The sequence below is a fragment of the Barbatula barbatula genome (assembly GCF_947034865.1).
Source record: "Barbatula barbatula genome assembly, chromosome: 8".
In the NCBI taxonomy this organism is placed as follows: Eukaryota; Metazoa; Chordata; class Actinopteri; order Cypriniformes; family Nemacheilidae; genus Barbatula; species Barbatula barbatula.
The window spans coordinates 16307279-16448721 of NC_136771.1; the positions used below are offsets into that span (position 1 = coordinate 16307279).

The window sequence follows — 141443 nt, forward strand, 5'->3', positions numbered from 1 at the left end:
TAAGGCTGTCAATTTCCCATCCAATTCAAAACAGCTTAACAGAAGACAAAAAAACTGAGTTTATTTTGAAATAACATTAGTTTGTATCAGGAATTCCTTACAAAAACAAAACGTTTGCAGCAAGCTTTTAATTGTATGTAAAAAACGGACGAACAATATAAATGGAATAATATAACCATTGTTGCTGCTGTTAATAATATTGGTTTCACTAACAATATTTTATGAATTATAAACTAATAAAAATATTAGTTGCTCAGGACCAGAGAAATGGAAAAAGAATGAAAACAAGTGCCCAATCTGTCAGCTTTTTAATGATTGTGAACAAAGCAAAGTAAATCCAAAAAGCAAGCACCCATAAAACAGTTCTAGCATGGTGAAAGCAATCGCTGACATTAATGCAACCAATACAAACATTTTTAGTTGCTCTAATCAACTAACTAAAATAATTTATCATTTTTAGTAAGAAACTTTTTATATATCCCCTATAAGACAGGACTGAGATTTCAGAGTATTTGAGTGGTAATTGTAAAACTAAAAAAATCTGATTTGAAAGAATTGTATGACTTCAACCTAATGAAACCCAATCGTATTATTGACAAATTCAAACAAGCTTTACAGATCAGGTGGATCTTGAAGAGAAAAAAGTCAAAAGAGTTGTGTTGATTTTAAATGGTAGCTGCAAAGAAGAAAGAGAGGTATTGAGTACCAGTGAAGCAGAAGAGCACATCACACTGAACATTGTGCTAGAATAAGAGAATTGAAACAACTTTTTATCAGGTTTCCACAAGCACTGGCATGATCAGAATCACTGTGGTTAACTACTGGACTTCATCTGCTCTTCAACCAGCCATTATATGATATATCACAGTCAGTTAATAGTGTTAAACACTATCCAGAATTCATGTATTATGTTGAAAACACTTGGCAACGTTTTTTAAATGTTTAGTTTAATATATATCTACAGATCTTTAATTGATGACACAAACAAATATTTCAATAATTTTTTAAACACTGTCAGTCTACCGGTTGTTACAAAATGAGCTCATTGGCTCACATATCCCAAAATATGCTACCTAAAGTTAACAACAGCCACAGACACTTCAGTTTAAATAAGAAACTATGAGAAGAAAATTACAAAAAGAACATTAATTTAACCGTTATATGCTTAAAAAATAACAGAGATCGAAATGTGTAACAACTTATCCAAGGAATTCTACAAGCTTTTGGAGTTCAGGACAGCTCTTGACAAGATCGGGAACAGAAGACAATGTCTGTGGATGAGAAATCGGACATTTGTAAACATTTCCAATGCACAGATTTTATAAATAGGCAGATTTGTAAATTTATAGGGGCCTCTTACCCGCCTCACTGTCTCAATCATATCATCAAGCAGATGTAGTTCTCGTTCCATTTTGGTCTGGTTCATGGCATGGACCCTTTGCTACAGTTAATAAAACACAGAATTGACATTAGAAGCGCACATAACACACAAAAATCAACAACATTATTAAGTCCAGCGGTCTCTACTGGTGGTGGACGTAAAGCCCCTTCTGCGACATTTATGTTTTCAATCAGTTTTTTAAAATTACAATTACACATGTTATAAATGTTTAATAAACTCAGAATTTCTGATATATGGGCAAATATAATTATAGTTCATGTATAATTGTTTATTAATCAAAAAGGTGTTTTTGATTTGAAAATGTTGAGAACTACTCTAATTCATCTAGAACTTAAAGCAATTTGTTTAAACAGCACGCATTATACTTTTGGTCATAGATAAAAATAGAAACGTAATCATAAAATATATACATTCAAGAATTCAACTAAAGCTTGATTTTCAATTCCCGAGTAATAACACATGCGTATCTGGGTCACTCAGTGATGGAAATGTAAGCACTTACATGTCTCTTTGCTCGCTCTAGGACCTTGGCACGATTTTCCTCATTTTCCATTAAATTTGCCTTGAGTTTCTCAACCTAAGAACAGAGGGTGTTTGCATAACGCAAGAAAGAAAAGCTTACTAAAACGGCCCCTTACAATGAGGAGTTTATTGAGGTTTACGGTGATGTAATAAAATGCTATTTTTGGTTTGTGAGCAAAATAATTCAGGCTTAGGTTAGTGGTGTATTGGGGTTTATTGGAATAATACAGTGTAATTGTATTATATTATGTTTATTGCTAGTGAGAGAAAATCTGGAAGCTATCATACCTCTCTGAGCAGTTTAATTCTTTCATCTAAAGCTGTAGTACTGGCAGCTGATTGGAAACCGGATCGCTTAAGCTCCTCCCTCAGGACCTGAGCCTCCACCTGTGCCTGTTGCTCCGATCGACGCAAATCAGCAACCTCTCGACGCAACTCCTGTTTACCACAACCAGCTAAGATTAGTTATTATAAAACACAAAACCTGTGTGGTTATCATGGTCTAAAAAAGGTATGAGGAAATATTACCAGTATTATATACTGTCAATGTGTACTTACACTATTTTCTGCTCTGTATTTGTGAGCTGCTTCCATTTTTTCCTCCAGCTCACTACAAAGTTTCCTTAGGCTTCTTTCGTCCTTTAAAAAACATTGAAAATTCATTGCAAAATTACAACCCATAATGCTAAGGCAAAAACATCCAGAAAAGCAATAATAAATATGAAAAATGTCAGCATGAGTTACATGAGTTTTCTGCTGCAGGGCCACAGCATCCTTTTCCACCCGAGACTGTAGTCTAACAACATTCTGCCTCAACTCGGAGATCTCCAGAGTGTGTCTCTGAGACGCTTCCTGCAGCGCCTCCTGCAGGCCGCATCTAAGAAAGCAAGTCATAAACATAAATGTTACCAAAAATGATGGGGTGAGGCAATGTCTCAAACTACAAATTAGTGCAGCTGTTCGGATTATGGATTTTATCAAAATTAAGATGTAACCTTACCTACATTTGTATCAAATCCATTTTTATTACCAACAAGCAGAGGTGGACAGTAATAAAGTCAATTTACGGCTGGCTTTGAAGGGCCATTTGGCAGATTTTGTTACGCAAATAAAGCAACCCTGAGATTTTCCCCGCTAAACTAATGTAAACGTCGGCGCTAGTACACAGCTGAAAGTGCTCTAAAAAGGCAAAAAGAACAAGAAAAGACGAAAAAGGCACATGCTAAAGTGTAGTTTAATGATCTGTGTGTTCAACTATGTGTGATGCATTGCTGAGAACGAGCGCTATGATCAGTCAAAGATCATAGAAGACATTGGCATAATAACTAATTGGTAAATAAACATCAAATACACCTTGAGCTACAAGACAGAGAAAATGGAAAGTTTTCATTAACAATTTCATGAGATCGCATAGCCAGTGTTAAGGAAGTGTACATGGGTGTGAACTTCTTATCTGCTGCGATATCATTTAAAGCCGTTTGGAAAATGAATTCCTGCTGAATAAAAACAATAGAACCCTGCCCAAAATACAACAGAAAATGTCATGAATTTAATGGCTATAATGGAAATTGTATTGTATGGATACTTGTTGTCTACCTTTGATGGATTCTATTGGTGGGTAAATCCTATTGGAATAAAACCCAAAACACACTAAAAAGAAAGAAATTATAGAATTTTTTTTTAATTCTAATTCACAAATTCATTGTTTTTGTTTCAGCAGGAATGGTATTTGCAGTTAAACAACAGTATCCACAAATTTAAAATGTTCTCTATACTCCGTTTAAGCTATTTTTAGTAAAACCACATTAACTAAAAAAATACCATAGTAGCTATAGTTTGTGTTTGTAGTTTAACCATACTCCGATTAAGCTATTTTTAGTAAAACCACATTAACTAAAAAAATACCATAGTAGCTATAGTTTGTGTTTGTAGTTTAACCATACTCCGATTAAGCTATTTTTAGTAAAACCACATTAACTAAAAAAATACCATAGTAGCTATAGTTTGTGTTTGTAGTTTAACCATACTCCGATTAAGCTATTTTTAGTAAAACCACATTAACTAAAAAAATACCATAGTAGCTATAGTTTGTGTTTGTAGTTTAACCATACTCCGATTAAGCTATTTTTAGTAAAACCACATTAACTAAAAAAATACCATAGTAGCTATAGTTTGTGTTTGTAGTTTAACTATGGCAATACAAATGGTAATAAATCCAACAAACACACTACAGTTTACTATATACAAGAACCTTACTACTTATTGGTAAAAGGGATATATAAAAAATAAAAACACTGCTCATAAATACATAAAGTATATGCCTAGAGGGATAATAAGGCTAAATCATCATATATCTAAACTAAACAAAGATCTTAAAGGAGCCATTACAAAATAAACCCCCACTGACATTCCAAGGTAGGAATAACAATGACTATGGAAAGTGAATAGGCAAATTTTGAAGTAAACTACAAACTTTAATACCACTGATACTGTGAGCTACGTAAAAGCTTACTTCTGTACTTTTACTTAAGTAAGAATCTGTCTTTACAACTTTTACTTGTAGTAATATTTGACCAGTAGTATCTGTACTTTCACTCAAGTAAGGAAGTTATGTACCCCGTCCACCTCTGCAACCAAGAGACAATTGTAAACAACTTTATTTACAGCACAAAGAACTTGATTGAGTCGACTTTGTTCTATTACCAGTGAGAATGTGTGATTTAAGATGTTATTCATGTAAAAAAGGAAAAATTCACAATTTATTTTTTCTGCCCAAATCATGCTCATAATTACAAACTAGCTCTGTTGTGACCAGCATTTGAGTAACTCACATGGTCTGCTGCAGAGTCTGCTGTTCTGTGTCTTTCTGGACTTTCAGCTGGTCAATGGTCATCTGAAGATTGGAAATGGTCTCATCAAGATCTGACAATAGCTCCAACACACAGCTTCGTCTCTCATCTGAGACAACACAAGTATATTAACATCAACCATTAATAAGACACATTTTTACAATAGGTAAAATAACAGAATTATACATTTTAAATGAAATGTGATCAAATATATTTCATGTTCACTTACACAATGTTTATAAGAGTGTACGATTACAATGCATGAGTAAAGGGTTAATGAATGTGAATGTGTTTATTAAACACCCATGTCATTTTCACCAGTAGAGGTTGTATATTCAAAACAATCACAAAGCCACAGCTTGATGTTAATGTTACACTCTCAGAAAGCCGATAGCTTGACACAACTACTACTACAGCATTATGTTCACGAGACTCAATGTTTGCCAGGGTTCAAATGTTGAGTATGAAGTTATACTGGATAAAATCGTAAATTTGTCTGGAATTAAACAATGTCGGAAATATTTGGGTTGAATTAAGCACAAAAAGTACAAATACAATGTTTTTTCTATGAAAAGAAATCACACATAGTGTTTTTAATCAGTAGAGAGAGACTGTACCTTTCTCTTCTTTTTGTGTGTTTGGGGGTATTCGGGTAAAAGCACTGATTTCACTGCCAATGCCATCTTGTTGCTCCTCTGAAAAACATACAGGTCTGCTGTAGATGATTACACCATCGTCACACTTTAATCTTTCATTAGCATCAAAAAAATAACTAATTAAAATTATTGAAATTTCTAAATATTCTCAGCTTTGTCATTGAACTAAAATGCTGCAAACTGACACTTTAAATTAGTTACAGCTGCTGTAATGGTCAATATCACTATAAAGTGGCTTTGGTGTTCTCATCAGAATCACAGAGCCATCATGAACAAAGCAGAATGACATTTTGAGGTTTATTATAAATGGCCAAATATTTACACACATACAACTACAACCCCAAAACAGAAAAAGTTGGGACAAAGTCTTAAATTAAAATTAAAACTGAAAACAGTGATCTGAAAACCCTTTTTGGTGTGTATTGCACTTAGAAACTTTAGACTAACCTTTGTCTGATGTTTTACAAGATTAATTTTATTGTCTCTTCAAAATAAACACATATGCATTTTGAGTCTTGCAACATATTCCAAAAAAAGTTGGGACAGTAAAACATTTACCACTTTGTAACATTGCCATTTCCTTTCACAACACTCAAAAGACGTCTAGGGACAGAAGACACCAAGTGATTTAATGTTTCAGGTGGAATTTTGTCCCATTCTTCCTGTAAACATGTCTTGAGGTGTGCAACAGTATGAGGTCTTCGTTGTCGCATTTTACGCTTCAAAATGCGCCACACATTTTCTATTGGAGACAGATCAGGACTGCAGGCAGGCCAGTCCAGCACCCGCACCCTGTTCTTTCGCAGCCATGCCTTTGTAAGGCGTGCAGAATGTGGCTTTGCATTATCCTGTTGAAATATGCATGGCCGTCCCTGGAAGAGGCGTCGTCTTGAAGGCAGCATATGTTGCTCTAAAATCTTTATGTACTTCTCAGCATTAATGGTGCCATCACAGAAGTGCAAGTTACCCTTGCCAGTGGCACTGACGCAACCCCAGACCATGACAGACCCTGGTTTCTGTACTTGTTGCTGATAACAGTCTGGTTGGTCCTTTTCAACTTTGGTCCGCATCACCCGACGTCCATTTTTTCCAAAAAAAACCTCAAAAACTGATTCATCTGACCATAATACACGTTTCCACTGTGTCATGGTCCATTCTAGATGTCTCCGAGCCCAGACACGTTGACGGCGCTTATGGACACTGTTAAGATAAGGCTTCCTTTTGGCACAGTAAAGTTTGAAGTGGCATTTGTGGATGTAGTTTCGTATTGTGCTGCTTGACAAAGGTTTGTCAAAGTAATTCTGAGCCCATGTGGTTATATCAGCTATGGAAGAATGACGATTCTTGATACAGTGCCGTTTTAGGGCACGGAGGTCACGGGAGTTCAGCTTAGGCTTGCGCCCTTGGCCTTTACGCACTGAAATTGCACCAGATTCCTTGAATCTTTTAATGATGTTGAATACCGTAGAGGACGAAATATTCAAATCTCTTCCTATCTGTCTTTGAGAAATACTTTTTTTAAACTTTTCAATAATTTTGTCACGTGTTTCTTGGCAAACTGGTGATCCCCGGCCCATGTTTGCTGCTAAAGGACTAGGCCTTTCCTGGGTGCTGGTTTTATACCAAATCATGACTACAATCACCTGTTGACATCACCTATTTCAAATCACATCGTTAAAAAATGTTTTACCTCATTATAGTCCAATATCTACCCTCCGTCCCAACTTTTTTTGAAAGGTGTTGCAGGCATCACATTACAAATGTGCCTACATTTTCCATGAAATAGTTTTTTTTTCTTTTTCAACATTTGATATGTTGTCTGTACCCGTTTTGCAACTAAATATGAGTTTATGAGATTTGCAGATTATTACATTTTGTTTTTATTTGCATTTTACACAATGTCCCAACTTTTTGGGTTTTTTTCTCATAATATTCTTCATTGGGTGTAATAGGTGAATCATTTTGGAAAGATATTTGGAATATTCTTATTGTCCTTAGAATAGAATAGAACTTTTTATTTAATTCTATTGTCATGATAAGAATTGTGCACATGTCCCTGAAATGGAATGCCCCTTTAAGTAATCAACTGTTTCAGTGAAATACCGTACCCTATTTTGCCTATCCTCAGTGGATTTTTATTTTACTTTGAATTTGTCCATGACAGGGTGGACATCTTATGTGGTTTAAGCATACATTGTCTGCTTGCAGTAAATAATTAAAATGTGGGAGCTTGACCAACATAAATTTCTAACAGCCGAAGGTCTCCTTAATACAACTAATTTGAAAGGGATCATTTACTAACCCTCTCGTCATTTTAACCTGTTTGACTTCCTTCCTGCCTTCCGCAGAACACAAAAGAAGATATTTGGAAGAATGTGGATAACCGAGCAGTGGTGGCAGCCATTAAATTCAATTGTATGGACACAAAACCAATGCAAGTGAATGGTTGCCATAGCTGTTCGGTCAACAAACTTTTCTTTTAATATCTTTCGTGTTCTTTGGAAGAATGAAAGTACAAGAGGCAATAACAAGAGGGTGAGTAAATGATAGAATTTTCATTTTCGGGTGAACTATCACTTAAAGTTAAATGGAAAATTTACCTTGAAATGCAAACTGTTTACAACATATTATGATTTTTATTATTTTCTTAACTTGACTCGATACAAAACATAGTGTCTTATTTTAAAGAAATGTCAAACACACCTGAAACCACAGGAGGCTGCGTGTCAGATTCCTTCATCATGGCCACCATAATGGAATCCACAAAAGAGTTAGAAGGATGTCGATGAGACTGCAACATCTTATCTGAACTTTCGGATTCCTGTGCAGTAAAATAAACAAATCATTACCAGGACAAGCGTACCAAACTGTTGTTTAACCGGGAATAAGTTTGAGGAGGAGTTACTTATCTATTCATTTCCAAATGAGTAAATTAAGAGCATAAATGATAGGAACTTTAAGGCATAGTTCACTCAAAAATACTGTGACCGTTACTATTCGTGTTGTTCAAGACCTGTAGGACTTTCTTTTGTGGAACCCAAAATGTTGTTTTGCTACCAATATATCTTCTTTTGTGTTCTGAAGACAAAAATAAAGTCATACAGTTTGGGAGTGACATAAGGGTGTGTAAATAAAGAAAGTAATTTAATTTCTGAGTGAACTATCCCTTTAAGAACAATTCAGACATCCAAAACAATAATATATAACATTAAGTCAAAGCATGAACATTGACACGTTTAAAACGGAGACCTTGTTGCTTAGAGATTCTTTTAAGATGTTAGTGAGAGAGCAGACTCTATGGTTTAGAAGGAGGACATCTTTAGATGCCTGAGCCATCTTCTCTCCTTGTTCCAGCAGCAACTGTCGAGCTTTATCTCGTGTGCTGTCCAGCTCTTCCTGAAGAGAGTCCTTCTCAAGCCTTGACGCATAAGAGACAGCATCAAAAAATTTTTTTATTTCTGATCAGAATTACATTTTAGAAAAACATTACACTTAAGAGGGTATGGACAGGAATAGGTTTATACCGTAGTTGTCCCAGTGCTAGTTTCAGGTCTTCACACTCTAGGTTTCTCTCTCTGAGGCCCTGTAAGTGACAGCGCAGCAATCTCTCACTTTCCTCCATTTGTTCCCTTGCCATTTCATTCTCTGCCTGCAGAAACTGAATGAACAAAGAAAAACACAATGTAGGGGACCTGATATGAGATCTAATGTAAATAATATCTGCTAAATTTGTTGTATGGAAATGACTAACCTCTGTCATTTCTTTGGCACTTGACAGTTCAGTCTTGATCTGAGCGAGTTGATTGAGCTGACGGTGATGAATCTCAGCTTCAGCATGGAGTTCTTGAATCAGACTTTCTCTCTGTGATAGCACTCCTTCATAATCCTGTATTTGTTTCCTGGTCGTCTCCAACTCTACCTCAAGACTACCAAAGCATTTGTATAAGCATACATAAGCATACAGCCATAAACAAAAGAAGACAGATGGGATTCACAGATTTACCCGTAAGCTTTCTCAGTAGCTTGATGACTGTCATGCACTGCCTGCTGCATCCTAAAGTAGGCAAACAAATTGTAAATATAATATATAGAATGCTTTTAACCAAACAGTTCATGGACCCCATTGGTTATCATAGAAGGGAAAAATTAGGAATGGACCGACGGGTGGTAACAATAACCGATAATTTTTTAACATTGGAAGCTGATAACTTATATATTTGCCAATATACAGTCTCTTAATATTTACATAAAAATCCTCAAGATTGAAACAATATGCAAAAAGTGGACAACTGCTTTGATTTTAAAACATTCACTGCAGAAAACAAGGTAACCCTTTGCTCTCTTTTTACCCCTGAAAAACCTACTTTAAACTAGTTAACCATTCTTTAACCTTCAAACTTTCGTGGGGTATTTTTCATTGAATAACCAATGATAAATGTTCTTCCAGAGCAACCCAGAAAAAGGTTCTTAGTAGCCACATGTCTAACAGGTCTCAAGAAAGAAAGCATTCAGTCAGCAATCTGATTCAAACAATATGCTTTTGTTCCTATAATGTACACATTCATAAATACTGTATCGACATCAACCATGTTTTGCTAATAGCAGTAAGTGAATGATCACATACTTTAGTGAATTTTGACTGTGACACAGGCAGCTGAAGAAGTTTAACCAGAGGAAATTATTATTTATCAGCTATAATGTACCAGACACATTTTATTTCTCAATATGGCTGATAATTTATCGTGCATCCCTCAAAAAAATACAATGGTTGTCAATGGGGTACAAGAACTGTTTGGTTATAAGCATTCTTCCAAAATTCTCTCTCTAAACGTCTCCTCTGAAAATACGGTGTGAATGCAGTATTTCCAAACCAATGTTTGTGTCTGTTAAGTAATACAAAGACAACTGAATTCAAAAGGCAAGTTTCAAGAGTGGTTGATTACACACTTGGTGGTCTCAGAAGCAAGGGTCTTTTCTAGGAAGGCATATGAGGCCAAGGTGGACGTGACAGTGGCCGAGAGCTCTGTGTTCGTCCTCTGCAGCTGAAATCGCTCCCCTTCTTCCCGATTCAGCTGCTCCCTAAGCACTGACATCTCTGAATAAACACACGCAGCGTCAAGCAAAAGCTTGCCCTTATGACTAAAACACACAATAACCCAATTGAAAGACATAATAAACCACTGTTCTACCTGATGTCATGATGGTCTGCTGCATGTTCAAGTCTGCAATCTGTTCACTAGCATTTTGCAAGCTTGACCTCATCTGCTCCACTTCATCCTCCAGCTGGGGATTTATGAAAAAGTAATAAAAGATAAAGAATGTGTTTTAATGTTATCGAAAGATAGATTAAAGGGTAACTTCATAAAACAAATAGTATTGTATTTTGTATTAAAGATCGGATAAAATGCCGGAAGCAGGGTAAACGCTTGTCCGGTAAATGCTCTAGCTCGGTTCACTACATAGAACAGTTGCAGAGACTTTATGCTGATTTGTCTAACATATATCAGATCTTGATGATAATAAAAAAAAATCGCTTAAAAAACAATGTTTTTGTAATGTTTGTTTTCCCTATTTTTACATCTCCCAGTAAACCATGAACAAATCGGACGCTACTTTTGCTTTTGGTAAATAAAATGAAAGCCTGTGAGAAAACAAGCTGAATGTGTGCCAGATATGAACTGCATGCGGCAAGTGAATCGAAGTCATACTGTAATGTCTGTGTTTTGTTGGCAATCGGCGTGAATGTGCATAATATAAAAAACACAAAAGGGTTAATGCGATGATGTATTGTGTGCTCGTGCTGTAGTTTCGTCCCCCCTGCCTGCTTCCAGGAGCTCGTCTTCTAAAAATAACCGTACGGCTGTATCTCTCTTTTAAAGATTTGATCAAACTAAATACTCTTCGAAGATACGACGTATTAAATACTACTGTATAGGTACTCAAGATTAATATGAGATTGGCCGAAAATGCGTGTGTTACCCGATCTTTAAATTGTTTAAGAACATATGGGTTGAAAAAAAAATAAAACAAAGGTATGAAACGGACCAGGTCTCTCTCCTCCACAGCTCTGTCTCTCATGGCCAGGTGCTGCTTGCTCTGCTCCAGGGCAGTCACAGTCCTCTGATGGAGCTGGTAAAGCACTGGATTTGTCTTCTGAATCAACTCTTGAGCCTTTCTCAGCTGCCAAAAGAAAAAAGGTGGCAAAACAGTTACTTTCTTGCCATTTAATTTTAATCTATAGTGGTGGTTGCATGTGAAGTCTCACCTCCTCCAACAAACTCATGTGATCCTCGTGTTTCCTTTTCAAATGGACATTGGCAGCATTGATAGACTCTGTATAAGACTTGCTCAGTTCAACCTAGGAAAATTTCCACAATCAATATACTTGTTTAACAATTGAAAATTTGGGAATATTTAGTATTTTTTGCGCTGCATACAAAGAAAATCAATGCATATTAAACTAAAAATACATAAAAAAATACATAGAAATTTTCATCTTAGGCCATGTGTCCACCAAAGTGTTATTCCCCAGTGTGTTCTTTTCAACTGTTTGCAATAGAAGTGTCTTGCTTTTAATAAACACCAGCAGCTGGCAATATGTTCCACAGCGCTTAGCGTTTTTGCATACTCAATGTTGGCTCTTGTCATTTTTCCCCCAGTTGACAATAGTTGAAAAATATTTATATTTAGGAAAACGCAGCACTCGTCAATGTCATCATAGTGGCAGGGAAAATACCACACACATTCTACTTGTACATCATATTTCTGTGTCCAGTTGCACTGAAAAACAATGCAGAAGTTAATAATTCTGCTATACTGTAAAGAATCTGACATTTTTCTGGCAGCTGGGACGCCAGAAATGAGCTGTCAAATAACAGTTGTAAAATTACATGTTTTCCCTGTTTTTGTTGAAATAACATCTTATAGCAACCAGTGTCTTGGCTCAAGAATGCTGTCAAGCACCACAGCCTGTGTTCTTAGAAGAGAGCCTGCCGTTTTTAGGCGTGTTACAACACTTTGATGGACACATGGCCTTACTTTTGGTTATTAAAATTTGGTAATTATATACATAAAAGATTACAGGTCATTTCTTCAATCAGGAGATATTTTAATTATTTTAATTCTCATTTAATATTTTAATACGGTGAAGCAGTTGAAATGTCAGACCAGGGATGGGTAGGCCAGCGTGAGTGCGGACATCAGTTCCTGGTGAGATCCAACACTCTTTTCTAGCTCTGCCACCTGACTAGCATGATACTCTCTCAACTGTTGTGTTACACTGAAGGCCTGCACAAAGACAAATGGCAATTTATATAGCAAACAATTACAATAATTGTTGATAGTCAAATATACTTTAAACACCTCATATGTGTTCAATAAATAGCTACAAAAAGAAATGTCTACCAAATAGCTACCAAAACCAGGTACACTGTATTCAGGTAAAATATGGTGAAACGTGTACTTACCACTTCCTTCTCCTGTAGAGCCTTTTCCATGTTCTGTCTCATGACGTTCATCTTCTGATCCATCTTCTGCAGTGTTTCCCTGTATCTTCCATACATAGACTTCATCTGACTGACCTACAGTTCAGTACACGCAACCTAATATGAGCTGTGATTTCAAGGCAAGGATCTTGCATAAAGCAGCGACTACTGATAATTAACTGATGGGAATGAAATACATACCTGTTTAGATAACGTTTCCTGATCAACATTAACCATGTCTCCAATCTGTTTTATTGCGAAGATAGCATCCTCTGTGCTTGACTTAACTGAAAACTGCAGAAGAATTACATTGGTTTTTAATAAAAAAAGCTTTTAAATGTTAAAGGATTGAAAATGTTTGTTTATGAATTTGTAGAGCAACTCTCACCATTTCAACCCTCATCTCTTGAATCCAGTTATATAAACTCTGAAGAGTCTCTTGATCATGCTCGAGACTCTGAATTCTCTCCTGGGCAGTCACATACAAATCTTTGTACATCCCATTCTAACAAACAGAATTTTTTTATTTAATACTACACATAACTGTATATTTAACTCATGTCAAGTTCTGGCTGTGATTTTGTTGTTTTGCGCAACACTTAGCTTTGTGTATAATGTAAAAAACATTTGGGATGCATGACATGTCTCACACCTGGATACAACAAGGTGTTAAAGGGATACAAAAATAAATTCTGTCATCATTTCCTCGCCCTCTTGTCATTTCAACCCTGTATGTCATACTTCTGCAGAACACAAAAAAAACTACATTAAAGAATGTTGGTAACCAAAAAGTGGCGGTGCCCATTGACTTGCATTGGTTTTGTGTCTATACAATGCAGGTGCTGCAATTCTCGGTTACCAACATTCTTCAAAAAGTCTTCTTTGTGTTCGGCAGAAGAAAGTCAAACTACAAGAGGGTGAATAAATGATAGAATTTTAATTTTGGGGTGAACTATGACTAAGCTACATGCCGTCACCTGTCTGAGCTCAGTGTGGTCTGTCTGGATAAGTTTATCTCTGAGATCAGATGGAGAAGTTTCTTTGCTTGGATTATAACTCCGTGCAGAGGTGAGTTGCTGGGAGAGAACCTCCACCATGATGAGCGTGGAAGTCAGTCTCTGCTCCAATTCTGATCTGGACAGATGCTCCAGATTTCCAGAAGTCAGGCTTTGGAGACAGTCACAAAGAGACATGTAGATCGCATTCATGCAACAATTGATGTTATTACATTTAATTAATTAAAAAGTTAAATGAAAGCAAATTTAACTATTTTTCTTGAAGATAGCTGCTAAACTTGACTTACTTCCATAGAAGAGAGTCCGTTCTAGTGCTGGCATCAGAAACATCCTTTACAATCTCTACCACTGCTGAAGTATTCATGCTCCTTTCCACCCCCTGAACAGGGGTTCCCCACACAGAAACACTGCGCTTCTGTACTGGAGATGTGCCCACTGAAGCATTGCAGTGATTCACTGGTGCAGGAGTAGGAGCAACCACGTTTCCGGATGCAAGCATCAAGAGTTCCGCCATCTGTCTGAGCTGTTCCTGAAGAGGCCCGTTGCTGAAAACCGGAGGGTCATTCAATACCTTTTGATTATCCCAATTAGCCTCCAGATCTTTTTCCTGGTGTGGTTTTGCAGAAATGGGTGTGAAGCTTAAAGTATTGGCCAGGGTTGTGGAGTTGAACTGTGGGGGAGGTATGGGACTCTCAGGCAGCTCGGGCCACAGACGGCTCACTGTGTGTTCATATGAAACAGTTCTGCTTACGACAGACATCTTCGGAGTACATGGACTTGTCAGAGGAATAGCACTGGTATGATCTGGTGGAACAGAGACAGCATCGCCAGTCTGATCACGCAGACGCATGACTTCAATCTCGGGAAGAATTCCCTCTTCTTTTAAGCCCAGCGCATTATTATTGACGTTGTTGGATTCAGAATCAGCTATTTTAGAGACGGCATCTCGAGGTGAAGATAAACCCGAGGATAAATTTACCTCTAGACGATGGTCGAGGTGTTCCTCGACAACCTTTTCGGCGATGATGAAGTTGTCCTCATTGGGCAGCTTGTGTTTATCATCGCTGATGGATTGTACAACGTCTGAACATCCCATCTTATTTTCATAATGGCTCAGTGACAAGTGTTGGCTGGCAAAAATGTTTGACGCCTCAATTTCCAGGCCAAAAAAAGATTCAGACATTTTGTCTGTACTGCTTTCATGAGGCAATGTTATATGACCATCTGCATTTTCTGACTTTTCCTTTTGACTTTCTGGGAAAACCTGTGGCTTGGTACAGATCTCAATTTCAGAGCTTGCTTTCTCCATCAATAAATCATCTTCTGTAATATGACAGTAAAAATGGTCAACGTGTTTGCTTCGAGGTGTTAAAACTGCAACGCTTTGACAGTCATTGTGACTGATGTCATTTAAAGAGTGCTGACCCTGTTCCTTGTCAGGATTCACCATACACAAAGACATTTCAGACATCTCGGATAGATTGGCAATTTCTAATTCAACCTCAAAGCAGCTCAAGGATTTAAATGTGATCTCTCCTTGTTGACTAAATGGTTCGTGACGTCTTTCAGAGAGATCAGTATGCTCACCATCGCTGCGGTTGTCTGCGTTTTTCTCACAGTGAGTAATGACATATTCCTCACTTGACTGAGAGGTATGAAACATGGCATCAGCTGTACTTTCCTCAGATGAAGCCACATGGGCCTTCAAATCACAGTACGAGTGATCCATAGGTTGATTATTTACTGATAAAGCCTCTATGTACTCTTCAGAAATGTGAGTTTTGGTACCAAGACTTGGCAAATTATTTCCCAATGCTAGATCCTTTACAAGAATGGATTCATCTGTAATAACTGAGCTTGGGTCTGATATCTGGACCTCCCCATCTAGACACACGAGTGACTTGAATGTGACACTCCCCAGCTCACATCCAGAAGCCTCTTCCCTTTGATTTGACATGGAGGAGAAATCGGAATCATCAAATCTGCACACATGAGGGTATGGATGATCAACATGCTCTTCATCGGTCTGATGATCATATGTACACTCCACTTGGTTGGTTTCATTCAGGTCAGTTTCAGTTGACTGATTATTCTCCATAGCCAGACGTCTGATGAGAATCGACTCATCTGACATTGCAGGTTCATCATCAACTACAACTTCTCCTTCAAGACACACAAAGGATTTTAATTTGACATCTTGATGTTCATCGGTGGCTTCCACAGTTTGTTCATCGCTGTAGGCTTCTGGTGTGTTTGTGATAGTTTGCACATTACATTTGTTGGAAAAGGTTTCCTCTATGGCATTTTCAGGCTATGTGAAAACATAATGTCAAAATATACAATTAATATTAGTACCTAGGCAACACTATTAGGAATAAATAAAATGCAAGTGGAGTTGAAGCACCAAAAACACGACTTCTTACCTTGATATCAGGGATCTTCTCATGTCTGGGGGCATGTTTAGGGATTAATTGAGTCTCCTGCAGATTCAGCAGTTCATTCTGTACATCTCTGAATGGGACTCTGTCTGATCTTTGCTGTAATGTAAACATAAAACTATATTATTAGGGTGCAAACGCTCAATATCATTTTCACAGCTATAACATAGATGAGATGCATTTTAATATTTACATTTAGCAGACGCTTTAATCCAAAACGATTTACAAAGAATTCAGGGAAATATATAATATAGTTAGAAAATAACACTTACATGTGACATTTCCCCAATCGATGACGTTTTCAAATTAATATCTGTAAATACAAGAATACAAAGGTGCACATAATAGACACGTGTAATAAACATTAAATAATATTACAGCACAATCGCCAAGTAAACACAAACTGTCATCCGCTTGGATTGTGCATGAAACAAAACGTTACCGTTAATCATGGTTCACAGTTCTTTAAGACATATAACTTAAATGCATAGCCCTTAATAATATTGCTAGCAAAACTTCTTGTTATGAATGCAATCACAAGATACCACCAAATGTGTACTGACATCATTACAGTAACGTATAATACGTAACGTTAAGCTTATAAACTTCTTTAAACCACGTATGCTAATAAACGTTGCGGTATTGTTAGATTATGGGTGTTCTGATAGTGAGTAAAGTACTTTTGGTTTATATGTCCACAATTGTAACGTCACGGTTAAGATGCAGCATAAACGTTTGTGATCAAAGAACCCCTTAGAGCATTATAAATCGGAATTCAAACAAAATGTGACTCTTACCTCAACACATTTAATTCTCGTGCTTAATGATTCGTGAGCGTTAAACGTAAATGGATCCTTTAATCGTGGATTTAGTCAAATAAACAAAAGCGTTACAGATGTAACCGCCACTCTCACGTTCAAAATGTGACGCACGACCATGTCATTGGACGAAACCAGCGAGTGACATACGGAACCCCGATTAGGTCATACCTGGTTCACAAAACGCGGCTGGAACATTACATTGCCCTCTAGCGTTTGGTTTTAGGACACGAGACCTCGCTTTTCAGAGCAGGGGTCAAAGTGACAGAATTCTTTGTGGTTATTTGACAAGCCCTTTTAAACCGTCCCTTAGTTGTTGTAGATTATCATTTGCAAAATGTCTCAGTCCGTCTCTTCGATGTAGTATACTTCTCAACAACTCTATATTTTTTGTTATTTAATTTAACAAACAGTTTAACAAAATTGCATTAAGACTTAAATCAGTCTCAAAGTAAAACTCGTCCCCATGTGCCCCACACATGGGCAACTTGTGAATCTCTTATTTGAAAGAACCTTTTGTGTGAATCGTGCTTGAAACTCTGCGTGAGTAACCGGTCGTCCAACATTTCTGTGCCGACCGCAAAACACGTGTTCGTGAAGCAGAGTGCGAGGGGGGGTGGAACTGAAAGCAACAAAACCAGTTTACTATTGCAGAATAAAATAGTCATAGTTATACTTATTAGTTTTATTGTTACATTCTGTCATCGTTAAAATGTCAACGCCAGTGTGCACTTGTGCCGAACAAGTCAGAGAACTGACACAACAAGTATCAGTCATGAGAAGAGAGATTAAAAACATGAGGTAGGTTTTGTTGTCTGTATGAGTTGCGTTGATTCTGAAAAGCTCCATTAATTGAATGTTTCATGTTAACCAAACACAGACAGCAGATAGACGGATCTATGCGAGCACATAGGAAAAAGATGTCATCTCTTCATTCGATGCTGAAAGGTTGTAATAACCACGAGTCACAGTTTCAGAGCAAAAGCCCATCAAAGTGCCTCAGTGAGGTGAATCAATTAGAACAAGGTAAGATTAGTGTTATGTGTAAAACAAGCCACACATTCATTGTACAAGACAGTTCACGCTGTCAAGTCATTTGACGCTGTCAAGTCATTTGTTACATTTGTGTTCGCTGGAACTCGTAACGTTATGTCTTTTACTGTCTCAGGGCGCATTTATACGGCTCCGATTGGATACGTCAATTCGTGTTTTGCGGTCAAAAATGGCACACCACGACAACCCACCATATGCAGTTCCTCTCGAGCCATCTTGAAGGTTGAATCTTCAGTCTTCAATAACCCTGATCATTCTTTAATTGGGCTGGAACAGTACTCTCATATCTGGTGTGTAGTAAAAGCACGCCTGGCTGTATCCTCAATTGTACACTACAACAGAAGATTTACATTTGATGCTTGATACTTTACAGGATCATTTTTCTTTTCCATAAGAATGGGCAGTTGAGCTACAAAGCCAAAGTCAAGCCACCCCGTCTGAATGGTCAGAGGGTGGGGGTGTACTCCACCCGTAGCCCCCACAGGCCCAACGCTTTGGGGCTGACTTTGGCTAAACTGGAAAAAATCACAGGTAGGCCTACTATTTGCATTGTTATTATATTAAACTTTAATGGACTGTCATTACAGAATAGACCTTGTTATGTACTTCTAACTTGAAATAGCACAACCCGCTAGTTCACATTTAAAATGTGCCAAAGCTTCCCGTGAAATTCCACTGAAAGTCGGTGATCTTAGAAAGCAAAGCCTGGTGAACAATATCATTTAACAGTTTTCTTTCACCGCTGCAACTGTAATGTTTCATGCGTGATGAAGGAACTTGACGAACAGATATTTATTCATTGTTTAAATCACTATTCTGTGTCATTGATGCATTGAGAAAAATATATTACAATATGTCCAAAGTTAATGCTTTTTATTTGCAAATAGATACTATATATGTAAAAGTCAGCGTTAAAGAGGCACAGTTAATTGATATCAAATCCAGATTAAACATTGAAGTAAAGAAAAATCACTCAATGTTGTTTGATTTTTAAGGAGATACACTTCACTTGTCAGGAGTTGACATCATCACTGGAACACCTGTCCTTGACATCAAACCATATATACCAGACTATGACTCCCCTACAACGAGATCATACGAAACCTTTAAAACGTCATCATTCATAGACCTTCCGATGGCCGAAGACAAGGAGCTAGATGAAGAAACAGACATCTTCGAGACATCTTTAAAACATTTTACAGAGCTTAGCCCAGAAACAAGCATCTCATGTCCAGCCAGTGCTTCAGATTTCTCTCAGTCAAGGTTTGGATGCAGCGGTGTGAATGATGTGCTAGCAGAAGTCAAAGACTACCTCAAACACGGGCATGTGGTCTGTGAAAAGACAGTTGAGGACAAAAACACGGATTCTCCCAAGTGCGATTTAGCAGGACCAACCCCTATCAGTTTATCCAGACTGAGCTTTGGTCGTGAGTTAAACAGCACTATTGCTGCCTGGGTAAGGGCGCCCCCTATCAGTAACCTTGATGTGCGATTTACTGTAAATGCTGAGAAGGAGCTTAAAGAGTTTGTTCCCTGCGACAGTACAGGTACTTATGTTACAAACATTTATGAACATTTGAGATTTTATTTGACTGTATCTTTTGTTATTTTGATCAATTATTTTAAGCTGTAAATTAAACTCATTTATGTTGTCAAATTTAAAATCATAGATGTTAATTGACACATTTTGTAATTAAACCAGTGGTCACATTTGTCATTTTGATTTAACAGACAGCAAAAGGCCAAAGTTCCAGTTCTTGAAAGGACCTGATGAGGCAATGGCAGCCATCCACGGCATTCTCTCAGCTGACCCCAGATCAGTATATCGGCGTGCAAATTGTCCAGACCGTCTGTTTTTCTTCACTCTGGACACAGCTGACATCACTTGCTGGTTTGGAGATGGCTTTGCTGAGGTTGTGAGAGTCAAGCCTCTGTAAGGTTCAGGACCTACTGAACTTGTCTCTCTCTGAACTTACCAAAACAACCTTTTGTGTTTTTTTTATTCTTCCTAAACATAGCTTTTTAAATTGAGAAGATTTTATTATAATAAGAAACAAAGACAACATATAAAAGTTGTTTTATTTCAAATAGTCGGTTACAAATGAACAGATTCTTTTTCACAGAGCCTTAAAAATTTTATCCCCAGAGAGGGGCAACAGTGATGTACTATGAAGTCAATTCTCTTCATTTGTGTTTTATGTATAAACTTTTGTTTGATGAGTAGCATACACAAAAACATGAACAAATTGAATAAATATACTGTATGTTGTTGTTCTAGATTTCCAATTAAAATATTTTGGCCAACTTGTTTGTTGTTTTTGCATTATTATACAAAACAGGTACTCAAATAAGGGGCTCAAGTAGGCTTTCTGGATAGGACGGAGCAGTAGCTGGCACTGAGACTTGAATCTGTTCAGGCACCTCAGTACGCTGTTCACCTTCATCTAAAAAAAAGTACAGAATCAGATTCTTGTAATGCAATAAGTTGTTATGATAGTCCAATAGTATCTAATGGTAAGGGATTATTTCTAATACCTGAATCAATGACAAGGCTTTTTTGAGATGAAGGCACGTCTTCCTCCTCATCAGGTCCTAAATCCTCAATGAAAATCATATTGAGCGTTCTTTCCTTTATTGTTTCCAAAGACACTGGTGCTGGTTGTGGAGTCGCTGTTTCAGCTTCTGTGGGTAATACAGGTGGTGTAATGCAGGGAGGATCTGTTTCCTCAACCACAGTCAAATCTTCTGACACAACTCTCAGGGGCTGTTTGCTTGGACGGCCTTTTCTTCCAGGGGTACCACTGGACCACTTTTTTGCTCTTTTAAGGCTTTGTTCCCTGCAGTCAATATTAGGACAATATTACAAAGTAAATATGTTCAGAATGCTTTTTAGTGTTCTTAATGTTCAAACATGTATTAATTTGTGCATGTAGAATTACCACAATGTGATATAAAAAAAATCAATGATAGTAGTTTTAGTAAGTTTAGTTTTTGTTCAAATCTCATCCCCACCATATCAATGTTATCTTTACCCAGACACCCACTGGTTTGTTGCCTTTTCCTCTGCCTCAGCCTTTCGTTTCTTCAGCAGGTCTCTGTCTCTCAGCCGTAGCCGAATACCACCTACCAAACAAACAAATCAATCCTGGTGTTTTATTTGGAAAATTACAGTTCGCAAACAACAAAAGTCATAGGCATTCTTTTTTTTACGATTGTAAGTGTATCAAACACATGCTCAATGCACCCCAGCCTAACTACAGAACTGTCCGGAGCCCTTAAAAATATATATTATCATGCGCAAAAGAAAAAGAATTAAGCAAGTGTTTAAGTAAACATAGTCCTATACCATGTGTGGAAGACTGTAATTACAGTATAACAAAACATTATTTTAACAAAAGTACAACAAATTATGCACATGATTTAAAGAACGGCTTTATTTTAGTAATTTATTTAAAAAGATCTGCGCGTTATTTCATCTTCAGAAAACTTTAAGCAGTCCTTTGTGATGATTTTATATTGGATTGAATTGAATGAAAAGTCATACCTTCATTAGAAACGTTTATTTCAGATGGCGGATTTTCTTTCTCCAATGTCTCGTCCATTTTGTTGGCCTATCACGAGAATATAAAGTATTGAAATGATAGAGCCAAAAAATTGTGCTCATTTACTTTTCTTGCCTCAGAGAGAATAATTATCTGGTTAAACATTACCGTAGTGCTGGGTGAGTTTGTGCAGTTGTGCTCTTATCTTATTTGCAGAGGTGGAGAACTTGGCACAATATTCACAGAAGAAAGTCAAAAAAGGAGGTCATACAACTGGCTGCCAGCCCTGATTGTATTGCTGTTTAGATATATTTGTATGGGTCTATTTGACAGTTTTTCTGCTTTTAAAATATATTTTATTAACTGGTCCACAAGGCCAAGAGTTGTCTTATGTTATGTGTTAAAAGTGTAGTTAACATTAAAAAACATGAAATAATTCTGTTTGATTGAATGTATATGTAATATAGTTAAGACAACAATAATAACTTCTGAAGATATATTATATCACAGTGCCATCCAAAAAAGCATTTGCTTGATCTTTAGTGGGTGAAATGTTTATGTACACATCCAAATTCATTTCGCTTCTGAATTTTGACAGGCCATCAGGCGTTATAGTACATCATCAATGGGGATGTGTGAGGTTGTCACAAAACACTCACAGTCATTAAATATGCAACAAAGTACTAAACATGACTCCTATAATCTATGTACGGTGTCATTGTCCCAAGCATTATGGTGCCCAAACATAACTAAAACACACACAAACCCAGCAAGGAACAACAAATAAACAATAAAACGTCATATTAAAATAAACACACAAACTTTGACTTTAAGGGCTCTTAATGCAAGTAAAATGACAGCCTTTACTGGCTGGATCTTTTTATCTCTGCTCTTCATTTTCTGGGTGTGTTCACAATCTTTTTAAAACACATTGATGTCTGCTGTCCCACCACATAGATACTGTCACCTCCCTTGGAACAACTGTATAATAAATATTACTGTATATAAGACACTAAGAAAATAAAAACAACCCCACTGCTATAACGTGTTTACAACTGGCATAATAATAGCAGCACAGGACAACATTGTAATACCAAAGGTTGCAATTGGTCACCTTTTGCCTTCATAAAAGCTAAAGTAATTTTTGAAATACTGTTTCCATAATACTGTCTGAGCTGTAAATGTATATAATTTGAAAAGGTTTATTTATTTATTTATTTATATAGAACTAGATTTTGTAAAAAAGAAACATTTGGTTGTATAAAACACCTTCACATTTTAGCTGCTATGCAATCACGCAAAGCATGTACTGAACTTAATTATGCCAACAAAATGGTAACCCAATTACAAATATCTCACTATAGTTATTGCTGTTAAAACTGGGTCAGAGATCTCACATGTTGATATAGTTTTGTTCTATCATCTGAGGCTTTGTATCAGCATGTTAAGTGTCTGTCTGGTGTAGGTGAGCTTTGACCACTGATCTTTGTCAATACAGTCTGTCGATGTAAACAAATGGTGTTATTATTTCTAAATAAACCATAAAAAAGCCTTTACGATGGTCACAATTATATGCTATACAACTTTATAATTGTGACCAATGGATTTGCTATTTAGAAAATAATAATGTGGCTTCTTTGGCAAAAGCTGCCTGTACCTTTGGTAGCTGATATTTGCTTATTTGTAGTATATTTGTAATGTGACTCCACTTCTTTGCAGACGCTTTTGAAATACATTTCCCATTAACCTTAGATGTATTCCTTAGTTTCACTTCATTTCAACCACCTCTACTTGCTATTTAAGGTTCGAAGCCCCATGTAAAAATATGCCCTCTCCTGGTAAATACTTGCTTGAACAACAAACAATACAATATGTGAAAACGTCTGTATACACAATACACAAAAATCATACTCTATTGTAATACTCTTTAAATAATTTAAATTGTATAGATTCGGGTATCTAAAAATAATAAATAAATAATAAAGGATTTTAAGGCCCGGTTTCACAGACAATGTCTTAGTTTAAGCCAGGACTATGCCTTAGTTAAATTAATTACAAAAATACCTTAGAAGAATACATTACTGGTGTGCATCTCAAGAAAAAACAACGGCACTGTATATTTCTATTTCTGGGTAAGTTACATTCGGTTAAGTCTGCGACTAGTCTTAAACCTTGTCTGTGAAACCTCGCCAAAGTGTTTTGAGGAAGATTTTTCTAGTTTATAGGCAGTAACCGTAATTTGAAATTAAGAATGTAAAATTATAAGGCTTTGTTTAAACCACGACTATGACTTATCCTTTTAGCATGTTTAAGATACTTGAATGAAAACAACATCACTGGTGTGATCATATGTTGTATGTATAGCTGCCACCTTGGCCAGGCACTCTTGTAAAAGAGATTTGAATCTCAATTAGTTTTTACCTGGTTAAATAAAGAATGAATCCTTGAAACAAAACAATTGCGCTGATACATTTTAAGATGTCAGGGCAAGTTATTTTCAGTAAAGACAGTTCTAGCATAAATTTCAGTCTGCGACTGAATTTTGAGTAGGCCTACTTTAGTATCGTTGAGTGTATACATTTTTTTAAATACTTAACATTTATTGGCAAAACCTAGCCACCTAATGTTTTGTGTTAGGAAGTGTACGAAGTGACGGATATACACAAAACGCTGTCATTTGTGAAACAAATACATTCATGTTTTAGTATGTTCTAATATAAACACGACTTCTTATTCAAATTAAAATACAATGTAAAGTAAAAATCTATTCCCTTTGTGTAACAAGTAAATTCAAATAAGTTTACTGCAGATATGGCACAAAACGTAATGACCTAATTTTAAGCCAGAGAGAAATGTACGAGTAACATTTCCAATTCCCAGACAAACCCAAGCCGTAAACCTCTCTCTACCACAAACTGTGATGCAGCAGTGTTGCTGCGTTCATCGTGTTTGTGAGACTGCAGTGGGAGTCGTTGAGCAGAGATGGCGCTGTTGAGTATATATTTGTTTCAGTGCCGTTTCCCCCCATGGTTTCTGCTCTCCCAGAGTAACTTGGCGCTGGGCTCAGATCATTATACAGTCCCATATTCTCCCTCCATTAAGGCATCTTTCTACCTTTTGGGCTGAACAGAAATTCCCCCAAACCCAAGAGGAAAGAGTCCAACTTTTGAGGGCGATATGGACATGAAAAAGAGGATTCATTTGGAGCTGAGGAACAGGACACCATCTGATGTAAGTAATTTTGAGCCACACGCTTAGTTTTATGCTCAGCCATGCTAGCTGTGCTACTTTCCACTTCCAAGTGACCCGTGGGTAGTTTGATGGTAAGCACATGGGTGATATACCGCTGGCACAGAGTTAGAGGAGAAAGTGCAGTAACGTTGTGTATGTTCACATCATTAATGTCCATTCGTGTTGTTTTGATACGTAAGGACCCAGACTGTTTAAGCTAGACGGAGTAACGTTAGTTAGTTTGGGCGGCTGAAGGCGTTATTGCAGCATTTAAGTCCCCCATGCTGGATGTGTGCATTCATGGTGTGATACGATCAAATAGTGAATATTTGCTCCTTTTAACGTCGTTGTTGTTAGATATGGACGGGATGGTTTATTTAACCGCGGTGGCCATTTTTGTTGCTAACATGAGGCGCCCTTTATTACAAAGCACTTTAAAGCTAAAGTAATCAACCTGAAATATTCCAAGACAGACACAAATTAACACGTTTTCTGAAATATTGGTCACGTTTTCAAACCGTCGCCCTTCGGTGTAGCTTTCGTTCTATGTCTCGAAAGAGACGTATATAAAAAAAGCTGTAGTTTTTAAAAGTCAAGGTAGAATTTGATGCACAGTTAGTCGCATTATAAATGTATTCTTAGTAGTGACCGACGTTTCCGTTTATACATGAATAGAATGATAAACGAAAATTAAAGTCTTCAGTCAAACTGCAAGGAGATGTGCAAAAGCTGATCGTAAGACATTTTATATTTAACGCGTTGTGTGTTATTAATACACGAACTGTGTTTTACTCGCTAATGTTATATTGTCACTTTTTCGTGCGAGACTGTGGTTCCCGCCATTACTCACCATTACACCCCACGCGCCACTACTGACCAACTATCGCTCGTGGTCGATATATGAACGTTTTCGGAATATTTGTAATGTACATTAAAAGTGTAACGTGTGCCTGCTGCATCGCAATGTACACAAAGACCGTACGAATGTCTTGAGCAAAAAGAAGCTACATTCGCTAGTTTGCTTGGTTTGTCACTTCGACGAAACGTTTGAGAGCAGTTAACGTAACGTTACACATAAAGTGAACATCACGTAAAACATGAAGCTGTTAGCTAACGGACAGCGTCGTGTCAAACTTTCGATCGAAGTTTTTGGAGATCGGTTTAATGCGCAGAGAAGCGTGAGCTTGGTCTGTCTGAGGAGGCGCCATGTTGTCAGGAAAGAAACTCTCCATTTTTGTCTCTGTAATTTCCGCTCTATCTTCGTCTTTCGCAGCAAGGATTCGCCATCGACACACTGCGTCTGTCTTACATAAGCTTTTAAATGCACTCCATTTGCAGTTTGTCACACACAATTTCACGAAAGATGGTGGTGTCTTTGGGATACGTCCATGTTGTCTGGCAGTCGACGTAAAATGCTCATTTCTCATTGGTGACTTGCTGCCACAGTCTCAGCCATAGGGCTAAACAACAACGGCAGCAGACTCTTCGATCAGTAGTCGGTGGTTTTAATGTTTGTTCGTAAACTTGTATATTAACGAACAAAATGTGGCACAATAAACGGGACAAAATCCTCACCGTACTAAAGTGTATTATAAAGGTCAAAGGTTGAGCAACTCTTTGAACATGTCCATGTTGGCGTGTCCAACACCTCTGACTGTTAGCACGTGTTAAAATGAATGCTGAACTTCTCGGTATTCTTTATATTATGTATTAATTTTAATACAGAAAAAAGTGGTTGAACTTGAAAGCTACATAAAAACTGTCTACTTCTATTTTAACCAGTTTTAAATGATTAAAGGCTTGCACTTCACTGAAATTGTTGTTACATTGTATTCTTTTCTTTCTAGGTACGAGAACTCGTCCTTGACAACTGCAGATCAAATGAAGGGAAAATTGAAGGCCTTACAGTAGATTTTGTAAATCTTGAATTTTTAAGTTTGATAAATGTTGGTCTACTTTCAGTCTCCAACCTTCCAAAACTCGTAAAGCTTAAAAAGGTAATCCTTCAATATGTATATGTTCATTTAAATGCGTATCTTTAACTTTTGTTTGGGGTTTTGATATGGGATATGTTTGAACTCTTCCAGTTGGAACTCAGTGACAACAGAATCTCTGGTGGCCTTGATGTTTTAGCTGAAAAACTCTCCAATCTCACACATCTAAACCTAAGTGGAAACAAACTGAAAGACATCAGCACATTGGAACCCTTGGTTTGTACATACCTCTCGCTCGGACCACTTTTGATGTTGTTTTACACATCGCAGTTACACTTGTCAATAAAAATTATACAAATAGCTTCTGTTCTCTTTGACAGAAAAAGCTTGACCATTTGAAGAGTCTTGACCTTTTCAATTGTGAAGTCACAAACTTGAATGACTACCGGGAAAGTGTCTTCAAGCTCCTTCCACAGCTCACATATCTGGATGGCTATGACATGGATGACCGAGAGGCATCGGACTCTGATGGAGAAGCTGATGGAGTTGATGATGATGATGACGAGGGTGAGGGTTTTGCTTTTAACTTAAGTGTTTAAACGTGGTCTGTTTCTAGGGTTTGTATGTCCATTTATATAACTTTCAATGCAGAAGGAGAAGACGAGGATGAGGATGGAGAGGAGGAAGAGTTTGATGAAGAAGAAGACGATGATGATGATGAAGATGAGGTTGAAGGCGAGGAGGATGATGAGAGTGGAGATGATGAGGTAACTGTTGATCTCTTTATCTTTTTTGGTTCAGGAACACTACAACATAAACTCATGTGCTTGTTGGTTTTAGGAGGAAGACTTTGGTCAGGATGGAGAAGTAGAGGATGATGATGATGATGACGACGAAGACGACGAAGAAGGAGGTAATTTTGGAGTCGTCATTTTTTGTTAGTTTGCCGTTTTAAAATTATCGGTGAAAGTAACAATGTTTCTCTCTCAGAAGAAGAGCAAGGGGGAAAGGGTGAGAAGAGGAAACGAGAAGCAGATGATGAAGACGAGGAAGATGATGACGAGGACGATGATTAAGAGCCGACAAACAACTCTGTTACCAACCCTTCCCTCCCTCTCCTTTTCAACAACTTGGCTATCCCATCAACCTTGCTATCCCTCCACCCCCTCTTTCTACCCAAGCGCTAAGCTCCCTGTGGGGGCAAGACTGTACTGGACGGGTGGAGCTGTGCATATGGAGCCTATGAGCTGAATGAGAGCCTTCAGGATCGGTGGCTTACTCAGCATTCCACAAGTCTACTGTCAATCCCCTGCCCGTTTGTGTTTCAAAACCTGTGGGGACTTTGGGGACTGGTATTTAGTTTTGGGTCTGTGCTTTTAATATTTTGTTAAAATGAAAGTTTTTCTTCTTTTTTTGACATTTCCTCCCCATTTAGTTTTTGTTCCAAATTTCCCAATACGAATGCTATAGCAATGTGTAACAAGCCAGCCATAATTTTAGTGTGGCAGTCTGTGGCACAAATCAAGGTTGTAGCTACATTTTTACTTTCTGTAAGACAAAAACAAACTTTGTAAATAAAATAACATTTTGTGCTTTGCTCGCTCTCCTACGTTTCAGTCTTTTGTCTTAACATGTAGTTGAATGCAAAAAAAGAGATATTCTTGGGTTAAGATGAGACGGGGAAAAAGAAAAGATTATTTTTGGTCAGTCTATTTCATATCTGGACTTTTCTGTATTTTAAGCAGGAGAAAGCCACACGGTCCAGTTTGTTTAAGCTTGATCCAAGTCACCTTGGTGTGTTTTTTTTTCTTTTGTTGAGCGAATGGTTGCTGTGTTTGGAGTTGTGACAAAGAAACGTAACTTTAAAAGTCACTGCCTGTTACACAGCTTCATATTTCTCTCATCGACAGCAGCAACAAATTGCATATGCCACCCTACATTCAGTTTGCCATTGTCCGTTGCAAAATATCTATTGCAAATTGAATCCGTGTGGTTGTGCCCGCAAAAGCTACTGCAGCTAGAAATGTGAGGTGTGTTTAGATTTTCTCTGCAGTGTTAATAAAACTCAATGACCATGTTGAGCCCTGTTATAGGACAATCAGCCACCAATAACATAAAAACTACGGAAGGTAAAACAGTTGCTTGCTTGTTCTTTCTTTATTCGAGTCATTTTCTCACAAAGTACACTTGGTTTGTTTTAAAAGACCAACACAGAAATGTTTTCAGCAGCACAACAATGTGGTGTAGTTATTTCATCTACCAGCAGGGGACAGCAAGCTCATTGTCAACCAACCCCAATAACGTTCATGGCGAGTTGTCCTTCCCTCCCATGTGTGTAGAAAATGTCAACCCTTGATGTAATCCGGTCAAATTCATTTCTAAAGGCTACTAATTTTCACAATTTGGCATTGATGCAAAGCAGCTACACAGAAAACAAGTTGGGCAATTCCGTGAAAATGTCAAATGTTTTTACTATACTAGCTGCAGAGCCACAGATATTAACATTTAGTGTTATCGAAGTTTTTAAAGCATTTGTTTGATTTACTCAGATAGGATTGTCACATCCACAATGGCACGTACCTCATATATGGGCACATAACATTTTAAACAAATTACTGTATGCCCTACATAGAGCCATCTCTTCTCTATTTGTTGGGTTTAATTGCTTCGGGTTTGCGCATTTAAATTCACAGAAATCCTACTAAGTTTGTCCACATGTTTCATCCATAACGCAGGTTTATCTCCCTTTTTTTAAAACCAAAAACTCGTGCATAGACTGATATTTTTCTGTTGTTCAAACCATCAACAACGGTTTAGCAAAATATAAACAAATGGTTCAGTATATTGGCAACAAACACATTCTCTGAGCGTTTTTATGTCACGTGTCCGTAACTCTGGAATTGCTCCGTTGTAAAACAAACGATAGTTCATCCTAGAATTCAAGTTTCTTGTTTATTTACTCGCCCTCAGACCATCCGAGATGTAACGTTAAGGATCACGCTTGTGTTGGATGCGCTTTTAGAAACTCTTGACCCCTTATACATCCATTATACCTAAAAACCTTTATTGTTCTACTCAAGGAAAATGTCACCTGAGTCTCGGATGTCCTGAGGGCAAGTACATAAACAACAAATTCGAATTCTAGGATGTACTGTCGCTTTAACTAAGTATTAAGTATTCAAAAAGTGTGAAAAGCGATCATTGAACAGAAACACAGCAGTCATGCAATGAGTTTGATGTATGACATGGCTTGTAAGATAAATAGATTTAAGACATTATACATATTTTCTAATGTGAAAATCCTACGTAGCAAGAAAAGTGAATGTATTTTAACGGGTAGACCATTCAACAGGTCTAAATAAAATAGTGAAGTGTGAACTTTTTAAATACTTCATAAGGTTTTTTTTCAATAATGCACAAAGCTTAAACTAACAAAACGGACAGCATTAATTCATGTTTTATTCTTTCGTGTTGGTTCATTATGCATTCATTATGCATTCATTACTGCTAACAGACAGTTAACATTAACTGTTGCATCCGAAAATGTATTAGTTAATGTTGAAATTAACATAATTAAACAATAATTCTTGTAGGAATGAACTATACTAAATATAACTTTATTGTAAAGTGTTGTTAAATTATGCAAGAACAATGAACCTTATTCAACTAGTTCTGGACACATCTTGACCGTTTCATCGGACACGCGCGTCTGGACTGCAGTTAATTTCCGATTTTGTGTTTGTTTATCGGTCTGGCTAATGTCTAATAATATAGTTATTGATATTTATCTTATTTATTGTATAAAATAAACTATTTGTTGAATTTTGTTGTATATTACTTTTATTTAATAAACAATTTGTTTAATGGGTCCTGTAGTTTTGTCGCATTTAAAGAAACCCTATTGGACATTGACATCTAGCGGTTGAGCTTGGTATCGCACTCTAAATAAAAAATATTGGAGAGGCAAGGTTAGCCAAGTATGGGTTGTTCTCTGTTTCTTTTGCCTACAGGCAATCTATTGTTTGCAAATGTGCACCAGAAGTTAAGGGTAGTGAAAATAATAATGTAGGTTTATCGCATTGAAAAAGACAAGATCAGATCAGACTTTTGGCAAAGAAGCGTGGCAACGTGTCAGTAACCGTAGTGCTTCAAAAGGGAGGGGGGAAGTGAGCAGTTGGTTGCAATCTGCCACCTCACCACTAGATGCTGCTAAAATCTATGCATTGCTACTTTAAATATTTCTTTACAAATCTAAAGAGGCTGCAATCAATGCTGTTCAAACAAAATCTATATGATTAAGAGAAATATCTGCGCAATCTAAGGTTTGGACTTATTCTGATTGTGTACGTGACGTGTACATATTAGTATATAAACAAACCGTTATTCAAATCATTTGTAAAAATAATGGCAAAAACGTAGTGTTGCATCATTTATTTGTACACAAAAGCAGCAAACACAGTGGGTAAGAATAAAGCAGTGGGTGACATTTTTAATTCACCTTATAAATTGATTGTTTACAGTGCATCAACAAGTCACAAAAGCCAATCATTTGACAGAATATAATGTGATTAAATATACAATATGATTTTTTCAATGTGTGGCCAATATTAATACACCTAAACTTGACCTTTGTCAGAACCCCAGCTCGTTTAAACGGTGTCTCAATAGTGCATGCTGGGATTAGATATTTATCTCATTTAACAGCATTTGATCAAAAAAGAAAACTCATCATCTTAAACATCTTCAAGATAATTCTGTGCATATTTAAATACCACTAACCATATTTGAAGTTGTTCTAAAACTTTGGATTTGCATCATTATTGATTGTAGCATCAAACCTTCTTGTCACACAACTCAACCATAAAAAAACTGGAACATTTAAATAGCAAATAAATCAGCGAAGAAAGCATTATTATTTAAAATCATATTCAATCATAATTACAGTTTGTCCATGTATAACGTAAAGAACACATGCTTAATTAGACACATTTTCAACAATAATAATAAAAAACATTTCAAGTAAAATTACATCTAAACATTCTAAATTAAAAAATTGCATAGTGCTGAGGTGTAAAACACTTCCCGGAAGGTTGTATTAATGGACAAAATAAACAGACTTGAGTAAACGGACTTGAGATAAAGAGAATGAATGTGTTTCCATACAGTGTTTTTATATGAGGCCATAAAATGAGTTAATATGTAAATATAAGTGAGGCAGACAAACGTTTGTAGCCGAACGCTCAAGGAGTGGATTGCGAGTTTTTCACATTTTTGATCTCCAGTTCGAGTTGTTTTATCCTAACGTCCTTTTGGTTAAGCAGCTCCCTCAACCTTCGGATCTCGTCCTGCTGCTTATAAAAGCCTTGCCGGAGCTATATGCAAAAACACATACATCAACTTAGATAAACATGGACATTATATTACAGACAAGAGCATTCAAGGAAAGAAAGACCACACTTCTACATACTTCACTCCAGGTCATTTATCACAGGTACCTTTATTCAATGAAATGCTGATTATACGTAGCATACCTCATTCTCTGTTTTTGGTGGCGAGCACTGCGTACTATCCAGTTTTCCGTTGCTGAAGTCGGTTGTAGAGCTGCTGTTCTCATTTGTGGATGGAGGCAGTGTGGTGGAGTAGGATTCGTTTTGCTTGTTGTTTTCTTTAGTATTCAGCTGTTCCTGAATTAGCTGCGGCAAACCTGGTCGACTCTGAGAATGATGTGTCTCGATCGACCTTAACTCTGCATAGTCCAGTTTACTTCCAGGCTTCAGTGACATCATCACGGGACCTTCATAAGAAAAGTGAATAATTAAGAAATTCTATTTATAATATCGCACAAAATTAAATTAGTATAAAACAACTTTAAACATAATAAAAACAACAATAACACTTGTCCAATATCCATGGTGTATTTATTGAAGTTTTTTTCTTGTTATATACACAGGTCTCTGCGTAGAAGTTTCGCATTCAGAAAGTCTAGTGTGACCGTGACATGATTCTATTCTAAAATGTTTTTTAAATGTTGTGGTTCATGTGTGAAAGACCTTTCATCTAACCTTTATCTAGACCACGGAGCCACTCTTCTGCTGTCAGAGCAGGCCTGTTCCCGGCTGTCATGGGGTAAATGTCTTCTTGATAAGACTCTGACTGCAGAAAAGAAAACGTCACTTTTAAACACTTGCCAGATTATAAGGGACCCTATAATCGGAGTGAGCGCACAGTATGTAACCAATGTGAAAACCTTTGTCGCTATCAACCAATTAACAAACCTAAAGAATCATATGTATTCGAATGGCATTATACCCTTCTTGGCACAATCATGGCTAGAGGTTCTATGAGACTTTTGATCGTCACTAGCTTGTAGAATCTGAACACTTCACAGGAACACACATCCAGTCCTCGCTTTGGCATTACACCTACAAGAAAACCAAAGACTTTTGATTACAAAATCCACATCATGTGCAAAACCGTTTCACAAAAACTTGACATGCAAAGAAAGTATTTGGACACTTAAGCCAAATGGCCACTTAATTTAATGTCTTCATTAATACGATGACATTCAAGTTTGTAAATGCTTTTTGGGGGTCATTGTTAATGAGAATGTTCAGTTCACTCAAAATGCATGTGACACATATGTGACCCTGAACCCACAAAACCACTCAGAAGTAGCACAGGTATATTTGTAACAACAATACATTTTATGGGTCAAAATTATCGAGTTTTCTTTTATGCCCAAATCGTTAGGATATTAAGAAACTATCATATTGAATGAAGATATTTTGTAAATTTCGCTAACGAAAATGGCTAGAAACACACCTACAAACCTGGCTCACTGCTCTTTGGGAATAACCCACTCAAGTTTGGTGAATATTTGTTCCACATGTCATGACAGCGTTAAGCCAATAGAGAGCGTTATATCACGGGCCTGTTGAATGCTTCAATCTGATTGGTTGACAAACGTTCCATGGGTATGCATTCTCTTTCGGTAAATACACACCTAGGTAGGTGTTCCAGGTCTGCTGACCGCATTACAGTTCCATATCACTTTGCCAGGTTTAAATAACAGAAAGGTTATAGTGTAGCCTACAGGCCATCGCCGCATCCTGCTCTTGATCTGACGTTTATAATGTCAAACTTTACTGCCAATGGAAAGCACGGTTTCGTTTCAATAAACAAAGCATTTCAAAAACAATATAGAAATACATACACTGAAATCGAATAAATAAAATAACTAAAACAAAATGCATTTATAAACCCTGATAGCTTACTGATTCGTTTTCCTTCAAGCTGCTAACAACTGATAACAAATATAATTTGATGGACCTACTCTTTCAAAAGCTTGCATGATTTCTTTGACTGTTGATTTTAGAAACAATACGAGGAATAAATGATTTATTCACTGGCTTATAATCACTGGCTCTTCTATCACATTACTGCAAACACACAGCAGGTGTGCGTGCGCGGTCTCTGGCATCCAAGGTGTATTACCATTTACTTTTGAATAAAAGAACGGCGCGTCGTCAATTATTCCTTACTTAAACTTCTTCTAAGCAACATCCTGCTAAAGCATCTTTGATGGAAAACTTTAAAGGCGATTTTCTCAATATTTAGATTTTGTTTGCGTTCCTCAGATTCCAGATTTTCAAATAGTTGTATCTCTACCAAATATTGTCCTATCCTAACAAACAACACAACAAGGAAAGCTTATTTATTCAGCTTTCAGATGATGTATAAATCTCAATGGTTATCACTGGTTTTGTGGTCCACATATGAACGATCCCATATGCACCAAACATTCTATAACAAAATGAATATGTGTGTGTGTATTTATTTTATGAGTATACCTCTGCTGAATTAAATCAACATCATAATGACAACAGATAAAATACAGTAGTTTTTTTCCAACTGACACAGAAATGAGACCTTGCTTTTAAGTCATTTTTACTATTCAAATCATGTTGTCGCCGTGCTTGCATGTGTGTGGGGAGTTGGCATATGTGGTTTATGAGGACATTTGTAAGACAACATGGGTAGTATATGGGTTCAACAACACAATCATGGCCAAAAAATGGATTGGTAATACTCACCTATTCCCTTCTGTGGCAGAAGAGATCGGTATTCAGTCAGGTATTGCACATATGGCTTCTCTGGGCTGATTTCATAGTATCTGATATTACCATCACCCTAAAGTTTAAGGGAAGACTGTGTTATTCATTAAAGGAACAGTTCACCAAAAAATGTAATTCCGTCCTGATGAACACCGAGAAATATATTTGAAAGAATGCTTGTAATGGCCGGAATACGCTACACGTCTTTTCAAATCTGAACAGAATGTTTTTAACTAGACATCATACACTTGCAGACTTTTTGAAAGTTTCCGATGGAAACACACTAACTGATCAAATCTGCAGACTGGCACAGACTTCCTGCAACAAGTCCAGACTGAAGATCTGGGCAAAGATACTTGTAGTGTATTTTAGCAATACCAAACAGTTCTTGGCCACCATTGACTTCCATAGTAGAAAAAAATGCTTTATACAATATTCTGTTTTCTACACAAAAGAAGATATTTGGAAGAATGTAGTGAAGCAAACAGTTCTGGGGCACCTTTGACTACCATTTTAATAGTAGCTTTCTACATTATTTAAAATACTGTCTTTTCGCAATCCTATTAAAGTGGAACTTTTAAAACTAGTCGCAACTCCGGGCATATGTACTTACTTTTCCAGCTATGTACAGCATGTGTGTGTCCGGGTCATAGAACGGAAAGAGAACCCCAGAGGAGCCATCCAGGTCCTCTGAATAGGACGGCTGAGAGAGGTCCTCCTGCAACACACAGGTATGTATATGTATTTAGAAATCAAAATATACCATGTCTGTTTCACCAGAGGAAACTTTATGACTATGTGATTGATTTATTACTTATACAGCCTCTCAGATATTAGGTTGATAACAGTCCTCCAATGTAGTTTTTGTTAACCTTAGTTACCGTGCAATAAACCAATGTGAGAAAAAACAAAAAGCAATGATGTTGCTATTAACTAAACAGTAACCATGTTTTTAATAAAGGAAGCTATATTGCTCGTTTTTTGTTATCTAATGCATGAACTAATGTTAATGACTAATGTAAATGTTAGTAATAATTAAATGAAATTAATGAATTGGACCAAAAACATGATATGTATGTACTGACATAGCCAGTATTTTGAATGTAGTTGAGCAGGTCTTACTTGATCCCAAAGTGCAATCTGACGATGGTTCCAGCGGGAATTCCCTGTGGAAAGGAGCATTTTCATGTTTCCTAGAAATAGCACTTTACTGGCTTTGTGTGTCTTGCAATTTGTCTCCTGTAACCACACAGTACACGTGAGTTTAAAATAAATGCACATTTCCTCCTCCATCCGACATACTGTTTACTGAAAATATTTCCTTCGCTGTCTAGCTGAGTCACACAAAGAGAATGTATGAAGACAAGCTGATGCTTGACCTCTGGATAACACGTCACCTAAAGGTGCTGGTTTAAGATGTGTGATGCTTATAGAAATGTACAGCAGGAAGTACATTTCAGAACAGTCACACATACCGCAGACAAAAAGGAATGTGGATATGTGTCGAAAGGGTCATGACTTGTTTTACTCTTCACTATATGAGATATAGAAACAGTATGCCAAGCACAATAACAAAGAACTATTAATAAGACTAATGGCCACACACCTGTAAAAGGACTCCAGTGCGTGGATCAATTACTCTGATCTTTTTGTCTTTGCAAGAGGTGGCGAGTCTGCTGCCGTCTGTGTTAAAGGACATGGACAGAACCACATCCAGGTGCAAACTGATGGACTTCACAGGGTTCTTGATCACTTGCTCAGGAATGTCAAGATTCCACACCATAACCTGTACATAAACACAAAAAATTGCAACACAAATCTTTAACGTTTTAACTACGGTTGTAAAACGAAGAAATCTGATTAAGGCTTCAGATTATTTTCTTTAAGCAAGAACCCTACAGTTACTTCTAGGAAACATTGCAAAGAACGTGAGATGACGAACGTGTAAAACAAGAAAAAGGGACAGATGCTGTATACGTTTCATTAATCATTCAGGGGATTTCATTATAGTAACCTGGTAAACTTCACTTGCTTAGAGACGGATACACAATAACTGCATCCTCGCCACTGTTTGCAGACTGTTTTGCACTGTTTGCCTGGCCGGGGGGCTGCTAGAATTTTATAGTTTTATTTAATTAACACCGCATATAGGATTTTATAGTGTGTCTGATATTTGACCTGTGTTTTGACTCGCATAACCTTTTATGTTTTGCTTATAGTCAATGTTTTCTTGCACAGCTGCTTTGTAACAATGAAAATTGTAAAAAGTGCTATATAAGTAAAGTTGACTTGACAGTTCACACAAAGCTTCTACATTTACATTTACATTTATTCATTTGGCAGACGCTTTTATCCAAAGCGACTTACAAGTAGTTTTATACAGTGTCACATTACTGCAGAGCAATCAGGGGTAAGGTGTCTTGCTCAAGGGCCCTTCAGTCATGACCTGCTGGCACTGAGATTAGAACCGGCAACCTTCTGATCACAAGCCCAACGCTCTAACCATTAGGCCACAGCTGACTTCTGTGGGAAATGATGATTCGTAAGGAAGTCTATAGCTAACTTAAAGGTATCTGTCATCATTCACTCACCCTCAGGTTATTTCAAACCAGTTTACATTTCGTTTTTCCAATGTACACAGAGAAGAATACTTGGAAGAATGTTAGCAATTTTCAGTTCTTGGACATCATCCACTACCATAGTAAGAAAATATTGTATTTTTTTGTTCTGTTGAACACATTATTCTGAAGAATTCAGGAAAACAAAGGACCTGAACACGGAACATTCTTCCAAATATCGTTCTTTGAGTTCATCGGAATAAAGTAATTTATTCAAGTATGAAAGTACATAAGGGTGAGTAAACGATGACAGAATTTTCATTTTTGGTTGGACTATCCCTTTAATATTCAGTGCAGTTTAATACTCTTTATCTCAAAATAAATACTGGATGTTTGCTGCATTTGACGTGACTATTCTACTCGCACTTGCGCCCTTACCTGGCAAAAAGCTTTCAAATTTGATTGTGAATGAATGAATGAATCCAAACCATGGCCTTGGGATGCATGACTGTTTCATAATTATATATTTCATCATAATTCCATATAGTATTTATCATTCTAATATAAATATACATCATGTATAAAATCTCGATTCTATGAATGACTGACTAAATGTAAAGAGTTCATTACAGATTTATTACATCAAACGTAATTATTGAAGAATGTGACTTTACCACATAAGCGATTTATCTTTTCTACACGTTTCTGAGGTCGAGCATAACAATACGAATAAAAAAAAACTTTTGCACCCAGAAGGGACACATTAAATAATCCAATTTCATTTCTTTTATTTTGATGGTGTAGTATAGTATAACATAATAATAATGTGTTGTATGAGTTCACTATGACTCCAAAGATTTGAAATGCTTTCCTGGGGCTGATTTAACTGGTCAGTCTTCATTCCCTGACACAATGTGTCTAGTGCAAATACCTGGTAGTCATAGCCAGTGCTGAAAATAATGTTGTTGGCAGTGGGATGCCACTCAATGAGGCCAACACGCCGTGAATGACCCTGCAGCTCTTTCCTAGGCACTGTGATGTTCTTCATAACGCCATGTTCAGGGATGTCCCAGATCTTTACCTGGAAAACAATTACACACATGCATGATTATCTATATACTGGTTCAGGTCGACATTAATCAGATCAGTTTAACTGACACCAGTGTGAATTTGAAGTGTATTCCGTATGTTCACACTTACTGTGGCGTCCTCTGAACACGATGCTATACAGAAGTCATTAAAAGGATTCCATTTAATGTCGAGCACATTGCCTCTGTGACCAGAAATCTTTGGATGGTGAGGATCGACCTTGCCAGTCTGTGAGAACAGATACACACACATATTGATGTACACACACAGGTACATACATTAGAAAAGTAGTGGCCAATATAGATGTCTTGAGGACAAAATTATTGGGCAAAAAGTATAGCATATCAGGGAATTTGGGTTTCAGTTGAATATACAAGTTTGTATCTTTAACATAAGTGTGTTTTGTTCTTGTTGACTTGTTTTTAAAATGAAAATCTCACCCATCCAAGCTTGCAGCTACTGTAAACAAAGGAACAGGATAAAACACACCAGATCCATTCTATGAAAACTAGCCTCAATAACATATGCAAATTGGACTCTTTGGTAAATATAGCTTGCTTTGCATCTATTTATATATTTCTACTTCAAAACAAGGCAAAGATACTTATTAAGAATATGATTTTTTCCAGTGAAGAACAAAACAAAAGTGCTTACAAGTTAGTGCAAGAATCAAAGCATGCCACATTTGTCTGCGAAAGACAGCAGAAGCAAGTCTCAGCAAGGAGAGCATCCTTTAGTAGCCCAAGGACAATTACGCAATCTAAATGACTGCGTCAACAAGTGACGAAACTTAACTTCATCATTATTAAGATCTTAAAAGACAACTATACGCACTGTTTCTTGTTGCCCTGAGATATGCATTACATTAAATTGTGATGCAGTCAGGCCACTATATGTTTTGAGCCTTTTTACGTAAAGTTTGCACGTTCTCCCTGTGTCAGCGTGGGTTTCTTTCCACAGCCCAAAGACATGCAGGCTAGGTTGATTTAGGATGACAAAATCCCCCCAACTAGTGTTTGTATTGACTGGTTCTCACCACGAATATAGCCTGAGGTGCTGGAATGGCGTTAAGAATGAATAAAACAAACAAACTATGTGTTTCGCAACTAAACAGAATTTTACTGTACACACTTATTTTGTATTAAAATATTTTTTTGACAGACGCAACTGATTGTGGGTGAGAGTAATGATACAAAATGAGAACTGCAGCATGTAACCCGTGTCATTCCTGAGACATGAGGTAATATCTCTCTGAACATGAGACGCTCAAAAAAAACCAATGAGTGTGTGTGTGTGTATATGTGTTCACAATTCTTATCAGAAGTTAGCAAAATATCGCCAAATTTCAATCAGCATTTGTACGTTTTTTGCTATGAAACTGTGCCGTGTTTGGTTGCCCTAAAGAAAGAACACGTGAAGACACTAGACTGAAGAAAATCTGATAACAGTGAGTCTACTGTGAGGGAGATTTAAAATATACACAAATATATGTTACTTTCATATTCAAAAGCAACAATTGAAACACTTAATCGACCATAAACTATTCACCGACAGTGGTGTCTCAACTCACCAGGTTCTTCTTAAAAGAATGCAACATGACTCATATATTAGAGTTTGAAAGAGAGGTAGGGCGCTTACATGATGAATGGACAGCACCAGGAAAGCCCCGCCCCCTGCACATTCAGTGATGACAGCGATAAAGTGAGGGTTGATGGCGCAGAGGTGGTTGTCATGAACGCTCCGGGTAATGGGCACACCATCATAGCAATTCTCTTTTGTGGCTGGCTTCCCAAACACGTGGCGATACTTGGAGCTACGGTACTGAGGACGCCATGTCATCTAGAGTAAAACAAAAAACGATCAATAACAAGTCCTGGATAAATGTCAGTAACAATAATATCATATTTTAATTGAATTCCTAGATGAATATCCCCATGATCTCGGCATAGCAAGGGCCATGTAGCCTAATATCAGGAACATGAGAACATTGCACATAGAGGCACTTTACATAAAATGATAATTCATCAATTATTAAGCATTAAAAATAACGATAAGACATTGATGCAGAGATGTGGTCTCCATTTTGTGTTATGTTTATAGCAACAGCTCATTCTCCAAACATCGCAAACTACAAATATTGATAGTTCTGAATGTTAAACATGTCTCAACACATGCACCATGAGTGTATATTTTTTCATACGTTTCCTTGTCTTTCTTGAAAATGCTTATGTATGACATAAATCCTAGATCTTAGATCTCTCTTGGGAAGCCAAGAAATATTGAAGAAGATATTGAAAAGCACACACTAGATCACTACAGAACAGTGTAATATTGAAATGAAAACTTGTGATCAAAACCAGGCTTTTCAATAATACAGCTGAAAATGAAAGGCACTATCGATTTCTTTAGATTTCAAATTGTTCAAAAAGTTCTAACCATCCTCTAACCCTTATGAATTTCTTTCTACTTTCTTCTACCAACTGAAATATCCACGTGGGCCTTTTCTATCATCTTTACCTACAGGAAATATCAGAGAAAATCCCTAAATGCCAAGTGCGTTTGACTTTGACAGCCAGTCTTTAGTTCACAAAAAATGTCTGTTGAAACCTAGATGACCTAGGAGATAAATGCATTGTGAAACCAGTAAGTCGGTTTTTTATATGAGCTAAAGTTCTTGTGTACTGAGAAAAGCACCCTCAAATCTATTCATGAGGAAACCTGTTGTTCCAACAGTTGTTAGATGTGCACAAGTCGTGTGTGTAAATAAATTCTGTGGGTGAAGATCGGATTGGAGAGTAGGGTTGGCTAGTGTTAGCAAAAATCTTTAGCGCATATTATCACAGAAGTGAAAATGTGATTTTAAATCAAACGTGAATGATTCTTTAAATAAAGGTTTTTATATTTGAATCCACTTATCTCTGCGCACAGTAGGATCGATGTTCAGCTATGTACATGTGGGCATCGACTATACATGTGCCATGCATTGATCGTGCTATTTAAAGAACAAATGCCAAATGCTTTTTTTCACCCTTGAGGGGCGATGCATTAATGCGATGCTGTACAAAAACATTATGAGCAACTGAATCCCGTATGAGAGGGCCCTTCCAGACGACTGTTGGCAAAGGGAACATAAAAGGGTCTCTTTAAGGATATACATTTGTGATTTGTAATTCGTGATCCTGGGTGGCGATTCCTTTTCTAAACTGAGGTCATTTGTCTGAGATGTTCCTTTGAATGTAAAAGCATTTAAAACATTTGCACCACAGGACGTGACAGTACTTAAACTGGAATAATTGTATACATTGTATTGAGAAAATTTGATTTAGGGGACAATAAGTTCTAAACATGCATAGGATTTAAAAACTATCAAAGATAGATGTCTCTAAAGCCAAAGTTTCCAAAAGTGATGCTTGAAGCTAAAGATGCTGCTTCCGCTGACATACAGACATAATCAACCAAACCTTAAAAGTCTTATCCATTCATGAAAGAGCAAGGGAGCACAAACATGTATCACACCCCTCCTAAATCATGTGTGTATCACATAATTATGAACATGAATTAACAGTCGACAAGAAACATACTGTACTGCTCAGATTAGATGACGAAACATCGTTTATAATGGTGTTTGCATATTATCAAATTATTTTGTAATGTTTGAGTTGTCCGGCTTTGGAGGGCTAGTGTAATGATTTACAGAATGATGGATTAGCCAGCGTGGGTGTGGTGGTAGGTAACAATATATCAAATTGATCAGAGTAACTTTTGAATTGCAATATCTCAAATAACCAAGCCACAAAACACAAATTTCCTGACTTCAAGTTTAAGAAATACAGGATTTTCCTACAATCACATCCACTACTGGAAATGATAAATGAGAATATAAACCATATACTGCACACTGAGTATCGTGACAAAATATCACGTTTTCCTCCATCCCTGCAAACCCCTTACAGGCAAATTCTGAAACAAAAACTAAATCACCAATATTTGTTATGAAAACTACTCACCCTGTCTGTGCGGCGAGAAAAAAAGAAATGCGCAAAATAGCAGAGGAGGAGAGGTAGTCCTTGTTTGCCACTTCCACCGGCAGAGTTATAACTCCATTGTATCTGACGTGTAGATTATAGAAGCAAAGAAAAACAAAGGAAGATCATCAATATAAGAGCGAGAAAAGGAGACCTGAAACACAGATGTCAGGCGTCTGCCCCGCAGCCTAAAGGTGGACAGAATACAAGCAGCACGACCAGTGTTTGTGAGCAAAGCAGGTAAGAGATCATGTGTGCACACTCCCTAAATGGGCGGTGCCTTCCAGCAGAAAGCGGAGCAGAGCGGGTTAGTGTGAAGGAAAGACAGATCCGAAGTTCCCCACAGGCAAAATGACAAGCTGTTTTTTTGTGAAGTGAAACTCATAAAAAAAACGACTTTACGTCTCAATGTCTGCATTTCTGATGCATTTGTTCAGGCAACGTCACCAAATTCCAATATACCTATAAATGTTGTTACAGTAGTGATGTAGGAATCAGCACTCCAAGAGTCTTAAGCCTCATGTCTATTATGGCATCTTGCTACAGGCCTTGGCGAAAAATGTTTCATTCCAAACCTGTATGAATTTCTTTCTTACGCCGAACACAACAGAAGACATTTTGGACAATGTATTTAACCAAACAATATTATAGTGCCCATTGACTTCCATTGCATGGACGCAAAATCACTGCAACATTTCTTAAGATATATTTGGTGTTTCACAGAAGAACGAGTCATTGGTTTCAACAATTTCTTGACAACATTTTTCCATTTGCATTTAATATTAAATAATGCAAGACAAACATATTTAGCATTATTTAGCATATTAGCATTATTTAAGATAACATAAATGAACAGGAATTGATCTACAGTTGTTAAAGCGATGGGGCGGCATTGTGTTGCTGGATATGTGGAGTGTAAACACGCACATGGACGAAGTCCAGTCCACAGGTCAGACTCGGTCTGACGGAGCAGACGAAAGCTGGAACAGTTTCACTTTTATCAAATAATATCACAATATACCTGGGTAGCAAAGACGCTAAGATTTACAAGGCAAAACATGATGAATGCTATCTTATTTTTTTGCCGACTGCTGCAGTCGAACATAGATCACTAATAAAAAGAAGCTTTTACACCACCGTTGGCAATGGGTTCATGCTCTGCTATCAGAGCAATTTAAGAGCAGCTTGACAGGAAGCTTCTGGAGGCCTCAAAATCAGAGAAATGTCCAGAGATAACAGACATGATGGTAATGGCTAGCAAGGAGAGAAAAGCTCTATATGCCTAGACCTTTTAGTTTGGAATCAGTCAAAGGTATTTGATCTTAATAGGGGCGATCTGCATTTTGACAAAACAGCACCTGGTTTCAGTTTCTGGGCCATTAAGACCCCACCAAATTGTATGTACATCCCTGAGATTCTATGGATGGGGCACTGTCATTAGCATTGTCTTGGATTACCCTGGGCATGGTCTGTTGTTATGTTAATAGTCTCGAAAATGCACCTTTGCAATGTCTGGTTGAGTTTCCCAATAAAAGGGGTGTTTATCCTGTTTTACATTTAAATTCTCGCAAAGGAGGCCTTTCGGTGAGGTATGTTTTGGAAATAAATAGCAATGACAATATAGTGTATATAGGTAGTGGACAAATATACTGTGTGTCCTATGGTGCAACAGCAAACCGTTTGAAAACAAACGGTTAATATTTTATTTTATATTATTTATAGGAATATTTATAATACAAAATAGCGTTAGAGAGATTTATCTTAATTTCTTTGCTGTCATACTATACACATTTAGAGTTTTATTTGTAAACTACTCAATACCAATGCCATTAAAGTGAAATAAATTTTGATATAAACATTGAGATTTAAAAGTTACCGGAAATATATTATAATACACTATTTATTAGACTCCATACAAATCTCATGGCTATGAATGCAACAGGAGTTAAGGGGTGGTTCACAAAACTGCGAATATTTCAAGCAAATTCCAATAAATTTGTGTACGTTTTGCATTCGCCCACCCCATGCGTCTTCAAGCAGTTTGCTTTGCAAATAGGGTAATGGATCACTGAGGGAGATGAACCACATTTGTGCTCTGTGTAAAGCCTATTGGTCGAACAGATAAAATAATAAAGGGAGTTTCTGGAATCCTGTTTAGGTAGGCCTATAGAAAAATGTAATGTAGTACTAAATCTACAGGCTATGACTCGTTTGTAATCTTTTGCTTTTTCTAAGAGTGGGAATGTTCGATTTGACTTTCAAATATACATTTGCATAACAATATCCTACACAAAAAAATGGTAGAACAAATAAAGTTTTCCTGGTCGGTAAATTCAACAATAGAAACATTTATACAGATTAAAAAAATAACTTTATATTAAGATGTATTTTTGAGCAATACACATCAGGACCTATAAGCACATTTAAACCTTTAAACCAGGCTATAACCAAATTTAAAATATGGGTGGAGTCAGAAAAGTGCGTTTATGTGGGTATATTTGTATACACATTTGCACTGTGCGACAAATGTCACATACACTTTTTTTAGCCGACACATTATTGTTCCAAACAAACTAACAGCACCTTAACTCAAGAAACTAAACTTAATATTGCTTGCTTAAGAAAACAACGATTTTCAACTTCCAACTTAAGTCTTTAGCATTCCAGATTCTTAACTATTAGGCTATACCCCCTTGGCTGGATTCGCTGTCAAAAATGGGTAATACAGTTGTATGCGAGAAAGACTGTGTACACCTACACTACATTAATGGATTCATTTATTGTAATGGCACAATGAATATTAAAAAATATATTTACATTTAAGCTTTTAGCAAAGGCTTTTTATCCAAAGCAACTTAAAAATTAAAACTGAAAAAGTTTTGTTTATATAAACAATGTCCATTCATGATATTCACTCATATAATATTGCCATCTGCTCATCTATGCACTATGACATTCAGAAGAGAAACCCTATACTAAATCAATATGTTTATTGACTACTAGAGGGAAAGGATGTACTGCACAAACAAACTGTAGCGAACGACTCGAGCATTACAAAGGGCAGTTAGGTCAGTAAGATCTCATCCTATTCAAAAACCCACTTAAGCAGAGAGGATGCTGGGAAATGCTCCGATGTTTTCTTTAGAGTGGGTGCAGGAAACAAAGGGATGTTATAGTAGACGTTAATTTGATTTTGATGCACTGCCACTCTAAGAGACAGTGAACCATTAGAGAGATATGCATTTGCTATACGCTACAAAACTGCATTCGAGGTCCTGTAAATTTTTGGAGCAATCGTTTTTCATAATCTTAAAATCGGCCCTGCAATGGTGTTTCATGCATGACTTATGACGCGGTAAGTGAAACAGTCTGTGTTTTGTTGGCAATGTGTGTGCACGTGCTTTAGCTGCCCAAGTTTTCGTCACATTCATATTTTCATGTCTGTTTCAATGCTAAGCTACATGCTATTAACTAGCCACGTAATACACAATAATTAATTCAGAGGCCGGTTACAAATGAACAAAAATGCACAAAACAATTGCATTTTAGAGGACAGAAAACGGAAACTTTTCAAAAAGGGTCTCAATGTGCAACTTTTTGAAACGATGATGTCACATGAGTATAGCCAAAAACAATATGGCGGCTTCCCATACTGTGAGCTCTCGCTGCTCGACTATGTATTAATGTTTCCTCAGCAAAATGTGGATTTGCTGCACCAATAAGACCAGCGGAAACACACTATTTACATTCACCAGACTTTAAACACACATATACGTTGACCAATGGTATTAACTGGCCTGGCGTGCATACTACAGCGTTTTTAGGCGTTTTCCTGTATCCGTGTAAATTCAGACCGTTTTGATAACACTGTCATGTGTACGTGAAACTTTTTTTTTCATCATGTAAACATGGCCTCAGTTTAACCACTTCTGTGTCACTTATTTACTGTAGTTGCATTTGTGTTATGCAGCTGTTACAAAGCAGCTTTTAACTAGTCATTTTAATTTGAAAGGAAAATCTGTCAAAACTGATTCACGCTTGTGTCATTTCAACCTAATATTTTGAGAAATGCCTATACAATTAAGGTCATGGGGGACTGGGGTGTTGTTTGGTTATCAATGTTCTTCAAAATATCTTCTTTCGTGTTTTCAGAAGAAAGAAAGTCATAAAGGTTTAGATTGACGTGAGGGTGAGTAAATTATGAAACTAAAGATTTTGTATCCACTGCTCCTTTAACCACAGATATCTCTCCTTTCCCTTCCACGTTAGAACTGGGGCCTCTGAGATTTTAAGGGGAGGCAGATTTAGTTTCCTAACAGACACAGGTACCGAGACTGCAAATGAATACACACAACACTTATGATTCAAGGGCGTGGCATCTGCACCATTACATTTTAAGATTGATAAATATGTGTCCGTCAGAAACACAGACATAGAAAATAACCAGGTGGTGACATAACAGACCAACCAATCTAAAAAACACAAAACCGATCACCTTGCTTACAGTCATTAGTAACGCCAGAACTCTGACTACAGCAAAGTCTGGTGCTTTTTGCAGCTTAAACTCATCAATAAACTGCCCACCCGGACAGAAAGAGACATTTGACTGACACGTAAAGCAATCAATGACAATTAATTTACTTTTTTTTACACGCCACTGAGGGGTAGGATTAGAGATACATGATACCACAATAATGGACCTGCATGAATTAAAAGAGTTAAAAAATGTTGCTTACGGTCAATCAGAATAATGCTTATCTTGATGAGTATAGTCTTTTATTGCCTACAATGTATGTGGGCATGCAGGGTGAGGATAAGTCTCCAATACACTGCAAACTTCAAAAAATCCATATTTGTTATTTAGCAGACCATTCATCTGAATTGTTCTAATTTACAGAACAGAAAACCATGCTGCCGATCATAATATATTGTTCTTCAAAGTCAATTGCTATAAGTAAGCATCAGACAGATAAACAAACCTCTTCAGCCGTCGACAATAATCACCTGTTTGCAAAGGTATAGGGAAAAATACATCCATATAAAGGAGTGCCCCACATGGACAACAGAAACAGCCAGTGTGTCCAGGACAAGACCCAGAATGCAGCAGCACTCAAGGCTCAGGGACATGTTTGCACACGACCACACCTCCCTTTAACATGTCTTACCCTGAGGACTTTGACACCTGGCAACCTTCATAAGCTATCTTTACCAGTACCCATCGAGAGTCTGTCTCACTCGGGCCGTGCCATTTCCTCCATTTAGAATCATTTAATCCTGTACATATGTAGGAAAATGTGTTATGACATTACCATGTAATGACTTTGTTGTTTGCACAATGCGTTAATAATTGTGCAGGGCAAATTGCAACAATCCAGAGATTCTTATCTATTCCAAACAAAATGTACGAATTTGAAATATGTAATAGAAAGAGTTCACAAAAGGAACAGGTGCACATTTATTATAACTCACCGGTTCACACCTGAAGTAGCCCATCAGTCAATGATCTTTACATAAATAAGTTACTTTACTTATAAAAATAATTATTATTGAAACGTCACATGTAAACAGTTTAATAATAAAGTGTACACTGAAAAAAGCAGAAAATAAAGAGGGAAATGTGTTGCATAATAGAAAACACAGGAATTATTAAGCAGACAGTCATCTTGTAGTGACTGTGCCAATCACAGCATGACATGCAAAGCATAACTAGGACGATTCACTTCATCTCCTTCAAAATAAATAAATAATAAAATGAGTTTAAATATAACGCTGCCCTGAACACATTCGACAGAAAGAAAACTACACGTTAGTAGGAAGAGAATTCGTTTTCTTACCTTTGTGATGATGATCAAGTAGTATGAGGGGAAATGACGGTACAACCCACAGGTACTAATTCCGCGTCTTTTTAAACATCCGTAAATGAGTCACACACAGAAATGTGTCAGACAGACACAGAGAGAGACAGAGAGAGACAGAGAGACAGAGAGAGAGGGAGAGAGGGAGAGAGGGAGAGAGAGAGAGAGAGAGAGAGAGAGAGAGAGAGAGAGAGAGAGAGAGAGAGAGAGAGAGAGAGAGAGATAGGAGTTCACAGATGCCGCAGTGTTTGAGGTGAAGCGCAAGTACTGAATCGGGTGGCAACAGTCCTTGTAGGATAAAAACGTCTCTTCCTCAAGGTGGCGCTTGGAGGCTCAGAGGATCAAACCTTTAGTTTTTCAAGCCCTAGTTCTCTTTTGTTTTATCAGAGTTAATGGGAGACAAAATGCATAGTTTGCTTTTATTGATGCTATTCATTGTTACATAAAAAAGAAACGGAACTGTTTTCGAACATTAAGCCTTTTACAGTCACCACAAACTAGTATGACTGGTCAAACCTTTGAATCTCAGGGAAATGTGACAGGATCCACGTGACCTTTATTTAGATTTTCTAATGAAACTGTCTGAACAATATTTTTCTCCATCAGGATTGTTGACAAAACCTTTTTAGCAACACAACTAGAAGAACACAGTGCAGAGTTTAAATACGAGTATTGTTATTTGGACCCGTATGACAAACAACTTCCTAGTCAGTAAGCCACGCCCGTTTCAAGGCTCGTTTTCTGATAACCATTTGTTCCCGTTTCTTCGATTTCTTCGTAAGGGTGTGATGCGCCGCTGCGGTGGGCTGGAAGATGATGAGAGAGATGATGGAACCAGTAGCCCGTGTGCCATCACCTATCAATGCTGGATATTGCATCGCAACATTGTTGATTTGTCGATCGATTTTTTGTTAGTAAAGTTATCACACGAAGGATCAATTATTAGAATAAAAGTAAATATTTAGAATGTCTACCGCTTAAAATAACTTGTTGTTTACTAAATATTATAAATTATAAATATTATAAATTATATTTGGTTAATTCTAGCGTTAAGTTTGGTTCCAAAATGGGATAACTCAATTTTTTAATATTTTTCAAAAAACTTGTTTTTATAGTGTTAGTTTGCTGTATTTTTCGCGTTATTATGGCTCAAATCAAAACAAACTAACTACAGTTTGATTGATAATTGGAATGCACAATAAAAACAGTATATATATATATATATATATATATAATATTTACATATCACGAGTATTATCTATTATAATTTATTATGTTTCATATATATTTATTGTTATTCTTTAGGCTATTTGTATTCAAGTATAATAACGGTTACACTAAATGTGAGATGCCTCAAAAACTTAAGTTCAGTTTAGTACATAAAGAGGGAGGCATCACAGATTTTTTACTCATTTGCATGACTGGAATTTGTTGGATTCTTGTTATCATTCATGTAACAGTCATGCTTTATACCAAGTTAAACATTTAATGATCAGTAACTATTTGTGCTTATTTAATATTTACTGAATAGTGTGTAATAAGCAAGATAATGTAAAGCCAGCTGCTCATGATTTCTAATTTCTGTCGATCCCATCTGCCGTTATGCACAAATTTGTAATATATTTTATTTAAACCTTAATTCTATTCTTTAAACAACTGATTTTGATTCCCATCTACAGTATATCTCCTAGTACTGGCACACTAGTACAGCATCTAGGCTGGGTTTGAAGACAGAGCTTAGAATTAAGCAAGGAGTAAGATTTTGGTAAATTAGTACATATGAAGAAAAAACATTACTGATGAGCAAAATAATGGCAATGACAGCTGTCAAAAGCAGTAACTAAAAGAACCAAAACATCACAGAAAAGTATTAGAGTTTATTTTTGTGTGGCTTGTTTATCCATAAATTAAACCAAATTTAGCAAAAGCTCTCCAGTCTTAAAGGAACCTGAAGTATTAGAGGGTCTTCAACAGTGTTGTCAAATCAGAATGCATGGCAAACACGTAGCTAGTGTGAACACAACGCAACAAGTTGGCTGAGAGTGGTTGATTTTTTGTTAATAAGCTGAAAAAAATACTAAAATCAATTGACATCAAGGAACAAAAAAAGAAAACTTGTTCTTATGGTGTCCTCTACATGGAATGCTCTATTTAATGGCCAGCAATCCAATGTGAAACCAAACTTAAATAGGCCAAAACTTGACAGACAAGTTGATAACTATGCACATGAGTAGAGAAGGCAATTGTGCAGAGCACATACATCAATGAAGTCGCTCACCATCACTCAACTTTTCAAGCATTTCGGAAAGCAGACGGATCCTTTTTTGCACTATGTAATACAAAAGAGGAGCACCTGTTTTATTTTCTCTTCTTCATTATTAGTGCAAAGAGCAATCCAGCCATCCTCTACATCTGTGTACGGTGAGGATATACTCACTGGGTGTTTTGATTCTGGTAAAGAAAGCATTCCTCTGTGTTTATTATCCTAGATATTAGTTTAGATGTCATTTGTTGTTTCTTTAAAATGTAATGGGTCAAAAAAATGTAATGGGTCCAGTTCAATTAGGTGGCTAAATGTAATCCCTGGATTTCTTTCGCACTGGCAAGCAACTCTTAAAATTAAAAAGGTAGCCTTGAAAAAAAATAAAAAAATAAACAGAAGATCAGATGAAATGTCCATAGCCTTCAATCTCTTTTTCTAGGCATGTAAGAGAGAAGTTAATGTTAGCAGTCTTTCACTTTCACTAATAAGTCAATACTTTTTATTCATCATCATCTTCCTCCTCCTCCTCATCATCATCAAACTGGTCTTTTGTATCCAGGTCATCCTCATCTTCAATCTGCAGGGAAACATTAAAACCAAAAGAAAAGAATCAAATTTGAAAAATACACCACAAAAGAATATCTAACAACTTCAAGTGAACCCGTTATTAAACTAATCGTCAGTTTTCGGAGTGCAAGTTTACCGTCTCTCCCAGGTCCTTGAGTTTCTGTTTCAAGGACGTAATCTTCTGATCCTGGTCAGCAAGTAGCATGAGAAGATCATCCTGCTCCTTTTTGGAGTCCTGCACCTCCTGCTGCAATTTGCTCTTCTCCGCCTGCAAGATGGCAACTGTGCTTGTGGCTGAAGCAAGCTCTTTCTCCATTGATTCTTTGCTTTCCAGAAGCGCTTTAACTTCCTCCTATTGAACAGTGAGTATGGTGGAAGCGTAGGCAAAAACAAGAATTTCCAAGATCAGACAATCGGTTGGCTAATGAATACGAATGAAGATGAAATTGATAGTAAATGAAGCGCAGGAAGATAGAGGAGCACTCATTATTTTGAGTAAGACACCTTGAGCTTTTGTGTTTCAGTGTTCTGAGTGGAGAGTCTGCTCTCTAACTCCGCAATCTTTTCCATATCTTCTCCAGTGACTGGGACTGTAGCCTAAGAAAAAAGAAAATGCTGATCTAAAATCATATGCCAGGCAAAATGACCAAGCTAAGCTTGTTTTGTTTGCGTGGCTGTAGGGCAGCTGTAGAATATGGGAAATTCTAGCGTTAAGGATGTTACATTTGTAGAAAAAAACTTAAACAATAAACTACATTGGTATATAGTTTTTTTATTAATAAATTGAACCATCTGTTTACATGTTCCTAGTTCTCTAAACCTTTTTGCTTATTGTTTACAGCCAGCCAATTCAATTAAAAGCTCTTGTTGTGTTTGCGTCTGAAATGCAACAAATGGTACATGGATGGTTCATGTCTGCGGCTCAGAGTACACTCACCCTGTTCTCACATCTTCCAAGAAGCTCCTGCCTTTCAGTCTGCAGCTGTGTGATCTCTGCTGTCTGGCTCTGCAGCTGAGCTTTCAGCATCTCCACCTCCTGTAACCAACCACAGAACAATTCTTTTGAACTCCATTCAATGCATTCTGTGTAATTGTGAGAGCAGGTACAGAGAGGTGCATGATGTTACATAATGTACATTGAACAATGAAAGGAATGAATGGCACATTACCCTCAATATTTCTATGTTTTCTGAAGTTGATCCCTCTGCTGATGGTACCCCCTCAGCTTTCTGAGTGACAGATAAAAAAGATTCTTACATACCAAATACATAATGACACAACTAGAAAAGGCAGAAACGCTATTATAATAGCATATAAAGGCTGGGGTTTAGGATGAGAGACTCAACTCGTACCAGGCTTGTAATTACATTGTCCTTTTCAGTGAGTTGTGTCTGCAGCAATTGGTTTTGTCTACGTAGATCCTCCAGTTGTTCTCGGAGTTGGCTCAACTCTTCTAGCTGCAGGCCGTTCACATGGGCTCCATCTGCCTGGCTACCTGTCTGCTGATAATCTTTACCTACACAATGAACACCATTATTGGATTATTAGAAGAATTTGACATACATCTCTTTTTTCATTATATGCTTTGTGCATAAATCATGACCTTTTATAAAGTTATAAACGTTTATAAATATTATATCACATAATGAAATATAATTACAAACCATATTTTCATATTTAAATGTAATATATTAGTAGTTATATAAACAGTATATAAACAATGCTAATGACTTTCTGGAGAGTTATTATATTCTTACTCAAATTAATAGACATAAAAGACCACTGAAACATTAAAAATACAAAACATTTAGGACTAAAGGTCCACATACGGTCCCAAATGTTTCGTATGCATTTTTTCGTATTTGGCAATCTCTGAATGATCAAAACGCCTCTCAAAATGCTTGCTACGGATGCAAAAAACGCAGACGCTTTTTTTTATGAAGCACGAAAATATCGGAGGTGTAAATGTGACTTACACAGCGTGAGTTCGTAGTTATTTTTTAAAATGCCGAAATTTCGGACTCAATGTGCAATGGCCTTAAGTCTTTCGCACTTTAACATAGTGCACAACGGAGAAGCAAACATAGGTTCACAAAGTGCCAAAGGGTGCAACATAAATAGGGGGAAAATAAGAAGCGCCGCAGATAGTACTTGGCTTATTTTACAGTATTAGGAACACTAGTTTATTTGGATTCATTACAATTTTAGTAGAACAGAAGCAAACTTCTACCAATATTGCTCTTACCTAGTTTGAGTTTAAGGATGTTGTACTGGTCCTTGTGCTGCTGGATCTGAGAGAGCTGTTGTGTTATGGTGTCCTGCAGCTTATCATTCTGTGACGTAAGTGATGCCATTTGCTCCTTCAGCTCATTCACCTGAGAGTCCTTAAATCGAAGAGAAATTTTTAAGACACCAGTCAAATGATATTCATAAAGCAGAAGTCACTATATACTGTGTAATACATATTTTTTAATAATTTCAGGTCTTCATCATTTAAATTTTTACACGTTTAAAATCAATATAACTTTAGGTGAATTAACACAGTTCTTTGTTGATTGAAAAATATCACCTGGATTCTGATTACCAACACTACTGTTGACATAGTTTACCCGTCATGGAAGACTTGTGAGATAAATTTATAATGACAAGTCAAAGATCAAGGCAATCCATGAATCATGGTTCTCTTCTGTGCCAAGGTCAAATGTGGCAAGGTTCGATGTGATTCAGAACATTACATATATCATATATGCCATCAGAAGCCTATAAGGTTACTTGGATGCATGAGAATATAAAATTAAAAACTGAATATAGTGTTGTTACCTGTTCTCTGATCAGCTCTTTGTACTGCGTAACAATGCTGTCATGCTGTTCTAGTGTTTTCTTCACCTCTTCTTCTTTTTTCTCTTCCTCGCTTGACTTTAGCACAGCTTTTGTGATCACGCCTATTAACAAATCAGATTAAAGTGCGTGTTACGCTCCCTTTAATAGCACACTTACTGTATTCTAATATGTTACTTTTGATTTTAGACACACTTTAGTGTACAGACCATGTGAAGAAGGCACATTTACAGCTCAGTTTAAGCGATAGTTCACACAAAAATAAATTAAATTATTCACTCTCTAGTTGTTCAAATCCTGTATAAATGTCTTTGTTTGGTTGATCACAGAGAAATCTATTTGGAAGAATGCTTGTAACCAAACAGTACTTGAACTCCATTGACTACCATAGTAGGAAAAATAACAATGGTAGCGCCATAGGTTTTCTTTCCTAAATTCTTCAAAATATCTTCTTTGGTGGTCAACAGAACAAAATCAATTATAAAGTAATTTTCCTACTATGGTAGTCAATGGGGTCCAAGAACTGATTTGAAACAATTCGAAGGCGAGTAAATGATGACAGAGTTTTTATTTATTTATGGGGAACCATCCCTTTAATAAAGGACTCAGAATAGATTTGAATCCCATTTACTGTGATGCATCTTTGCCCAAGACAGATCTTTTTAGTAGATGTAAACAGGGGACTGTCCCCTTCTGATCACCCAAAATATATACCGGGGTAAGAATCTGTGCCCAAGACTCCAACACTAACCTTCTAACTCTTTGAAAAGTTTGGTGAACTCATGATCAAACAGCATGTGCTCTGGGACAGAAAATGCTGGTTGAGGTTTCTGAGCAGCACGGGAATACAGTTCATGTTTAGTTACAAAGCCCAGCTTCTCCACAAAGTTTTCTTTCCCTATGCGCTTCTCAATCAACTGTTTCAGCTTTTCTCTATGGAAAGGAAGAGAAACATGTAATATTGTACATACTGTTCAGTAAATAACAGATATGGAATACCCGCTATTACATTACAGTCTTAACATGTTAACATATTAAAAAAAAATCAGTATAGGCCTTTTATTCATATAAAAATATCACATTGTTTACAGCTACTGCTATAGGACAAAAAAGCTGAAAAAGAAAAAACTTAAGAAAAAGAATATACTAAAAACTTACTTTGTGTAATTCTCCAAGCTGTTGTCATTATAGTAGATACAAATTCCCAACAACAAGGCACACAGACCCTGAACCAGTCGCTCATCCTCACCCAGGTTTTCAGAGATCTGACCTGTTAGCTACAGACTTAATTTAAAGAAACGTACAAATCAGAATTTAGATCTAAATCATGTCATTTAACCCGACACTAAAAAAGAAGATCGAATCTTCATTATACTTCAATCAAAATCATGGGCATAACCACAATGACTCTATAATTCTCAGAGAAACGGATAACTTGCAAACTATTTTCAAATTCAAGTTAGTAATTTTACAAAATATAATGGGAACAGTGATACGGTGTTGGTCTGTTAAGTCAATCAGGTGTGTGTATTGACAGAAGGATACGAAGGGAACATTGTCTTGATTGTGCAGGAAATGCATGACAGCAATGGGACAGTTACAGATCCAGGTGCAGAGTACCATGAGAAGACCCACCTTTGTCTGCACCCTACTGCCCTGTGCACACAAACACACACAGAAACACAAACAACACAATCTTAAAGAACACTGCAATACATTTACATTTAGATAATATATATATTTTTTATCAACCCGTCATTTGTAAAAATGTAATCTGTAATTTGATGTTAGATTTTCAGGTTGCCCCACACCCCGTATGACCATATCTGCATATGGGTCCAGAGGGTTGAATTGTATTTACCATGTTTAAAGTAATAAAAAAAAGGCAGAGGGAAACTATTGAAGTGAAAGGATTGTAATTGTTAGCACTGTCGTTTCAGAGTAGAGTGGCCCAGAACCCAGACAGCTACAGAGACCACAAACAATCCATATTCTATCACCACTGTGCCTTATAGACAAGTATTTCACTTTTGGTCACTCCTGGCATACTTGGAATTAGTTACTGTAACTGGATGAAAATCTGTTAGAGACAAAGAACATTTAAAAGCTTTTTGTGAAAATAGTTAAGTGGTGAACTGCAAAACAAAATCTGAGGTGTCTCAAAAAAAGAAAAGGGGTGGGGCCAGAGGGGCACTGGTCCCAGTTGAAATCGTATTAGCCCCTGAAGTACCCCGTCCTCTACACCTGCGCTTTTTGGTTGAACGGATCACAAGTGGAAGGCGTTAAATACAGTTGTAAACGGGGTGTGAAAAGTTTAGAGCTTGTTGACTTTCTACCACTTCCAGAAGAAGTGGAATACGCATTCGGCCTGATTGTGTTTGTTATACGCTCATGCGGTTGAAGGCGTTGGAGCACTGGTCACGTTCATAGGTAAACTAAATGCTTATTTCGTCCATTAAGTTAGCTCAACAATTTCTGCATACGTCTGCTTTTAATAGTGCTTATGTTTTCACTACCGTCTTCCACTTAAAAGGTAATTCCGGCCTTTAATTACTAACGCTCAAGTAGTTTAACATCTGTATGACCTCAATTTTCCCCCAAAACACAAATGGAGGTAGTTTTGGTTCAGTATTAATTTATATAATGTGACGAGGATACTTTTTGTGCACAAACAAACCAACGACTATATTAAAAAACTTCCTGATTTGAGTGTTAGTTTCCAGCATCGCTCGACGCATGCATGTTATGATGGAGAGCCTGTATGGTCAGAACGCGTACGCGTCGAGCAATGCTGACACCGGATTCACTGACATGTGGCTTGTGTGTTTGATTACGTGCAGTCTGAGGAGTCCTATTTAACACTTTAAAGTAAAAAAAACAATGTCACTGAACTTCTCTTTGTCTTACGTTTTTGCTATTTAAAACCTCTCTCTGGATAATTCGTTCATCAGGCTAATCATCCATAAACACATTTCACAAGCCTTGAGGGATATGAAAGCGGATATGACCGTTAAGCCGCATCATTATCCTGCAGCTCGCGACTGGAGCAGGCATAAGAGAGAAGAGCGCAGTTGGGGATCACAAGCGTGTGGACCTCTGCAGTCGACGCAGCTGCGAACGGCCCCTAGTAGGTGATTGCGTTTTGCTGGATATATGCTGGATTCACATGGTACGCAGAACTCGCTTCTGTCCAATTTTTAAAGGGAAAAACGCAAACTGCTTCGTTGGTGGAGCGTGAATCCAGCATAATGCTGTGTTCAGACCAAATGAGAATTAAGTGCTTTGCAGAAGTAAATGACATACAAAGTCAATGCAATGATGCGAATAGACGCAAACTCACGGCCAGCGATGCGAATGATGCGAATCGGGCGGCGCAATTGTGGCAAACATGCGTCAATCACATGAAATTCACGGGAAGAGCTCATTGACACATACCGGATGACATGTCTGGACGCATGAAGACACACCCCGTCGTGTGATGTTTCTCGCATCACTCACACGAAAATAACGAACTTTTGCTGGAAATAATAAAGAGCGGGGAACGCGATTATTCGCGTTTAGTGTGAACACAGTGTAACGCGGCACGCAGTGAGCGGTGGAATTGCCGCGCCGCAGCTACTTTTAACGCGATGTGGTTCCCACTGCAGTTAACAAAAAGATATAATATTTGTATCTTCTGCTGCGCATTAAAAACAATTGGTAAATGTTTTATTGGAAAGTTAATGTAGCCAGGCGAGTTGATCTTGAGTTGCCACATAGTCTTAAATTCACAATATAGCCACAATATAAGCTTCTATTGCTGTAAAACGAGTTGTAAGTATATCCGTTTAATGAAACCATAGCACGACTGGCAAGCTTATGTTGATTTTGTGACAACTGGATGATTATTAATCCTAGGCCTAGCCAGCACAATATGTAGCACTTCGTTGAGAAACGTTGTTAATAATACAGATTTTTTTGACTTTTTTCAATTTTAAGTAATTAAAACTAATGTTTTAATTGTCTCTTCATTCTGACATTATTTTCATAATATTGATTGTTACATTTGACATCAGAATAATTGACTGTTAAAATACCACATGCTAGATTTTGTCATGTACTGTGTAGTCTATATGAAATGATTTCAAGCACAGAGCTCAGTGCAGGCAATAGTATGACAGTAACGTTACTAGGCTTCGGCCTAAGATCTTTATATTAAATTTAAAATTAGATAATGTTCATTATTTCATTCACTTCTATCTCTTTCTCTCTAAGCTTTTATGTCTCTTAGGAGTCAATGAAAACACCATCAATTAGGTTGATCATTAATGAAGTGGTGCATGAATGTGGTTGATGTAAAATAATTGTGTTCTTTTTTTATATATTTTTTTAAATTCACATAAAAGGTGAAACTCCCCCAAAATGTCCAAATGAACCTAAATTCACCCTATAAAGGGTTGTTATTGATCAATTCTAATTTTGAAGTTTTAATTGTATAATTCATCAACTCCTTATTTAGCACCACTGGTGGTCGTGTAGTGAACTGCAGCAAGCAAAGTTTCGTAACAAGCAATGGCAATAAAAAACAATTAATACTTGAAATTTCTTACATATGGCCCTTTAAAGGGGTGATTCGCCGGAAATACGTCTTTGTCTTTGATAAGTTGCCCATGCATGTACTAGACACTTAAAATTGCAAAAATTTAAGTGTCGGAACAAAAGATGTATTTTATCTAGAAGTGAATGCTCACCCAGACCTGCCTGAAATGGCTCGTGTAACCACACCCTGGCGAATCTATGTCAGTTAGTTACATGATTTGATTAAGACTGCCCCAAATCTTAACGCAATTAAGGTGGGTGGTCTTGTAAATCTCATTGTTCCGTCGCAGCAATGTCGCGGAGACGATGTGTGTTTCGTAGTGAAAATAAATCCTCTTTGTTTGCCCTGCCAAAAGACGATACAACAAAAAACTAATGGTTACATTTTATTTTCAACACTGTTCCAGAGATGTACAATCCAAATGTTCAGGTTTGTGCAGAGCATTTCACCAACGATTGCTTCACGTATCTGGGAGAGATCAAGACCGGCTATGCATGGAAGCTTTTGTTAAAAAGTGGGCCAATTCCAACAGTTAAAACTCTACAAGGACTGTCTGGCGCTTCAGATTCACAGCCCGTAAGTATATATTTTCATTGTAAAAGACTTTGTTACGGACTAACACGAGTTGAGTTTGATGATGTTGTTTCTTTGTGTGACCTGCAAATGCAGACACGCGCGCATCGTGAAAAAAGACAACATAAGTCCTAATTATCAGTAATTATGTTCCAACTAGAGGCAACAAATATCGTGTTTATAATGGAATTAATTGTCTTTGTTGAGTTGCGACGAGACATGGGGTAAAACTGGTTGATCAAGAAGAGCCGAAGCACTCGCGGTATTTATTATGTTACCATTCCCTGCTGTAATGCGAGCTTGTTTCTATCTCACACAAACTCTGTTTGATGAATATGGTTGTTTGTTGTTAGTTAATTACTCTTAACCAATCCTTTACATCCTGTTCCAGTCACGCTGGCAAAGTTGTATCGGCTTGATCTTCATTTTCGGGCTTGAAGGAAGGATCGATGCCATTTTATCACCTGTAAGTAGTTTTGGAACCTGATGTTCAAAGTATGGTAAGAGGTGTTACATTTCCGTGCAGTATTCGACCAATCACTACGCACTAGTGAACTGGCCAATCATAGCACACCTTGCTTTTCAGAGCGATGAGCTTATATAAAATATCATCACGTTTCAGAGAGGCGGAGCAAAGAGGAGATACAAACATGCACTGTATGTGGAAAATACAGCGTTTTTAAACCTTAAATCGTGTATACACATTGTATTACATCTAAAGCAAACAATAATATAAATATTTGCCGTGTCAAATGATCCCTTTAAGATGCCATTCCAAACTAATTTCTAAAGTAATCAAAAATGCTACTTTTAAAACTTAAACTTATATATTCAACTAAGCAGAAAGAGGTGAGATTTTAAAGGGGTCCTATTATGCCCTTATACAAAATGTTCAACCATTTTGGACATATCCTATGCCTTACCATAACCGCAAACTTCTTAGATCTAAGAACTGGTATCTGCCTTTAGTATGTTTGTATATACATTAGTATATGAATATAGCGACGTTAAGACTTGTTGTAGAAGAAGCACGTTGTAGTTATTTTTTTAGCTCCACGATTTTATTTTCTGTTGGAGAGAATACAGTATCTTCCTTTGGAGTGGACTTTGTAACGCTTCAGACCTTTTTATGCTCAAGTAGCAACACTACATAAAAGATGAAATTTTTAAAAAGCATAATAGAACCCCTTTAAAGAGACAAAAAAACTGATTGAAAATGTCTGTATTTTATAGAACAAGACTAAAAGACCACAGCATGCGGTCAGCCATTAAAAACCAAATGGTAAAAGCCAGGGTTGCCAGGGTAAGTTAGGGCACACAACAAACAGGACGGAAACAGCAAACAGAAAGACAGCAAAACAGTTCATGAACCCCCAATGTGGAAAATGTAGGGCCACCCTGCTGAGTCCAAGCCACACCATCACATAAAACAACCCACGCACAGTACTCACCCTCCGGTTGAGCTTATCACCCTGCAAAAATCACAGCACATTTCAAATTGAATGTGAGTGATAACCACAAGCTCCCATTCTGATGATATCCTAGTTTCCCAAAATACATTTACGTTTAATGGGATCTGATCAAATATCCCAAAACTAAATACTTATTGTTCTTGAAACCAGTCCAGTCCTTTTGAAAAGACCAACTCAGACCAGCATGAATTTCAATGCAGGTTGAAGTTGTTTTGGTGTTGGTTTAACTGGTGCATAGTCATGATCCTCACCAATAAAACACTGTTGACTGCTAACGCAGAGACAATCTAGCACACCAAACAGCCGAAACATATCACATGTTGGTCTTTTCAAGAGGGAGCATCCAAAATAGCAGAAACACTGATGACAGCTGGTAGAAATTATGAGGCAAAAAAGTTCTCTTTGAATAAACGTTAAGGTTAACAAATATCAAATTCAATTTGCTTTTGCACAGCCAGCCTTGAGGCCAAAAAGTCTTAAATTTCTAAAAAAGTAATTGATTCTCACACACGGCGAAACATTGAGGTTAAGAGATGTACCTGGGATAGAATATTGGTGCATTGTTGCAGAAGGGAAACAGGTGGCTTGCCCAGACTGGTGGCCAACTGTACCCGGAGCAGTTGTTCTTTCTGGGTGAGGTTATCTTGCAGCGCGTGGGCCAGAGCCACAGCGGCACACCAGTTTGACAGAGAGTCGGCCGAGAATAAGCCTCCACATAACAGCTGTCCCGCTGAGATAGAGTTAGCTTGGGGACAAAGAGACAAGATTCTTGAACAGGATCCAAATCAATCAAGTTATTTGAGAGTAAAAAGAAACATACAGGCAATGTAGCAGAGAAGAAGAAATTGTAAAGTGTAGATCGGTAGGCTAACTAAGCGCAAAACAGATCTTTTCAGGTATCTTTTTACCTGGTAGCTTTCAGTGACCAATCGTATTGCATACATCACTTACTACATCAAAGTGTTTTGGCATGTTTGATAAAGTGCAAGCAAGTTTTTCTCAGTTATAACTGAAAACGATACAGATACATTCGGATGGAGTACTTTTCTGTCTCGCTGTTGCCATGTATAAAAGCCAAACTGAACTTGTGAACGGGTAAAACCCCTACCATCTATAGTGGAGGGCAGTAGTGTGGCTACTATCTCCCCTTGGCCTTTATGGTTCTTGTAGAGGAAGCACTGGAAGCAGTAAAGCACAGCACAGCGTAGAACAAACGGCTGTCTCTCGTTCACCATAGACATGAGAAGAACCACGATTGCAGGCCTAAAGAAAACACTCAACATGTTCATATTTCCCTCTCTTTTTAGAAGAAAACACAGAAAATGTTTCAACAGAGGCATGTTAAAGAATGCAGACCTTGGTGGATTTGATGGAGCATTAACAGATGCAAAGTAATCCTGGTTCACTTCGGAGCCACGGATGACCTCTGACACAGTATTAATGGTCTACAAGACAAACGGTAAATAAATATGTTCAATGCTTAAAAGAACAAACACTGTTTTAACGCAGTAAAAGATCTGGGCAGTTAGTGTGAACAAAGCTAATGAGACGCATTATCTGAGAGCAATCTGACCTCTGTGAGGATGTCTGCAGGAACACCTGTGGCCATGAGGATAGTGCATAACTGTTGGAGGAGCCCACATTGGAACATGGCCTTCTGACAGCTGGACGTGGCCCCAGGAGAGTTTACTGGAGAAACCATCACGCGCACAAGCTACATACGGACCAAAGAAATCAAGATATATTTACATACTTCTCACACTTCAAGGCTACTTATTCCACTGGACAAGAGTAAGAACAACCTGCACGACACAGGCTGTCAAGCTCATATTATGTACCTGAAGCATTAGATGGAGGTTGGTGACTTTCTGTGCTGACCAGCCAGAGTTATCATCCCCCACTTCGAACCACGGTTTCATCCTTTGGATATAAGATCCTTCTTTGAAAAAATTCTGGTTGGAGCTATTGTTCTTTAGGAGATTGACCAACAATAAGAGACAGTCCTCCACCACAATGCCTGTGAGATGAGGATTGAAGTAAACAAATGACCTTTAAGAACGCACAAGTTTCTCTTCCTAAAAGCCAGTTTGAATATTTCACTTATTTCAACCATTTACCTCCATCACTTGAACCCTCCTCTGTGATGATATCAAGGAGTCTCTCAAAAGCGTTTTCAAAAGCCACGATTTTCTGAATTGCGGCATTGCCTTTGGTTAGTTGCTGAAGCAGCAGAAGACCCTTAAGGACAAAAAATTATGTATTAATAAGGGCTGTCAATAGATTAAAATGTTTGATCGTGATTAATCGCATCCTTTTCGTGCCATTGGTGAAATTAAACAAACGATTTATTTTATTTAACATGTTTATTTTAGCGCTGGCAATAAATAAATCGATCTAAAATGTACTATTGTTTTCCCCTACTTTGTAAGTAGCTTTGGATAAAAGCATCTGCTAAATGACTGAATGTAAACTAACTACTCAAACACCGCAAATATGTTTTTAAATATACTTTCACAGGATTTGCGCTAATGCGCTTCCATTCTTTAAAGACTTTTTTTAACTTGTTGAAGACTGTGCTTGCGAAAATGTGCTTTCTGGCATAATCTTGTGCGTTTTTGTTCATTGAAAGAGACCGGCAATACAACCATTTCAAACCGTGCCTAAACAGTTTAAAGGTGTTTATACGCAGAAGAGCATGATTCTAAATTTTAACGCTAGACAAAAAACGGATGTTGATTTAATGTCGTTAAATATTTTTTGCACGAAAAATTTTTGACACCCGTAGTTATACATGTTTCTTTGTATTACCTTAAAAAAACTATTTTGTAAAAGTGAGGATTATAACTTACATCATTTCGGATAACTTCCCTGGAGTCAGCAAGGAGATCCATTAACCTGGACACTCCTGCCGAGTGAAGCAACATATTAGTTAGTAGTTTACTCACTATGTTAAACCGCAGCAATGGCATTTTGTTTTATTTATTTGACAAAGAAGTGAAGTGGGGTTCGAAACAGAGGACACATTTGCACACTGGCAGCTGAGTTTGTAAAATGACATAACCATCACATTTCTAATCATCCTTAGTGTTTATTAATTATTACTTTACAAATGAAAATGTTTCTTTTTTGGAACATAATGGATGTAAAGCAACATACGTGATAGATAATAAGTACTAAGTAGATCATCATACATGTATGATGGATGTCATTAGGAAACCCCAAATAATCACGCTAAAAACAAACCTTTACTGGGTTTATTAAGATCAACACATTTTTGGACTCACCCATGGGGCTCACCAGGATGATGCCTTGGAGCTGGGCACACTGGTTTTTCAAAAGTGCAGTTAGAAGCTTAACACCTGGCCAGCGCACATGAAAGTCAAACTCCTACCACAAACAAAACAGTTGTTCTTAAAATAATAGGTCACCCAAACATTTAAACAAGCATTACAAAGTACTAAATTCCGATATGGTGACATTGTGATTAATTTAAATTATGTTTTGTGTATATATATATATATATATAATAGTCTTGTTTGAATTATTTGGGGTTGGGGTGATGTGGGGGAAAAACTTGTTTCCGTACTGTATCTATCTTTTTGTTGTTATAAAAGTTTAATAAACAAATTAGGCAGAGGAAACTTTGAAAGGAAGTCACACAAACCTGGGAAGGCATGAGTGCGAGTAAAGTATGAGTTCTTTAATAAACAATTCTAATAAATTCTTTAATAACAAAAGATTCCAGCTGATTCTAAACCTACCTCCAACATTGTAAGGAGAAGAGTGATATTATCTGGTTCCTGGATAAACTTGTCAGTAAACTGAACTCCCATATCATCCTCCTGCTTTTGCTGGTTCTCCTCTGAAAGAGAATACAGATCATTTTTTATGCTTTTAGTTTGTAAGTTCAACTCATAAGATGTAGGGATGAACAGATAAAAGGGGGAGGAAATGGAATATTATGCTAAGATGATGCAGGGAATAGCTGTCCAGCTGGATGGGGATACTTTTTGCTTAAGCCACCTGATCACAATGCAAGAGCTGGTAAATAAGCTATTTTCATCGGAAGGAAAAGCAGAGAAATGTGTCTGTTGACAAAGAGTGTATTAATACAATGAGGGAAAGACAAAACGGCACATCAACCCACAGGAAAAAGGAATAGCGGACCCTAAACGAAAACTATCTAACCACTCTCATGACCCTGCAACCTCAATGGACGAGTCAATGACGACTTGTCATACACGAAAACCACGTTTGACGTTACACCTGAAAAGATACATATTATGGCACTTTATTTGATTTGAGTGCTATTACGACAATTATTCATTGACAATACGTTTAGCTAATAATCAACCTTAGGTCTCTTCGTAAGACTGGGAATATAGTGCATTCATTTCACGAATAACGTTTTTGGTGCTTTATAAATATATTGGAGATTGCTAGTGCCTATTCCCTTTCTATTATATGGAAAAGAATAGGTAAGACATCCTTCAAAACTTAATGTCTTTTTGCTGCATGAGAGAAAGAAAGCCATATGGTCGCTATGAGGGGGAATAAATCTATTCTACAAATCTTCCTTTTATGGGTGAGCTATTCCTTCAGGAAACTGAGACAGTGGACAGGGGTAAATGCATACAAACAAAGCCAAACAAATAAAAAATTATAATAACAAGACACAAAACAACCTTCAAACCTTGACCTCTTCCAACAAATCACACTCACACAGATGAACTACATGGGAAATCAATTCCGGGATAACTTTTATTACTTTACTGACAATGCTTTCATTTTCAGACACAAGATCATTGTTTGAGCTTGCTTTTTAAGTGAACCACACACTGTTTATCCAGTTACTTCAATTATTTTAAACTCATCGAATCTGATTCAGTTTCAATAACTTAAGAAGACTATTTTATGTGAAGTTTTTAAAACAACATTTTTACACAAAGTTAAGTGAAACCGAAAGTTCTGAGATAATCTCTGAATTAAAAAAAACACGCTAGACGAATTGCAACTAACCGACATGGTGACACAAAATATATTATATGGAACAAAGAAAACATTTCGAGTTTCTGTTCACTGTAAACGTTTCCGATACGCTAGTGTTGTAGAATAAACAGCAGAGCATAAAACCTCTGTGAATAAAACTGGATAAGAATCAAACGTCGGAGGACAACTCAAGGCATGGATAGGCTAGTGGTTAGACAGCATCATGCACAAAAAAAGTGCTTTACCTTCAGAATCATCTGGATTAAACATAAAAAGAAAAAGAAGATCAGATATACACCAGCATCAGACTGAAATTATGTCAATTATTATGATGCTATACATAGAAATAAGGAAACGGGAAAGAAGTATTACTATCCCCACTTTAAACCCTCAAAGTCACATCTGGACAAGTTTAAACAGTAACCTACCTTGTTCCTCCTCTTCATCGTTGCAAACAATATTGTATAATGTGTCCAAAGCATAACCCAGGATTTCAGTATCCGAGCTGTTTCAGAAAATTTCCAGAAAAATCACAATGTGTGTTAAATTACTACGGTCATATTTTCATAGTCCATGCCCACTGTGTAATATTTTCCTAATGTTGTATTCTGTATTTATTGTATATCCTGCACTTGCTAATTGAACTTCTGGTTAGACCTAAACTACATTTCTTTACACTGTAATTGTATATGTCTAATGACAATAAAGTTGAATCTAATCTAAAAAAGAAATTAACCTAAACTCCACATCGCACCATAGCATTAAAAAAACAACAGAAGTTACAAATACATGTGATACTTCAAAATAGTATAAAACACACCTGTCAGTCCGCAGTATATGAAGCAAATGGTCCATTGCCTTTGTGCCCACCTCCAAACGGTATTTCTGTAATTAAAACCCTCCTTGACACGTGTTTCATCGAAACAATACATGTATATATTTGCTAATATTTCAATATTATATAGATTAAAGTACATGCTTTTTTCCTTCATGATAGAATAAAGACTTGCTTGTGAAAACAACTTCTGCAACTAAACAATGTGATGATGCTCAAAGTCTTTTGTTCAGCGCTGATATAAAGGAGCTAATAGAGCACTCCTGGTCTCATTACTATTAATACGAGTAAGCATATACAATCACAACATGATGACATCAACACTTGCTAGTCACCTTTGACAGAGACTTGAGGGCTCGGACAGCATCTCTTCGATCCTCCAACAGGGTGGATGAAGCCACACGATCACATAGCTTCTGAACCTGATAATGAACAGTCACACACACACACACACACCGTTAACGAAGCCTTTGTTGCCCATACATCAGAAAACACATGCGAGGTGATCCGCATCACATAAACACAATTCATGGACAGGGATCGAGTGCATACAAATAAACAACAGAATCACACACACTGCTTTTAAATCACAGGAATAAAGTTATTTTCACGAAATAATTCATCACGAACAGATATTAAACTCACTGTTTCTGCTCCAGTCGGTTGTGGGCCTGCTGACTGTCCTCCGATAACTCCAAATATGTAATTCATCGTTCTGTTCGCGTGAGTAATAATACCTTACAGTTGGATGTTAAGCATAAAACGCGAATCGACCCAAAGAGACCCCCCCCAGGACAGGTAGAGAGTAAACGCTATTAAAAACAGCTGCTGCCCGATGTTGATCTTACATCCCACCTCTACGCAGCCCGGAAGTGACTCTCACGCGCATGCGCAGAAAACGTGGCGATACGTGGCTGACCATAGGATCAACATGCTCTTAAAGGAACAGTTACACATCAAATCGAGATTTCCAATCGTGGTAAGAGCTCTCTACGACCGGGTTTTTGTCTCCGTCTGACAGGTTCAAGAGTTTGTGACTTGCGCTATCGAAAGCAAACCTGTTAACATCTGGTATTTATTATAACTTATTGTTTAGGCTCACTATATACATTACTGCAGATAACATGAAATAACAAGGGGCAATCCTTGTCAATCTTAATGTTAATTTCTCAATCATAAATCATAATTTTTCTAAACATTAGTTCATACACAATAAACTATCACAAGCAAAAAATGAGCAGTTGTGTTAAATATAAAAAAATGAATTCATGTTGAATAATAATGTTCATTGTTAATGTTAGCTAATGTTAATGGGATAGTTCTCTCAAAAATACAAATGTTCATCCTCATTCATGCTTGGTTTTCTTTCTTCGGGCTTGAAAAAACACATGATGAACAAATTGTCCTTTTTGGATTAATAAATGGGTCCTTGTTGTAAAGTGTTACCCAATATTGTCGAATGCTGAACAAGAGTTGCAACATTCACGTAGACGTCCGTTGGAAGAATGGAATGCGGAAGTAAGTATTGTCATGGAGGGCTCTGTAGTTCACACATTGCATTGAAGCCCAAACACATTCGTTGCAAAGCTGATAAAATACATCTCTGTAAAACTGGGGTTTATTATAAGGATGTTTTTGAAAGAAAATATTGGTTTCCTAAATAAAAAAATGTCTGTGTGTCTGTATTTGTGGTTGATATTGATATTTATTTATTGATAAATTCCTTACGAATACTACATAATTTACCATTGGTGTGTAGTGATGATCATAGAAGCTGAAACAGAATGCATGCATACTGTTAATGTATTGCACATCACGCATTCTTTCTAGTTAAACTAAACGCACAAAACGGATTCATATTGTCTCTCTAAAGGGCCGTTCACATTATACTGTAACAATAACTGTAACTATAACTACATAACTACCTAAATATTTAGATCCACACCAGCGGACGATAACAATAACGTTGTGTATATTGTAATCGTGCGCGTTGTAGTGTTCCCAGCAGATGACTTGCTTTCGTTTTCATTACCGAACGTCTTTTCTCCAAAATATGACAGTCTGGATGGATGGATGCTCTCAAGGCTGGAGGTGCGCTCGTTGTTCGGGGGGGTGGCACATGACATGTGCCAGCGTGCCTAGACTCAAGCGTTACATATAAAACGTTCCGACCACTACAGTCCTTTAATTTCGACATTAAAACCCACATTGCTATCATCAATGGTCAAACATTATCCGGCAGAAACTGTCAGTATGTTTTATCATTCATCAGCTGCAAGAGAATAGTTCTGAAAGTGATCCCAACGATATCATTCTCTGTATCTTTATCGTTATAGTTATGGTGTGAACCCCGCTCTTTTCCTGAATTAAGAATGATTTTTAAAACGTATTTTATAGTTCTCGTTATAATGTGAACAGCTTTCAGTCACTCATCAGATAAAATGTTATTATACATTTTATCTTTGATACGTTGTGATGGTATTAAGTGAAATTTGTTGCAAATACAGCTGCAGCAGGTGACTGCAAATAACAGTGTAGGCCATCTTCTGGCCATTATTGTGATAACACGATTTACAAATAATGAAATTTCTCCCCAGTTGGCAGTAATCTGTCCCATTCTCATTTTCAAAATTCTACAAAATTAAGATTATTTTAAATTTTCCCAAATATTGTGCTTGTTATTGCGCAAGAAGTGCTTGTTGATATGTTTTTTTACCTCATGTTGGTGTTATTCACATTTCTTTATTATTTCCATTACAAACTGAAAAGAAAACTGAAGACTGTTGTTATGTTAGCAGCATTGTTTTGGTACAGAACAAGAGAATAGATCAACATTTTAAAAAGACCTGAAATCTGTTAAACTCAGGATTTAAATGCACAATTTTCTGTTTATTGTGTCACGTCTAATACATTCAAAGCTGAAATGGAAATAAAAATACAACAACAGTACAAAAAGCTTATTTTCTTTGTCCACTTAAATAGAAAACTACATAACATCTTAAAACGTCCTAATAACTGGATGGAAACCAACTGAAATATTTTACAGTATCATTAAAAGATGACTTAATTGAAAGAGGATCTGCTTAAATGATATGAACAAATGATACGAGTACTGTATAATCTGCATATTTTCAGAATTGAAAGCACAGTTACATGACCTGCCTGTACAGTATGGTGTGATTTCTGCATTTTCTATTTGTCTTTCAAAGTATTTGGCTGTTTGAAGTGCTGTAAAGTCTAAATAGAAAGGCCATTGTGGCATTTATTTACACAGTTATTTTTACGATCCAGGTCCAAAACTCAAAACAAGCACTAAGGAGAAAAGATCGGGGAAAGAAGTCTCTAGGTAGGACATGCTGGCATACTCTTTTGAATTTTCAGAGTGCCCTGCAACCACAATGTCTTAGTAGAACGAGCAAGCCCTCAAAAAAGGAAAAGAAACTAAAACAAGTGCAATGTCCCTGATGAGGATTGTCCAAGAAATATTGCAAAACATCTAATATATGAAATCTACCTTACATGGAAGACATAAAACATAAAAAAATAGCGCTACATCAAATTGTAATTTAAAAAATCAGTGCAAGTATTAGACTGCAAAATGAAAGCAGTGCCCACTGCAAAAATAGTTTCTCCAATTCACATTTTCTTTACAATAAACAAGGAGAATAGTTTGTGCGAGTGGGGGTGTAAAATTTGACTAAAGTCAGCTCAAATAGTACTAAACAACAATTTAATCCCATGCATGCCTAGAAAAAGACTTACAAGAAAAATGTTCGCAATGTTTTTTTCTAACCAAACAAAGAGAAAGTGTTATAAAAACTATAACATTCTAAGAAAATGCAGAACTCAAAACTAGTTCATTGCTGAAGCTCATACATACACCAGCAAAGTTTCCCTGCAATCTGTATGGCACTGTCAATTTCTCATAAAAGTTCAAACTGAAACCCACATCATAAAACAAATATAAGATAATAGGGATGTGTCTTCATGTTGAAAAGGTGACTATTAAGAAAAAAAACATTCCAAACTTTACAATTATTAAACTACTGCTTCGTACACTTATTCAGAGGCAGAGTACCTCAGGCAGAACAGGAACAAAGAAATATGTATGTTAAAAAAATATAAAAGTGACTTTGACTTAAGGAAAAACATTCTGCAAAACAAACAAAAAAGAAAGCTTTACAATTATGAAACTAATGCTTCGTACACTTATTCAGTGGCAGAGTACCTCAGGCAGAATAGGAAGAAAGAAATATGTATGTTAAAAAGATATAAAATCAAAATGAGAGGTCAATGTCTTTCCACTTTTTACAAGTTTTCGGTCCTCTTAACAGTTTCTGTATGATTCCAAATTCTTAGAAGTCAAATGAAACATTGTTAGCTTATAACTGCTTTTGTAATCTCCTTAATATTTCTTAAATCTACAAAAACAAAATACAAATTTAAAAATATATTCTAAAGGCCATCTTTCCATCTGCACAATTTACAACAACAGCAACTGGAAAGTAAATCTAGTACAAAAATGTCTCAGAGCAGAGGTTAAACTTTAAACTGTGAAAACTAAATCTAACCGACATAACTCCTCAATTGTTGAAATTGTTACTATTTGATGATTACAAAGCAAGAGGATGTGTATTTTGAGCCATTAGGTTTCTCAAGATGTTAATCTGTTTCAGGTGAAACAGCAGACATTCCAAATACCAAAAAAATTTTTAAAACCCCCCAGACAAAAACAGAAGTACAATACACATTTTTACATTGACTTCTCTGTATAGTAATGAACAAACATTGTACTATTTCCAGACTACAGGAGGTGCTCCTCTCAACGCCGCGGAGCATTAAAACGGCCCTCAGTAAAACCAGTGCCCCGACCAGTGCCCACGCCTGGTTTAGGAACAGCGCCACCTCGTGAGGGTGGGCCACGGCCATCACGGTCTCGCATCATACCACTTCCAGCAATGCCACGTGCTCCTCCCGGGCCACGATCAATACGCCTCGTGTCCCTACGATCTTCACCACCTCCACGAGTTTCTCGTTCACGCATGGCCCTCGTCTTTTTCTCCTCCACATTGAGACGCACCTCACCACGGAACATGATCGGCTGAGCACAGATAAAGGGAAAGAGGACAGGAGGGTCAGTTAACAGCAAAACATGTTCTTAATGTCTTACATTTGAAGAAAAAAATGATTTCTTACTTTGGCCCCCAAAATTCTTTGCACCGGTTCTGAATCATCGAAGACAACAAAGCCAAAGTTGGGTATCTTTCCTCCAGTGCCTTTGGTGTTGATTCGTAACTCAACAACATTTCCAAATGCTTAATAGGGGAGACAATGAACAAGAACAATTTCACACCACACATTGAATTGAATTCGGATTCAGTAGATCGGATAAAACAGGCCAGCATCACCCTTAAAAATATACAAAACTTACTCATGAAGAAGTCTTTAAGTTCACTCTCATCAATGTCATGAGGAAGATTTCCAACAAATAGCTGATGACTGTCTGGATACCGGACAAGCCTTCTCCCGTCAATTTCACTCGACTCATCTGCCTTACCTAAGCAACATACATCCCAAATCATCAACCATGACTATCCAGGCACCAACAACACCAATCACTCTGTGTTAGTCAATAGCAGCATTGTCCAATTAGGTGGAATAGTATAAACAAACAGCCACAGCATACTTGCAGCTTACCTTTATTTACAAAGCTGAAATGTGGTTTTCCAGTTTGAGATTCGGAAGATGACATGCCATCTAATGTTGCATGTGATGAAAACAAACAAAGAGAGCATCTAAAACATTGTATAGGCCTTAAATAAGACCGGACTAAATGATGACAGCAATACATTTCTAACAACGTTTTAATAACTGAACTACTTGAAAATCAAGAAAGGTTTATTAATACCAGATCTAGGCCCTCTTAAGTTTACAAAGGGTCTGTCACGGATACGTTGGTCACGTGGGCGGATTGAAGCTGATGATGCATCTGTCTTGGCCTCAAGTCTGGGCTGAAGAGCAGTAACATGAAATATGGATAAGTTGGGTCAAAATAAAGAATATAAAAAACAAATCTATCAAACTAAATCTACAGGTACACCTTCAGTATTAAAGATGCTCACAAAGAGTGTAGAACAATAATAAGCATTAAAACATTAATTCATGCAGTTTTATCTACCTGTGAGTGTGGTGCTTTAACAACTAGGGGTGAACTTCCAGAAGATGGAGCAGACCCACTAAGGGGCAAATTTTTGCTGGTCACAGAAGCCCAAGAGAAAGTCTGAAATGACAAAATCACAATTATGTCCCGGGCAGCATAGGCAGGAATTACAAATATTAGACATTTTGGTGTCTGGTTTTTATATTGCTGCACTGCTGCTTCAGCTCTACGAGCATGCACTGCTCACACGTGAAGTGTGAAACCTTTAACCTGTTCAAAGCACTGAAGAAATATGTGCTGCTAACACGCAGCTCAAGTCGACACTGTGAAACCAGCCTTAGCAGCTAAATGAGTGGAATTGTGAAATGAGGCACGTTTTGTTCACAATGACATCACTTGTTTATTATTCAATTTCGCTTAATGTCTTTAGATTGTTATGTAGAAATGTCAAAATGTATGTACCTTAGGTGGCTCCTGTATGTTAGGTGGGGATTCTACCGCAACTGGTGATTGTTCCTTCTCCTCAAACTCCTCAAGATCTTGCTCCTCATCCTTGGTCTTCAGCTCCTCAAGCTTGGGTTCCTGTGAAACTTCAGAGTCCAGCTCCATGCCTGGCTCTTCATGTGCTTCTTCCACACCATTGCTACAGCTGAAGGCGAGTAAACTCATCATTACTTAGTGCAGTAATTCAAACAGAGCCAAGACCTTTTTAGGCTGTAGAGGGATACACCATACAGATTATATATCACAATAAAATATTCATATAGTTCTTTTACAACCAAGTTAAACCAAAGTAGTGCAGAAGTTTAAAGGGATATTTCACAGACGAAACTAAATTTTCCCATATTTTATGGGATCCTGACTGAATATGACTTTCTTCTTGAATAATAATTCAGTCGAAGTTTTAATACCACATATAATTGACTTACAAACAGTAGAATGGGAGTGAATGGGCATCGACTTGAAGCTCCAAGAAATGCATCCATCGATCAAAGAACTGCTCGACACGGCTCAGTGGTCTTAATAAAGGTCTTCCAAAGCGAATCGATGCATTTGTTTCAGAGAAATATCCATATTGACAGCGCTATTAACGTTGATGTCTAGCGTCCGTTATACCTCTACTGCGCGTAAACCAGAGGCTTGTTTTTCAGGCCGGAAAAACAAGCCTCTGGTTCTCATGCCTTGAGGGTGAGTAAAACATGGATAATTTATTTTGCCTGTGAAATTTCCCTCTAACCCAAGCTTTGGACTAGAAGGCAACATCACAAAGAAGTTATCTGCCCTACTGTGTCTGAAATCGCACACTTCACAACTGAGAGAACCACATTTAATATGGTTATATTAATATAATATTTATTAAAAACATAGTCTATCATACTCATTTATGTTTATATTTTAGAAGTAATAAACAGTCAATAAGAACAAACAAGTTTGTGCTTCCTGTAAATTTGCTCAAAGATGACTCCAGTCATGTGACCAGCTTTCATTGGCAATAGTGAGTTAGCAAGTGTAAATTGGATGTAGACTCAAAATAAAAGAGTGCATTGTGGGTAAAATCTGTCTTCCCCGGTTTTCTTCCCACCTCTGCCTCGCTTTTGATTTCAACATAGGGCAGCCAACCTCTACCCTACCTGTAGCCATTTTTAAGTAGGCGACTGGGTTCTAAATTTGTAAATAAAATATATATGCCATTCTGTAGTGAATGTTAGCTTAGTTAAAATGGGTGATACTGTATGTGGATTACCTCACAGGATGGGGTTCGTAGTAGTTTGTGTTACTTGGACTGTCCTGGAGGGGTTCAGGGGACGGTTGCCTGTCTTCCTGCTCATTAATTTCTTCTTCTGATTCTGTCCGGGTGGAATACAAAGAGAAGACCTTTAGCAGCTGTTCTTCACAACTAACAATGAAATAAAATGCTAATAACAAATATCATTGTACTATATGGCGGAAGCCATTATATGTTTGTGTTCTATGTACGAACTGTATACAGATAATTATCAACTGACCTTCTTCAAGTTCAGCCTCGGAGTCCCCAAAAACCTCATCCTCATAGCGGAAGATGTCATTGTGAACATAAAACTTATTTGCCACAGAACCCTAGACAAATACAAAGTCAACGATAAAGAAAATGATAGTGAGATAAATTCATTTATCTTGCAGACATTCCCTGCATAATCAAAGAATTGTAATTGACTGGTAATTGATATCGCTGGGTAACTTATTTTACACTGTAGTTCTACCATTCTGCTTTCACCACCAACGTTTTCACTGTGACATGAACTAACATTTTACTTAGTATTAGTGGTTTCATGTTAAAAAAACAAGCAAGTGATTTTATAGGCACATCTCGAAGATAAGTACATAGCACATACTGTACATGGATGCATATGTATATACAAATTGTACACACCTCCGGGGCCAACACAAATGTCTGAAGGAACTTCCGCATAGGTTGTCCATTATTGGAAAGTTCTCCCATCACCTGGACGACCACACCATCATTAAGAGTGGCATGGGCATCAACGTGGCGGATTTTTGTGTGACACTCACTGAACTGCAGAGACATCACCTTCTTATGTATCTCCTATAGAAATGGAAAAGAGATGCTGCTGGTTATCATTATAGGTTACAGGTTATACATAAACACATAAGAAACATTAAGACTTACAGCTTGCCCATAGACTGCCTCTGACAGCTGTCCATTCGAATCCAGTCCACCATGGACATAGGAAGAGTTCCGTCCATAAAATCTGAATCAAGAGCAGAAAAAAGTTTGATATTGGTTTTCAAGGTCGTCCAGTTGTCATTGAATATGAAGAACTGTTCCGAAGTGTACCTATGCAGAAAGTCTGGTGCTTTGTTGAGCAGTGTGTAATACTGTCTCACAAACTCCCGCCCTACAAGGAGGGGACTAGGCTTCTCCATCACCATTTCTTTCGTAGAGTCAGAAACCCTGAAGAAATTAAACGAAATATAATAAACATAGCCACAGTGAAACAACACATAAACAAATCCAATGCTTAGAAATGAAAAGTATTGTACTGTTTAACACTAAAGTGGTATATTTGTGGTACATTTCCTAAACCCTGCAAGGTGTTACATCCCTTTTGGTTTATTATGATGATGATCAAAAGAGTGCTGCGTGTGTACAGTGCATCAAAAAACATGACGAAGAAACTGCTTTTTTTTAAACGCCCTTTACCCTCTATTAACTAATTTTATAAAAACATCAAACGTACGATATACATTTAATGCTTTTATAAGCATGCATTTAAATTGGCTTTAGATAGTAACGCTACAAAACTGCCATAGATCAAGATCTATACATTTGAATCACTTACCTCTTTCTTCTGTGGTCTATGATTTATGTGATCAAACAAATAAGAATGATTTAAGTTGTCTCAAAAATAACAGTTTTATATGCGTCAGCGACCGCTGCTTGAAATCACAGTGAGATATATTCCATCTATGCTGTGTTATTATTGGGAATGCTGCTGTTTAGATTCTTATTGTCTAACCCCTGCGAACTGGGACAAGAACCCCCGTCACACTAAACCAGCCAATCGGTTTCTTACACTCTATAACATAATTGTGACGTCGCTTCAACGCATTTCTCCGATCGTTGTAAACAACGTAATCTTTGACACGATATACGGCTGAAGTGGAACAACTATGAGGGTCGTATGTGTTCTTTATAAGAACATGGATTTCATGGGGTCGTTATTAGACCTCACGCGCTGTTCAATTCAATCAGTACATAAAATTGTACAGAAGCATTTCCGTTCAATGAGGACATCAAATAGTACAGAGGCATTTCCTGGTGTTACATTTATTAACGTCCGACCAGGTCCAACTCATTTGTTTAAAAGTAATGATACGTACTTTATTCTTATAGGTACAAAATACACACTGATATTTCTAAACTATCGGGATTTTATATTTTATTTTAAAAAGCGTTGCTTCTATAAAGCGGGATATGACTGCCGAAACATGCTTCCGGTTTATCATGCTTCCGTCACCTATCATGTAGCGCTCTACACTTCAGTCCAGTAGGTGGCGGGAATGCGTGTTTTAAGCTTGGTTGTTACAAAGAATCTGAAGAAGAAGAAACATTTTGACGTCGGAATTATTTATTGGAAACACATCGGAAAGAAATATAAGAAAAGCCCTTTTAAATAAAGTGCTAATGCTAACGCCCTGTCTTCAGCGGAACGCCGGAAAGGAGACCTGATGTTTTTGAATGGATGTCAATGGGTTTTGTTAGCCGTTAAGGGTTCTCAAATTTGAAGTATTACAGACCTCTCTGTATTAAGAGTATCTCTGACATGAGACGCTAGCTATAATACATTCCTTTTTATGCAAAAGTGTTCACCTCCAGGGGGCGCTGGACGGCTCATAAAGTCAAATTCTCCAGTGAGACGTGGGAGTTTATTTCGCTCTTTGTAAACGTTTTCGCTCTTTTGTATATTACTGTGAAATAAATATGGGGTAGTATATTGTTAGACAGGCGCCGTACATATTAACAGAAATCCGCACGCAGTATTTGTAGTTAGCTAGTAACCCTTGTGATTAGCATAGCGTTGAGAAAGGTGTCGGTTGTCACGTGACAAAGCTGTGCACGTGCTATAGCAACGTTTAGTCATTTAACAGCCTTATTGCAATAATTGAAAATAGACAAATACAGTGGGTAACATTTTAATGACACATTACAAATGTTGGTAAACAGAAGATAGTGAACATGTATAGCATGTGACTGATTTTGGACAGCGTTCCTGCCTCTAAGCCCCGCCCCCTCTGTCATTTCAATTGTTCTTCCGTTTAGTTTATTTCTGTGCGCTAGTCAGTCCAGTTCAAGCAGCAGAATCGTAACTGATTCCTTTTTGATCAATGGTAATTGTTATATTGACGCAATATTTCACTGTATAAGTACGTTTTATATGTTTGACAAAGCTTTAAGCAGTGAGTCAGCCCAAGTGACTTAGCTAGCTTAGCAAAACTAGACTTTACGCGATAGAAATGCATTCGGTTATATAGTCAAGAGAGCTCATAGAGTTAATAAATATAGTAATATCTGCTGTTATTTAAAACCGTACAACGCTACTAGGCGCTGGCCAAAATGGCTGGAACATTAAGTCTAGAACTAGACCCCATCTTTCTAAAAGGACTGGGATACCTTCACTCCAAAAGCAAAGACTCAGCAGAGAAACTAAAGGCCCTCCTGGATGAGTCTTTAGCCAGGGGCAGCGATTCCGTCTTCAGAACATCACTAAAGGTGATCAGATTAAAAAAAAAAAGCATTTATTTGTGTAGATGAATGGTGCGTTTAATGTTTAATTAATTCTATTTATTAGGAAACGGAAGTGAACAAGGTGTTATTACCAAAAATGACCAAACAGGACTCCAAGCCCACCTCTAGTTCATCTTCATCATCTATCGCCAGCAGCAGTAAATCAGGCCCCTCAGAGAAGACCAAGAAAGAGGGTGAGAAAAGGTCCTTGGAAAAGGTGAGTGTCAGGAAATTACAGCTTTTTTGTAAGATTTGTTGTTTTTGTATACCACTAATTCAAGTTTACATGATACATGTAGGTTAGGGTTGAACCTGGGGACGGAGCAGAGCCGGCTAAAAAACCTCGCATTGAAAGACAGGACAGCCATTTATCTCCTGTTGCTTTTCCAGCTAAGGATATTCCTATACCAGATTTCCCAGACAACGATGAAACCAACGCTGATGACTTTGCCATGGAAATGGGGCTTGCTTGTGTGGTTTGTCGGTGAGTGATGATGTGGCAGCATACAGCGATGGCCGGTCCCAAAAGGGTCTGAGCCATTAGCTAACACCATTATGATCTTGATCAACACATTTAAAGGGTCCTACCTGTACCTGTAAGTGATGTCAAATATAAGCAACTGTTAAATGACCTTAGGTCTGATAAACTTTATTTGATGGATTCAACACACTTTTAACAAAACAGTGTTTTAACAAGTACAGTGACTTTGTACTTATGTTTATGCAAAATTCATCCCCCTTTTTTTCCCATCTTAGACAAATGACCGTCACATCTGGAAATCAGCTTGTTGAGTGTCAAGAATGTCATAATTTATATCATCAGGAGTGTCACAAACCTCAGGCTACTGACAAGGATGTCAACGATCCGCGACTAGTGTGGTACTGTGCTCGTTGCACAAGGCAAATGAAGCGAATGGTAAGATGTTGTGTTATTTTTAAATGCGCTTCACTTAACTGCTTATGTGATATGATGGTAGCTACTGTACACGTATTAGGGGGTGTTTAAATGTCTCAGGCTCAAAAGACCCAGAAACCCCCACAGAAACCGGCTCCTCCTTTGGCAACAGCAGTACCTATGTTGAAAGATCCACTAGTGAAGAAGGCTGAGCTGAAGCCCAAACCAGAAACCACAGGTTCATTCCAGGCCTTTAAGAGAACAGAGGTGAAGGTGAGTATATTCACAAGCAGCGGAGACATCTCAGAATTATTATGAAATCTGTATAGTAATATTTGATGTTTAATTTTTCCATTCAGACATCTGCAGCTTCAGGAAACTCTTCCAGCAACAACACTTCTTTGCCACCAAGTGGGGGCCTGACAGGATGGGCCGCCTTTACAAAGACCTCTAATGTCGGACCTTCCAGTACCAAGTTAGGTACCAGTCAGCAGGGTGGTAGTAAATCTACTCCACCTCCCTCAGGCTCTAAAGCTGTGGGACTCTCTGCACTGGCCAATGTTAAACCAGGTCTGGCCACCAAACCAACAGGAGGTGGTGGAACTGGTAATGGGAACAATGGTTCCAACACGGTACCCATTAAACCACCCCCTCCTCTCACACTTGGCAAACAGGTGTTGAGCCGCTCGTCGAGTGGAGACAGTTTAGGGAAAATGACGGTGACTGGATCTTTATCACCTGGTGCAGTACCGTCTAGCAGTCTGGGAGGCAACGGTGGCTCAGGAAGCAATGGAGGAGGCAATGGTGGCAATGGTTCTAGCAGTAGTAATAACAACAATGGGGCAAAGGCCTCAGCCGATGGAAAAGCACCCACCTCACAGGAGTCTCAGCTAAATGCTATGAAACGTCTGCAAATGGTGAAGAAAAAAGCAGCACAGAAAAAAATGAAAAAATGAGTGGCGAAACGCCAGATTATGTTTAAGAGAAAACAAATCCTGTATGTGAAGTCACTTGAATTTAAATGTAACTGCTCGTTCTGATGGTTCGGTTTAAAGTTGTGCCTCAGTTGTTTTTTTCAAAGCCAGCCACATCACTGATAACAAGCTGCTCCATTTTAATGACACGTTTCAATAAATAACTTCCTTTTTTAGAAATGTCTGTTTTTTTTACCAGGTGTTACTTAAGGTTCTAAATGTAAAAATGCTTAGAAAATGTAATATGCACAAGAAAATAGACAAATGGTCAACTACATGATTGGGAATATTTTATTCATTTATAACAAGCTTTAATATATTACTATATACAATAATTTGTGATTTTCATCTGTTTTTACAAAATATATTTTGTGATTAATAACAAAGTCTGAGTAACAATGACTATAGTTTAGGCAAACACTGTTGGTAGCATCATATAATGTAGTGCAAAAATCTGTGCTGGGTTGACCTTCATAATTGAGTTTAAATATTGTCTATATTTAATTTAAAATACAGTCTTTATTTCAATCACATGAATATTGACATAAAAATAAGCAGGAAAGATTGGTTTTAGGCGTATGACATTTTTCCAAGGTAGTTTGCAGGAACGTAGCCTTTCTGTCCGTTAGCTTCAGCGAGCCACCAGTCTTTGTTACCACCGAGGTCTGAAAACTGAAGAACACGAACGTGCTGGTACTCTTCGAGTGTGAGCTCTTGATCACAGCGTGCCTTGAATGCGTAAACTGCATAGAACTGAAAGTTAAAGTAAAGTTAGTCTGACACGATCAGTAGGGGGTGCTGTGAATACATGCACGGTAACATTATGAACTCTTTACTAACCCAATTTCTTTATTAAATGTTCTTACTGTGATGCAGTCATCGTTAGTCATGCGCAATTTCCTATGTTAAAATCTGACCTTTGGCATAAATCATTATGTTTTGCCACGCACGCAAACGTCATATATGTGTGCCTTACGTGGTTGTCCTCAGAGGTGTCCTGCTCATCCAGTGGTTCAGTAGAAGGGGACGTACTGTCCGAAGTGCTGTACTGACTGAAGCTGCGCATACTACTGCTTCTGCTGCTTCTGCTGCTCCTGCTGCTCCTGTTGCCTGACACGAACAGACTCAAGTTGTCAAAGTCATCCGTTCTCTCGGTCACCTCCCGCTGGGGGTTGTAGACTTTTAGGAATGAAGAGTACACATAGCCCTGCGTACCTGCACACACGCGCACACAAAGATGTAACGAAAGAAGAGCAGAAGAGTGAAAGCTGAGTGCAACCGGAAGAGCGGTGTCTCAGTATCAGCTTTCAAGCAAATCTAAGAAAATAAGAATAAAAAAAGAGAAGGACGTCTTAAGAATGATGAATTCCACACAGTGAGCTAGGTAATAGGCCACATTATACCTTAACAACGTCGGGCACATGCTGGCCAGAAGTTGACTGCGTTTGATCGTAATATAACAATTTATTTTATATTTCATTTAACATGTATTTTATTGTATAAATTCTTTAAAAAAATACTTAACAGTTTTTGATTATTTGCGGATTTTATGTAGGCTACTGTAAGTTTGGGTCACATCGTTTAAGTTGTTGCCGCTGAAATATTTTTTACATTTAGGCATTTGGCAGACGCTTTTATCCAAAGCGACTTACATTGCATTATCCTATACATTTATACATAGGTATCTGCAATCCCCTGGGATCCAACCAACAACCTTGCGTTGTTAACGCAATGCTCTGTTAATACAAAATATTACTTGTGGTATATAGTAGTAGGCCTACATTGTTCAAATATCTTCACCTGTAGTTAATAGAGACGATAAGTCACCTGACATACTTAGTTACAAACAGAAGGTTGGCACTGTTGTGAAGCAACAGTCTCTGTGGAGTTAATGAGAGGCTACTTGAAAGACTTGTGATGTAAGAAAATCCATACGGGATTGCATTACGCTCTGCTGTAAGGTTATGGAGAGCTACCTTAGATACAACACATAGAAGATTTCCATGACTTGATAATGCTTTAGTTAATATATCATTTACATTCAGGAATTTAGCTTTTGCCCAAAGCTTCATGAAGAGCGAGGAAAACAATAAAGTGATTCATCTTAGGAAAGTAATACGAGAAGTGCTAAACAAAGTATTTTAACCAGTATTTCTGAGACAATATATTGTGTTATAATATTGTAAATCTAAGCAAGTGTTAGTTCTGCATGATACAACTTGATACATCTGCTTGATAAAAAATCAAAAAACGAAACATAAAAAATTATTTTTTTCTCTGTTATCTCATCTTCATAAATTAACGGCAGGGTATTTGAGTACAAAAACAAAGATTAAAACATGCTTACATCCAGTATCCACCAGCCAGCGACTACTGCTGCCCATAGGATCTGTCTCTTCCAACACAGCAACAAGCTCTCCCTCTAGCAGGCTGATGTCTTGTTCTTGACAGGCATTGCAGTTACGCTTCAGCTGGTATAGTCGATCCACCGCGTACTCCTCCAGGAGCCTGGCTTTGTGTTCCTCTGTTTGTCTGGGGATCTCTGGGGGCTGTGAGAGTTGTCAGACATTTTAGCACTTTAAAAAGATTCATTCTATCAGATGGGACCTAAACACCAATACGGCTAAATGACGTGCGTATGAAGTATAATGTAAACTTACCATCTTCCTGTCTCGCTTCTCAAAGCTCACTTTGCGTTCCATCAGCTTTTGGGAATTTTCATTGACAAAAGCTAGGTTGCTCAGCTCCTCCATAATAGAATTTTGGACTTCACTGAAATTTGACAAGGGAACCTACCAAAACACATAGAACACATAAAACAGCAATTACACGGTGCTTTATATGTATTTGAATGCTTGTGGCTGTATTTTGTGGCTCACCTGATCTTTCAGGTATTATTTAACAACGAATCTAATCATGCACTGAATGGGAACTTTTTTTTAGGTTCTCTGGGAAGCTAAACATGTATGAAGATCATTTTGACTAGGAATACAATAGGCCAATGGCTTTTGGTAACACAGTGGTTGCAGGTTTGGATTCAGGAGTAACCCGATAACAAGTTCTTAAATCACCATTTTGCCCTTGAGCAAGACACTTGACCCTAACTTTTCTTGGAGAACCGTCTCGGAAACAAATGCTCTGTCAGATGCCTTGGACAAAACTCTACAAACAATTTTGTCATTCCTTTTTTAAACCGCATCATTCATTTTCCACCTGCTTTAACTCACCGGTAACTGTTGGACGGGTGGTTGGGCTTCATCCATCAGCTCTCTTATTAATTTCACTATAAAAATCAAGCAGTTGGTGAGGACTGTCCTTACAGCTTGGTTGAAGAATTGCAGCTCCTCAAGCAGCTGGGCATTGAGGGCCTCATAGTCTTTTTTGGCCAGGCCCTGTTCCTCTTTAGAGGATCGGGAATCCAGTTGGCTGCAAAAATCCAAGAGTTTATCATAACGCTTCTGAATGAGCTTCTGGGGTGAAGCAAACATCCCCAGCAGAGTGGAGAGTGGAGCCAAAACCAGGAGCTCCATGTGATCTTTCTGAAACACAAAAGACACACAAATATGTTGAATGACCAGGTTTTTTCAAATACATGCATGTACATTTACAATATAAACATTTTATCTTTACTCTGTAACGGAGACAACACGACTTACAAACTTTTTGTATGGGTCATTGCCATTTTTCTTTGCCTGAAAGCCATTAGTGTCTATTTTGTCGGGATCCTTCAATATAGCTTCAAGGTCCTGTGCGTTCTGCATTGCAATGGATATCATTTCCTACAGTATAAAGAGAAATCCAAAAGAGAGAATGCATAAAGTGGACTTTTTCACGTCTACAAAAAAAACAGGAGTTAAAGGAAGTCACACATGTCTATTTGTGTTTACCTGAGTGAAGAGTAAGTAACAGTTCAAGTTTTTCACTAGCTGTCTCACAGCTTTCTCAAGGCTACGGAAAATCTTTTCTTGCCTGTCAAACCCTTCGTCTCTCACCTGTGGAGGGAAAATTCCACATTACCTTTGAAGACATTTGATTATTATATATGGCGTGTTTTCACATTCAGTACCTGTGGCTCAACACCGGTGAGAATCTTGAAATAGCTTGTTAGCCGGTCAGATTTTTTTCTGATTGAGTGAATGTTGAACTTATTGAGTTTCCCCATCAGTGAGGTTTCATCATCAGACCTCTTATACTTCAGCACTGAAATAAAACAAGTTTTATCTAGTTCAAAAGGCTCATTCATTTGCATTTTTGAAGATCAGCGTGAATACGATACTAGAATATTTTCTATTTACACACTGTATTAGGATTCTTACCAATGTCTTTCCTCCTCTTGAATTCATTAATGTTGAAGTTTATAATCTTTGAAGTGGTCAGCGCTTCTTGTAAGGGCCTGTTGTCAGGGTGGTCAGTTGGTGTGGCATTCCACAATTCAGCCAATAGCAGAGGGTATTTCATGATACGCTGCACAGGTTTAATGAGCAGAGAACCCATATCAAGCAAATTGGGCTTTCCTCTACAAAATAACACGAATAAATAGACTTATTCAGACATTACTTCACCTAGGTACATATTCACATACTGTATGTATCATTATCTCCCTGTCACCTGGAAAATCATGACACTATCAAGGCCAAAGTCATGTGTTTAAAGGGATAGTCCACCCATTTCTCTAGTTGTTCCAAACCTGTATACATTTGTCTGGTTGAACACAGAGAAAGATATTTGGATGAATGCTTGTACCTAAAAAGTTCTCAGACCCCATTGACTACCATAGTAGGAAAAAAGTCATTGGTAGTCAAAAGTGCCCCAGAACTGTTTGCTGTCCTGCTTTCTTCAAAATATATTTTGTGTTCAATAGAACAAAATCAATGATGAAGTAATCTTTCCTACTATGGTGGTCAATGGTGTCCAAGAACTGTTTGGTTTAACCATTCTTCCAAATATCTTTCCCTCTGTTCATGTTAACAAAGACATTTATTTTTTAGATTTGGAACAACTCAGAGGTGAGTAAATTATGACAGTATTTATATTTTTGGGTGAGCTATCCTTTAATGTGCACAGCTTAAATGAAAACATTGTTTTATATACAGCATATAATCACAAGCAAAACATTGATTGTATGCCTCAGTCATGATGCCCTCAATAAACCTTTGTAAAGAGTGTCTAAATAAATCCCCGTTTGCAGGGTTGTGTTATTTTTGTTGAAATCATAAAACCGATACTTACTCTTGATCATATATTTGCCTGTGAGGAGAAAGACATCAAAATATGATATAGAATAATGTTATACCATTTAAATATATTTGTGTAGTCTTGCAAATTAATGCATTTAAGTAGACTTACTTGAGTGCTGATATACATTTTCTAAAATGCTGCTGGATGTCCTCCTGTCCCTCGTAAGAGTTGAGTAAAGAATTAGCCTCGTCGTGATGATAGCAGTAAATTTTGTACACATCCTCCATGACAGATTTGGCCTGAATGAACACCTCTCCTAAAATAGCATTTCAACCATTTAGTTTATTAAGCTAATGCTTGTTAAGAAATATATGTATGTGTTATACGTATGTGTTTAAAATCGACCTATGAGTTGTGTTTCAGGGTCAGGTTCAGCTATGGCTTCTTGTAACCTGTGAAGCAGCTCAGCCGAAACATCACAAACAGACTCAAAGTTGGTGAATAGTCGATCCACGTCCACCACCTACCAGCAATCCAGCAGAGCCCAATAAAAATCCATGCATGCATAAATCGAATAATCATATAAATGTATTCTTTTAAAAAGCAGTGAACATGCCTGAGCTTCTCTTAGAGGAAGCAGAACCTCTCTTATGCAGAGCTCCAAGTCCTTCTGATGATCACCTTCTGTCCTAACCAGCTCCTCAATGACCTTTGACCGCTTTATCATCTTCCTGTGCCGGATCTCCTCTGGATCCATGTTCGGAGAGGTAGGTGATGAGAGATCATGGGGAGACATTTTTTCTAAAGTGACACAATTGTACAAAATAAGATCTATTCGAAAATATCTGTAAAACATGCAAACACATCAAATATTCTAACCCATAGAATATTTATCATATCATATTTATAATTGCAGGTGCACGGCTTAATAATAACACACCTATGTAACAACAACAACAACAGTCTTTTCAATTGTATCCTTATAATGTGTCATAAATTACAAACAAATTTCTAAACCAAAAAGGCAAAAAATGACACTATATCTGTCTGCTATCAGACTACAAACAAAGTAGGCATGTGCTTTGGGAAGTGAGATGATTTTTTGTTTCCTGATCACCGACATGTAACACTTCCTCCTTTCAGAAAAAAGAGAGGCTACAGGCAAAGGTGGGGCCAAGTGTCAAATTACTTTTCAACACGGTGATGTAATGCTGCAAAGCATGTGTACATCTTCTGTAGCTGCCTGCACACAACCATAACTACATTCAGAAAGATGCACCTTAGTGTTCAAACAGACAAATCTTTTGACTCTCTTCTAAAAGTTTTGCAAAGTATTCATATGTACAGTGTTGTAAAGAAATTTTATTTACATCGACATTATGGAATGCAGTGCTTCTAATTGGTTGAAATTGTAACCAGCCAAGAAACCCGAGACCTTCAGATACTGTGACATCTTAACTGTGAAATATTGCATACAATGCACAAATATAATTTGAGGAGCCCGTCTTTGAGGAGCAAAGTTTCTGACACAATGGAGGAGTTGTGTTTCACTCTCATTCACATTGAATCACACAATAAATGTCTGCCTTAATAATCCCTGTAATATACTGAAGTCTTCATGCATAATAGCTGGAACAAAATGCTTCATTCAGGATTGTCAGCGAATCAACTGAATCACAACAAAGTCACCTTAGCATCTTTCATCAGTAATAAATTAATATCTGAATCTGGTGAACCTGCATCTTAGCCGACTTTCACTGGCGGGATATTCCCATGAATAGAAAACACAGAGCCTGTCTGAAGACTTCATTTCTAAGTCAGCCACTCAGAACAGATCACATTTCCCCAGGAAAACATTTCAGGACTGAAGTACAGCCCTGCGATGTGTGTCTGTGTTCTGTCAATGTTGATATAGCTCCAGTACCTTTGTGTTGTATCAATAATTATAAGCCTATCAAGGATTCAGAGACTAAGACACCCACCCTACCTGGTTCGATTCAATAACGCAAAGTAAACACCCATGATGCAAACATTTAATATCTCTCTCACACACGCACACACGCAGACACAAGTGAAACCAGCCCTGCAAGCGCCTAAGACCTTGCGTCATGTGATCAAGTGTTTGCTTTGAACTTTTTCCACTTGGACAGACATGCCTGAATAACATGCACATTTATTCCACACTTTCACACTAACTTACACAATGTTCTTTTTCATTGTTTAAGTATTGACTTAATGTCTGGCTAAGCCTGAACTCAAGCCCTGTTTTCTATAAGCATTTCCTTTTTCTCAATGAGGTCATGATACAGTATTTGACTTTAAAAGTCGTCTTTGCTGTGTCACATGACAGATGGTTGGCAATGACATTCACTACTATGCAGTGAGAATAAATAGCTCTAAGCATCCTTGAACATTTGAAATGTAACAAAAATATATCAAATGGCTTAGAATAGTCCATTAAACAACAGAACTTTCAGAAAAAGATTTTCAAACAGTTTGCAATTCTAGAGTCAGATCGCTAATGCTTTTACAATTACAATGAGATGCTGTTCAATGCTGTAAAAATGCTGACATACACCGAAACAAATATGTTGCGTGTGTGACATTCAATACATCACGGCATCGGTGACGTGGTTTGTTTGTTTGTTCGTTGGAGTAATCGTGAAGTATCAGAACGAAACAACCACTCAGTTTGTATTTCGTAAAGCTCAAAGCGTGCTAAGAAGCTTGTGTGACAAGACTGTCTTCATAGCTATAACATTGCCAGACGACTGGCCCGGCCTGACAGGCTTCATTCCCTGTTAAGTGCAGGTGGTTAAACTAGATAAACTAGCTAGCTGAACAGCTGATGTCACTGTCAAATTGTGATTGTGATGACATTCAGAACACAGAGTGTCATGACATTCATTCATTCAGTGAAAATAAATAAATGCATGAATACAAACTATTATATGTCTCATTTGTTTTTCAAAACCATTAAATCAGAAATGAAATGACAATGCAAGAGATGATGGCAGTGCGGAAACAACAAACCAAATTTGAAAATATTCGTAGATTTAGTAACTTCCTGATACAGTAAATGACATAGATATAGTGACTGAGGTTGTTTACGAATGTTCCACTACCATGTTCAGCACTGACCGAGGTTCAGTTTGCATATGTGACATCAGTCCAGTGGGAATAGAGCTCTTTCTGTAACGTAACAACGCAACAGGTGCTAAGCATCAGTACGCACATATGCTCTTCTCTTCTGTTTAACTCCAGACAAAGATCTAATGGAATCTGAGATGACAGCCATTTGTCCTTGGCCTCAAGGCTTTACTACAAAATGATCTAAAGGATAACAACTTTAAGAAATCGCAAGTTCATTCAAATGAGGCAAAAAAGTGACCCGCCTGGAATGTAATAAATTACCTTTAAGTTTAGCACTGTACTCTGTTTTGTCAGAATGGCACCTTCTCACCAAAGTCCCGATGTTGATGTCACCTTTACAATCACTATCATCCACAATAGTATCTGTCTTCCTCCTCTCCAGGTATCTTAGAAAAGGTCTATTTCTTCTTTTAATGGTTTTATCCTTTTCTTTCTTGTCTCCCTTTCCAAAGTCTCTTTCAATCCCAATGGCCTGGTTGGGATCCATGTTGACCCCTTTCTGATCCCTTTTGATATGCTGTCTGGAGTACAAGTGAGAGAGAGAGAGAGACAGAAAGGGGAGAGTCTGGGAAGAGGAACAGGTGCAGTGGTGCTTCTATGGCTCTGTACACCAACACCGTACAGGTAAACCCTCCCCCTCTTCTGTTTCCGGGTATACGTGCCCCAGGAGAGCCGAAGCCACACCTCTTTCTCATTACTTCTTAGGAAAGAGATAGAACGAATAGAGAGGTATTTTGAGAGTCTTTCTGTCTGATCTCCTTTAAGGCAGAGAGAGGTGGGAAAGATCATTTGATGTAGTCTGTCGAACGGCTTGCAGAGAGGCTGTGAAACTGCAAGACAGAATTTGCATACCTTTCGGACATGTGGAATATGACGAATAACCAGAGTAAGCAGACCAACACATACAAAAGAGAAGCAACAACTTCAGCCCAAAGATAACTCTCTTCATACACAGATTTTTATATCTAAAACACAATGTTTAAATATGTTTTATTCATGCATACCTTTAATGTTGTTTGTCAGAATTATGTTACAAATCATACAATCCCTAAAGATCACTGAAAGTCATTTTAGGTGGGAGCAGAGTTAATATTACACAAGAAGGAGGGTCTGATGACTTGATATTGAAGGACATGACAAAGGTCGACATGCCAAACAGGGCAGTAAAGTTTTCAAATTGTGTCAATATTTACAAAGCATTATGACTGTGCTGGTGTATATATAAACACCAAGGCCAAACCATATGAAATGGAAAATATCTAAAAAGGACTTGTGCAGGGGGGTACTTCAATCACAGATTGTTAGAATACTGTAGATCAAATGATACCAGATTCTTTTTTTTCCAGTCACAATATTGTGTAAACATGAGTGAAAAAACAATTTATTCACAGGTTGCAGAGAATTGGTTGTTTGTCAATGTTACCATTTGCTAGTTCTGGTTAAAAAGGACATTGTAAGACTGATTTATATGCATGTGGTTTTCTGTTGTCCATCTTTGTTTCCCACACAGTGATGTGACTTTATAACTCACGTTTCATTCAATGAAATCTGGTTAATCTGGTATTATAGGCTGAAAGATAAAGAAAGAATGGATGCATTCTCCTTCCCACAACAGAGAAAAACAGACAAAGGATCAGACTGTGTTTCTTTTATAAAACCAAACCACACGGTACACATACACACACGTGCACACACGTTGAGTAATTCCAATTCACCAAAACCGTATGTCTTTGGACTGTACAGGGGAAACAAGACTTTAAAGGTCTTTTCAATTCAATTCAACTCAAAAGTATTTGTATAGCGCTTTGCAAAGGTTACACTGTTGCATTGTATACAAAAAACACAAATACAAATGTGAAACAATGAGTTCAGAATTCAGAGCTGGCATCCTCTGAAGTCCTTGCATGGGCTGATGACACTTACCGCTTCATATGAGAGGCTGGATCCGGACTGGAGCTGGACCTGGATCTGGCATATCGGCTGGTTAAGCAGAGCAGATGTTTTTAAGTCTTACAGGCAGATGATAATTATTACCTTTTTTATCTAAAAAACAAGTGCAAAGATTACCACACATTAAGTGTATGCTTGGCAGTCTTGGATACATTTAAACTGAGAGTATCTGAACCCAAATTGGTGTGAGGCAGGCTGTTCCACGTTTTAGGCAGCAGATGCAAAAAAGCTCTAACTCCTTGAACTACTAAAAGTCCATTATTTTGACCCTGATTTTTTAATGTACAAAGAGTTCCATAAAGAAAGTTCTAAAATTCTTCAGAGAGCTAATTCATTATGAAAAAAAAAGTGCCATCATCATAAAGTGTCGTTCCCTAGTTTATTGAATCCATATCACGCAGTGTGACCTGTCATGATGTTATAAGATTGCTGAAAGTCCTTTAGGCTTTAGTCCTACTATGTAAATCTAGATGGCACACCAAGAGCAACCTCATTGATCACCAATTTTATTTGAATGTTTCTATTTCTTTTGATGACTGTATAATGAATTTGTCTTACTGTATAGGATTGCATACATACTGTAGCTGGACCCTGATTTCTAATCTTTCCTGTTTTACCTATGTAAATCTGGATTTTCTATACGTTGTTATTAGCTTTTAATAAATGAACAAAAAACAAAGTCAAAAAGTTGCTCCCAAAAATATCTTTATTATTTTCACAAAAGAAGGGGATTCCCTACAATTCAAGTATTCAGGACTTTGGCACATACTCAAAACATCACTGTTTGCTATGTTTTAAGAAGTGTGGACAGCTATATCTCTCTTATTCATTTTTATGCACCAAAAATTAAAAAGCTACAAAACAGACTTAAAGGGATAGTTGACATACAAATGAAAATTCTGTCATCATTTACTCACCCTCAAATCTGTATAAATGTATTTGTTCTGCTGAACATGAAGATCTGATTCCCAATTACTTAGTAGGGAAGATAATGCTATGGGAGTCAATGGGGGATGAGATCTGTTTGGTTACTGACATTCTTCCAAAATCTTTGTTTGTGTTCATCAGAACAAAGACATTTAACAGGTTTGGAACAATCTGAGGGTGAGTAAGATTTTCCTTAACACACATAACTCTTGTTACGGTTTACTCTACTCCGGAGTTTTTGACCACGGAAACTGAGACTTTTGGAAACGCTGCATACCCCGTTTTAGTTTGAAAACTTCGGGGTTGCGGTTTCTGTGTAAACGGATGAAAACGGACACATTAGAATACGCAGTCGTGGTTACTGATTGGGTCGTCTGCATCATGGCATTTGCTTCCATGATTCGTTAAGCTTCTGTCATTTGAGTCATTACACTACCTGGAGGCGACAATGACCAGCCTCGCAAGGAATGTTTAAACAACATGCTTGTGAACTTCAAGCTGTGCTGCGTACACGAATCGACACAGTGACTTTACAGCAACGCGAGAGAGAATTGAGAGCCATATGCTTTTAAATATCTCATTCAGTACTGCGATGTCTGCCGTCGATCTGCATGTGTGGCGCAGAATAAAATCAAACAAGCCTACACTCTTAGAAGAGAATGAACATTTAGAATTAGAAAAAGAACTTTAAAGTTAAAATATGAACTTCTTATTATCAAAAAGGTTAAAAGTTATATAAGTAACCTTTTGCTATTTGGTATACAGTTAGAAGTTATTTTTAGAACCTCTATTCCTTTTGGAACCTTCTCTAAGATTGACTTGGACTTTATGGACTATGTTCTATTTTATTGTTGCTGTTATTATAATTCTTATTAATATATTTTTATTATCATAATTTGAGCCTACATTAATTTACATTCATGTGAATATATAAACATTTTGAATACACAAACAATTTGAGAGTACACCACCATCTCAAAAAATAAACATGTTATTTCCCCATGAAAAATATCTCCAATCGTGTTCATTCGTCTTCAAAAATCTAAAATGACATGGGCATGTTAATACATTCTGTGTCTGTCAGCTGCATTAAGTCAGGGGTAGTCTATTGTCTTAAAGGGATACTTAACTGAAAATTCTGTCATCATTTAATCCCTCTTAGATTGTTCCAAATATGTATACATTTATTTGTTTTGCTGAACACACAGGAAGATATTTGGAAGAATGTCAGAACTCACCACCAATGTACTGCCATAGTAGGGAAAATAAATATTACGGTAGTCAGTAGGGGATGATCTGACATTCTTCCACCAGTGGAACACATTTTTATACATTTATACAGGTGTGGAACAATCAGAGGGTAGTCCATTATGACAGAATTTTTATTTTTGGGTGAAGTACTGTATCCCTTTATGTGTGAAAGTTTGTTTAATCTTAATCAAGATTATTTACATGAAAATACTGAATATTTAACTGAAACCAATCTATTGATTTCTTGTTCAAATTGACTTAGGTCTATTACTGTATACTGTGGCTTTTAATCATTCCATGTGGTTTCTGTTGAATTTGTTGTTTTTCAGATGTGTCTCTCATGGTTCCATTAATGTGGAACCCACAACCTCTACAAAGAGTCTAAAGCCTACTCTTTAAAAAAAAAAATATATATATATATCTTCACTCTGTATACTGTGGTAGGCTAATATGAGGCCAGTTTTTGATTGCACTTAAGCTTTTTGTTGTCCTTGTGTTGTTCCATTGTTTACCTCATCTGTTAGTTGCTTTGGATAAAAACGTCTGCTAAATGACTTTATAATATAAATGTAGATCTGAGTAGAGTGGTTTGTTATTCTGTATTAGTATAAAGGTATATTCAAATAAAATAAAAATTATTTAGCAGGCCATCATACACTATGGTTTCTTGCCTCTCGCCCTATTCAGTATTTTTGGTCAGTTTTGAGGGAATTTATTTATTATAGTTTCTTGAAACAATAATTCTAAAACATAACAATAACACAAAAACATCAATATGAACATGAATGAATGAGGCTGTGGCATCTTGATGTTTACTGATAATACACATCCCTCTACTGTGATCTGTGTGAGATGTCATTAAGCTCTAAATCTAAAATTACAGAGTTTAAAATGTTAAAGTTAATTGTTATTTTATTAATTTGTCTGTTTTTCTTTCTCTCAGGTGATTGTGAAGCCTATATCAGTGCAATGTGGCAGCTGATGGGCAAAAGGTAATTGTTCATTTATTTTTAGTGTTGTGTTTGTATGACTTATTATTGCACTTTTTCAAAAAACAGACTGTGGTCCTGAATCTGTAACTGTGGTCCCTGGAGTACTGAAGGTCTTCCATTCAAATGATTGCAATATTTGTAAAAGCCATAAAGGAGTATTGATCTTGCAGCAATGCATTTTCTGACAAATTACAATTTATAATGTTAATATTATTTAAAAAAGTAAACCTTAACACCTAAAGTGTGCATATTAGTACATCAGATGTACATATCAGTACAAGAGTGAATATTTGTACTTTAAAGATACATCGTGGTAACATGTTGGTATATATTAGGACCGTTGGTTCTGACAGTTTTGTTACAGCAAAATGTGTGAACATCACCACATTATCCACACCTAATTTAAACATGATCAGATTAAAAAAAAAATCCTTGCACATAAACATGTTAATTTGTTAATTAATTCTGTCTCAATTATTGACACATCATTCACGCCATTAAATGGCATCATACAGACACTGTGCTTTATAGTTTATTAGCTAGTTATTAACAGAAGACGATCCTGTTTGTTTAAAGTGTAATTATTAGCATAAAACTAATTTACAATCGATTAGATGAAACTTTGTAACTACAGGATGATCATCATTATAAAAGAATGAACAGAGTGTGTCACAAGTGTAAATCTAAGTTACAATTCTGAGCGGTCTCCCTGGTTTCTTGTTATATGGTTTTGATCTCATGCCTGCTTTTGGATCACCCTTTCTCCGTCCCTGTAAATCTGGTTGGATTAGTTCTCTGGCCTGTGTCTGGTTTTGGACAGTTTGCTTCTGTTTTGACCCTTCGCCTGTTATATGGACTATGATTCGGGATTTGCCCTAATAAACAGTGCATGTGGATCCTCAACCTGTGTCTCTCTGTGCAGTTTGCTACAGAGGGCATGATGTCATGTTAACCTTACAGGAAGTAAGGAAACTGCATCTAGATAAGGGAATTGACATTTACAAGCATTACACCATGTGATACCTGCTCCATATCCATCAGTCACGTCTCTAGAAAGGCAAACAAATGACATGGGTGTAAGATTATATGTAAACATCAAGTCTCTATCATGTTTATGCAGAGCATTCCCAAAAAATTTCCAACGTTATGAATGTGACATTTTCAGTCAAAACTTCTCGGACACTACACTATAAAAAATCCCGTAAAAAACGGATAAAGTAGCCTACTGGCAGAAAATTACATTTCCCTTCATTTTACCTATTTGTAGGTTTTTTGTGAATGAAACCAAATCAAATAATACCCAACAAAAGAAGCAGGAAATCAAAGCTTTAAATTTTATTTGCACACGCACACAAACATATGGTTTTTATTTGACACTAAACATCAAATATTGACATTTGACCCTCTAAGGTATCAGTAGGCCTATGGTGAAACCCTTTCATAAAATTTGATTTTTCATCCTTAGGTAGGCCTATATATTTGCATGGAATTGCTCTGCTACGTTTTTCACTCGGCGACCTGTCTAAACTATTTTACTGCACACGACAAACGACGGCCGATAGACCAGAAGTCATTAATTTCCCATGGAGAGCAACACATGGGTTGGGTGGCCGTCTGCGGATGCGAACATTTCCGATCAGATCTCAGCTTTGGGTGCGTTTGAATAACTGAACTAGAGCTACTAGACCGCACACGACTCGCCGACCGGAAGTTGTGTATTTCGGTGTACTCCGATCAAATGAAAATGATCACTCCTTTTTGTTTGACTTTGTCAATAACGAATCCTGTAAAGATGATTGGTTATTGATAATAAACAAATTATTAATTGTATATTTCTGTATTATTATTTTTAATCTTCCTTCCAAAACACTGGCGATCTTTTGTTATACATGCTTAGCAGTTTATTGTTTGCAATCATTAATACATTTAACGATGGCAATTGTTGTGAGAATGAAAGCTCTTGTGCTGCTTTATAGAAAGGAGCTTATTTGCCGTGTTGGCGTAGGTTTACGTTCACACTGAATGCTCCTAACGACTGCCACTAGGGTGCGAATTCCGACAGTCGTGGCCGAATTTTGCAGTGAAAAGGCGCAGGCAACGACCTACGGACTACATGGACCAAGTCGGCCTTTTAAGTGATAGCCTACTCATTTTTTACATTTTGGGTAAAAACCGTTTCTTTGCAATCAAATAACATAGTTCATTAGTTATTATAAAAGTGTAAAAAAGGAAACGCATGAGGGTCGATGGCTGGCAAATCCATGCTAAATGCTTGATTTACTAAATAAAAGTTATAAAGAACAGCTAAGTCATTTACTTAAACATTTATTTTAAGCTATTTCAGAGCAAAATAAATATTTTAAAAAGTGCAAACCTGCCTAGCTGTTTGTTATCTGCTCCTGCCACCTTGTGGCATGATATGGATGAATGCAACAGCCCATGACTGCCTCCACATAATCATTTTTTACATCAACACCTCTTACATATGTCACAGTTTTTGTGAGGTGCACTGTTTTAAAGATGTCTGGGTTTTTTTTGGGTGGGGGGGGGGTTAAGTTAAGTTATGTGTGACGAATGTGCCAGACTGAGTTCTATGTGTATGAACAGATCTACATAGGATTGTTGTTTGTAGCCTATTGAATCAAATCCCTAACCAATAGATGTTATCTTTACTCTTTCAAAATCTATCTGTGTGTCTGTCTGTCTGTCTATCATCCATCCGTCCATCCATCCATCCATCCATCCATCCATCCATCCATCCATCCACACTCTAAAAAATATTGTGTAGTTCAAACAAAAAAAATCAACGCAACAGTTTGCATCAATATATTTGCGTTACGACAACTTCTAATATCATTACGTTCAGCCAACAAACTATATTGAGTTAGACAAATTACCTTTTACTCTTTAGACAGAGGTATTTTTAAGTAGCATAAACTCTATTTTGTAAATTGAGTACTTGAAAAAATTAAGTTGTTACAACAATTTTTTTTACATACATTTTAAAATAAATTCAGTGTTATGTACTTAATTACCATAATTATAAATGCAAGTTTTCAAGTTCACAACCTATAAAAAATTAAGTTGTTTAGCTTTTTTTCATGTTTTTGTTCATTCATTTAGTTGCTTGTAAGAAATTAATTCATTCAACAACAATTTTGTTAGATAACCTTTTTTTATTTTTGAACTGCAGTTTCAAAAATTGAGAGTTTCAAAATTTTGCACTTTGCACTGTTTACTAAACAAAAATGTGTGCTCCCCACAAATTATAAACAGACTTGCCCTACAGATTTGCCTTTAAAACATTATGCATACTCAGTTATGCCAACACAGCAAAAGTTATTGGCATTTACATATTTTTCCACAGTGTCAAACAATCTGTAAAACTTTTTTAAACTATTTCTTCACAGTGAACCCCATTTTTAAAACATCTAAGATTGCTGCTGTCACAAACAAGCATATATAAATGAAGTAAAAGGTAATATATTAACCTCAGTTTTTCAAGCAGTATGAAATATAACACAAAGATCAGCTTACAGTAGACTTCAAATTACAAAAAGAATAAAATAAAAAGTGAACAAACTTTCCTCTGGAACAAGTAGAGATTTCAGAAAATACTGTTCTTCAGACGCATTACTTTTGCACTGGGTTTCAGTCAATCAAGTTCAAGAAACAGCACCTTGAGATATCCATTCCATTCAGGATTTTGATGCCCTCAACCACAATGGTTGCCGTCTTGTGGTTACATCCTGAAGTAGGTTGATCACTGATGATGGCAATTGTCATCACTTGCCTTTCAAAGTCTTCCTCAAACTCTTGTGTGTTCTTGTAAAGCAAGAGAAAATATAGATAGCATGTTAGAGCTAATGAATTGGATTATTATTGCTAATTTTTAAATTAATCTTACTTAATTCAGTTAATCACTGGAAACTTTGTTCTATTTTAACTTTTTTTTTAATGACCATGCACGTAGTTACTCAAATGACCAAAATAGGTTGCATCAATAAGTAACGATCAAAAATATTTTATTATAAGAATAATAGTAAGTTTCATGAAATAATTCAAATGGTTAAGTGAAAAGCAACAGCCATACACATTTTTACAATTCTTTTTCCATACATCTCTTTATTAAACTAAATAGCCCATTGTTATGATATCATTGACCTGGGTAGACCCAGTGTGTTGCCAGTGTAATATACCTAAAATTTGAACTGAAAGAGAGCAGTGCGGCAGCACGTTGTTGCCCTGTGTGTTTACACTTTGCCAAGTGAAGATTTCATTTTATTTTCAAGATGTTGTAATACTCACAGCAAACTCCTTGAAAAGGTCCTCTGTCTCTCCAAGGTAGACAACAAGGCAGCGGATGGCTACTTCTCTCCGTACTTCAATTGTATTGTGCTATTAAATAAAAATGAAAAAAGAATAAAGAGAAAGTGCCAACAGTAAATAAATATACTTTAATCTGAACAGGTGAATGACAACAACTTGACATTTTAAACACAAATCTAAATTATTCTAGTGTGATGGCCTAAATAATTTGCAATACCTCGAGAAGCATGTCCCTGATGTTTCTGATTCTTTCTGCTTTAGCTCCTCCCTTTGATGAGGCCAGGTCCATCAGTTTTGGGGTACACTTGCCAAGTTTTGCCATACAGGTGGCTTCAAGATTTACAGTGGTTATTCTTTTAAATTATCATCATCTTGACCATCATCAGGCAGCTCCCTATCTTGAATTTCCACATCACTGTGTTGATCTGTGTTGGCTGAACTTACAAACCTTTTTATTATGTCTTCCTTGAAGTCCGTCAATGAGTGAGGAGTATGTTTTCGGCTTCTGTGGGAAGCAAATGTACCATAAATATTAGTGCTGAAATTGCAATTCTGAAATACACAGATGACAGTCTCATGTTGCCCACCATGACCATGGTATAGCCTGTAATGTTTTAGCAACGCTATTTGTGTTTTGGTTTCAAATTTACAAATTTTACACCCCAAACCCATTTTTAGATATGGGCCAACTTAAAAAATACTGATCAGCCTTGAATGTCATAGTACATTTGCAATAACTGTTCATGCAAATCTCAGCAACCAGTAGAAATTCGTAATTGATACCAGAAGATTCACTAAATGATAATTTAACCGTAATTTACTGTTTGCCTTTAATAACAGGAAAATAAAATACAAATTTAGGTTACATAACAACAGTGACCAAAATCCAGAATATCTCTTTCTGCAGGTTGTACTAACACAAAAACACACTGTATAAAAAACCTGCCTCTACTATCTTTTTTACAGCGATCAAAAGTTTGTTAATATCGGTCAAACAGCAAACTGCCTACAATAAAACTTGAATGCTATCTGTGTGAATGACGACAGATGTTTAAAAATGTGGCTGTGCATTAAATTATTTTCCTATTTACAGCACAAATGAAATTCCCTCTCTGGCTGAGCATATTTTTCAATGAAACCGTTTTTTACATTCTTATCCACTGCTATCCTGGTCAAATTAAACTGCTAACATCAACTATATTACCAGGTGTAGCTAAACCTCTAGTTAAATGGAGAGAATTTATTTGTAATGAAATAAAACTCAGATTACTCACCTTGAAATGTTCTTTGTGTCATTCTGGTCAGCCTAAAACATGTCTGAACTTGCTCCTTGCTCGTTAAGTGGGGGAGGGGCTTTGAAATCCTGAACTCAAATGGTGTGGAAAAATTAAGTTATCAAGCCAATTTCATTGGGTTGCTACAAAGTAAATATTGTTTTAAACTAATCAACACATATATTTATTTTTAAATTACAAACATTTTTAAATTGATGTAATTATCAACATTATTCTGTCATGACAACTCATTAAAATAATACTGGCAACTTAAAAGGTTTAATCAAATTAACAATTTAGAATTTTTTATTTACAACAATGTATTAAATTATGTAGTGGTAACAGATCCCTTGAATTATTTTTTACAGTGCATCCAACAATACATACATACATACATACTTACATACATAAATACATTTACACGTCTGTCTACCTGTTGTTTCTCGGTCTTTCTGTATTTCTGTTTGTCTTTCTTTCTATCTATCGGATGTCTTTCTAAAACGTAAAAATAGGGCACAATATACTGTATTAATATAAAGGAATTTTCCGTATTCATCTTTTTTAATTGTCTTAACTGCTTTTTACATTTTGCACTGATAGGAATTACATTTTAGCATTAATGGAAATGTACTGGTTTAGTTTGAACAAAAAACAAAACATTTGGCAGAGTTTCGATGTTTAGGACAGTTGAACTAAGAGTTCACAGAATGTTAAGTGTCATTTGAGACCTAATGAGCCAATACAATTGAATAAAAATGGCAAATGAACATTTTAGAAAAATATAAAAAAATTAAAACAACCAGCCTTTTATTAGGCTCATATGGGAGGTTTATATTTGGAGGTTACTTAATGAAACATACAGTACAAACCAGGTCATTTTGGAATTGTTACACCTGGATACTATTATGAGAACTCGTGTGTGAATTACAGACGCATGTGTTGTACAGTAGGTGGCGGTAATGCTTATATGGAATAAACTGCTCATTGAACAAGAAGAAGAAATAATAAACCTCGATATAAATAATGCGCTTACTTGTTGGTACAGCGACAAGGTTTGTGCTTCTTTGTTCCCATCCTTCTCAAAAGAGCAAGTGTTTAGTTCCAGTCGTTTCCCCTCATGTGAGAAGAATGGCGCATTACTTGACGGAGATGAGAGGAAGACAAAATTCGCCGGATTACAGGGTTTACTTCAGTAAGTGTTGGTCGTATCACATTTTCAGTGTCACCGTCACATGTCACAATTTCAGAAGTTCAAATGAAGCACCTTTAATACAAAATATGGCAAAAATACAAGAGACAAAATACTGAAGTCTCACGTTTCTGGACATTAAACGCATACATTGATGTAAAGTTGATTTGGATGACAAATTGTAGCCTATCACGTTTTCTTGTCAGAAACCTCAAATGGAAAGTACATATCCCCCTTCCATGACATTCCTCTGCATGTTGCTGATGAACAGGTTTGTGTTGGATTGTGTCCCTAAAGCAGTACTATTTGGTGTGTTATGAGATAATTTAATAAAAACAATCTTACATGTATTATTCTATATTTTAATGTAATAATGTTTTCCCACATAACAGGAATGTGGTGTTCCACCAAAGAAACTTAAAACAAACGAGGTAAGAACTAACACAATTTAAGCCTTTTTGTCAAATACTAGGTGCTGAAAACATTTTCTTTCTCGAACAGATCTTGTTTAATATGGTTGTAGAAGTACCTCGCTGGACCAATGCTAAAATGGAGGTATATGTATTTTGATATACATTATTTTGATTTAAAAATAGTATATTGCATTTTAAATATGAACGCATGCTTTAATCTCTCATTTGGTTTAATCCAGACTAAGAAGAAAATCATTCAGCACTTGAAGTCTTATTCATGTTAAATAGTGTTTATCTTGTTTAAAACCGTGTGATGTAGTTACAGTTTTTCTCAATCGCTTTGGCTCATTTCTCGAATGAGTCTTAACATTATGTAAACTGTAAATTCAATCGTCACAACTGTTTGCTGAGACATCCAAACTCTATTGAATATCTGCAAAATGTAGTAAGTGATCCAAAACATTTAGTTCTTGCTTCAAAAGCTAGCTATTTTGTCAGACAATTGGCCAGTGCCACCAAAATAGAAAGTGTTCTTATCATCGAGTCAGCCGTACAAATCAAATCAAGATTCTTTCTTTTTCACTATGGCAGTCATGTGAAAATTATTGTTGTATACAAATTTCATTTATCCTCTACTTTATGACACTGAATTTAGCGGACAAAACAAACTTCAGAATATACATGCATGCCTTATAGATTTTGATAACTAATTGTATCATTTTGCATGTGATTGTTCACACGATGAAAGAATGTTCAGAAGTTATGCCGAGAATGACAGTTTCACTGAGAATCAGCTAATCAGTTTTTATAAACAAGCTATATGCTTTTAGTTATTGTGCTTATTGTTGAGAATGTTTGCACACATGTGCCAAAACACATGCAATTTGCCTAAATCAACAAGAAACTAACTGTTCAGAGACCCAAACGGAAAAAAAAGTCTAATTCGAGAAATGAGCCAAAGCAATTGAGAAAAACAAACATGTGCTAAAAAAGGCACAGGTGCCAGTGCCACCTACAAGCATATTAGTTGAACTGTAGATCGTTGGTCAATGATAAAAATCATGTATTTATTTAAACTTGATGTTTATTAAAACTTAAATGCATATCTAAATTTTAGGGATCCACGATAAATTATCGGCCATATCGGTATCGGCTGATAATTGGTCATTTTTAATGTTATCGGTGTCCGCCGATAATAGAAATTTAGGCCGATATATTATAGCCGATAATTAAACTGGTTAAACTTCTTCTGTCTTGAGACTGATTGAGATTCGTGGCTATTAAGAAAATTTTTCTGGGTTGCTCGGGAAGAACGTCTGTAATTTGTTTGTTGAATAGAAAATAAAGCAGAAAAGTTTGAAGGTTAAATAATCTTTAACTAGTGTAAAGTAGGCTTGGTACATTTACATTTAGTCATTTAGCAGACGCTTTTATCCAAAGCGACTTACAGATGAGGAAACATTGGAAGCAATTATAACAACATAGGCCACAAAATGCATAAGTGCATCAAACTAGTCCATTAAAGCCTAGCACAGTATACAAAGCTAAGAATAGTGAGGTTAGTACTTTTTTCTTTTTCTTTTTTTTATCATAAAGAATGAAAGGGAAGAGACTTAGGAAAAATCAATCGGCAACGTGTTGACGGAAGAGATGCGTTTTTTGGCGTTTTTTAAAGATGGCAACCGAGTCTGCTGATCTTGTTGCAGCTGGTAGATCATTCCAGCAATGTGGAAAAGATCCAGAGAAGGTACGGGAGAGTGACTTTTTTCCTTTTTGGGATGGTACCACTAGTCGTTGTTCCTTTGCAGACCGCAGTGATCTGGCAGGAACATAGATCTGCATTAGCGAGTGGAGATACGATGGTGCAGATCCGGTGTTGGTCTTGTAGGCCAGGAGCATAGCTTTGAACTTTATGCGGGCGGCAACAGGGAGCCAGTGTAACCTGATGAAGAGCGGAGTTACATGCGCTCTCTTCGGTTCATTGAAGACCACTCTTTCCGCCGCATTCTGGATCATCTGGAGAAGTTTGATTGTGCAAGCAGGAAGTCCAGCCAGAAGCGCATTGCAATAATCCAGTTTGGACAGGACAAGAGCCTTGACTAGGACTTGCGTAGAGTGCTCCGATAGGAAAGGTCTAATTTTCCTAATGTTGTAGAGGATGAATCTACAGGACCGGGTGGTGCTGGCAACATGACTTGTGAGGTCAAGCCAATCATCGATTACCACTCCCAGGTTTCTGGCTGTGCTGGACGGTGTAATTGTGACGAGCCTAGTTGAATGGCAAGGTTGTGGTGAATCTTTGGATTGGCTGGGGTCACAAGCAGTTCCGTTTTTGCAAGGTTTAGCTGCAGGTGATGATCCTTCATCCAAAGCGAGATGTCATTCAGGCATGCCGCGATGCGAGCAGCGACCGTCGGATTGTCCGGTTGAAATGACAAGTAGAGTTGTGTGTCGTCGGCATAGCAGTGATAGGAGACGCCATGCTTCTGAATGACCGAGCCGAGGGATGTCATGTAAATGGCGAAGAGTTGCGGTCCAAGCACTGAGCCCCGTGGCACCCCGTGTTGAGCTGTTGGGACACGGAGACCTCATCTCTCCAGGATACTCTGAATAACCATCCCGAGAGGTAGGACTCAAACCATTGCAACGACATTCCAGAGACACCCATAGCACTGAGAGAAGCCAGGAGGATGTGATGATTGACAGTGTCAAAGGCAGCAGACAGATCCAGTAGGATGAGCACAGATGACATGGATGATGCTTTTGCCAGTCTCAGGGCTTCGATGACTGAGAGCAGTGCAGTCTCTGTGGAATGACCGGTCTTGAACCCAGACTGATTGCTGTCTAGGAGGTTGTTTTGCATGAGAAAGGAGGAGAGCTGGTTGAACACAACTCGCTCCAGGGCTTTGGTGATGTAGGGAGACAGGCCTGTAGTTTTCTAGCAGTGTAGGGTCCAGGGTGGGTTTCTTTAGAAGCGGTGTGATGCAGGCCTCTTTGAACGCTGTGGGAAATGTCCCAGTGGTGAGCGAAGAGTTGATGATGTGGGTCAGAGCAGGCACAACCGTTGGAGAGACGGCCTGGAGGAGATGGGTGGGGATGGGATCCAGTGGGCAGGTGGTAGGGTGGTTGGAGCCAATGACCTTGGAGACATCAGCTTCAGACAGAGGAGAAAAGGTAGGGAGCACACACGTGTCAGGGATGTGGGCGGGTTCGACAGGTGGTGGCGTAGAGAACTGGCTGCTGATGGCAGTAGTTTTCTTTACGAAGAACGATGCAAAATCAGCAGCTGTTAACTCCGATGAAGGTGCGGGAGCAGGCGGACAGAGGAGAGCAGAGAAGGTTTTGAAGAGCGTTCGAGAGTCCGGATAGTTGCAGATCCTCGAGTGGTAGTAATCTGTTTTTGCAGAGGTGACATCAACAGAGAAAGAAGAGAGAAGAGATTGGTAGAGAGAGAGGTCTGCAGGGTCTTTTGACTTGCGCCATTTTCTCTCAGCTGACCGGAGCCTGGCGCGATGCTCACGCAGTACATCCGATAACCAGGGAGCCGACGGGGATGCACGGTCTGGTCCAGATGCAAGAGGGCATAGGTTGTCCAAGCAGGATGAAAGCGTGGAACACAGAGTGGCTGTGGCATTGTCTGTATTCAAAAGAGAGAGCTCATCAGAGGGGGGGGGTGCAGAGAAGACAGCAGAGGAAAAACAGGAGGGAGGGAGAGTCCGCAGGTTGCGCCGGAAGGTGATCATCGGTAAGACATCTGCGATATCCGGAGCAGTGAGGTTGAGGGTGACGAAGAAGTGATCAGACGTGTGCAGCGGGGTGACCTGAGAGTGATGAGTGGAGCAGTATCTTGTGAAGATCAGATCTAGATGCTTTCCAGACTTGTGGGTTGCTGATGTGGAAACCTGCTCGAGGAGAAATTATGCGGTCAGGTTGACGAAGTCAGCAGCCTGTGGCTTTCCAATGTGGATGTTGAAGTCACCTAGTACCACCATGGCAGTACCAATCTCAGGGAAGGATGAAAGAAGCACATCCAGTTCCTCCAAGAAATGTCCAAGCTGACCTGGGGGACGATATATAACTACAAAATGACTTTTAACAGGGTGGGTGATAGTAACAGCATGAAACTCGAAGGAGCTGTTGTCACACATGGGCTGATTGAATTTCCATTCTTTGGGGATGAGTAGACCGATGCCTCCACCCCTTCCTGATGCGAGGGCTGTGGGAGAAAGTGTGGTTATGGGAGAGGGCAGCGGGAGTGGCAGAGTCCTCTGGTTTGATCCATGTTTCTGTAAGTGCTACAATGGAAAGACCTGAATGTTTAACAAAAGCTGTAATGAAATCAGATTTGTTCAAAGCAGATTGGCAGTTCCACAATCCTATTGGGAAAGTAGAAGGGGCAGTTGCTAGCAGTGATACATTGTGAAGATTATTAGCATTGCGTTGCCTTCGGCATGCGGCAGATGATTTACGTGTTGTGATAACAGAAAGGATTTTAAAACACATATTTAAGAGAAAGAAAATAGGGAGAAACATTAAAGATAACAATAAAGGAATAAGTATTAGTGCAAACAAGTAAGACAAAAAGTGCAAGTGTTGATACCAAACAAAAAAAGGTACAAAAGAAGTGCAATACTCAAGTGCCCTGTCGGTGTACCGGGCTCGGTGGAGTCGCACGCAGGTAGAGTCGATGTCTTTACTCTCTTCGGTCTTCACGCGATGAGGGCTGCACGCGACCGCTGCCGCGGTGGGTAGACGCTTTTTAAATACGCGTCTAATTACTTAAATTCAACAGGCCCCGCCCTCAGATGACACGCGCACACAAAGCAAACAAATTAAACTAGCCCAAGAACGAACAAAGGAACGATACTACACGCGGTTTCACCACGTGACAGAGCGGAAGTAAATACAAAGCGATTTCTCAGTTTAACACAGTACTAAAACTCAACAAGACACAATTTAAATACACTTACACAGTTCTGTACGCTTCTGCTGCTAAATTGCTTCTCATGGTACATGATTTTCAGGCCAAAAAGGGAACTAACGGTTACCCTGTTTTCTGCAGTGAATGTTTTCATATAAAAGCTGTTGTCCACTTTTTGCCTTTTGTTTCAGTCTTAGGAAATGTTATATTAATATCTAGATGCTGTATATCGGCCAATATATCAGTTATCTACTTCCCATGTTACAAAAACATTTGTTTTCGTTATACATATATGTGCATCCCTACAAAATTTTCATAATTTTGTATTCTGAGATTGAGAGCTCAATATGCAACACAATTGTATGTGACCACACATTGTATTTTGCATTAAAACACGATATATACTTTTTTATAGATAGCAACAAAGGAACCATTAAACCCGATCAAGCAAGATGTGAAGAAAGGCAAGCTGCGATATGTAGCTAACATTTTTCCTCACAAAGGCTACATTTGGAACTACGGTGCGCTTCCACAGGTGCACACATAATTTTTTTCTGAAAGGTGCACTACACTTGTCAAAGGAAAACGTACTCTGTTACTTACATAACCTCGGTTCCCTGAGATACGGGAACGAGGACTGCGTAGCAGGACGCTATGGGGAAAACTCCTCTTTCTCTGATGACTGAAGCTAACCAATAGCACAGTGACAACTGCACGGCTATTGGTGTAAGGAAATTAAAAATTTAAACCAATGGCAGCGATGCTGCACGGACCAATGGCAATGGCTATATAAGCTGACACATCGCCGTAGGGTCCTCAGGTTACTTCGACTGAAGCGACGACCATTTGCAGCTTGTAGCACGGCCAGGAACGCAGTACTCATTACCGTATCTCAGGTAACAGAGGTTACGTTAGTAACCGAGTACGTTCCCTATCGATACTTCACTCGTACTATGGGGAACTAGTATAATCACGCTGTGCTTCAAGTGCAACGAAAAACACCAGTTAGTCCCAGAGCCTTGACTGCTTAAAAGGCCAAGCTGCTTATATAGCCATAAGGCCCGCCCCTTTTGGCGGGTGCCATCGCCATTGATCCATGCAGCTTCGCTGCCATTGGTTTAAAGTTTTACTTTTCACTCACCAATGGCCATGCAGTTTACACTGCGCTATTGAAAAGCTTCAGTCATTGGAGAAAAAGGAGTTTTCCCCATAGTGTCCTGCTACGCGGTATGAATGAAGTATCGATAGGGAACTTGTGCTACTGCAAATTGCCTTTACATTAGATAGTTTTTTCTTTAATATCCAATACAGTTGGAGAGAAATCTAATGTCATTTCTTAATAATACAGACATGGGAGGATCCTAACCACACTGATAACGAAACCAAGTGCTGTGGAGACAATGACCCTATAGACGTGGTTGACATCGGCTCCATTGTGGGTACAAAACCTGCTTGTGTGGAATTAATACAGTGCCTTTTTCTGTGTTATGAAACTACCATCTACACATACATTAGTTTTTTTTATATTCAAAGCACTTAAATTCAAAAAAATTTATTTCAGTGCAATAGTTTTCATTGTTTTATTCTTATCAGCTTGTGTTAAAATTGCATATAGCAGGTATTTCCTTTGAATTTGTGAGATTATTATTATTGCATATTATCAATTAGTACAAAGTCTATGCATACTTATACTGTATACAAGGTAATATATTAAGTTTGACATCTTACCTGTTTTAATTCTGTAAGCATATATTTCTGTGCCACAGGTGTGCGTAACCGGGCAGGTGATTCAAGTTAAGGTTCTGGGAATTCTGGCTTTGATAGATGAAGGAGAGACTGACTGGAAGGTAATAGCCATCAATATAGAGGATCCTGATGCATTGAGCCTTAACAGTGAGTACATTGTATATGTATTCTAATGTCATTTTTATGCACCAGAACACCAAGGCAAATTTCTTGTACAGTTAAACCCATAGTACTTGACAATAAAGGCGATTCTGATTATATACTATTTATATAAAATATGTGTTATTTAATTTTGTGAAAGCATAATCTGAAGCAATGCATTATTAACAGGCATTGGAGATGTCAGAAAGGTTAAACCGGGTTATCTTGAGGCTACAGTGGAGTGGTTTAAAAAATACAAAGTTCCAGATGGAAAGCCTGAGAACCAGTTTGCATTCAATGGACAGTTTAAGGATAAGGTACTCACTATTTGTGAAACGATGAAAAGAAATCTATTCAATGTTTTAATTTATTTAATATTCAAGGATTTTACTGTTTGACTTCAAATTTAGGACTTTGCCATAGAAGTCATAAAATCAACACACAGCTACTGGAAAGCAATAGTGTCGAAAGCAAAGACAAAAGATGTCGAAATTGTTTGGTGAGTATAAGGGTTTTAAAATTAATATTGTTAATGACAAAGTTTTCTTGTCCGTGTTAAAAACCAACACCATTTTCTAGTCATTTGCATTAATGTTAACAAGTGTGAAGAAAGTAAGTTTTTAAATCCCTACTCTTAACTTTTTATCTTTCTATAGTCAGAACTCCTCTTTGTGTGATAGTCCGTACAAATGCAGTGATGCAGAGGCCAGTGCAGTAGTCAAAGCTGTAAGTATTATCTTCCTCGTATACTAGCTTTTTCTTGCACAAAAGGAGACGTAGTCATTTGCTATTGTGTTGTAGGCTGCAGAATATACAGAACCCCTCCCGTTGTTTCCTGACGGTAAATGTATATCTTTGTACAAACACAATATACAAAAAATACGCTCTATTCAAAGCATTGCTTATCCTTATATTTTCTTTTCTACAGTGGACAAATGGCAATTCTTGTCGAAGTAAACTTTTTTCTTTCACAAAACAATTTGCAGGGTAATGTCAAAAAGCCAGAAGACAAAGCAGTCAGTGGTTCAAAGTTTCAATATTTAAGTTTCATTAATGTATTTTTTAGATAATTGTTTATCATCAAGAAACACCACTACTTGCAATATATTCATTTGTTATCATGAGGCATCAGTTGAGCAAGTAACTTATAAGTAAGCAAGTCATAAAAAAATTAATTGAAAGACTGTATTTGGTGGCATTTTTCGGCATTAACATTATAATGGTTTTGTTCTATATATTGTTATTCATCATCAATTTTATTACAGACTCGAAGTCCAATAAAAAAACGTTACTGTACTTCAAAATACAAGTGTTTCAGTGCCAATATTGTCTCTATTATTTTTTTTACCATTTATTAATAGTATATGGTATAACCAAAGCAACTTTCAGTGTATTTTGTCTATGCATGGCTTTTTAAACATCATCAGACACATGTGTTAGCCTGACTGAGCTTAAACTTTTATAAACAGGTCCTGTGGCTCAGTGGGTAGAGCATGGTGCTAGCAACGCCAATGTCATGGCTTCGATTCCATGGGATTACACATAGTCAGAAACAAATATATAATACAAGTCGCTTTGGATAAAAGCGTTTGCCAAATGCATAAATGTAAAAAAGAAATGGGGGGGGGGGAATGATGGACCAGATAACATGTTATCCACACATAAATTAAATCACTGTCAAAGATGCCTTAACCAAATCATAAGCAATGGGTGAATAGTTATTCTAAACCGCTGAAATACTGTACCAATAAATTTTTGTTTAAAACAGAATACAAAATAAATTTAATTTTCAATCGAAGATTGAAATTGAATATATTGAATTGTATGAAAAATAACTAGGACAATGTGAATACTTGAAATAAATATAAATTTATTAAAAACACCCACAATTCAGCAATATCAGGAATGATAACAAATCAACAAATAACTTTCAAATAAACTGCATTCAGTTATTCAGTACATTACAATACTTACAGTATTCATCGGCATTCTTAATTCAACGTTTTAAGCTTTACACATTTTTTAAAGAGAACAAGGGAAGCGATACAAAAAAGGCAGAAAATAGCACATTTAAATCTTTAGTGTCTAATGTTAAAAAAACCAACGTGTGTACATAAACTGCTAGCTTCACGTAAGAGTTTTGCACCCCAGTATGTTAGTTGAAGTCAGAAAGTCGTTCAAGTAAAGTTGACTCCACTCAGAAACACTCCGAAGCAACTTCAAGTATGGCTGTTCGTGTCACTCGCCTGCTACTATCTCAACACTCTTCTCCCGCTTCATACTTCAACTTGCTACTCAAGCTGGGTCCTGTACGCTGAAATTAAACAACTAAACTACTCAGTGGAAGGTTCTTCCATCACTAGTCAATACATCAGAGTAATTTCTTGTAAACAAAGCTGTTGTTGACAAAATCCTCTTGTAACCTGCATACGGGCTACATTTCGCGTTTTCTAATAGATGTGTTAGGTAACAGTACGTGTAACACACAAAATTGACTATTTAACATTAAAAAGCTGGACATAGAATAAAGAATGGACTAAAGCAATGCAAGCATGTGGTTTATACAACGTGGCAATTTATTACATTTACATTACAATTGTCTGCCTATTTTAAATTTACTTAGATTTTTGTAGTATGTAATTATTATTTTTTTTAAACAAATGAAGTGCTTTTTTCAAATAAATGTTATAGTGGAATGAGTTTTATTACCAAGGACTTAATAAATATAATTCACTTCAATAAATGTGGATGTGGGAGGTAATAGTTTGTTTAAAGGCTGTAAATACATTTAGCATCAAACTATACATATGCAACTAAATGTGCATATAATAACCAACTGGGTCTTTAAGTGAGGAGCACATGCATTGCTTTATATATTTCAATGCCTGTTCTGATTTCTTCTGGGAAACATATGTGTACATTCCACTTTAACAGTATGAAAATGCATGTCATTACAATTTTTTAAACAAAGTTAGATGTGTGTGATATATACAAGAAATTCATAAGGATTTTCAGATGCAAAGGAGAATACCTGAATAAGAGAGGATAGCACATACACAAGTGATGTTTACGCAGAGCAATACGCTGATTCATCCCTGATTGAGCAATTCCATTGAAACTTGAAGTTCAAGTTATACTTTCTATTAGATCAAGTGTGAAGAAAGTAAAAACTGAACTTTGCATCAATGATGGCCTTTAGGTTATATTTGCTACAAATTGTTTGCAAATAAAATAAACTAAACTCCTTGGTATTAGAATTCTATTGCCAAACTAGTTCTGAGGTATATGAAAAGTAGATTCTCTACATCATTCAAAAGCCTTCTCGCCACCCTTTAGAGATTCTCACATTATATTTACTATATAGTAGGTCAAGTAGCACCATTTGAAATAAGATCCGATCAAACCCAAAGAAATAGTACTCTTCCTTACTAAACTAAAATCTAAGCATACATTAGAAAAGTATTAATTTACTGTACACATTTTTATACAGCTAAAGTTGCATTATATAAAATTCCCCACAGCAAGCCGAGCCAGCTGCCTTTAAATCAGTGTCACTGATCTATATGTAACCCTGTTATGTGTTCCTTGAAAATTGCGTTGAGGAAATAAATATTGACCATTATTTTCCCTAGACTCAGTATCAGTTACACTTAGCTAAGAATCTGTATTCAGTATTGCGAAATGTCACTCTTCCTGTGATTTCTCTGTAAAAACATTACTGTTACAAAATGTATCTTATATGGCTCAATGTACAATAAGTAAAAAATTATTTGTTACAATTGTAAAAGCACCAGAAAAATTCTGTATCTTATCAGTATAGTTGTCCGCAGTTAAAAACTAAAATGAATGCAGCGTGCATGACTGAGTCTCACCCAATGATGGAGTGCCCTCCATTAACTTGTCAAAATGAACTGAGCTTGACAAAGCCTCTGAACAATTTACAATAGCTTTAAAAGCTTGAAGTTTTACAGGCCATCCTGACAAATGACCATCAGACAGACAGATATACAAAAAACCAAAGGGCTAAATAGAAAAAGAAAACTTAATGATAAGAATGAGAAGTGAAAGGTCTGTGCTGGGTTTAGCGGATGTAGCTTGAAAGCTCAAGGATTTTTAACATTCACCAATTTTCTGTGGAAATCGCTAGGAGTTTTGGCACCTTTAAATGTTTATTATAGAAAAAGCGGTCAAGTCTGTTAGAAAACATATAGCAACCCAAGTCGGAACCTCAAGGTCTGTGCCAAGTTTGTTTCTATGTAGCTTGAAAACGCAAGCAGTAATTAAAGGCATACATTCAAAAAAGTTTTAAATAAGATAACAGTATGCTAAATTATAATATATTGGCTTTGTCAAGTAAACATAAAAATTGACATCAGATTGGAGAGAAAGTAATGACCCTCACTATGAAAGTGCTTCTTAAAAACTATTTAAGGAAAGTTGCATCCCAAATGGCATGCTATTCAGTATGCACTATGTACTCTAGCATCTAGTATATGCATTTTAGAAGGGTAATATCATCTCAAATGGCTTTTTTCTAACCAGAAATAGAAGCCGTTTCCTGAATGCTAATGACGTAAAACACGTAACACAATGGGCGTTAATAAAACTAAATTTGTACATTGTACTTGTGATGTAATTATTACTTGTTTTGTCCAACATGACCTCTGTCACCATCAGACTATAGCATAATTGTCCCTGCAGGTGAGTTTTTATCGCACAGCGAATGATAGTCCCACTTCTCTTCCGCTACGTGAGCAAAACTGCGACCGTTGAGTTAAGTGTCCACACTCTTATAAATAAAGGTGCTTCAAAAGGTTCTTCAATGCCATAAAATATCATTTTTTTCTAAATGGTTTCATAAAGAACCTTTAACATCCAAAGAACCTTTCTTTTTCACAAAAAGTTCTTTGTGGTCAAAAAAGGTTCTTCAGATTATGAAAAGATAAAAAAGAGATGGTTCTTTAAAGAACCTTTGACTAAATGTGACTAAAGGGTTCTTTGTGGAACCAAAAATGGTTTGTCTATGGCATTGCTTTGAAGAACCTTTAAGCACTTATTCGTTAAGAGTACAGCTTTCTACATGAGTGCATCATCTGGGTACCTAAAGTGCACTTCTTCTTTTGAAATTGGGATATAAAACACACTACTCACACTATTTAAACTACAAAATGGCGTGGTATAGTGCATTACTGGGCGATTTGGGATACACCTTTCATTATTTGGCTATTAAGATATTTTAATTGCTCATTTTAAACATAATCTTCAATCACTGCTTTTTAAAAGACAGAAACTCGTTGTATATTTTAAATAAAAAAGGCATTTTAAAACACTCCCTAGCACCATGAAAAAATAGTTTAGCCACAAAAACCTATCTTTGTTTCCAGTAATTTGTCCAGATTTGTCAGACTATAAGCACCACGGAAGAAGAACAGTGTGTAATCAAATGAGAGTAATCAAATATCAAATAAATACTTCTGATTGGTCAAACAATAAAACATGACCTCCTAAGAGCCGACAACCCTAATGTGTCAATGTTATCAATGATCTGCATCTGCTCTGCCTTTCCATATAGTGCGATATTAAATCTTATCTCAAATTCCTTGCACAAACTGAAAAAGCACTCTTTTTCTACTAGCCAATAGAACCATGGTCTGCGACACTATTTATTAGCACCATTTAATTAGTTTGATGCCACCTGTACTTGCCTAAAGAGGTTTTACTGAAAATTATTGTAAGGTCCAGTAACCTTGGTAAAGGCATAGGGAGATGTATTCACATATGTATTGGTTGTGCAGGACATTGACTGTTCGAAAAGCTTGAGAACAAATTTCTTATATGGAGGCTCAGAAGGTTCAGAAGGTTCCGTATGTTCACGTTTCGCCTTCTTTCCACTGCTCTTGCTGGATGTGTTTTCAACACCATGCTTCTCAGCATCTTCCTCCTTCTCCCGGGCCTTCTCTGCCATCTTTGCCTCCCACAGAGACAGTCCGTGTTTCGCTTCATTCAAATTCTTATGCTGGTAGAAGACCAGAGAGATGCGAGTGGGATGGTTGCGATCAGGTTTCCTGAGGGGCGTAGTTGCATGAAGCTCACGCTTCGCACACTCGATAATGATGGAACCATGACTAGGTGCCACTGCCACCCCTCCGATTTCAGGGTCAAGAAAATTGTGCTCACTGTCGGACCACACATCCTCCTCTTTTTTTTCCAGAGTCTGGGACTGTGGTTCTTGTTTGATTTGATGGTTAAGGACATTTTCATTAGAAAGCTTCATGTCTTGAGGTTGATTTGGGTCGACGCATTCATTACTGAAAGGAGGAAACACTTGGGAGATACCATTTGCTCCATGCATGTTTAAATTATTATTTTGCATCCTTAACGTATCTAGACTTGGAGTAAACATTTGATGATTCTGTGAGATATGAGGTTTGGGATAGGCTTCAAACTGGTTGTTTTTGCTGACAGCTGCATACTCAAAATGTTGATGAGTTGAGGTAGGCCTTGGGAAGGCATCAGGTGGCATATTGGGGCTATAACCCCGATAATGTCCCATGGAGTGCATGCCAGGTCTCACATTACAGGTGCCATAACCATTGACTGGCATTCTAGGCTCGCCGTAGTGAGGTGGGTAGTTGACCCCATAATCTTGAGGTGCATTGTACTGCTGCTCCAAGTAAGGTAAATTCCTTTGAGCCTGATACATATTCATACTATGTTTAATATTTGGAGAGTAATAAGGGTGGTAGTTGTCCATGGGCATTCCCCCATTATGTTGGTAACCAGGGTACATGGGGCTGGGTGTAAGTGACCTTGAATATGGGGTGGATGCATTCATGTAAGGGTTGGGCGCATTCACTGGTGGAAGATAAGGATTACCGGTAGGGGAAGGTGTTTGAGGATGCAGATTTGCTAGTTTAGAAGTGTTTGGTAAGGTTACTTGTGCATTTGAGAATCTAGTGTATGGTGGACCAGCGTAAGGCGGGGCATGATTGGGGTGGGGAATCTGCCGTTGCTGCGGCTGCTGATGGGTGGCGTGTGTACTTGGGGGATGGCCAGGATCTGTTTTCATGTTGCTTAGACCTGGATGAACAGTAATGTTAATGGTAAATGGGTATAAACATTCATAAACATTGGTGGTATTTATTTTTCATGAACATTTTATAATTGAGTCACAAATAAAAGTTGCTACGTCTATAGTTTATAGCTCTTTCATACCTATTATAGGTTGGTTCTGGCCCAGGTTTTCAGTAACACTTTGTTTCTGCCTTGTTTGCTGGATGTTGTCCATTTTGGAGTTTGGTGTGTTGGGGTTGGTCGACTTGTTAGCTCTCCTGGCATCCAGCTTCTTCTGCCGGCAAGACTTGGCAGGCTCCGCCAGCATACGCACCTGTCTGCGAAAGGCACTGAGTACCTGAATAGCACCTGTTTTGGTCTTTTCCAGCTGAGCTTCAGCACTGCCAAACTCATCAGTGGATGAGGCCTTGTATAAGGGAAGTACGTGCAGTTGCTCATCCTCTGGAATTTTCCCGATCTCACGGTTATCCTCTCGTGTAAGGGTACAGACCTATGACAAGAGTGGACAGAGGGTGACTTGTCAGGTTTATTTTGTGATATTGTAACAACTTGGTTCTATCTACCTTTTGTTCCCCATCTCAGAATATTTAACCAAATATCTTTTGCATCAGTTCATAGTCATTAGGTTACTCGCAGGTACAGCTTTTGTGTACAACTATTCTTGCTGGGGCACTTTATTTCTTACCACAGTACTGCCCCCCTGCATGTTGTGCAAGTCTCTGTGGGCATGGGCACAGAAATCTAGACAGGCTGTCACTCCAGAAAATGGGCGACCTTCTTTTTGCCCCAGACGGCAATCAGGAGCTCTATGTTCATGCTCCACCTGTCAAAATTTGCAGACATTTCATGTAACAAAAAAGTAACAACCTGCTTCGGTAAGACATTTAAAACAACAAGATTACGTATCTTGTTATGTTTACCTGATTGGTGTAAGCATCAGGAGCCATTTTTTTATACACTGGGGCCACGAAAGTTGCAAGACCCTGGAGATTTTGTTCCAGTTTCTCTTCCTGTAAGGGAATTATACACCTGTCAGCTCTTTTTCTTATTGTGTGTTTCTTACCTTTGTATGGTGTGTTTCTGTGTGAGCATCTCACTTCTTTGGGATCATCCCCAAGCAGTTTGAACTTTCGAGGGACTTTACTCCTGGCAAATTTACAACCATTATAGTACATGCTCCAAGAACAACCAAATGAGAAAGAGGCTCCACAGGCTTCAGCTTCAAAACCCTGACATGCACATGTTCTCCTGTGGACAATAATAGAACAGTAAGTTAGATGTGGATTTGTGAATAATATTCTAAACGTATCCAGGGTATGTTTTTTTTTGTTGAAACCATTAAATATGTATCATCGGTTTTATTCTGTACTGTCCAGGGGCGTCATTTGGGTTTGACAAGTGCTTCGGTGGTGTAGTGAGAAAGACATATGACAAAGGATTCTGACTCTGTTTTGATGAAAGTTTGAATCCCCCTCACTCTTCGAAATGTTCACATCACATGTCAGATCGTACTGCTTCCATTTGATTTTAAACTATGATGTTTTCATCAATGGATTATTTAAAGCATGTTGTGCGTAATGATATTTGAAGATTGCTGGTGCAGTGGTGTACTTACTCCTCATTGAGAGCACATCTGCGGTTGGTTAAAGCACCATGTTTTGTTAAAGTACCACTGAGTTCTGAGTAAAGAGAGTCGGCCAGGTTGGTTGATATGCCTTCCCAAATCATGATAACCACCACGATACAGGATGTCTCACAAGAGTGACCAGCCCGCTCTCGCACCAATACCAAGAGTTTTTCATCCAGACTTGCCCTCCGTATCACCTTCACAACACATAAACAGGCATACAAGCAAACTTTTAGAATATATATACAGGAAGCAGTAATCTGAGACTCATGCTATTTTGTTTTCCATAAAGGGCACACCAGAATAGAAAAAAGAGCATGCTTTGTATTTATCGCAGATTTGCAGAAGACAAGCAATACACTTAACTGGCTTCATTTGACATAGACTCGAGGTATGGTTGATGTTTTACAATTTCATGTGATATGCCAACAAATACTGTATATTATCCTTCGAATGAGACTTTAAACTGAGGTCCTGTCTCTCTGTGGTCATGAAAAATCCCCCAAATTCGCCCATTCGCCTCTATAAATTATCATGGCCTCCTAATCATCCCCATATATACTAATTGGCTTCGTAACTCTGTCTCCTCTTCACCAATACGTTGGTGTGTGGGGGGTGCTCTGGCGCAATATGGCTGCTGTTGCATCATCCAGGTGGATGCTGCACATTGGTGGTGGTTGAGGAGATTCTCCCCTTCCATGTAAAGCGTTTTGATAACCCAGAAAAGTGTTATATAAATTAAACAAATTAATATTGTATAATATACTATCTATCATCATCTTATGTGTCCGAAAGAAACAACACTTGGTTCAGTGTACTGGTAATCCGAAAGCTGTTGCAACCAGTTCTTGACTTGAAAACGAGAACCGCTCTAGCAGTGGCATGAATGCAAATGGTGCTGCAGATCGATGTACCTACATAAGGCAGTAATAAGGTCCTAGATATATTTCCATTGGTTTTAGAGTATCAAAAGAAACAGCTCTTGGTTCAGTGTGCACTGGTGATCTGAAAGCTGCTACAGCTGTTCAGTATAAGCTGCTTGTGCTCATTAGTTCTCTCTTCACCCCTCTTAAGTTCAGTATGGAGTAACTGAATAATTGAATGGCTATATATTTCTAGTTAGAGGGACTGTCAGACACACAAACAAGAAAGTGAGTATTTCAAGTAATTTGTGATTAAGTCCGTAGTGCAGACGCGAACTGTTTAGAACGATTCAGTCCGAATTGGTGAACAACACAGACTTTACTGAAAAGAACCGGTTCAAAAGAACAATTCGTTTGCGAATCGGCCATCACTACTTACTATGGATGAAAAACAGGTTGGTCTAAAGTTGTTCTGTAAAGGTAATTCTGAGTAAAACATTTACTATCAGTGTCATACCCTGCCATATAGAATTTCTTAGCTGGATACAAGTAAATTTATTTTACCCATTTGGCGATGGGGCAGCCCTGTGAGCTTTTTCCTTCTTTGCCTGTATACACAACCTTCTCAATCCTAATGGCACTTCCAGTCAGTCCAGACCTGTCAAGGAAAATAGTGTCAAATCAGCTTTTTACCTATATTGTAGTGGATAATACATAGAAAACGAATTCAAACTTAAAAAGGACTACGTAAATATTATACCTTTTCTCCATGATTTCACGAATGCCTGCAACAGTTGATGCTGCTCCTAAATGTGTATAATATGGACCTTCGTCCCTTTCACTAATTTGATCTGTGGAATAAAATATAAGAAAAGTGTTGTACAGTTTATTATCGAAACCTGGAGAACCTGTAATTACTGTCCACATTATATAAAGTCTATAACATAGTCATAGTAAAGTATAAAACATTTAGTATCTATAATTTCTGTTTTCTTTAAAGATCTTAATAACCATATATATATACTGTTCAAAGTACAAAGTATTTTGAAAACCTGAAAAGAGGTATGAAAAACATCTTACCAACACAATGACACGAAGGAATATCGTACTGTGTCTTCATAGGTGTATCAAGGAGGTTTTTTATTGGTGTACTGAGCAGCTTCATGGGTGACTCCAGAAAGGATTGTAAACCATTTTGAATCTTTTTAGGTGGGGTAAAGTTATTTGGTTTGCACTGCTCCTTGATGTTCCCCTCAGTACTGGTTGAGAGCACCGTCACCCCTCCAGACATTTCCACTTTCACTTTATTGGGTGACTTGATGACCAAAGACTTTCTTTCAAACACAGATGAGAGCTGATACTGTTTTAATTGCCGTTCCATGGTAGCTAGAATGCTCCTCTGCTGGCTTTGTTCATATTCTGAAGAATTACCCTCCTGCTTTACTACAATTGAGTTTTCACTTTTCAAGCCCTGTATATCTGGCCTGATGTGGTTGGGGCTTTGCATCCCCTGCTTCTGCAAAAGGTGCATTCGCAATGCTGCATGCATCTGCATATCTGCTTGAACACCTTGGCTCGACAGAGACCCTTTTTGAATTTGAGCACTGGGCTCTTGAAATTCAGCATTGGTTTTTGTTTGAGTAGGTGTCTGTGGACCATTCAAAACTTGTGACACTTGAGAGTGTGGCTGTCGAGACTGGAAATATTCCAGATCATTGTATGCCCTGTGTTGGAGAGGTTGCTGGTAGTTTTGATGTTGTTTACTGGTGCTCTGTGGGCACTGAGTGTTCTGGAGGTTTTGTTGGATCTGTGTTGCATCACCTAGCATAGCTTGAACTTCATTAGACGGAAGCTGTACATTTGACCTAGAAGGATCTGAAAACGGAAAGTTGTTATAAGCTAGTGGTAACATCTGTGATTCTGAGTCAGGGCAGCCTTTCATTTTAGGTCTTTTCAAGATGGGTTCATCTGTCTGAATCTGTGAAACACCTTGTGATTGTGGATCTACTTGTAAACCCTGTCCATCCTGAGGCAGCTTATAGGGAAATGAGCTGGTGGGCTGCTGTTGAGGCTTAACAGGTTGTGCACCAGAAGACTGAGTCAGGTCCAAGTCATTCTTGCATAATTGCTGCGGTTTTATAAATTGTGTATTAAAGTGACCATGCACATTAAAATTTACCTGTTGACATTCGGGGCCAGAACTGTTGGGCAATTGTGTAGGGGGTTGGGATTTTCTATAAAAATCTTGCATCTGACTTTCATTTGTGCCAAAATTGGGCTTGCTGAAATGTTGTGATGGGAAGCTGTTTAGGGGCACCGGATTGATTACGTGGCTTTGGCTCTGTTGGTTTTGGTGCATTTGGACTCCTTGTGAAGGGCAATAATCCCATGTGTGAGGGTGTTCATTAGATGGCCTTGGTACTGGAGCTGATTTAACATCAATCCAGTCCATCTGGGAGGATTGATTTGTACTCTGTGATATTTTCTTTTCCTGAACTGTAGGAGGCTTATCATGTTGCTCACTGCTTTGATTCTGAGGATCTGCAGGACAGGCCTGGGATAGTAACCCTCTGTCTACTGTTTGAGGCTCAAAAGTCTGTTGCTGTGGCAAAGACGGGTCTTTTTTTTCCTGGAAGCTTCCATCAGTCAGTGGCATTTTAAATTGTAGATTCTGCTGATCAGTTAGAGTGCATTGTTCCTGGGGGTTGTTGAATGAAGTAAATGTACCATCCCTTTCAGTTGCTAAGGGGGATCCTGACAGCAGTCTGGGCAACGAGTCCTGGCTCAAATCCTGTTTGACCTTTCTTAAACAATCTTGGTCATTTTGAAGGCTTTCTACGCAGTTCTGAATGGGTGAACAACCATTGAGCCCTGTCTGTGATTTTAGATTGGACTCTACACCTGCCTGACACACAGAATATTTTCCCATATCTGGGAGATCAGACACCGGATAGGTAGACGTTCGTTGCCTTTGGTCAGCTGTAAAGCTGACATGGTATCCATTCTGACTTAATTCCTGGTTGTAGTGCACCTCTGGGGGTACCTTGGCAAGCGGCTTGGAGGCAGTTATTTGGGGTGAGAGAGGAATACCTGAGGTTAATGAAGGTGAAGGAATTGCCTGTTCATTCGGGTTGCTGGTGACTTGATGTACTTGAGATGAGTTGGTTTGAGGTGCAATAGACACATGCTCTGGGTAATACTGAGACAAAGTTTTCTCTAAGAGGTCACCGGTTGTACCCTTTACTGAATCTGGGATCTTTGTGGCACCATTAGACAAAGGAACCTGTTTGTTCCTAGACAGTGAGAAGATATCCCCATTGGGAAAGTTACTGTTTCTCTTGCTATGATTTAATTCACAATGCCCTGGCTGATGCATGGGGAATCCCAGGTCCTCATCTCCATTTATCTCTAGATCAGTGCTGAGTTGTTTTGGTTGCTGACCAAGAGCATGCTTTGTATCTCCATTCATCTCATAGATGCTTTGATCAAACATAGCAGGGCTGCTGCCATTCTCCCATTGCCTTTTCATTGAGAGGACCTCTGTGCTGGGCTTAAAATGGCTCCAGTTGGTGTCCCCATTGAACTGCTGGGATAAGATATCAGGTGACTGATCTCCATTCTGTGTTTTGGCGAGCAGAGTGTCTGTCTGCAGAGTGGTACTGATTTGTGAGCGTGTCAGACTTTTTTCCGTCTCATGGCTGGTCTTTTCTGTTTCCATCTGGTCTGATCTGGGTCCATTCACCAGGCTGCCCTCTCTGCGTCCTACAACATATCAATAGATCACCCAGATGAGTCATGCAGAGTCCAATCTTTTTTTATTGAAAATATAATCTATTGAAGTTTTTACTGAATATGATTTTTCAACTGTTTGAATACGGATTACGGATTACGTTTACAGCATAATATTGATATACAGTGTATGTAACCATGTGTGGTTAACACAGAAATGTCAAAATGTCTTATAAGCTAAATTGAGATTTTGCACACAAATCTACACATCAGCACAAAAATGGCCTTGCATGCAGGGCATTTAATCCATAACAGATTCTGCAAAATGCATGGAATGTTTGGGCATGGGTCCTGAATAGCATGATTAAAGGGAAGTTAAAAGCAGCTGTGGGATGGAGTAGCTTCTGGTATTTTGGATCTTTGAGTGGTAAGTGATGATTTGGCCTGTTTTACACACAAGCAACCGGAAATAAAAAATATCCACGAGTCCTAAGCCTTTCCATCCAAATTAAGTTCTGAATTACATTCATAATCAACCCTGTTTGACTTCAGCCATACTGACTAACTTTGAAGGCAGTGGCTATCAACCAGAAGATTGGGGCTCACAAGGGCAACTTAGCAAACTTGGTTGTTACTTGACGACAATTTAAATGCTAAAAATAGCAGAAAACCAAGCTAAAGGCACACAATTAGTAAATGGCCATTATATTTCCCTGTTGCAAAATCCACTGATTTGACGGTCAAGCCGCAGTGGACTAAGCTATGGGGGGGGGGGGGGGGGTTGAGTATTGTTTTGGACATTGGGGGGCCTTAGAGTAAACAGCTTAAGAACCAATGTCCTAAGCCATAATGCAACTTTTTTCATATATTTATTTGAATGAACATAATTATATATGTAAAATAAAATGAATCACTAAAATAATCACTTCTGTTATACAATTTAGGCCTAGATTATTAAACAATCCATCAATCTGACCATGACAATTTGGAAAGTGATATATACATATATATTTATGGGGAAAAAAACTGTTTGATTACACATATTAAATTTACTTTTATTTGTGGCTAGTTAGATTCCTGTATGATCCTGCATTCAACAATAAATGAAATGAGTCCATTCCAGGTTCGCTTCACAGTTTTGCTGCAGCTGGGAAAAGCCAAGCAGCTTGACACAGTTGGATAAACCCACACTGAAAACAACACACAAAATCTCTCAGAGCAGGAATTACAAGGCAAGAGATACCTACTGAATGCCGTCAATAAATGCACAAACACACATTTCTCATAGTAACTCAGCGTTATATGATCGTATTTTCTGCATCATTAAAATGGGAACATTCATACAATATACTAAACATTTTGTAATTAAAATGATTTATGAATTTGATGTTAATTTTTATTACATATTTTTCTACCCTGATCCTTTTATGTGAGGTCCAGTTTCCTGTATTGAAAGCAATCCCTAGGACGTCTTGAATAGCATATACACACCAAAATATACCCAGTCTTGTTTCTTAACAACTAGGAGCGGCATTATTTCGGTTTGCTGTCTGTCCTGCTTTTTTACATTCCTTGTTCAGTTGTCATACTCTGTACTACAAATAATGTTCTCTTACTTGAGACCTAAGACCTTCACTTTTAACGAATGTATGAATCTCACCAGTGCTTTGGTTGCATTGCCAATGCAAAATCCATGTTTAAGAAAACACACAACTACTGCAGCTGGTATTTGTTGGTATTTATTGTTAACGGTTAACAGTTCTATAGCCTCGGGGTTGTCAATACACAACAAGCTAGTACGGAGGCACATTTAAGTGCATTTCCGTCTCTTTCATGATTAACACCTTCACAATCATACATTCTCAGAAAGCAGAGCCTTATAATTTGTACTTCTTTTTTTTTGTGCTTTTTTATGAATATTCTTCTTTGCCACAATGATGTAGACCTAATGTGTTTTATTTATTACAATTTTGGGGGTTTTATCAGCAAATATTGATATATGATTAATATTATTATGATTATTTGATGATTATTGTCATTTTCATGTCATTAAAAAAATTGAAGCAGAGACCAAGAGTAAGATCGATGCTGATACTCTATACAGATACTTCAGTGCTCTTGAAACTTCATCCTTTGGTTCCTCCCTCTGTAATCTGATCACCTAGCTCATGTGCAAGTGTGCTTTAAATGTCACACAGACGCATGGTTGTAAAAGTGTCTATGTATTGCTCCGTCACTCTTTTACTCTAAACATTTACCATGCCTCATTTTGCATATGCATAAAGAAAATAATGCAATAATAATGTCAGTTATCAAAGACAATAATTTATTTACTGGAATTTACCAACCTTTACTTTAAAATGTATTTAGTTTGCAACAAAGGAAACTAGAAGCATCATAATAATGATCAGTCTTTTTCCTTTACAAATGTCAAGCTGCCAATGGAATTAGTATGTAAGACTCCACTCTCACATAAGTCATATACAGCATGTTAACTGTATGATCTAGGAAACACAATAATTTAACTCTTAGATGTGCACACCATATAGTATCAGCTTTAATAGTGCCACCAAACTTCATCATGTTTTATGTATTAAGAAGCCACAACACATAAGCATTACAAGGGAAACAAAAAGAGAGAATGACTTTTCTGAATTGAACAATAATCTGCCTTCATAAGAAATATATAAGATCATCCTGACATAAATAGTGATCATTTGTAGATTTTAACAGACACACAATAAATCTAATTAGATTTTTTATGTACTTCTTGTTTATCTTCACTGACATTTGAAATCCTCTTTGTGGGGTGAGAGATGTATTACTTTAAGAAGCAAATATACACTTCTGTTTGTAATTTTACCCTCAACGAGGTCCCCGCTGAAGAGTCAGGTCTGTGTTGGACCTGCCATTGTCCTTTGTTGGTAATAGAAGACAGATGTGTCTCCGCTTTAACAATGCAATAAGTCTTTGTGTTCGGTCAAAACAGTCTTGGTATGATCTGCCTTATTACAACAAATGATTACTTGGTTCTGGGTATTCCCCATATTACAACATTAACCTTTCATGAATGGAGAATCACAAAACAGTGTAGTTTAGCAGTGTCACTTTTTGGTCCCCATCGGTAGTAATGGTTTTAGTAAAAAGGCATCTACAAAGACCCTAAATGTGAATTATTATAAATGCATTGCCTGAAAACATTTCCATTGTAAAACGGATTTACAATGTTTAATATTTATAAGCTAAATCAATGTTTTAATTGTTAGAGTTGGGTATCTGTATTTGTTTCCTTACATGGGCTGACTGCTTCTGAGATGATGTTTAAGTAGAGAGAATGATTATTAACTCAACATAGGTTCAGTAGGTTGCGTGACTGTGTAACTCTGGTTTTAGCAGACTGAACCTGCTGACCCTTCGCTCAGATTCAAACATTGACAGCAAACACAGTAAACACAGCCTTAAATTACCAGCAACCTAAGCTTCCCTTCCCAAAATACAATTTCAAAACATACTTCCAACGTATACTCCTCTTAACTTCGTCTTCTCTTCTTTGACTGCCATCCCCCATTCCTTTGTGTCTGCACCAGTCAATATATCTGACTAATTTGATGAACTGTGCCCGGTGCAAAGCAAATGTCTTTCAGAGAGCTTGGTAGCCATGGTGATCATTATATTGTTGCTACACGGCCATCTGCTCTAAACATTAACCGAGCATGACTGGCTAACATAGATGGAGAGAGATGGAGAAAACGCAAACACGTGCTGAGCACATTGATTTTGCTATGATCTACAACATTTTATAAGTGTTTTATTTACTGTGGTGACACATAAGCTAAAAAGCCCTAGCCGTTGTTTACTTTCGATGTGACTCTTCTTTCACTGTGACTGGAACTTCCAACTGCGATAATGATGTTCTGAGGTGTTCCACGTTCTTGATTCTTAAACTAACCAAAGATTATTCGTTTTTAGTTCTCAAGATGGTAAACACTGTATTGCCTAACACAGAATGTTATGTATTTCCCCCCACAACACACTTCCCATAAACACTTGTATAAAGCACTAATTCCTGAATGCACCAGAGCCAATCCACCATTCATTTAAATGGTTCCATCAAAACATGGAATGCATTCTGTGTACAGAATTCAACTGGAACAGTGGTGTACCCTATGGTTGTGATTATTTGAAGTAGCTGCAGTTTGTTTTCATTTTTTTAAACCTAAAGCTATCAGCACTGACTCTATCAGCATAGTCTGTATTGATCCTGCACTGTTCCTGTAACAAGAACATCCTGATTCTGTTGATGTGAGGTTCTGAATTTAAAGCTCTTTAAATCGAGTGTATTGGTTAACCCCATGCATCAATGGTCCATTTCAACCCTTTCAGTTAATCTGTTTCACAGCCTCTTGCAAATAAAAGGTAGGGTTACCTGCATGGTGTCCTGCTGTCAGGTTTTCAGATGGTCAGCATCCATACAGAGTCAGAAGTGAAAGTTCGGTAGCTGGTAAACACTGAATGAAGCAAGTGGACATGTTCATTTGAACTTCATTCTAATGTTATATAGCAGGCACTTTTATCCAAAACAAGAACAAACAATATCTTTAGCATCTCTACAAGGTTTCTACCTGTGGATTAACATATTTTAGTCACGCCGTGTCATTGCCTGTATTGAGTAATGTTTAGCTTACTGATTCACTGAATGAGTTTATATTAACAAACCTTGTGTCTTGCATATACAGTAACCTGCTCCTTACACTCTGCATTTTTTTAAACACTTATTTCCTTATATTACCGTAAATCAAAATAATGACCCTATTTAGCAGGAATGATACTAAACTTGTAAGTAGAGATCAGCAGAGACATTAAATTGAAGCAAACCCTCGTACTTTCCTAGACCCTCAACAAATGGCTATGATATTTTACTGCAGTTTACTTTGGTATTTTTCAGGATATGGAGCAAATGTATTTAATGTACTTACTATAAATAGGTCAGTGCCAGAAGTAAAAAATATCTCTGCTTTTCATTACTCTTGACACTTTAAATAGACCAGCTGGACCTCATATAAACTTTCTCGAGCATTCCATTTCATTCCGTTTATGCATTTGACAAATGCTTTAATCCAAACCGATTTACATTGCATTCAAATTATTCATGCATCTTCTGATCTTTCCACTAAAACTAATTTATGCTCCAAAGTTTAAGCTACAGGAAGGCCTCTAACCCCAACATTAGCAGAAAACAAAACCCCCACATCCCATTGACTATCAGGATTGTTGTTCCAGAGAGGTTGACATCGAACTAAATTTAATTCACCGGTATTAAAGTTAACAAATACTGATCCTCGTAAAGTAGTAAACTTGAATCATATTAACTTTGAAAACGTCTTAAAAATGACTAAAAGCTGCATCAACCCAGCTGTGGCTATTCTTGCAAAACAATTGTGCAAATAATAAGTCAATATTTGTTTTGTCAGTTTTTGGTTTTATTATTTGGCCCAAACTTCTTGCGAATTTTCGACCGACCCTTGGTCATATAGATTAAAGGTACTTAACACAATACCATGTAGTTTTAAAATGCTGAACAAACGAAGTCTGAAGAACATCAGAATTTGATAGCTCAGTTCTCAAAGGTAACTTCCCCAAAATATACTGCAGGAAGTAAATTCAGGTGGACTAGTTTGTGAGGTTATTAAAGAATTTGTATCTGTCTATTTTAGTAATCCAAGGAACTCAAAGATCTTTAGAAGGTTTTTTAGATGTTTAAGAAGTTTATGAGAAGGATCCTCATAGCATGAATGACTCTTTTTGCTGTGGGGGTGTTGGGCTTGCTAGTGTCCTGGTTGTGATTAGTGAATCTGCTGGTATTAGATGTGTATACACAACCAAACACACAAAAGATTTCACAGGCGCATGTCGTTACTCTTCTTGGTGGACCTATTTCTGAGCAAAAATCCTCTATTCATATGTCAAACCGTCAGAGTTTTGAAAGTTGAAAAATATTGGCATGTGATTTTTATGTTGTTGTAATTGAAATCACGTTTTCTTTACATATGCACACATATTTTTCCACATCTTCATTTGTACAGTTAGAAAGAAAATCTGTGAAAACCACATTTATTTTCTTTTCTCTTTACATTGTCACTTCATAAGCATTTTTCTACTTAATTTATTATATATTGTTTGCCTAAAAAGTACAATACAAAAAACTCCTAAATTGAATCAAAAACAAGAACTATAACTTTGAACTGAATCTTAAAAAAAGTAAAACTCAGCCACCTTCTCCAACCACAAGACACAATGTTGACCTATTCCATCTTCAATTGTAGGTTCACCTAAAAAAGAAATCCATCATCTACCAATCTGACAGTTTCCAAACAACTGTCCATTTCATACAGCTAAAACGTTCTCTCCCTTGACCATGCCGTAGCAAAAGTTCTGAAATGCTTTTTCCGTAATCATTGGCCTTGCTTTCCAGTGACCTCCTTGGCTGGCGTAAATACTGTAAACCTCCCTCCCTAACCCTGTGACCGCTGACTTTGAGTCGTGAGTTTATGTTTGTAAACAAACTTGCCATGTGCGCACGCACGTGGAGCACGCTGGTCGGCAAATTTACCTCCAGCTTAATCTGTGACAGCGATAGGTGCTCTAATATCCCGTAACACTCCTCACTGTTGTAGCTCACATCTGACAACCAATGAGTGCATAGAAGAAAGACAAAGTTTTAACTGGTGTCATGTTACTGCCCGCAGTCTGACCTATTAGGACAATTTACTCCAAAAGAGCTTAAAGCAATGCTTAATCAAGTGCAATAGATGCTGTAAACTGTCAGTTACGGCTATGAATTGCTACTTTGCTAACAGACTGGAAACTAACGTTTGTAAGTTGTGGTAACAGTTTTAAACCCATAAAACCTTGTTTTTCACATGTGACTTTATCTCATCGGTAGGAGATAAAAATGTAAACTATGGTTCACGTAGGTGGAGCCGGCAGTGTTCTTAACCCTGGGAGAGTCTTTATTGTTTTTCTAAATGCTTCTTGTCCTTTTACCTCTTACTAACTCTATTTATAATCAAAATAAACATTGAGCATAATAAACAGTTCTACCGTGGCATTGGTTTTAGAACCCAACAGCATGCAGAGTACTTGGATCTCATTTATTCTAGAGAATTTATTCAAATGTGTGTTCAGTCAAGTAAACAATTTGCTTGAAATTTCTTGTATTTTTTACACAAAAATAGATCTACAGATGTCATGATTCTCAAACAGAAGAACACGATTGTTTACAACTGTTTGCTTCTAAAGGCACAAATAACTGACAGTGTCCAACCCCTAAAAAAACCAGTTACTGTCAATGTGTGCTCAATGAAAATCTTGTTCATTTGGCATGTGCTCCACCAACTGCCTGGAAGGTGTTGACATTGCAATCAAACTTCTTATCATATTAGATTACAGCCAAATACATCTATTGACTCAAGCGTGTTAATACTTGGATAATAGGAATTATTCCTGAAATATGTAAAGTTGTAGCTGAAACTAATATAAAGGGTATGGAACTTAGTTTTCTACAGGCTTCAGTGTAGTTATGTAAGCATTTGCACACCTCTTTATCATGTTTATTGACAGCAACTTATTAGGCCCTGCAGGCATCTAAGGAGAATGTTGGAATACGCAACCTAAATACACAAAATAAGGAGACAGGACTTTTATCTGTATTATTCCAGAAGCCAATTGTGATGCAAATCCTAATGGGGCTGTTAAAAAAAGAAGCAACTCATTAGTACAGATATAAAGGGTCACTCATGAAGCCTGTGATAACTGTTAAGTTAATACAGCTTGTGTTATGTGCCAATTGCCCATCCCCCAAACTAAAACAGATATAGGCCAGATTTCCCCCCAAATCTCAAATAGATTTAAATATGTGACCGATCACCATAAAAAATAGACTCTACATAATGTTAACATTAGATAAAAACAATACTGTTCTGTCAATGTAGTATGTAGTTTAATACATGTAATACACAAACATACAGTTAAACAATGACAATCTTGTTAATATCAGACCAAATTTGTGCTCTTAAGTTGCCCTCAGCTAATGGTGCTGCGGGGTTGGGTTTCAGTTTTTTAAAGCTCCTGCCTGACCTTGTGGGCTTCCACCACTACGCTCTGTTTTTTCACTACTGCTCTAGTCTTTGTGTCTGCTTGTCATTCACCGGTGAATGCATTGAAAGCAAGTAGCTCCCCTGTTCCTAGCCAAACTTCACACCAAATTAAGAATAAAAAGGACACATCAGGTTAAAGAGGTCTTTGTCTCATTCTCATCAAAATAAAGGATTTTTTTATAATCATTAAAAGAAAATACTTTTTAGTCCCTATACCCCTTTCTTGTCTCTTCACAGTGATGTCCAAAACTGGCCATTGGACAATAAAAAGATAAGATAATGTTGTTAGCAATGTGAGTGTTTTCGTCTCAGCACAACAGATGCATTGGGAAATCATGTCTGGAGAAGAATTGATCAACATCCTCACAAAAGAGCACAGTTCTCTAACACAGGCACATTCCTAAAGTTGTCCAATACAAAACACCTTAGCTAAAATGTAAATAATGAACAAAAAACGAATTTAAACGCTTCAAAACCTCTTACTCCCTCCACACAAACCAACAAGTAAGAAACAGAGAGAGGGAGAGAGACAGAAAATGTCAGCCATGTTGGTGAAGCTTTATCTAATATCCACACATTATTATGTCAGCTCACGGCTTTAGAAAGAACAACACAATGCAAAGCATGAGCTTGGAGCTGTTTAAGAGACCCCGGGGGCCAGAGGAAACCGGGACCAGAACAGAAAAAACTGTCTCACCTTGTTATAACTCCCTCCACTTTGTTGAATTCCACCAAACCGTCTAGGTCTTCTCTTAAACAAATCCTAAAGGGCAGCCATCTTGCTTCCTTCTGTTCGTCTATGAAACAGACCACCTCCACATCAATATTCATGGGCCAGTCTGACGTCTGCTTTCATCGTCAGGGAGAGAAATCCTGAGTCGCTGTTGGCGCCTGAAGCGCGTCCAGACACAACCCATAGACACACGCTCTCGCTTGCGTGTGCTCAGAAAGGCAGTGCTCAGAGTGATACAGTCCAGTGTACAGATCAGAGGAACTGAGCTCGCCTTGCCGGCAAGCTGAAGTAATTGCCAAATCTCTTTCCTGCTGAGTCCTCTCCACACAAAGAGCCTGAGTCTCTTTTCTTCCCCCTCCTTTTTTGCTCTTTCTTTTTTTCAGCCGCACACAATCGTACACACTTTGCTGGCTGCCCTGAAGCACCGGACTGGATTGCACAGTTCATGCTTCCACCGTCCGCCCACTCTAGCCGTCACTGAAGGAGGGAAAACCCCTTGTTTCAAGAGAATATGTCAGATGGAAACAGGAAATGAGACTTTCAACCAAAATGTCTCGCTCAGGCTTTTCTGTCTTGTTTTTCTGTCTTTTTTGATCCTGCTTCTAAATTCTGTGCGTCGCTTGCATTTCTTCTAAACTGGACGGTGAACGGATATACGTTTATCTCTACTTGGAAAACACAGACTCATCCGTGAAGCCCTGCCCTTATTTACAAGTGCTTGGTCTTATTTTGGCACACAGCGGTTTGCCGGCTACTTTTAGACAACACTTAGCCCTCTTAAAACTCCCTACAGATTCTTGTTGATATGTCAGTCAAACAGGGAGCTAGGGAATGAGTTTTAAAAGCAATCATGAAACACATTCCTAGAAAACGTATTCTCATATTTGACCTCTTTCATAAGATTTTCTGTACTAAAAGTTCAAAGCTTCTCGTAACGCCGTGCCCCTGTGTGTAGTCATGTACATGTGAAAGCGAGCACTAACCCATCTCCTCCTCCACCCTCCATTAAGAGCTTTTAAACATCACGTTTTGTGATGTCTGGACTTTAACAGGTGGTTTTTGTCGGAAAAGAAATCTCCCTTTGGCTCCACTCTAGTTCTGAAAGGGAGACCCCACCTCTTTCATGTGGGCCACTGCCTAGCTGGAGTGACGTTTGTTGACTCAATAGTTTTGAGGCAGAGAGCAGAAAAGAAGATTTGTTTTTACACAGCATGGAGGAGGGGCAGTGGGGGTAGGCAGGAAAACTTGCGCGAGCTTTAATCACCAGAACTGGCCATTCCACAAAGGGCAGGTCAGTCACTGTGCAAAAGTAGAACAAGCTTTCTTGGGATGATCTATAACCTAATTACATAACTTATATCCATGAATAACTGATTTTAAGATGCTATTTATATAAGCCTACTAGACAAAGCAACATATTTATAAGTAAATAGCTCAAAGGTTTAAGTATCTAGAATCTGTTCTATGATTGATTTGTTTCATTTTGAGCCTAATACAATGTTAATAGGGCATTATTAAGATGTTATTACTTGTTAATAAATAATAATATTGAGAATCAAACAGTCTCGGAAAATCTATTTGCAAATGACAATGCTGTGTTAAGCAAGCCAAAGCAGAAATGTTATGTTTTGTGAAGAGGTGTCAGAAACAACATATCATCCTTTCACGGCACCCCTCGCCTCTTGGAGGGAAAACTCTCACCTTGTGTGTGAAAGAATGGGTAACCCCACACCACTGGGGACAATGAATGAATGGACACACTTTAACCGTGAGTGACGTCACATATCTGCAGATTACAGATGTTAAAGAAACATTAAACTGACATTATTTTGAGAATGTTGGGCTCGACAACATCTGTGATGTTTTAGCTCTAAGCAAATACTCAACGAAAGATCCCAGTCAGCTCTTCACATAAGAGGTCTTATACATGGCCCTTTGACATGGGTATTACAAATTATTTCATGCTGTCGTTTTATTTTATAAAACACAAAATGGTAAAGATGCTAACATCCATGATTAAACAATTCATATTTTGAGCTTATTTAACTCATATAAAATGTAAAAAACATTTTAGAATCTCTCGGGTGCTTGTTTAAGTCACGAGTGGTTGTCATACACTTCACGCAAGAAGCTGAGATTCCATTATCAACATGCTGAACAAAAGAGGCTCAAAATCTTGTTTTCTTTCCCAAATGTATTGTTTAGCTTCAGATGGCATTTATTAACCCACTGGAGTCATTTGCATTACTTTAATAATGGATGGATGGATGGATGGATGGATGGATGGATGTATAAGAGAATAATGTGATGACATCATGAAATTGTAGGATGCCATGATGATGTGTAAAGTATGAGAAAGAATTTAGTTTAAACTATTCCTTTAAATTTTATATAATGATTGTCCTAACTGAACGCTTCTGCAAACACACAGCTGTCAGATGTGTGGTGTTTTTAATAAGAATCCTTCTCTGCACTTAGACAGACTCGTTAGTGTAAGACCTTCATGTTGTAATTACAACAGTCCCAGCAGGAGGGTGGGAGATCCGATGATGGGAGTTTGGAGACAATACAGACAAGCTTTTGCGTTACAGCAGGTACAAACCACCATTACGCCTACAAACAGAACCAACTAAGAGATTTAAGAAATCTAGAGATCTGCTTAAAACCTCTCTTTTTTTGTTTTGCATGTATGTCACTGGGCTTAACTATTTTTGTATTTAACTCATTTTGGAGTATTATATTCTCAATATTTCTCCCACTGCACAGCAGGTTTTGAAAGTCCCTCATCCCCATACTAAGCAGTTGCCAATCCAGAGGTCACAAGCTCTTTTCACGCATTCATTATACAGGTGCCTGCTACCCTCTCTCTGTAGGGATGCTGTGTTTTATGAGGCTCTATTCACAAAGGCTTATTATTCTCCTAGCACAGAACACAGGCCATTGAGGGCCTTCAGGGGATGAGACAATATTGTAGCTTCTGCTGGCCCTGTCTGTTCCCATGAGCTCCAGTTCTACTTCAGCTCGCTCTTGGTTAGGTAGACCAAATTAACTTTACTGGTTTATTTTAATATATACTGCCGCAGAAAAAATGAAGAGACTTATTTGACTATTTTTGTTTCATTCTGTGAACCACTAACAATATTTCCCTCTTATCAAAAATAGTTTTGTTTCTATTTGCAGAAAGAAAAAAAAGAAACAAGTAAAACTAACAAGATGCTTTTAATTTTTTCAGACCACAAATTTAGACTTAAATTTCATTTTCGCTTTTGACACTTAATTTTTGAATTGCAAATACGACAATGTTTCCATTGCAGTGATGTCAGATTTGTGTTTGTGTTGTACAGCTGATGGTTCTTTGTTTCACAAACAAAACTAACACAAGTCACAAGACGTAATATAGGACAGTTATTCATTTAACACAATCAAAGACTTTAATAAGAACAAAGCGCCATTGTTTATGCGTCAGACTATTTACACCAAACCATTCACGCTGATGTAAAAATGTTGTTACTACACAAAGATTTCTTGTCCTGGGGTTCTCTCTGGTGGATACGTTTAGTACAACAGCCTTGTTCTGGCATATATTTGCATTTAATTTTCTCACCATCCAAAAAAATATATATAAATGTAACGAAAGAGGTATTATTTATTCTGTATGTTCAGGACTTGCAGGCACTTGCATTTGACATTTGTATGCCTTAAGCAGATAGCTACTGAGATGAACCGAGTAGGAACTACACACTAAAAAATAAAAGTTAATAAAAATTAATAGTCCTACACTGAAAATTCTAACAGTTTTCGAGATATTAGTAATAAGCAATTCACAATTCGTAAAGAGTTGGTAAAATAACTTTCTCGTCCATATTGTATTAACAAAACAATGTGTGTTTATCCTATGTAGCCTACTGTAAGAATCCACAAAAACTGTTCATGAAAACATGTCAGCTTTAGCAGAACCCACAAAGAATACATCTAAAAAATTCTTAACCTCCCAACTTTTCAAATTCATGTTAAGAATAATGTTTTGCTTTTAAGCTTTTTTCCACTTATTCTTAAATACACACGTATCAGTATTAAGGCCAACTACGTTTTGACCACCTTTTTCTTTTGGATTGAATTGTTTTTATATATAGCCCAGTTTGTTCTTCCGGATCAAATTAGATATCCAACTATTTTACAGCTGACTATGGATTTTTTATAGTTTATAACTTAATCACCCGAGGGAAGCCTCTTCTCCATTGACATCAATTAAAAAACAGCCTCTGCACTATAGTGTTTGGTGGTTTGAAGGTTTTCCTTAAAGAGTTTTTGCAGTCGTTCTTGTCCCTGTACTTTGTGTTCTCTTCTGTTTTACCATCACATGAAACAATATGACAGTTGTTGTTTTCTGTCAAAATCATAAATTGTGAAATCATAAAATCTGTGAAGTCATACTGTCTGTATACTTTTGATTGCATTTTTTTTCAAACCGTTTAAACAAAACAATATATCTTACTAGACAATATTGGCTAAAAACTAGACATATTTTTATTGAAAATCAGGAAAAAGTCAAACTGTCTTAAAAATGTCTTTAAGCAAAGGTAAATTTGCTGTTTAAATTCACAATATTTATATGTAATGTCAGATGCATAACATCATATGGGGGTGTGTTTATTTGATGTGACAATTGCAAGTTTCCAAGACTATTCCAAGTCTCAAGAAAACCTTTTATATGGGGTCATTAAACGTCTTGTTCAAGCATTGTCACAACTAATCACTAGATGGCAGTATACCCTCTGTATTTATGCAATGGAAAATGGAAAAGAACATTAGAAATACTGATCTTCATATTTGTCCTACTCCGCAACCCAAAAAAAGATTAAATGCTTTATGTGTAGTTCTGGAGAAACCACAGCTAGACATAAAGTAATGGTGAAATGATTTGACATGCAACCCAGTATTTTAAGGTCATGTAAAAGGAAATAAACAATTCACTTAAGTCCATCTGAAATACAAATAATTTAAAATGTTGATAGTTTTCATATATAACTAAACTCACACTTCGTTGGCCCTTTTGTTTAATAACTATTATTATTAGTTTTTTAATAACAAAGCATTAACATACTTAAAATTGGAGAGCACATAGCACTGTGCAGTTGCACTCTCAGCTAAATTTACAGTTTTTTTATATATTTTCAGTCAAACAACCTTAAGTCAAACGCTGTACTCTTAGACTGATCCTATAGGTTCTAATGTGTTTTGTACTCATGTCAAGAAAGCCGTTTCAAACTGCTAAAGATGCACAAAGAGAGAGAGAACAGAAACAGACAGAGACAGCTAAGCATGCTAGTACGCTGAAAAGGGGAACAACTGCTTGCTGACAGTGCTTCAATGTATGAGAGGTTAAGAAATAAATGGCTGAAGCGTCAGTGTTCAGCTGCACCCTGGGGCGGTCTTGAAGGTGCCTCTCTATAACAACCTGCTCACGGGGCAAGCCATCATATACTTCTCAATGAATTCTGACTTAGACCCTTATTGTGTCACATTTCTGGGCTCCTATATGTCTCAACACAAATACACACTCATGGCTCCAGCTGCTTTTGTTTTAGTAGAATTCTAGTTACTGCTTAGATCAAGTTGTAATAGACAAGACACATAATGCACTTTTGGCAGAATTAGTGACAGGAGAGATTTTTATTTTCCTCAGCTCATCAAAATGTAGCGACCTGTCATTGTATTTTAATGACAGATAATGTCCCTGCCCCCTGTGCAGCAGCGATGTTTCACTTAATCTTGACATATAATGCATTTTCAGATGTAGAAATAAGTAAAATTCTGACCAAATTGTCAAAATCACATTATATAATAATAACAATACAAAAAAATATTTAAACCATATACAAATGGCAATCATACTAATGCCAAACCTTTTACCTTGTGCTCTAAAATTTATATAAACTAAAGTTGCTTTAACAATTGTGGCACTTTTGTGCAGTGCGGAAAATCCAGAGTCTAATTGTCATTGAACTGACAGAAAATAGAACCCAAATGAAGCTCTAAAAAAAAGAGACATTTATTTAACATAGGACAAAACATAACTCAAAATCCCTCGAGAGGGAAAACAAGAACAAAATACTTAACAACTTAATAGTTAAGTAATAAGTTAAATAACTTTAACAAAATGAAACTTGACCAAAACTTAGCATAAAGACAGACCAGGGGCAACAGGACAAGACGGGGATAAAGACAAACAATCCAGCACAGGACAGCAAACACAAGGGCATTAAATAGGAGAGGAACAAAATAGGCATAACCAGGGCAACAGGTGAAGGGCGGGAACTGATAATGGGATAATGAATAAGGAAACAAGGGGGGGGGGCTAAGCCGCAAGACAGGAAAGCACAGGGCACAATCAATGGCCACACAAGTGGGACTGTCATGATCCTGTCGGCCAGAACAAGAGATACAGCTGCAAGGAAGTGGGATTATGAAAGTACCACTCCCCCAAGGGATGCCACCTGGCGGCTCCGAGGGGGAACACGACATGAACAAAACTAAATTTAAGAAAATCGAAATCAAAACACTGCAAAATAGTAACTAAAGAACAAATCAAGAACACACTTGAGGCCCAGTGACAAGAACACACAGGTTGAGCACAGACAGGAACAGACACCAGAGGGCCCGTGCCCAGGAACATCCCCTGGGGCCCCCGCAGACAGGAACATACACTTGAGGCCAGCAGATAGGAACTTACTCGGGAGGGCCACAGACAGGAACAGACACCACAGGGCCCGTACCCAGGAACAACCCCTGGGGGGCTCGCAAACAGGAACACAGACTGGTCGCCCAGAGACAGAAACAGAGGTAGGGAGGCCCACAGACAGGGGCAGGCTCTGGTGTGGATCCCGACGGCAACAACCCCTGAGGGGAACCTAGCGGCATTGACCCATGAGGGGAACCTTGCAGCATCATCGACCACTGGAGAGTACATCAGCCTAGAGAGGGAACAATCAATGGCCATGTGCTTCCAAAGTGGGGATGTCATAATACCGTCGGCCAGAACAAGAGATACAGCTGTTAGGAATGCGGGATCATGACACTAATTCACTAACCACAATCCTATTTAAACAGTTGCTGTGTTGGCATCATTTTGCATCGTGCCTATCTCAATCATTGAAATCCACTGTATGTACACAGGGGTTGTTATAATGTAATTTCCAAAAACAGAATTTTGCTAATATTTGATGTAATGGGTGTAATAATTACCATGTTGTTTGGGGAAATAATATTAGCCAAGACAATTTTTGTTTGAAAAACATCTTTTGCCAGAGGGGAACTGGAATCCCCTGGTTAGGCCTGGTTTCCCTCTGAGGTTTGCCTGGCCGGGGGGGCTGCTTGATTTTTATAGTTTTATTTAATTAACACCGCATATAGGATTTTATAGTCTGTCTGATATTTGACCTGTGTTTTGACTCGCATAACCTCATATGTTTCGCTTATAGTCAATGTTTTCTTGTACAGCTGCTTTGTAACAATGAAAATAGTCAAAAGCGCTATATAAATAAAGCTGACTTGACTTGACTTGACATTTCGACTCACCTCAGCTAATGCAAAGTTGTGTTCAAGCTCTTCCTTCTAATTGCAGCTTGATTTGCAGCGTTGAGCATTGTAGCCAATCGCGTGCAACTGATGATGGACAGCAGCCAGCTACATTATCACATTATCATTATTCATGCTCCTGCTCCCCCTTACAAAAACATAGTGGCACACAGAGTGGCACTCTAAGCCAGAGGTCCCATCCCCTGAGCAGAAGAACATTTTGGGAAAAATGGCTGTAGAATCAGTGTTCAAATAGTGTCAAATCTCTTGGGGGGTCCCCTAACCAACCCAAAAAAATCTCGACGGAGCTGCCAGTACAAGCATCAATCACATGATAGTTTGGATCACAGTAATTTGACCACATTACATGCATAAATGTCCTTAAAATGTTTACAATCCATTAATACATATCCACATGAGGGAGAGATTGAAAGATAAATTATATTTCTTTATTTTAGCAGTGACCATGCTCTCAAACTCGCTGTTAATAATTTTATTTAGCATTGTATTCACAAAAAAAATGTAATCAAGATTTTGCATAGGTTTAATGCTAAGATTTATCTTATTGTAAAATATCTTTAACTTATCGATGACAAGAATAACAAGTTTATGATAATTGTTTTTACTAATTGAGATTTTCCTCTCCTTTCATTTCCCTTTATTTATTTATTTTCCTGTCTTTTGCTCCTCATCCTTTTTATTATTGGAGTGTTGTTCCCTTTTTTGAATAGTGACGGTCTGTACAGAGCTGCCAACCTGCCGTCATCGTATACATAACGTATGAGCGTTTTGATTCATCTCATGATAATGTAGATCAATTATATGAAAATAATCCATGGGAACCAATGCAGAAAAGAAAAACTAATGTCAGTCCTTTGGGCGATAGCAGAAGGGTAGGCTACTCTTCTCGTCAAAGTCGGAGATCATTTTTCCAAAATTATCTCTGGGAATGCAAACGTTTTCTGAGGGATAACAAATATTCTTGGGTAAACGCAAAAGTTTTGCAGAGCAACGCAATGTTATATTTAAAATATTTTTCCACTACCCGTTTGTCCCTATCAACATGAGAGGATCCATATCACTCAGCGCCACATATCTCTCTGTACATGTCTTCATTGAACAATGTATAGCGCGCTTGAGCATGCATGGACAGGCTATTTTCAGATAAATTTTTTCATAGAAATGTGTTATGAAATTTACAAAATACGGTCAATGGTGTTTTGTTTTAGCGTGATAATTTAACAAAAAAATGTAGTAGTCTAGTTTTAATGAAAAATCAGGGGACCCCCCAAGTTTCAGACTTTATTAGGTGTCCCTTAAGGCAAACGAGGTGTCCGGACCGCCCCAGCCTATTTATTGTGTGTGTTGCTCTTTAAAAGGGACCATTCAAAAGTTGTTCCTCTGCTGTGCTACTTTCAATGCACTTGACATGAAGGAAGATCTTTGAATTGCTGAGAAGTTACATAATGAAGTATTGACACCATCCCCAAAAGTTTATAATTTTAGAATGTTCTTACCCCTCTGGTTGGTTGAGAACCGTCATTGAATCATTTGTGGCTAACACACTTGTTTATACTCTGCACTACTTTGTAAAGTTTTAACAGACTGAGATTTGTTTACTTTGTTGTACTCGGCTGAAACAAACTGCATAATGCTGATAAATATTTGAGAAAACATTGATCCATTTCCACTATGGACCTCACTTTAGCTGGACAACCATTCCCATTTTCTCATATACTGTGAAAAGTTTCAGGGGCAATTACATAAACAAACTTCCCTAAGACCTCCACAAAGAATCAATAACTGTTGAGCAGTTTTAATTTAATATAATACAATTATTATACAATAAAATATCAATATACTTTAAATGAGTATTAACTCAAATGGGTATTATTAAAATGAGTATTATAACCAAACACAGACCGGAAGTTCGGAATTTGGTGCGTCCACTAAAAGCTTTTAATAAATTAAATAAAATGTAATTTTATTTACCATGGTATTTACAAAAAAGTGTATAAAAGGATGACCTATCATGGACCTGATATTGAACCTTAAAAAAACATTTTTGGGTTCAACAGAGCAAAGAAATGTATACAGTTTGGACTTGAGCGTGAGTTTTTGGGTGAACTATCCCTTTAATCATGTGAATTTAAGATGAATGAGGGTTGTAAACTCAGGACAGTTTTTTTTAGATAACTTTTATCTAACATTTTTCAAAAAAAGTCCCAAAGGAAAAAACAACACAATGTAAATTCGTTTTTTGTCACAGAATAAGAATATATTTATATCTAAATTTTGACAAAAATGTCAGATTCTGACAATGAAAAGGATTTTTTTCTCTAAGAATGAACCCCTCCCAGCATTTACCCATCATAGTGTGTGTCACCTTAGTGTCTCAGCTGCATACAGTATGTGATGAGACAAATGACCCCTGTAAGGAGTGGTGGTAATGGGAGTTGTGACGCATCACAAGATCTCTGAGGATGTTCATCTTCTGCTTATTCCTGAGGGCCAGTCATGGAGGGTCGAGCAATAAACCGAATATGGCAATCTTCATTCAGAAGCATGCATTTCGATTATCTCAGGCTCCTGGTTTTATGTTTGCCTCTGAGCGTATCTCCTGTGGCTAAAAGGTTATCATGTCCGAATCAGTACGGACAATACAATATTATAAATCACCAATTGACATGTATTGGAGGATATTGTTGTGGAAAAGGATGCACCTGCTGTCTCCCAGGCCAACAAATATTCCAGGCCAACAGCACAAGGCAAACTTGGTGCTGTGTGGAAGACTTTAAGAAAACAATATCTTAAAGTCTTCTTTAGAAGATATTATTTAGGTAAAGGCATCCTCTACGTTTATTAATTTTTTTGACTGACATATTGTCATGCCATGTGGGATTTGATAATAAATTGGTGGGGGCGCATGAGTTGAAAGGGTACACGCTTGCCTTTGTACAGTTTTATAGCCCATGGTCCTGCTAAGGAGTTATCTTTAGTTAGACACTTTGAGACACTTTGTGAAGCCTTCATTCAACCCTCAGACAACACAGATTGAAAGATATAAAAGTTTTTGTTAGTCCTATTTTCTCCTGTGAGACATGTCAGCAAGTTGCATGCACTCTGTATGAACCTTGCATTCCCCGTGTTTATGTTTCAGATGGATAAAGTGGGATTTGGTTGTTTGAAGGTGGAGTGTTTCCCAGTGTTTGATCCTCCACATTTTAGTTCTAAGAATAAGAGATTGCAATGCTGATGACCAGTTAAGACATTGCAAGCATATTTAGATAGACATCCTGGCTAGTTAGATACTGTTAAATTGGCGTAGTCTAATAATTTGCACCCAAATCTGCAAATCTGCATAAAACTGCACACTGACGTGAGATTTTCTAGACTTAATTTCATCCTATATTCTGTTGCATTATACTATTCTTTATCATAATAAATCACAAACACTTAAGTCAATTTCCGACATCTAGTTCTACTATAATTTAACAAAGAGTAATACAAAATAATCAAATAAACAGCAAACAATACAAATTATTTTACAAATTTCTTTAACAGTTTGCTTATAATAAAAACAACTTGATTTCAGTTATGTATGAAGTAGCAAAAAAAACTGTGATATTGTTTGCCTTTTTACCATCCAAGTTTTCAATAAAAGTGTCTCTGGCAACCTAATTGTGAGTGCTAAATGATGTTAATGTAAAATATTGAATGTTAACAAAGTCAAAGTCAAAAGTCAAGTTAGGTATTTATAAAAATACAAGGTTGTAAAATGTAAAAATGGTTTTGTGCTTGCTCTGTAGTGGTGCTGTATTGGACGTTAACAGCGTACTGTAGGAAGTCAGAATGGTTTTCCATGAATTTTCTAGTTAAAAGGATAAAAATAGACTTACATTTAAACAAAACAGGCACAGATCCAGTTATAATACTGGCCTTGTTGGTCCAACACCTTGCCCAAGCTACAAACACTTATTTCCTGTTTGCCATCAGTTAGTGCCATGTAGGCAGATTTCCCTAGAGGATTAGGGGAATGCTCATAAAATCAAATGTGTCTGCATATAGGAGGTTAGGACTGACAGATGTGTCCATGCATAATGTTCTGATAGTGAATAGTGGTAGTGAAAGTATTTATCTAAAAACAGCTCAGCTCAACCAGGATATTTTCGTGCTGTGCAAATAGTTTAGATTGCTTAGT

The 141443-nt window shown here is 37.5% G+C and overlaps 12 protein-coding genes across 24 annotated transcripts; 4 read left to right on the forward strand and 8 right to left on the reverse strand.

The window, feature by feature from the left end:
• Window positions 1-290: 290 nt before the first annotated feature.
• On the reverse strand, window positions 291-17308 carry spag5 (sperm associated antigen 5). Its single transcript, XM_079461438.1, has 26 exons — window positions 17165-17308; window positions 16640-16680; window positions 16353-16466; window positions 14217-16240; window positions 13891-14080; window positions 13302-13418; window positions 13115-13207; window positions 12896-13009; window positions 12597-12716; window positions 11695-11787; window positions 11475-11609; window positions 10619-10712; window positions 10377-10524; window positions 9433-9483; window positions 9181-9355; window positions 8954-9087; window positions 8679-8847; window positions 8133-8250; window positions 5391-5468; window positions 4756-4882; window positions 2669-2801; window positions 2483-2563; window positions 2213-2362; window positions 1905-1979; window positions 1361-1441; window positions 291-1271 (listed from the first exon to the last, which is right to left on the reverse strand). Exons 2-26 carry the CDS (start codon window positions 16646-16648, stop codon window positions 1200-1202), a joined length of 4695 nt encoding a protein of 1564 aa, XP_079317564.1. The 5' UTR covers window positions 16649-16680; window positions 17165-17308; the 3' UTR covers window positions 291-1199.
• An 84-nt stretch (window positions 17309-17392) lies between these two features.
• trmo (tRNA methyltransferase O) lies at window positions 17393-20545 on the forward strand. 2 transcript variants are annotated; one of them, XM_079462925.1, is made up of 6 exons: window positions 17393-17986; window positions 18066-18211; window positions 18354-18528; window positions 18612-18769; window positions 19234-19785; window positions 19970-20545. In XM_079462925.1, the coding sequence occupies exons 1-6, from the start codon at window positions 17898-17900 to the stop codon at window positions 20173-20175; spliced, it is 1326 nt and encodes a 441-aa protein (XP_079319051.1). In that variant the 5' UTR covers window positions 17393-17897; the 3' UTR covers window positions 20176-20545. The 2 variants fall into 2 exon arrangements, with proteins under 2 accessions (XP_079319051.1, XP_079319052.1); XM_079462926.1 differs by having other exon boundaries at window positions 19255-19785; window positions 19970-20540.
• hemgn (hemogen) lies at window positions 20299-21955 on the reverse strand. 3 transcript variants are annotated; one of them, XR_013787041.1, is made up of 4 exons: window positions 21783-21946; window positions 21251-21361; window positions 20774-21075; window positions 20299-20682 (listed from the first exon to the last, which is right to left on the reverse strand). XR_013787041.1 is itself a non-coding variant. In XM_079462929.1 (4 exons), the coding sequence occupies exons 1-4, from the start codon at window positions 21838-21840 to the stop codon at window positions 20582-20584; spliced, it is 540 nt and encodes a 179-aa protein (XP_079319055.1). In that variant the 5' UTR covers window positions 21841-21955; the 3' UTR covers window positions 20299-20581. The 3 variants fall into 3 exon arrangements, 2 of the variants coding, with proteins under 2 accessions (XP_079319055.1, XP_079319054.1); XM_079462929.1 differs by having other exon boundaries at window positions 21283-21361; window positions 21783-21955; XM_079462928.1 differs by having other exon boundaries at window positions 21271-21361; window positions 21783-21955.
• Window positions 21956-24668: 2713 nt separating this feature from the next.
• Window positions 24669-28542, forward strand: anp32b (acidic (leucine-rich) nuclear phosphoprotein 32 family, member B). Of its 2 annotated transcripts, none has more exons than XM_079462232.1 (7): window positions 24669-25011; window positions 26859-27008; window positions 27099-27221; window positions 27326-27512; window positions 27597-27712; window positions 27786-27858; window positions 27936-28542. In XM_079462232.1, exons 1-7 carry the CDS (start codon window positions 24958-24960, stop codon window positions 28019-28021), a joined length of 789 nt encoding a protein of 262 aa, XP_079318358.1. In that variant the 5' UTR covers window positions 24669-24957; the 3' UTR covers window positions 28022-28542. The 2 variants fall into 2 exon arrangements, with proteins under 2 accessions (XP_079318358.1, XP_079318359.1); XM_079462233.1 differs by having other exon boundaries at window positions 24755-25011; window positions 27939-28542.
• Window positions 28543-31362: 2820 nt separating this feature from the next.
• On the reverse strand, window positions 31363-48893 carry coro2aa (coronin 2Aa). 3 transcript variants are annotated; one of them, XM_079461880.1, is made up of 13 exons: window positions 48566-48663; window positions 42714-42815; window positions 40345-40545; window positions 38818-38934; window positions 38549-38698; window positions 36666-36845; window positions 36182-36298; window positions 35673-35777; window positions 35039-35135; window positions 33255-33367; window positions 33008-33098; window positions 32477-32739; window positions 31363-32317 (listed from the first exon to the last, which is right to left on the reverse strand). In XM_079461880.1, exons 3-13 carry the CDS (start codon window positions 40543-40545, stop codon window positions 32186-32188), a joined length of 1566 nt encoding a protein of 521 aa, XP_079318006.1. In that variant the 5' UTR covers window positions 42714-42815; window positions 48566-48663; the 3' UTR covers window positions 31363-32185. The 3 variants fall into 3 exon arrangements, with proteins under 3 accessions (XP_079318006.1, XP_079318007.1, XP_079318005.1); XM_079461881.1 differs by lacking the exon at window positions 42714-42815 and having other exon boundaries at window positions 48566-48893; XM_079461879.1 differs by lacking the exon at window positions 48566-48663 and having other exon boundaries at window positions 42714-43002.
• A 1550-nt stretch (window positions 48894-50443) lies between these two features.
• On the reverse strand, window positions 50444-67614 carry uso1 (USO1 vesicle transport factor). Of its 4 annotated transcripts, XM_079461477.1 has the most exons (25): window positions 67348-67614; window positions 67038-67124; window positions 66688-66752; window positions 66296-66372; window positions 64640-64740; window positions 64163-64265; window positions 63728-63783; window positions 62996-63116; window positions 62717-62895; window positions 62452-62592; window positions 62235-62323; window positions 61987-62141; window positions 61418-61623; window positions 60858-60878; window positions 55800-55910; window positions 55413-55531; window positions 55006-55187; window positions 54237-54358; window positions 53662-53800; window positions 52769-52932; window positions 52586-52645; window positions 52354-52452; window positions 51921-52013; window positions 51553-51768; window positions 50444-51426 (listed from the first exon to the last, which is right to left on the reverse strand). In XM_079461477.1, exons 1-25 carry the CDS (start codon window positions 67411-67413, stop codon window positions 51349-51351), a joined length of 2850 nt encoding a protein of 949 aa, XP_079317603.1. In that variant the 5' UTR covers window positions 67414-67614; the 3' UTR covers window positions 50444-51348. The 4 variants fall into 4 exon arrangements, with proteins under 4 accessions (XP_079317603.1, XP_079317605.1, XP_079317604.1 ...); XM_079461479.1 differs by lacking the exon at window positions 51921-52013 and having other exon boundaries at window positions 67348-67598; XM_079461478.1 differs by lacking the exon at window positions 60858-60878 and having other exon boundaries at window positions 67348-67595.
• A 1802-nt stretch (window positions 67615-69416) lies between these two features.
• g3bp2a (G3BP stress granule assembly factor 2a) lies at window positions 69417-76909 on the reverse strand. The gene is made up of 13 exons (XM_079462480.1): window positions 76204-76909; window positions 75699-75815; window positions 75531-75612; window positions 75273-75446; window positions 74869-74959; window positions 74607-74709; window positions 73325-73511; window positions 72881-72982; window positions 72611-72713; window positions 72400-72459; window positions 72134-72259; window positions 71899-72017; window positions 69417-71803 (listed from the first exon to the last, which is right to left on the reverse strand). The coding sequence occupies exons 2-13, from the start codon at window positions 75791-75793 to the stop codon at window positions 71525-71527; spliced, it is 1521 nt and encodes a 506-aa protein (XP_079318606.1). The 5' UTR covers window positions 75794-75815; window positions 76204-76909; the 3' UTR covers window positions 69417-71524.
• A 50-nt stretch (window positions 76910-76959) lies between these two features.
• ints12 (integrator complex subunit 12) lies at window positions 76960-80308 on the forward strand. Its single transcript, XM_079462995.1, has 6 exons — window positions 76960-78134; window positions 78214-78366; window positions 78449-78633; window positions 78906-79065; window positions 79165-79317; window positions 79404-80308. Exons 1-6 carry the CDS (start codon window positions 77979-77981, stop codon window positions 79998-80000), a joined length of 1404 nt encoding a protein of 467 aa, XP_079319121.1. The 5' UTR covers window positions 76960-77978; the 3' UTR covers window positions 80001-80308.
• arhgef38 (Rho guanine nucleotide exchange factor (GEF) 38) lies at window positions 80289-89409 on the reverse strand. The gene is made up of 15 exons (XM_079462994.1): window positions 89354-89409; window positions 88611-89179; window positions 85813-85997; window positions 85602-85719; window positions 85365-85512; window positions 85248-85265; window positions 84335-84534; window positions 84085-84218; window positions 83906-84010; window positions 83675-83797; window positions 83246-83557; window positions 82679-82810; window positions 82366-82567; window positions 80995-81233; window positions 80289-80771 (listed from the first exon to the last, which is right to left on the reverse strand). The coding sequence occupies exons 2-15, from the start codon at window positions 88834-88836 to the stop codon at window positions 80589-80591; spliced, it is 2325 nt and encodes a 774-aa protein (XP_079319120.1). The 5' UTR covers window positions 88837-89179; window positions 89354-89409; the 3' UTR covers window positions 80289-80588.
• Window positions 89410-96632: 7223 nt separating this feature from the next.
• LOC306898096 (uncharacterized protein) lies at window positions 96633-99117 on the reverse strand. Its single transcript, XM_079463344.1, has 4 exons — window positions 99073-99117; window positions 98016-98303; window positions 97778-97867; window positions 96633-97294 (listed from the first exon to the last, which is right to left on the reverse strand). Exons 2-4 carry the CDS (start codon window positions 98118-98120, stop codon window positions 97121-97123), a joined length of 369 nt encoding a protein of 122 aa, XP_079319470.1. The 5' UTR covers window positions 98121-98303; window positions 99073-99117; the 3' UTR covers window positions 96633-97120.
• A 924-nt stretch (window positions 99118-100041) lies between these two features.
• ppa2 (inorganic pyrophosphatase 2) lies at window positions 100042-108804 on the forward strand. Of its 2 annotated transcripts, XM_079463346.1 has the most exons (12): window positions 100042-100264; window positions 100468-100532; window positions 100654-100692; window positions 100763-100816; window positions 106011-106130; window positions 106944-107030; window positions 107362-107488; window positions 107672-107799; window positions 107893-107981; window positions 108139-108208; window positions 108284-108323; window positions 108411-108804. In XM_079463346.1, exons 1-12 carry the CDS (start codon window positions 100096-100098, stop codon window positions 108437-108439), a joined length of 1017 nt encoding a protein of 338 aa, XP_079319472.1. In that variant the 5' UTR covers window positions 100042-100095; the 3' UTR covers window positions 108440-108804. The 2 variants fall into 2 exon arrangements, with proteins under 2 accessions (XP_079319472.1, XP_079319471.1); XM_079463345.1 differs by having other exon boundaries at window positions 108284-108782.
• Window positions 108805-109339: 535 nt separating this feature from the next.
• tet2 (tet methylcytosine dioxygenase 2) lies at window positions 109340-130080 on the reverse strand. Of its 3 annotated transcripts, XM_079462706.1 has the most exons (10): window positions 129629-130080; window positions 118127-120808; window positions 117807-117897; window positions 117611-117704; window positions 116172-116380; window positions 115654-115804; window positions 115477-115566; window positions 115242-115379; window positions 114698-115046; window positions 109340-114562 (listed from the first exon to the last, which is right to left on the reverse strand). In XM_079462706.1, the coding sequence occupies exons 2-10, from the start codon at window positions 120762-120764 to the stop codon at window positions 113199-113201; spliced, it is 5124 nt and encodes a 1707-aa protein (XP_079318832.1). In that variant the 5' UTR covers window positions 120765-120808; window positions 129629-130080; the 3' UTR covers window positions 109340-113198. The 3 variants fall into 3 exon arrangements, with proteins under 3 accessions (XP_079318832.1, XP_079318830.1, XP_079318831.1); XM_079462704.1 differs by having other exon boundaries at window positions 115477-115804; XM_079462705.1 differs by lacking the exon at window positions 129629-130080 and adding an exon at window positions 125202-125244 and having other exon boundaries at window positions 115477-115804.
• Window positions 130081-141443: the final 11363 nt, after the last annotated feature.

Coding starts and splice junctions, on each gene's coding strand:
- tet2 (XM_079462704.1), bottom strand. CDS start 120,764: ATGGAAACAGAAAAGACCAGCCATGAGACGGAAAAAAGTCTGACACGC. Junction 117,898..118,126: donor TCCTTCGTGTCATTGTGTTG/GTAAGATGTTTT, acceptor TTTATTCCACAG/ATCAAATTAGTGAAAGGGAC. Junction 115,380..115,476: donor CTGATGCTTACACCAATCAG/GTAAACATAACA, acceptor AAATTTTGACAG/GTGGAGCATGAACATAGAGC.
- coro2aa (XM_079461881.1), bottom strand. CDS start 40,545: ATGACATGGCGTCCTCAGTACCGTAGCTCCAAGTATCGCCACGTGTTT. Junction 38,699..38,817: donor CGTGTTCAGAGGACGCCACA/GTAAGTGTGAAC, acceptor ATTGTTTTCCAG/GTAAAGATCTGGGACATCCC. Junction 36,299..36,665: donor GCACTGGAGTCCTTTTACAG/GTGTGTGGCCAT, acceptor GTGTGGTTACAG/GAGACAAATTGCAAGACACA.
- trmo (XM_079462925.1), top strand. CDS start 17,898: ATGTCAACGCCAGTGTGCACTTGTGCCGAACAAGTCAGAGAACTGACA. Junction 17,987..18,065: donor AGAGAGATTAAAAACATGAG/GTAGGTTTTGTT, acceptor AACCAAACACAG/ACAGCAGATAGACGGATCTA. Junction 18,770..19,233: donor TAAACTGGAAAAAATCACAG/GTAGGCCTACTA, acceptor TTGATTTTTAAG/GAGATACACTTCACTTGTCA.
- LOC306898096 (XM_079463344.1), bottom strand. CDS start 98,120: ATGGCAAAACTTGGCAAGTGTACCCCAAAACTGATGGACCTGGCCTCA. Junction 97,868..98,015: donor TCAGGGACATGCTTCTCGAG/GTATTGCAAATT, acceptor TTTATTTAATAG/CACAATACAATTGAAGTACG. Junction 97,295..97,777: donor ACCTTTTCAAGGAGTTTGCT/GTGAGTATTACA, acceptor TTGCTTTACAAG/AACACACAAGAGTTTGAGGA.
- uso1 (XM_079461477.1), bottom strand. CDS start 67,413: ATGAATTACATATTTGGAGTTATCGGAGGACAGTCAGCAGGCCCACAA. Junction 64,266..64,639: donor TTCTCCTTACAATGTTGGAG/GTAGGTTTAGAA, acceptor TGTTTGTGGTAG/GAGTTTGACTTTCATGTGCG. Junction 51,769..51,920: donor CTGAAACACAAAAGCTCAAG/GTGTCTTACTCA, acceptor ACTGTTCAATAG/GAGGAAGTTAAAGCGCTTCT.
- ppa2 (XM_079463345.1), top strand. CDS start 100,096: ATGCGCTTACTTGTTGGTACAGCGACAAGGTTTGTGCTTCTTTGTTCC. Junction 100,533..100,653: donor TGCATGTTGCTGATGAACAG/GTTTGTGTTGGA, acceptor CCCACATAACAG/GAATGTGGTGTTCCACCAAA. Junction 108,209..108,283: donor CCAGTGCAGTAGTCAAAGCT/GTAAGTATTATC, acceptor ATTGTGTTGTAG/GCTGCAGAATATACAGAACC.
- arhgef38 (XM_079462994.1), bottom strand. CDS start 88,836: ATGGATCCCAACCAGGCCATTGGGATTGAAAGAGACTTTGGAAAGGGA. Junction 85,513..85,601: donor CCCTGAAACACAACTCATAG/GTCGATTTTAAA, acceptor ATGCTATTTTAG/GAGAGGTGTTCATTCAGGCC. Junction 83,798..83,905: donor GTTACTTACTCTTCACTCAG/GTAAACACAAAT, acceptor TTTATACTGTAG/GAAATGATATCCATTGCAAT.
- g3bp2a (XM_079462480.1), bottom strand. CDS start 75,793: ATGGTGATGGAGAAGCCTAGTCCCCTCCTTGTAGGGCGGGAGTTTGTG. Junction 73,512..74,606: donor TACGAACCCCATCCTGTGAG/GTAATCCACATA, acceptor ACTCGCCTTCAG/CTGTAGCAATGGTGTGGAAG. Junction 72,260..72,399: donor TTTCAGCTTTGTAAATAAAG/GTAAGCTGCAAG, acceptor TATGTTGCTTAG/GTAAGGCAGATGAGTCGAGT.
- anp32b (XM_079462232.1), top strand. CDS start 24,958: ATGGACATGAAAAAGAGGATTCATTTGGAGCTGAGGAACAGGACACCA. Junction 27,009..27,098: donor AACTCGTAAAGCTTAAAAAG/GTAATCCTTCAA, acceptor GAACTCTTCCAG/TTGGAACTCAGTGACAACAG. Junction 27,222..27,325: donor TCAGCACATTGGAACCCTTG/GTTTGTACATAC, acceptor TCTCTTTGACAG/AAAAAGCTTGACCATTTGAA.
- ints12 (XM_079462995.1), top strand. CDS start 77,979: ATGGCTGGAACATTAAGTCTAGAACTAGACCCCATCTTTCTAAAAGGA. Junction 78,367..78,448: donor AGAAAAGGTCCTTGGAAAAG/GTGAGTGTCAGG, acceptor TGATACATGTAG/GTTAGGGTTGAACCTGGGGA. Junction 78,634..78,905: donor CTTGCTTGTGTGGTTTGTCG/GTGAGTGATGAT, acceptor TTCCCATCTTAG/ACAAATGACCGTCACATCTG.
- hemgn (XM_079462928.1), bottom strand. CDS start 21,840: ATGGACGAGACATTGGAGAAAGAAAATCCGCCATCTGAAATAAACGTT. Junction 21,362..21,782: donor AATAAACGTTTCTAATGAAG/GTATGACTTTTC, acceptor TTTGTTTGGTAG/GTGGTATTCGGCTACGGCTG. Junction 20,683..20,773: donor AAGCCTTGTCATTGATTCAG/GTATTAGAAATA, acceptor ACTTTTTTTTAG/ATGAAGGTGAACAGCGTACT.
- spag5 (XM_079461438.1), bottom strand. Junction 8,848..8,953: donor CTAGCACTGGGACAACTACG/GTATAAACCTAT, acceptor TTATGCGTCAAG/GCTTGAGAAGGACTCTCTTC. Junction 5,469..8,132: donor GCAGCCTCCTGTGGTTTCAG/GTGTGTTTGACA, acceptor TATGTTTTTCAG/AGGAGCAACAAGATGGCATT.